General features: G+C 38.3%; 6 protein-coding genes across 14 annotated transcripts in view; 3 read left to right on the top strand and 3 right to left on the bottom strand.

Annotated features, from left to right (window-relative positions):
- The window catches only part of igsf9ba (immunoglobulin superfamily, member 9Ba), a 72774-nt gene extending 21119 nt beyond the window's left edge, over nt 1–51655 (bottom strand). For 2 of the 5 annotated variants that reach the window (XM_044202145.1, XM_044202146.1), the window contains exons 1-11: nt 50824–51319; nt 31534–31731; nt 23208–23354; nt 16148–16299; nt 10272–10389; nt 6552–6693; nt 4993–5138; nt 2852–2994; nt 1196–1336; nt 974–1093; nt 705–855 (exon numbers count right to left, since the gene is read on the bottom strand). In XM_044202145.1, coding sequence (XP_044058080.1) covers nt 705–855; nt 974–1093; nt 1196–1336; nt 2852–2994; nt 4993–5138; nt 6552–6693; nt 10272–10389; nt 16148–16299; nt 23208–23354; nt 31534–31731; nt 50824–50887 — 1522 coding nt within the window. In that variant the 5' untranslated portion in view covers nt 50888–51319. Of the gene's footprint in view, nt 1–704; nt 856–973; nt 1094–1195; nt 1337–2851; nt 2995–4992; nt 5139–6551; nt 6694–10271; nt 10390–16147; nt 16300–23207; nt 23355–31533; nt 31732–50823; nt 51320–51547 lie in introns of those variants that run through there. The other 3 variants (XM_044202143.1, XM_044202142.1, XM_044202144.1) reach the window with 3 other exon arrangements.
- Nucleotides 51656–66104: 14449 nt separating this feature from the next.
- Nucleotides 66105–77286, top strand: jam3a (junctional adhesion molecule 3a). The gene is made up of 9 exons (XM_044203288.1): nt 66105–66274; nt 71801–71872; nt 71977–72090; nt 72298–72450; nt 73726–73928; nt 74564–74663; nt 75782–75911; nt 76029–76080; nt 76162–77286. The coding sequence occupies exons 1-9, from the start codon at nt 66226–66228 to the stop codon at nt 76195–76197; spliced, it is 909 nt and encodes a 302-aa protein (XP_044059223.1). The 5' UTR covers nt 66105–66225; the 3' UTR covers nt 76198–77286.
- An 809-nt stretch (nt 77287–78095) lies between these two features.
- vps26b (VPS26, retromer complex component B) lies at nt 78096–85837 on the top strand. The gene is made up of 6 exons (XM_044201927.1): nt 78096–78825; nt 81179–81335; nt 81522–81686; nt 82780–82955; nt 83066–83208; nt 84732–85837. Exons 1-6 carry the CDS (start codon nt 78603–78605, stop codon nt 84867–84869), a joined length of 1002 nt encoding a protein of 333 aa, XP_044057862.1. The 5' UTR covers nt 78096–78602; the 3' UTR covers nt 84870–85837.
- On the bottom strand, nt 85415–90563 carry thyn1 (thymocyte nuclear protein 1). Of its 2 annotated transcripts, none has more exons than XM_044201930.1 (8): nt 90428–90563; nt 88645–88699; nt 88376–88560; nt 88213–88281; nt 87940–88032; nt 87756–87851; nt 87526–87676; nt 85415–87404 (listed from the first exon to the last, which is right to left on the bottom strand). In XM_044201930.1, the coding sequence occupies exons 2-8, from the start codon at nt 88691–88693 to the stop codon at nt 87358–87360; spliced, it is 690 nt and encodes a 229-aa protein (XP_044057865.1). In that variant the 5' UTR covers nt 88694–88699; nt 90428–90563; the 3' UTR covers nt 85415–87357. The 2 variants fall into 2 exon arrangements, with proteins under 2 accessions (XP_044057865.1, XP_044057863.1); XM_044201928.1 differs by lacking the exon at nt 90428–90563 and adding an exon at nt 90037–90399.
- A 145-nt stretch (nt 90564–90708) lies between these two features.
- acad8 (acyl-CoA dehydrogenase family, member 8) lies at nt 90709–97454 on the top strand. Of its 2 annotated transcripts, none has more exons than XR_006378524.1 (11): nt 90709–90841; nt 91523–91623; nt 92046–92215; nt 92704–92813; nt 93473–93549; nt 93636–93773; nt 93899–94034; nt 94715–94812; nt 94933–95105; nt 95197–95299; nt 95459–95475. XR_006378524.1 is itself a non-coding variant. In XM_044201926.1 (11 exons), exons 1-11 carry the CDS (start codon nt 90724–90726, stop codon nt 95512–95514), a joined length of 1260 nt encoding a protein of 419 aa, XP_044057861.1. In that variant the 5' UTR covers nt 90709–90723; the 3' UTR covers nt 95515–97454. The 2 variants fall into 2 exon arrangements, 1 of the variants encoding a protein (XP_044057861.1); XM_044201926.1 differs by having other exon boundaries at nt 94933–95085; nt 95459–97454.
- Nucleotides 97363–141748, bottom strand: esamb (endothelial cell adhesion molecule b). Of its 3 annotated transcripts, none has more exons than XM_044201925.1 (8): nt 141305–141748; nt 107664–107809; nt 106344–106545; nt 105753–105908; nt 104032–104076; nt 100267–100389; nt 100023–100152; nt 97363–98847 (listed from the first exon to the last, which is right to left on the bottom strand). In XM_044201925.1, the coding sequence occupies exons 1-8, from the start codon at nt 141357–141359 to the stop codon at nt 98376–98378; spliced, it is 1329 nt and encodes a 442-aa protein (XP_044057860.1). In that variant the 5' UTR covers nt 141360–141748; the 3' UTR covers nt 97363–98375. The 3 variants fall into 3 exon arrangements, with proteins under 3 accessions (XP_044057860.1, XP_044057858.1, XP_044057859.1); XM_044201923.1 differs by lacking the exon at nt 141305–141748 and adding an exon at nt 110061–110677; XM_044201924.1 differs by lacking the exons at nt 104032–104076; nt 141305–141748 and adding an exon at nt 110061–110672.
- Nucleotides 141749–144179: the final 2431 nt, after the last annotated feature.

The following is a 144179-nucleotide window of genomic DNA, read 5'->3' as shown; positions in this document are numbered from 1 at the left end:
GCTGTGTTACAACTTTGTGCAAGGCATTTATCTACTCAAAATGGCTGCTATTACTGCTGTAAAGACATCGTCACAACTTTAGGAAGCAAAGGGCATAATCACTGCTACAATCTCAAATTGGATCAGAGAACACTACAGTTATAAAGGGTACTTAAAGGCAAATGCACCATGATTAGTTAAAATCTGAACCTTACAATTTGCATTAGAGGTATTAAAGGAGATTTTCTACAATGTTCAGTTTGAGGGCTTGTTGTAACACAACTTTTATAGACACAGATAATTTAACCAACAATGCAATCTTTGTGCATCTAGACCTTCATAGCCCTGTTTAAACTTCATAACCGTGCCTGCCTTTGTCGACACTTCAGTCAATCAATTTAAGAGCAAAAAGATGTCCTTGGTCGACTGACTCAACAGACAAAGGCTGTAGTGACAGTGTTTTAGCAGAGAGGTGGATACCACACTGTAGTTACAGATTCAGGCTTTAAATTAAGCTATTATAGATAAGATCTAATGAAATTTTAATGATGCCCAGGGGGAAATTGGGTAGAGGCAAGGTGTTTGAGGGATGAGGTCATGCAAATCACTCAAACCACACAGAACAGTGGGATCACAATGAACTCAAAATAACCATGAAAGGTAAGTTGGTTGAGGAAATTGAGCAAGCTCTGGTGAGCTGAGAGCACTGTGCAGATTGTTTGTACCAATAACTAGGATACGTGTGCTGGCAGTGATGCTCGTGACCACATTGGTGGCTACACACTCCCATTCTCCATGGTCCTCCTTGCTGAGGGACAGAAACTGTAAGCTGCCACTGGGTAGGATGTTGTGCTTACTCTTGCTTGGCTTCCCCACCTTAATTGGACATGGAAATGACAGCGACATGGTTAAATAGTGGTGAGCAAACAAATATTTCAGCACATAACAAGTAAAAACAAGTGCATTAGATGATTTATGTGTTCATCTACTGCACCTTTCTCCAGGTGATGGTTGGTATATCAGGGTCTCCAGAAGCAGCACAAGGGATAACTAGCTCTCTCCCAGCCTCCTGACGGTACTCCCCCCCAGGCCTCACATTAAAGTAAGGGGGATCCTGGATAAACACACAAACACCAGACCACCATGTAGACTTCTGGTGCAGATCAGTCTGCAGAAACTGAATAGCAGACAGAACCAAACATGAGCAGTGATGTACCTTTAGCACCAAAGTGGCAGGGGGGGACATGCCCATGGTACCCAGGGCGTTGTAAGGCACACAGGTGTAGGTGCCCAGGGAGTCTTCTGTGGCCTCCGCCACCCGGATACTTCCATCTGGCATCAGGCTCCAACCGGGGTACTACAAGATAAAGGGGGCATCTGATATGCTTGATTTCAGGGTTTTATCTGAATTCTCAGGGTACCGTCTTAATGTTTTTGAACAGCAGTGCAAAAATATTGTGTGACCTCAGTGACAGTAGAATAGATAGTGGATAAATAGAGCAACAGATAGAGATGAGCAGGTAGATACTGTGTCTAGGTGGCACATCTGAAAAGTTTGAAAATGACTGAAGTCTTTACACAGATAGGATAATACTGAAATGGTGCTGGACAACTGATCAATATCTCTGAATAAGCATAGGACAGTTTCAACTATCAGTGTGCTGTAACTGGCTTTAACAAAACAAAAACTGTCACACTGACAGTGGTGGCAGCAGTACATAGATTCTTTACTTAAGTAAAAGTAATACTATAATGTAAAATACTATATAATGTAATACTATAATGTAAAATACTTAATTACAAGTAAAAGTCTTGCATTCAAAATCCTACTTAAGTAAAAGTACAGAAGTATTATCAGTAAAATGTACTTAAAGTATCAAAAGTAAAAGTACTTGTTCCAAAGAAAAAAGGCCTGTGAGTCATGTGTTATAATAGAAGACATTATTAGACATTATTGTTAATACTGGTGCATTAATGTGTAAGTAGCCCTTTACTGTTGTAGCTGGTCGAGGTGGAGCTAGCTCCAGCTCAGGGTTCCCAACCTGGGGGTCAGGCCCATCCAAAGGGTCACAAGATAAATCTGAGGGGTCTTAAGATGATTAATGGAAGATGAAAGAAGAAAGAAGAAAAAACAAAGTTCTGCTACACAAGTTTGTATTAGTTTTTAGGGCTTTTCTTGATTCTTTATTTTTTTTGTGAAATATTTGATAATTTTACCTCTTTGTGCCACAAACAGTTTTTTTAAAATTAAACCATCTGAGAAGTTTAGAGGGGAAATTCTCTAAACTGCTAACAATTCATAAACATCTGAAACATGACAAGTTCCTCAACTAGACATAGCTTTTTTGTAAAGATCCACAACCCAAAAATCTTGGGAACATCTGGTTTAATAATGCATAGTACTTTATAAGCTGATCATATGTTTTTTGTCAGATAAATGTAGTTGAGTACAAAGTACAATATTTCCCCCTGAAATGTAGTGGAGTAAAAGAATAAAGTTGCATATAATAGAATCACTGATGCTAGCACTGCGTAGAATCATCACAGTTGAAAATTAACAATTTAATATATGCGTTAAGAGATCAGACTCTTGTCTTTTCCGTCACTGTGGTCTCTGTGATTTAAATTTTCTGTTAAATCTGCTGTTTGTGTATCAAGAATATATAAGAAATCTTGATGTAGCAAATCAAACTGAACATGTTAACATAATAAAATATAATGTTCAAGTTTTATCATCATCATAAATCTGATCACATCACTGTGAGGTTGGGCTGAGCCTCCTATCTGCTGATGCACCATACAGTACAGTACCTATTGTGAAATTAGGACCCTTTTTAAAGGGAGGCTAAACGAAGCCCTGAGGCAGACTAACCTTCTCCACTCTGAGAGGATAGCCGTCTTTCTCCCACTTCACTGATGTCACAGGTGGGTTGGCGTCCACTGGGCAGCGGATGATGCCAGGCAGTTTCCGTGGGACATAGATGACCGGGGGCATGTTGATCACTCGGGCAGGGTCTGGACATAAAGGAAAGGTCAGTGTTAGGGATTCTGGATACATAATAAATTATGCCTGAGTCAAATGTATGATATAATCTAATGTGTAAGGACTAGAAGTAAAAGCATGTTATCAACTTTCCTAATTTAGGAAATCACTCCTATCTCAGCCAAAGTTTGAGAAGCGCTGCAGAGGTGTCCTAACCTGTGTTCAGATGGCGTTCAGGAAGCGATATTCTGTGAGAGGAGAAATGTTTTTGGGAATGCTTGATGACAATGAACTTACTTTTTATCTTATACCCACCTGGTAATTTATTTTCTGACCTGTTTTATAGTGTATTGTATTATATTTTTTGCTAGTACTTTCTCCTGTGTGCACTGACATAAAGGCGAGCTGCTGTAACAAAGAGTTTCCCTTCGGGGATCAATAAAGTATTTCTGATTCTGATTCTGATTATTAAAAGATTGTTTAGACAATAATTTTTGAGACTGACTTTGAGCAGGATGCAGCGGAGAACACATGATCTCCCCACATCACACTATTTTTGGAACGTGGAAAAAACAGCATGTGCAACAATGATGATTCTGTCACAACCGAAAATTTTGGTAGTCATAAATCAAATTTTGATTGCGTTTTTGTGCCACATGATGCACAAGACGAGGATCCTCAGTGAGAATGGACTGTGTCACCTGCATAATGGATATCTCAACTTAATTACAACAGGTAAAATTTAATAAAGGGTCTTTTATCTAGTTAATTATTATTTTTTCATTTTAAATAATAACGGGGCAATAGTATTTCAGAGATGTGGTCATATCGTTACGGACGGTGCATTTCCCAAGACTGGGGCTGGGGGAAGCAGGGATAGAACCACAAACTTTCTGAGTGGTGGATGACCCGCTCTACCACTAAGCCACAGTCGCCCGTAGCGGAAGAGAAGTTTAAGCCACAGCCAAGTATTATTATTTTAATTTACATATAGACTATATTTATTCTAAAAGCCATGTGAGTAGCTTGCCAATGTTTTCTTACAGTCTAAATGGCATATTTGTAAATATTAATGAATTTTAATTAATTTTGTCATCATATTTTTGCATTTGTGATCTTGATAAGATACTATATTTGCCTATACACATGAAACCTACACATAAAAAAGTGGTGCTATTTTCAGCATTTTTATTTTTGTTTAATATTTCAAACCGCAACTGTCAGAAAACTACATGTCATTATAATTTCTACTTTGCAGCTCTGAGTGTCATACAACAGCGAGGAGAAGTTCTCTTTGCTGAAAGAAAGTGTAGGACGCTTAACAAATTACTCTCAAGTCTCAAGTATTTTTAGTCCTAGGTTAACTTTCAGCACAATTCCTGGGAGTGATTCTGAGATACTTGATAAATACAGGCCCAGAGTATGTTTTGCATGAAGCATCCAGGACACTGGTTTAATTATGGTCTGCTGTATTTGAGGCCAGTGATGAAATCAGTGCCTGCAGTGCTGTGAATCCCCTGGCTCTCTCTCATACTGTAGCACAGTAATCAATGACCAGCAGCAACTTGGGAGCAAATTAGCTCAACACACGAGGGCTGACGATGTAACGTCAGATGGCCAGGAGTGGAGTTTCTCTCTCATCGGTCAGAGCTGATGGAACAGGAAGGTCACCATTTCATTTAGGGGGAGCCGGATTCAAAAGAGACCAGGAAAAATGGAGGACGAGGCCGTCTCCATCTTTGTGCAAAGGAATGAGGCTGGAGTCAAAATAGATAATGATTCTATTATTAAAATCCACTAAGAACATGAAAACGGTCAGAGAGGCTCAGTTAAAATGACGAGGGGCGAACTGTGCTACCGCGCTGTCATGACAGACCTTGAAATTCAAGAAGGTTACTTTGCATTATAGTGGTATAGCCTCTAACACAAGCAGCCTCCATACTGCTGCTGCTGTTCCCTTCTCCTCACACAGCTCGCTGTACCGTCTCCCCGCCCCTCCCCCTCCACTTTGTTGCTATGGTAACACTCACACTGAACAGTCAGGTAGGCTGATGCCGAGGGCGAGATACCGAGGCTGTTGCTCGGACTGCAGGTGTATTTCCCAGCATCCTCCGGCTTGACCCGGAAGATGATAAGGGTGCCATCAATGAGAATGCGCACTCGGAGCTTCAGATCACTGCAAGAAGACACAGACGTTTTGTCAGACCGTGTTACACCAACAGGACAGAGCACACATCTATTTTTTTTTTTTTGCTGAATTACATCAAGGTGCCATAAGAGAGCAGCAGAGAGTCAAACAGCAGCCGGCTCTGAGAAGGATCGAAAGAACAGACAGTACAGAGCAGGACATTCAAATAAATCTGCTAATTGCCATAATCGCCCAAATGGTACATCCTTCATGTTTACCCCCTTGACACCATTTAAACACATTAATGATGGCGCTGCTGTCCTTGTCCACACAGAGAAATAATTCAACATTTTGTCATGCAACAGAATTGAAGCTCAATATGTCTTTAAATAAAATGGTTTCTAATACAACCCCCTTTTATTAAGGGCTTATACATTGTAACTAATGGCTTTATTAATGGGGATTACAGATCAGTTATAGGCCATTAATATGAATAACCTAAGCATTTATTAATGGATAACCAACATGCATAATTGCATTATTACTGGAAAGCAACGTTTCACAACTTCGTAACCCAACTGTTGTACCTATTAAATGCTTATAAATGATCTGTAAAGTATTAGTTAATGATTTATTGACAATTGACAAGATAAAATAAGATAATGTCATATACTACCTCATGCTTTTAGTGTGTTTTAGGATCTAGGATATATATGTATATACTATACTATACTATATAAGTGAACTGTGCAAATATTTGTGGGAAAGAAATTATGTGTGAACTATATGTGCAGTATATGTAACATACACACATTAAGTATAGATATGTTACTACTTCTTAAACTACTCCTCCGATAGTAATTACTTGCAAACCTTTATAGTCTCTCAAGTAAATCTTCCCTATCCTAAAAAAAAATCAAGACTGATGCCATGAAAGCTGTTTAAAATTAGATTGGACACTTCAGTGCACTTCCTCTGTGAAAGAAAAACTCCCATTCACTTGTTCTTCTTTCCCACTTGTTCTGTCTGTCACTCGCTCGCTGTAAAAAAAAACCTCTCAGACTCTAAAGACCTGCTCTGGGGAGCCCGCAGAGGTCCTGGCTATGCTTCAGATCATCACTGCATGAGAGGCATATGATGACACAAGGCCTGAGTCATGTGATATTGTCATCAGAGCGCACTAACTCGCCTGGCACTGTCCAGACAGACCCCCACCAGGCCCTCTCTTACTGCCTCTAGGGCCTCAGTAGGACAGGGCACTGGCACACACACACACACACACATATAGACACGCTCTCAAAATACAGCACAGGAAAGGGCTCAGAGACACACAATGTCACTGTCAAAAAGCTTCAAGGTAAAAACCTTATAAAGCCTGCATGTTGATGATTTAACTAATATGTTTCCCTACAGAGAGTTCCTGCAGCTACAGTACAGAAGTGAACTTGATCATAACTTTACTTCTTGAAGTAGACGTTGTCCTCTTCCCAGTACCAGGTGTAGGTCAGGTTGCCAGGATACGCCTCCGCTTGGCAGGTGAAGAGTGCATTCTGGGATATGTTGACAGTGACGTTTTCTGGTGGAGAGACGATGTATGGAGGCCCTGGGAGAAACAGAAACAAGTGTTTTAGTTTGTTGTGCACCTGTGACAGAACAGTCTACTATTTGAACCCTGCAATAAATAAGCTTTGAACACAAAACTAACATATTATTACCCTCTTCATGTTGATACCACAAATGTGTTAGCAAACAGAAGCTTATTCACACATGCAACATTAGCAATCATTCAGAGTCATGTGTCCGGCCACCTGGTGAATATAAGTCCAACATTCACTCTCTTTTTAGCTCCGTCTTTGGACTCCACCAACTCCTGAGGGAAATATCTGGCTCTTCAGCTGCTAAATTCTCCACTATGTTCACCAGCTAGTTGTTAACTGTGTCTGTCTGCTGTTTGGTGCTGAGCAGGTAGTGTACAGAGGGTTTTAGAGAATTTTCCACGAAAACAGCCCTGCTGTGTCCGAGAGCGGTGAGACTGAACCAAAACTGAAACAAGGTCGTGGGCCGTAAAACCAAAACAATGAGCTGAAAGACACTAAAAAGCTCCACAGAGCTGAGGGGAACTTCAGAGTCAAGTGATAATTATCTGAGTGACTCCTTTCACATTACACATAGTCATTTGATCAATTGTTATTATAAAAATACATTTTCTAGCCGCTTTAATGGTCCTATCCTGCCTTTAGGCAGCAACTACAAAAACTTTTTTTTCAATTGACTACACAGTTTTTTTTTTAAATTAAGAACCAAATGGTTGAAATGTTCATTTACCAAATCTTTGCCCACATCTGTCTCCATTAAAGTGAAATAGAATACTTTTTATTCACACATACGTGTTTTAACATTTAAAAGATGAATACACAACATAAAAAAGAACTATTGGTCATATAAAAATAACAAAAAGGCATATAATATGCAGTCCATTCTTTGTAAAACTAGATCAAACCTGCTCATCTCTTACAGTTTTTATGGTTTTCAAAAATTATAAGTATCACCCTGGATTTACCTCATCCAGTGGTGTATCCCATGACTGTACTTATATTTACACATTAAAAAATGTCAGACAAATTAAACTAAAATTTCAACAAATACACGATAGAATGATATCAGATTTTATCCTATTGACGATTACTAATCAGAAAACATATTCAGCTTTTCTTTTAAAAATCGCAGTGCACCCTGGGGATTTTTTTTAGGCTGACATTCTTTAAGTGCCAGAGATGGCTGACTCAAGTTAAGTACAACACATTTTCAACAAGATATCACAATTTACACTAGTGTCTATCAAATGGTGGAGAAGACCATTAAAAAGTAGCATTAAATCATAAAAAAATCCGATTTAACCATATGCAGGCCTACTCTGCTTCCACTTTGGGATTGTCGACATTTTTTTCAGTAACAGGGTGAGAAAGAGCACACACTATGTATTATTTACAATATATCACCACACTCCGATGTAAAATACATTGAGCAGGCAGCTATTGTAACCTTAATAGTAGTCAGTGTTGAAGCTTATGCATGCTTCACATTGTAACCTTTTCATCCCCCGAGGTACTCTAGGTTTGTTCCTAACTCTGAATAAAACAGCAGAAGCCATGAAAGGTAAGCTGTCTTTTATGAGTGGGCCCAGATACAAGCTTCCTGGTTATTTTCCTCTCAGCGTGCACAGCTTTATGCATCAGGTGGGACTACTGACGGCACTGTGCGGGCGTCTCACATAACAATTAAAAACAGATCATGGAAGTGAGAATCATGACTCCTCAGATATCTGCTTGTTATTGCTCTGGGTATGAGTCCTAATCATATCCCGCATTTTATTTCACAATGCTTTTCATGCCAATGTTCAACCAAACTCAAATATTTGTACCAAATATTTTTGTGGTTTTGTTATTACCACCTAATTGTGGTTTTCTATAGTTTTACTTAAGTATTTCATACATTTAAATAAGGATTTATGAAGTGAAACGTGACACTGTTTGTGCGCATCATTATTCTGGTATTTATATGACAGAGGTTAACAAGGTTATTGCAGTGACTGAGATATAAGCCTCAGCTTCACATATGGCAGGTGAGAGCTCTGTGAATAGGGGTGGACAAAATAACAGAAACATCTTACAACATACGTGCAATCAAATCAAGTAACCCTACAATAATAACAACTTTTATGGGTTAAATTATTCAAAGTCTTATAACTGAAATTTTATCCGTCTGTTTCTCAATTTTGCGATAGATGCAAAACTAAAGAAAGAACCCTGTTACATTTATTTTGGGAGTGTCCAGTGCTAGATTTATTTTGGTCTAATATTTTCAGCATGTTTTCCAATGTACATAAACAAACTATCCTTCCCCACAGAGACTTGGTTATTTTTGCTCGGAGAACAGACCCTATCACTTTTTTCTGGTAATACTGTAATTTTACTCACATAATATCATGACTCTTTTTCTCTCATAATATTACAACTTTATGTTCGAAGTAATATGAATTTTTATTCATGTAAAATTCTGACTTTAATCTTGAAATTTGAGATATTTTTTCCAGTGGCCGTAGTACTCATACAATAAAGGTATCCTTCTCATTGATTTACAACACTGCCTATACTGGTCCAATACACAAAGAAATATTAAGTGATAGCTAATACAATATGACTGTAAGGCAACAGCAGTTTACAGATTGATCAGAATTCATCATTAGGTTTGGTCATATTTTAGTTTTAATTTCAGGGCTCTTGTATAGTCTGCTTTATATTGTCAGGTGTTCTTCTATGCAGAAGCTGAATGTACAGGTAGTGATGTCCTGTTTTGCCTTTCACATGGAAAGTAAGAAGTCCACAACTGAACCACCGCTGCTGCAGTGTGTTGTGGTTGAAAGAACAGGTATTGTAGTATTAACAGGTCCACTGGAGGCCTGCAGACTTAATGCAGTTGCATCACACGCGCCACTGGTTACACTATTCACTCGGTTACAACACAGTGATTTTTTAATGTGTGTTTGCAGTGAGTGTGCACATACATTTACTATACTGGGAACAAAGAGGAGAGTAATTCCTCTGCTTTGTTCGCGTTAAAATAGACCTTACGCTAACTCTACCATAAAAGCAAGATGCTTAGTTTCTTGTTAAATACACACTGTTAACTCTCCTCCCACCCTGCTGTATCAGGAGACCGAGAGAACTGGAGGATAGCATCGCAACCATCTATCTGATCTGTGTCTAGCAGAGAGCCTGGTTAATGGACCGGAGACAGACAGTGACGTCCTCACAGACAGATCCTGTTGTACACACATGGCTGTGCACAAGAGCACGCACACATGAACACACAGAGGCCCCAGACTGAGCTATTGACTTACTGGTACAGACTCAGAAGGTATGTTACATACATCAGCACACCAGAGAGTTGCATGGCTTTGCTTTTAAATGCTACTACAGTAAATGCCTTCAAGTATAAATAATGAAACTTAACTACTTTAGTGATGCAAATTCAATATTTGGCTGCAGGTACAAAAGGGTTGAAAACATGTTTAACTTTTTCAAAATCTAGTGCAAATATATTTTTTAACAACAATTATTAATAAACTCCTATGTAGGGCCCTTGCTACAGTACAGTGTGCTAAATTTATGGATCCAGTACCTTGAACCAGCAGACGGGTGGTGTGGAGCACTTCTCCCTGGTCACTGTAGGCTCGGCATGTGTACGCCCCTCTGTCATCTCTAGTGATGCCAAGGATGGTTAGACTGCCATCATGTACCTGTGGTTACACGCAGGAGAAACAGATAAACATCCGACCGCTGACGCAAAACATTAAAATAATGTGATAAATAATGTGATGAAAACAAAGGGGGACAGAGCTGTTGCCATCAGGGCCCGAAGCTCTGGACCAACTTGCCCGAAGAAATTAGGTTGTCTGAGTCTGCATTTTTATCGGAAAGCATATCCTGATCTTACCTGAGCTGTTTATTTTATTGGTTTTTATGTATTTTATCATTAAGTATGGTATTTTATTTCTTTCTCTCTGAAGCACTTTGTACTTTGTTTTGATAAGTTTATTAATATCTTTATTATTATTATAAACAGCAAGTGCTGCAAGTCATGTTTCAGGTTGACAGTGGTGGAGGAGATATTCAGATTAGTTGACTCAAAAATCAGCACCAATTTTGGTAATTGAATAATCATTGTTATTTTCTAAGCAAAAATGTCCAGACCTCACTGGTTCCAGCTTGTGAATGTGCATATTTGCTAGTTTTCTTAGTAAATTGAATATTTTTGAGTTTGGACTGTTGGTCAGACATAATACGCAATATGAAGACGTCACCTTGGACTCTGGGAAATTGCAATTGGCATTTTTCACTATTTTCTGACATTTTATAAGCTAGAAACACATAATCGATTAATCAAGAAAATAATTGGTAGATTAATTGATACTGAAAACTGTTAGTTGCAGCCATAACTCAGTAAAAGTTAAAGCAGCAATACCACACTACAAAAATTCTCCATTAAAAGTCCTAAATTGAAAACGTTACTTAGTAAAAGTACATTAGAATTATTAGCAAAATGTTCTTAACGTATCAAAAGTAAAAGTACTTAATGCAGAAAATGGCCACTTTGAGTGTTATACTATTATATTATACCATTAGATTATTCTTACTGATGTATTAATGTGTAAGCATTATTTTACTGTTGTAGTTGACTCAGGTAAAGCAGATTTTTAACTACTCATATTTTTTAGGTCTGCACCTAATGATTATTTTCATTATCGATCAATCAGCTGATCATTTTTTTCATGATTAATCAATTAATAGATTAGTCTGTCAGATGTCAGAAAATAGTGAAAAGTGCTCATCACAATGTCCCAGAGCCCAAAGTGACATCTTCCAATTGTTTTGTCCAACCAACAGCCCAAAATGATTTTAAAACAAGGACAAGCAGCAAATTCTCACATTTGAGAAGCTGGAACCATAGATAGTTTGTAGTTGTTGCTTGAAAAATGACCTTTTAACAATTGAACACTTATTAAAAAATTTCTGTCAATCGACTAAATGATGGGGGCACCCCGGTAGCTGACCTTGTCCACCTGAGTCCTCACCGCAGCGGCCTGGGTTCGAAACCGTTGCTGCATGTCATCCCCTCTCTCTCCCCTGCCTTTCCTGTCTCTCTCTACCGTGACTATCAAATAAAGCAGAAATGCCGAAAAATAATCAAATTTAATTATCGACAAATCAATTCAGCTCAAATTTTATATACTGATAAATAAACTGATAGTTTCTCTAACATCAGATTTTAAAAAAGCTTCATATGTTTTGCAAGTAAAATCTTAATTGCTGTCAAATGTAGTGCAGTAAAAAGTACAATATTTGACTCTGAAATGTAGTGGAGTAGAAGCTAAGTGGCATAAAATAGTACAAATACCTCAAATTTGTACTTAAATGGTAAATGTACTTAGTTATAGATACATAACACCCCCCCCCACTCTTGAAGTAAGTTCATGGTGAGAGTCTACTCTAAAGAAAATACATCAAACACTAAAAAGTCATGAATGTGTCATGCTTTAATTAACTCCAGGTCTGATTCCTGCATCTGGTAACCTTGGAAACATCTAACTCTGTGTTGCTGCGTGTCCCTGTGTGCAGCCACTGATGAGAACCAATAAGTGGTGAAGAAACACATTAACCAAACCTAATAGAAACACCCTCATAAATTATGCAACAGGTTGCGAGAGGCTCTGTCCATTCAAGTCACACACAGCTGTAGTCTGTCCATTCATGCAGCTGAGTGGGGAATCTGCTACGCCTGCAGAATTATTCCTATTCATCTGTCTTTCAAATGTTTTATAGCCAAGAGATGCTACTAGTAGATCAATCCAAGCAACATTTAACTTCTGTCAGTCTGCTGGCAAACTGAATCATCATCGCTCAGATTGTCTATCACAAGATAACACTGTGCATCACTGCTGTAACATATGACATGTGGCGTGCTGACAGCTAGAAGTGTCAACTAAACATTGATGTGTTGTGAAGCATCGATTTGAGATTTGGAAAGCCATTTGTATTGATAAAAAAGTTGAAAGCGATTAAAACTGATTAAAATTGCCTTTATATTAATTACATGCTTGCACCGACTACTGTTCTGTTCTTGTTCAGCATCCTTCACATACCAGTAACTTTTACTGAGCGGCTGTCACTTGAGGCTCATGTTATGCCTTAAAAATTAGAGCCTCTCACTGAGATATTGTGTGTTTGATTACTGTTGATTCTTTTATAGAATTCATAAATGTAGAGCTGTAAAGGTAAAATGTAAAAGTTGTGTTCAGACAGAAAGCAAAGCGGATTTTCGCCTCATGGTAACGAACAAATCAGCTAGCAAGTAGCTTGCTCAAACATAAATAAGTAAGCAGCCTGCTCTTTCTCCAACAGTTTACATGACATTGTGCCAAGTAGCACTTTGTTTTAGTTTGTATTTGTAATCCTGGAGGCCAGGGGTCCCAGAAAGTACAATTATGATCTTCCCCCTCACAGACATGTTTACACAGCAGGTGTAACTAAACTTCATGACCCACCACTGCATAGTTTTTTGTTGTTGTCAGGTTTGTTTTGGCAAAATACTGCATAAATGTGCATAAAATTACATTTTTTCAACTTTCAACCCCCCCATTTTTTCACATTGCTGGTCAGTCCTGCATTGCCTGGAAACCCACAATGCCTTGCAAAGCCATTTGTTCGTGTCCCATAAAAAATGAATGTGGGCGAACTTCACGTTGCACCGTGCTCAGTGGGTCTTCACCGTCACATCATTCATGCAAAATTTGACCGCTGGACCACACAGTTCGTGTTGATTGGCCCCAAACATCCAATGTACCAACTACACAGACGTTAGCTGTAAGATAGCTTGCAACGTAGGCACCAACGGTGTGTGTGGGAGTGTGTCTGTGTGTGTGTTTTAGTTTCTACTCAGCCTCTGACCTATCTCAGAGCTTAGAATTTCAGAAAAAAGTCTCTCCTTTTTCCTCTCATCTCTGTATGTTTAGGAAGAAGACTGAACCACGGGATCCGCGCAAATGTTTTGTTTCAACTTGTGCGGACGGCCTGGGCGAGTTTGTGTCAAATGGCATATTACCATTAACTCTGTGTGCAATCACGTCTCCTTTAAAATTCACCTTGCGTTCTGTCTGAACACTGTTCTTTTTTTAATCCTGGGATGCTACGTTGCACTGAATCTATCAAAATCAAATCACTGTTGGATCAAATCATTACACTCCTACAGCACAGGCAGCACATGCAGTAGTGATTGTAGCAGACTTCCAAGACGGTCAAGTTAACAGGATCTGATGATATGCAATGGGCATCAGTCCATTCCAATACTTTCTGTGCCATAGCTGTACTCAGTCCAAGGTGAGGGGGAGAAGATTAAAGAAAAGGAGGAGGAGGAAGTCGGCAGCAGAGGAGGGGGGAAAGAGGACAGAGGAAAGAAGAAGCAGTAGATAAGGTGACGCTGAGATGAAGGCAGAATCTCAATTTCTGTCACATGCACTTCACTGACACATCCAGAGAGACTGATATAAGTCTGCTGTTGTTTTCCTGCTTGCTTTTTCTTTGCTTGTGATTTGACTACTTTGGGAAAGACCCTGATTATCCCACCCTAGGTTTCTGTCCTCTCCTGCAAAAAAGTTTTGTTTAGTATCTTTGTTTTATGATGCTTTTTTTCTGTGCAAATAAATAAAGTAATGAAGTAAAGAGAGGAGGAGGAGGAGGAGGATTCCTCCACCTCTCTAACCCTGTCTGTCACATTCCTGCCTTTCTCCATGACGTCTCCATGGATCTGAGCATGTGGGTGAGCAAATATACCCTCACGCTTGCTCACACACACACACACACACACACACACACACACACACACACTTGGCTCCCTTCTCATCACAAGAAGATATTTTCCCAAGTCTGAGGTTTTTGCTTGAACATACACTTGAAACAGCCAAATGGATGAAGAAAGCTGATAAATGCACTGCTTTTTATATAACGGTGAAGCTAGTGAAGTATGGCATTTGGTTCTCACTAGCAATTTTCATTTTTAGTGTAACATTCATATTAGGACTAATGTAATATTGATGCAGAAGAAGGAGATTAATAATGCATCAGCATGTTGTCTAATCATTTACTGAGTTGACTGGGGGGAGAGATGGTGGGTAAAAAGGGTAAAATGAAAGAAAAAGGGGAAGAGGCCCTGTAACAGACACTCATGTCTGCTCCTGTCACTTCCTGTATCACACAGGCAGCTGTAAAGAGTTGATAGCGCCTGCAGCAGACTGCAATATCAGTGACCTATGAGAATGTGAAGGCATGCATAAAAGGAAGGAGGCATCCACCTTTGAAAAAGTTCCAAAAACAATTACAAGCAGTATAAAGAATGCCCTTCACTGCTCAACAACCTGTTATGTTCAAAGCATTCCAGCAGTTTGTTTTGTAAGGAGCTGCTGTGATTTATTTTTCTGTGTACCTTGACCTCCTTTGCCTACGTCTAATTCCCACTTTTGCAAAGTTTGGCTCCTGACAATCACTAGAGTACCAATGTGAACTTGTTGCATTCAAGTACTCTCTCCAGTTATACATGTAAGTGGTGCTTGTGATAGTATAGTGAGAGCAAGGGAGCAAAGGTTTCTCCACTTGAGAAAAAGTGACATTTGCACCTTTTACTCAAGACGCAACATCATGTGGCTGCAGTGCATCATCGTCTGTTGAAGCTTTTGTGGTTTCTGAGTCATCTATAATGGAAAGGTGTGTTAAATGTGTTTGATTCTGTGCGAGTAACAACAAAAACCTGATGTTTATTGTTGACGGTTTATGACGCTGAGACATTTCGCTGCTATCAAACCACACCGAGGCGGTGCCAGAAATATCTTGTCATGACATCAGACTTTCGACTTTTGGGAGTTTATCCACAGGAATAAATATCTCGCATCACCACACAACAAAGAGGGCTCAGAAATGTGAGGTATGCTGCCAATAGCTGTTCTTAACATTGTTAAAGTGATTCAAGGTGGAGTTCATTTTTACTGAGAAGCAGGAAGAGCCTGACTGACAGTCTTGCCGCTACGACCATTGACTGTCATCATAAATCAATCAAATGTCCGCAACTTTTACTTGTTGTCAACTAAAAACATTTATTCAATATGTTTTAAATGTAAGATATACTCAAATTTAGAATGTATTCTTACCTGTTAACTCAGTAGTGCATGTTTTATTGTTTTTTGGCCTGTGGCATATCATCAACTAATGCCTCAGCACCACAAATATCAAAGACTGAAGCCTGTGACAGAGGTTTTATCACAAAAAAATTGATCTTTTTGCAGCACAACAACAGAACAGACTGATATTAGCCTGAGTGAGATACAGCCCATAACATACTTCCAGTACAGATGGACTCAGTGGATGACACCATCTGTGCACAAACCCTGCTTCTATATTTGTACACAATCAGAAATCTGAATTATGCCCATTATTTATTTTTATTCTTACCGAATATTTTGCGTTGGTTGCGAGCTCCTCCCCCTCCCTCAGCCAGCTGATCATTGGTTTTGGATTTCCCTGGGCAGAGCAGCTAAGCAGAGTGCTTCCCCCTTCCTTCGCCTCCACATACTGTGGCGGTGTCGCTGTAAATGAAGGTGGGGCTGTGGAGAAAGAGAAAATTATGCTATAAAATTTTAATTATGGTGGTTCATGACCACAGACCTGCAAACCTAAGGACATTAGCAAATTTTAGCATGCTAGCACACTAAACTAAGATGGTGAACATGGTAAACATTAGAATGCATGGTACACATGTTAGAATGCTGGTGTTGAGCATTCTGCTCAAAGCAACTCAAGAGCCGTTAGCATGGCTGTTTACTCTTGATCTTGGATTCAATTTACCAACCCCTCTCTTTCTTCTGCTGTTAAAATGGGTAAAATGATGTAAGCAGAAATTACACATCACTTATATTTAATCACATACTTTGAAAAAAGACTTCTGGCCATGGCTGCATTATAAGAACTGGACTCCAAGATGGCGTCCATTTGAATAAAAATTGCTCGTGTGGTCCTGCTTGGACCACAGACTTTACATTGGGATGACATCATGCACATAAAAAAAAAGCCTGGGAACGTTTTACAAATATAAAACCTCTATGGTTTACAAATACAAATTTGACAGTCTGGTGTGCTATGGGAAAATGCTTTTGGGGCCACACGGGATTTTTTTTTGTTGTAGTACGATAGTTGTCCAGTGAGACAAATTGACAGCGAGGCTGACTGGCAGCATTCAAATCTCACATTCATGGTTTGGTCCATTCCCAGTACACGTGAAACAATTGTACATTTAAGGGGTGAGGGAGGATGGTCTCTTAGGAAAATTGGAAGAAGAATACTCTTGGACAGAAGTTGCTCAGACAGCAGGTGATGCCACAGTTTTCGGAAACAGCCAGAAAACCTAAAGAAACCACTTAGTGACATCACTGCGTTTCCACCTGATGTTTCTGAACTTCACTAACAGCCACAAGGGAGCTCTTCGCCACCTACTGCAGGCCAATAAACAGTAGTTTCCTCGGCCAGCTGCTTTCAGTGTTTCAACATAATATTTTAATTATAAATAGTGGTGCTGTGTTTAGTTAAAGAGAAAAAAGGCACCACCATACAAGTGGGTCACTGCTTGCCGCTGGGAGTGCTGCCATGCTTCAGACTGCACACAAGCACCTGGCGTGGAGTAAACAAATCGCCCAATTAGCACATTTAGACATCTGCCTGTCCATACTGCCCTCTCACTCTCTAACACTCATTACATTATATGATACAGTAGATTAATGGAGACTCTAATAAAATGCATGACTGTTTTATGTATCCCGTGTAGATGATGGGTCAGCAGCTACATTAATAGATCATGATGCATCATTTTAGTTATCAAGGGGAAACCTTGTGCAGTTGCTTCACTTTATAGATGCTCATTGGTAGATTTGACCAATCCAAATCATTCAACCACTCATCCTGTACTGCCCATACCTACATCCTCCTCTTACATGGAAGTTCTCAGTGATGGAATGTAAATCTAAGTATCTTTACTCAAGTAATGTACTTAAGTACAATTTCGAGATACCTGGTCCACTACATTTATTTGACAACTTTAGTTACAAGTTACTTTTACATGTTTTTACATAAAAACGTATGTTAAGCTTCTAAAATAAAATTCATTGTTAAAGACCAGTGGATGCCAACCTTTTTGGCTTGTGACTTCTTCTATAAAAGCTGTGTCTAGTTGGGGCCCATTGTCACATTTCAGATGTCTATGAGCTGTTAACAGTAAGAGACATTTCCCCATCAGTATTATTAATGTAATCAGACACATGGACTGATTTTCTGTAGAATGAGTACTTTTACTATTAATACTTTAAATACATTTAGCTGATAATAAGTAGAATTTTAAATGCAGGACTTATTTTTTTAGTATTAGTATTTCTACATTGTGGTGTTGGTACTTTTACTTAACTAAAGGATCTGAGTACTTCTTCCTCCACTGTAAGTGCTATTAATAATTCTAATCCTAATTCAGATTTTTATCAAGGGATCAAGCATCAGTTGACAGGAAATAGGTGGCACACATTGCGTTGACAACAGCAGGTACATTGGTCAACCTGGGAGTTGTTCCTCGCCATCAGGTACAGCTTGTCACAGACGAAGTGTCATGGCTGGGAAACCTGGGAATTGCTCTACAAAAAAAGTAAGTTGAGCATCACATTCTCACCCTACTTACTTCAGCTCTTCATCAATTATATACATTAAAAAATGCTTGAAGATTCTGCACTCCCACTGTTCTTTGTAGACCACACAGCAAATCAGCAGATGGCCTGGATGCTCAGATGCAGGGTTTGGTCAGTTCTTTGAAGGCTTACCTTCGCTGTTATTTGCTCACTAACTCAAGAGTGTGTCTGCATCATTTTATTTCCTCGCTTGGTTTTTCTTTTCTTGTCCATGCTCCTAAGAGAATACAGTTACACAGAGTACACATTTTTCATTGATTTCACATCATGAGCCTCAAACGTGTAATGTGTGTTTCAGTGTAAACTGTTGCAGAGAGAAGAAAGAGGTACTTTCCTCTTCTTATGTCAGCATACTCAAGGTACTCCACAGAATCTGGATTATAATATTGTGTAATTAAGAGAAGAAAAAGACTTCTCACTGACACACTCACATCCTACCTTTCTCTTATGGTGGGATCAGACTGCACTATTGTTGTGTTTTGAGATGGTCACTGTGTTACATTAAGCAATCATAGAGTACACACTATGCCAACCAATCATAGCTTTCCCACTAACTTCACTGTTCCAATGACAACGCCAACAACTTATGTTTAAGCACGTCCATCTTCACTCAGCGGTGAAGGTGGGCTCTGCCTGTTTTTAATTACATTGAACGAACCCGTTGCTGATGTGAGGCATCCATATTTGTTGTTTTCAGGCACTTTCATATTAGTAAGGGCCGAGTATATATATATCAAAATATATCTGAGCTTTCATAAAAGACTTTGTCAGTACAACTCGGAACGGTTGATGTGAACGCTGTTTACAAGTCGCAAACTCGTAATTATGACAACGCCGATGTGACATGAATGCAGCAATAGGCTGTGTCCGAAATGGCCCCCTATTTATTATAAAATGCACAAAATTTGCATTTTTTAATCTAAGTGTCTGAGTGAATACTGAGTGTAAAATATATTTTATAATATTTAATAGTTTATTGATTATGAGATATTGTTATACTTGACGAAGGTTGTCTGGCAACTCAGGGATGCAATCCTAGTGGTTGTTGAAGTGTAATGAAATGTACTCCAGGGTGTGTCAGTACACTGTGACATCACTGTTGGGTGTGGTTACAGGTGCAACAGATAACACTTCTGACCACACCTGTGTTTACAGCTGTGTGAGGAAGAGCGCTCTATGCTCCTCTGGGTCAATGTCATAGAACATGTCGTAGAATATTTCAAATCAAAAAAATCTTGTATGCTAGTGACTTTTGTCAAGATGTCATGAGGCACATCACGATTTTTATGTCCATGTCTGTCGGGTTGGACCATTACTGGGCTGATATTAATAATACAATGCAGATAAATGCCAAATGCATCTTTTTCTTTCTTTTTGGAAAAGAGTGCTTAAGAGTCTATTTGTCCAAGTAGGCCACACATTGGTTCCTATTGGGCTGACATTTGGGCTCATGTGAGTAATTGCGAAGGAAAAAAAAGTCCACTTATGATTGTTCACATGGGCTCCACTTATAGCCACAATGGGCCCATTAAGTGACTGACAAGGACAGACACACATTGGGAATATATAGAGCTGGTGGACAAATGAGCTAGCATTTGGGCCCCAGTTGGGTCAACCAAATGGGTCCTAAATGCCAGCCCATCAGTAACCCAGTGACACTGTAGCAGGGTCTGTGTTTTTTTGTTTCAGTGTAGATGGTTAACTTAAAATCATGTGAAAATGCTGGTGCGCTGGTGCATTTGATCTCTGAAAAGCTTGCTGATGCTTGAAAAGTACAGAGAAGGGAAGGACAGGGGAGACAAGACTAGAGAGGAGCAGGAGGAGGGAGGGCAGAGAGAGAGAGTGGCCTTAGTGTCTTTTTCGGGCACAAGGCCTTGCCATCTGACACCTGCCACTGAGTGGGCACGAATTCCCTGTCCGCTTGGCAGGAAGTTAAGGCCAGCAAACAGGAACCCAAAGGAGGAGTGTATGCAAATACCAACAGCCAAAGGAAATGGGTGCCCTTAGTGTCTGTGTGGAGGCCAGACGAAAATGGCACCTGCTTCCCTCACAGACACCCATTTAGAGGACAACAGTAGCATAAAGTCTTCATATGAATTCCCTTTTTGGATATCTAGACTCTGGAACAACTGCTGCTTTTGGTATTTCCATGAATGTCTGTCCTTAAATTCAAATGACAGCCCCAGAAAAACAAAATATTTGTACCAGTTAAACACATCTACCCCAAACACATGAATGTATGTAGTTCAGGCTTACTGCATCTCTATAGCTAGACACATTACATACATGAGATCATGTAAAATGCCATCACTTAATATGCCAAATACATATGACATTCAGGGATATTATTAGTTCTGCTACAGCCCAAAGAGCTCAGTTTCTGTTGAAAGGCCTGACAGGAGTAGAGAGCAGCAGAAGAGGGAGGGAGGGAGCAGTTGAAGTTAAGAGTGAATACTGATGAGGCAAGCTACAGAGATGCAGTATGCCTACACAACAAAACATTGATACACACACATACACCCACAGACGTTCACAAACTCCAAACATCACGAGAGTGTGCAGGTGACAGCAGTGTATGACCTATTCACTCTTCAACTACAACCAGCAGACAGAGACATTTAGCAACATACAAACACACACAATGAGATGCTCTCATGTCAATGTTGATGTAATGCACTATACACAGAACACAGTGCAGAAAGTAATTTGCAATGTTGTGGTGTACTAACACACCCCGACACACAAATACACACAAAAGAAAACATTATGTTCTGCATTGATAATAAGCATTTAAACAGATCAGCATTTTTCATTCCAAAGTGATTATGCCACGCAATGGACTTTATAAATGGTTCTTTACACAGTATTTCGCATATAGAGCATTGTAATCATTATTCAAATACTCTTGTAAAACATATGCATGATCAAATTGAATATGCATGAGTTTCACACAGCACTCATAAGCGCCAAAAATATACATGTGAATGAGCTTGACAGTACTTTGCTTGCAAAGTCTCGCTCTAACAACACAGAGGATTACAGCTTTCTAAAGTTAGAGACCTGTGAAGCTTTAATACAAGAAAATCACCACTTTCTGACCTGAACTTTTCTTTTCAAACACCTGTTTAGGAGATATTCACCCACTCATATTAACCAGTTACAGAAAAGCCAACTAAGAAATACAAGGAATGCAATAATACTACATGAATTCACTGCATTTACTTTACTGCATCTTTGCTGCATCGTGCACCTGCAAACAGCATTTATTCAGTAACATCTACTGCAAAACATATGAAGCAGCTTAATATAATTTCTGTCTAAAAAGCATTCCTCACATGAAACAGATACAGGGCTTAAAAAACCACAAAGGCATCATTGTCTCTGTAGTCTCTGGTGCTCTGCAACAATGTGAAGACACACTTCACATAGGATTCTCTAAGCCACTGGGGCATTCCTGGGAAATGCAAAGGTGCGGATTTTTATTCCGCCTGGTCATCAGTTTGATAGCTCTCAGACTATCACAGCCGGAACCGTCTTAAACAGACCACAATCAATTCTCTTCTAACCAGCCTCTCATCCCTTTTTACCCAGGGTCTTTTGAAGATGAGCTGCAGGAATAATCTAAAACTAACGGCCACTCATTGAAATGTGCCTGGTAAAAACCTAGGAAACCATAAACCATCACCAACAGACAACTGGACCAGGGAGTCAACCCACAGAGGAACGAGTGTGCTGTTTGTAGCGCTGCAACTTATGATTAGTTTCTTTATTTTTCTTAATTTTCTTTTACTAGAAAAAGATAAGTAAAAAAAAAGGACACTGTTCAACCAAAGAGAAAAGGAGCACATTAGGGGGCGTGTCACTATAGTTTGCTCACCAAAATGCCCATCAGAATGCCCTTTTTAATCAGTCCTTTCACTTTCTATGCTAAGCACAGGGGAGTATTATTTTAAATATTTGTTAATTTAAACATTTAAAGCAAAGGGAAGTAAAATAATTGACTAAATACATATTTTTCTATAAAAAAGGCAGGAAATAGCGATCATAATTTCCAACTTCAAATGTCTTGTTTTGTCCAACTGCCTGTCCGAAACCCACAGATATTCAATTTATAATGATTTACAAAATAAGAAAGCAGCAAAATCTCACATTTGAGAAGCTGGAACCACTAAATGTTTAACGTTTTTGCTTTAAAAAAAAAAGACAGAAACGATTAATCAATCATCAAAATAGTTGCCAATTACTTTTCTGTCAGCCGACTAATCAATTAATTGACTCATCATTTCAGCTGACAATGACACCCACTGACACTGACTCTCATACCCCCCCAACCCCCCCTTATAGTACAGTATACTCATACTGTAAACTTGCACATTCCCATGGAATTATTTTGCACATTGTAGATCCCTGCACAAACTAAGTCATATTGTACATATTCATTGTTATTTCTCATATATATCTTATTGTCAATTTTATATTTTATATTTATTATTCTTGACCTGCAGTACTTGCTTTACCTTTCTTTATATTTCTACTATGTTTATTGTTTTGCACCAAAATACCAAAACAAATTCCTTGTATGTGTGAATAAAGCTGATTCTGATCGTACTTTTGACCTTGACAGGATCGAGGCGTGGTGTTCAAATTGTCCTCTAGAAAATATTAGTTTATTACATATGGAGCTTAAGTGTATGACGCAGGTTTTCTATTTTATTTTCCATTTACACCCACAAACACATATGTTCCCATGTCAGAGAGCAGGCACCGTGGGCACTTGGCAGGTGACTCACCATTGACTGTGAGGTGCACCCAGCTGCCGTTGTGGAAGGTGTCGTACTGTCTCTCCAGCATCAGGACCCTGCACTCATACCAGCCCTGGTCCTCAGAGCGCACTGGGTCAATCTGTAGGGAGGCTTTCTCATGCAGAGAGGCTCTACCTGGAGACAGAGAGAACAAAAAAACACCAGAATTAACCACTTCAACACTGTGCATTTGTCTTTTTCTGCTTTTAAAAATACCTGCGTGCTCTTTTCCAATCAATGGTCGGCTTCTACACTTAAACTCACACCTAGTAGCTTTGCTGGTCACAACAGAGATCCATCAAAACAGCTGGGGGTTAAGTGCTTTCCTTCAACCTTTTTTTCTTGCAGCATAAAACAGATTTCCTTTTGCATCAAAAGCAGCCTCCAAGTCACGGTGTAATATCTATTAGCAGGAACTATATGCTAAAAATACTTTTGTTTGTGTTTTAAAGAGATTAAAAAGACAAATAAAATATATTCTTCCAGTGAGTACTGTACGTTATTAGGATTAAGTGCAACATTATATGAATCTCTGCTTCTCCTTTTCTCTGCAAGGGCTCCATAAATTCAGACTTTGAACTACAAGTTCTTAAAATAAGCACAAGTACAAGCCTATTTTGATGCACACATACAAAGTCCAAGTCGGGTGTGACAAACAAATTCATTCTTTAGTTCTTTTTTTTACCTGCTTCTTCCTGTTCAGGGAGTACAACAGTCTGGAGCCTTTCCAAGCCCTGGATGGAAGGCAGGAAAACACCCTGGACAGGTTGCCAGTCTCTCACAGAGTTAACAGAGACAGACATCGCTAACACTTACTGTACAGTCATACCCACGGGCAATTTAGAGCCTTCAATCAGGCGGACTTCCAAGTCTTTGGACAGTTGGAGGAAATACAAATGGATATAAAGAACAAGCAGACTCTAGATACCACCCAAACTCACAGGATTATTAGTAAAATAATTCTGTTTGTAGATTTAAAAGAATAGTTTTGACATTTTGGGAAATACGCTTGTTTGCTTTTTTACCAAGCGTTAGATGAGAAGATCGATACCACTCTCAAATCTGTAGAGTAAATATGAAGCTACAGCCAGGAGATGGTTAGCTTAGCATAAGGCTGGAAACAGGGGGGGACAGCTACCCTGGCTTTGTCTGAAGGATTTTGTTTGTTTATACAAAACCCGAAAACAGGAGTGCAGGACTATTTCTTGACCGTGCGGAGCGCCTTTCTGTAACGAGACACAACATGTTAATTAGTGAGCTTTAGAGGTGTTGGGAAGCAGATTTTGCTGTCTGTGGACAGAGCCAGTCTAGCTGTTTCCCTATGCTTCCAGTCTTTATGCTAAGCTTACATTAAGCTAAGCGTAACGTGTAACGTGTGATGTGAGAGTGATATCGATCTCATCTAACTTTCAGCAAGAAAACACATATTTATTCCTCAAAATGTTGAACTATTCCTTTAACAGATTAAACATCACAATATTTAAACATAAATGAACAACCATCTGGCTTGAAAACATACCAGCTACCCTCCAGTATTAGCATACCTTAAGCTGAATTAAAATAGAGTATTTGGTGTCACTAGTAAAAAAGACCAGCCTTCCACTGCAAAGAAATCATCTATTTCTTATAAAACTTCTCCTTCCCCAACTCTTTTTTTCTTCAAGGCTGAGGATAAATTGGAATTCTGAAAGTAGGAAATCACAAGGGATGAGAGAAGTTCAGAAAACCAGGCATGGTGAAATCTTCAGCTGCTAAGCTGTCTTTCTTCAAGCCTCCAGCCCGCTGCTCACATGGCTGCCTCTGACAGCCCAACAGACTAAAACATTCGCTTCTGCTCTGTCTGACGAGTGTTTTCAGATGGAGCATTTTTCCAAACTTTGATGTGTAGATGTACTGTAAGCACTGTTTCCTGTTACTTCAGACTGAGTGTAAGGCAAATATATTGACGTTGAGGGCGGGCTGAATTGCTCTACTAGCACAGTATATAAATGCAATAGATAGATACCCCAACTCTGGGATTGCTGCCATAGTTGGGGTAGAAAACTGACAGGGTTTTTTGTTAGCAGAAAATCAATACAGCAAAGAGGAAGAGAGAAGAGTGGGGACTGCAGTCTTGCAGTAAAAGGGTAGCTTGTCTTTAAAAAGTCATGTCTATTTTTGCCTGGGCATTGAAGTGCTGAGTGGGGCAGGTGGTGGCGTGAAGGGTAGGGATCAACCTCAGCTCCCATTTGTCAAAGAGTGAGAGGGTGCTGCTGTAAACAGAGTTAACAGCACTGTATCCACGTCAGGACTGGCCCCCTGGGCATACACCACTTATATAGTACAGGGTTATGTCTACTGTGAAAACAGACGAGCTAACACCTTGTTCAGATCGCAAGCTTTGTCAGATAGGAAAGCTTTGAAGAGGAAACACTAAAGATCCAAAGTGACAAAGTTGGCAGACACACTGAGGTACACTAAAAAAACATCATAAAGCCCCAAAGAGCTGCGATTACAAAAAGGAAAAAATATAGCTGGATGTATAACTTTTGATTAAATTAGCACGATCATAAATACAGTTAACTATAACCACTAAAGTTACCTGAAAGTAATAACATTTCAAAATTTAAGTCTTATTTTCATCAATTCTGACTAATATACCTCTTTCACAGCATAAATTTTGACTTGTTCTATCCACTTATTATATCAATTTAAATGTCCAAAACAACTCCCTGCTTCACTCATTTATAACTCCATACACAATACACACACTCAGTACTATACTCTATAGTGAGCAGTAAACTGAGATTTCGGACACTTATCCTTATCATTTTGCCTCATTACTGACAGGTGTAGCGTTCACAAATATGACACATTGCATTGTGGGATTGTTAGCAGAAATTAGTGTACATGCCATGAACATCACTTTTTTCCTGTTCCATTGTGTGAATTTTTGAGGGCACTTCAGACACCCAAATAAAATGGTGGACACTAAGTATAGTGCACTTTATGCAGCATTCACATCATTGTTCAGACCATAATTACAATCAACCAAGTCAGAATAAACGCTTAAGTCAGTCCTCCTAATTTTAATTGTCGGAGATATCGGAAACGTCTGACAGCTGTCTCCCACTTGGTGAAAAGAACTACAAAAGTGTCAACAAACCTGTGGAAAAATGGCTGCAAATTAAGCCACCATCGCTGGCAGATGTGCTCACAAAAAGAGTCCATTTGAACGCCCCTCTTGTGATATTCACAACCTCGGAAGTGGAAATTTTCTGAAATCTCTGAGTCCACAAGTTGTGACGTGTTTTCTGATGTTTTCAGAAATGGCGGAGGCTATGGAAGTAAATTTTTCGGTGGATGTTAAGTTAATATATTGTAAAGTAAGTCAACATTTCTTGGAAAGAAGCAAAAAATGACAAGAGAACAACAACAAGTCTTTTGGTGTCAATGTTGCCGTTGCCAAGCATATCGTGTACACGACTTCCCATGTCGTAACCACAAGCTCACAAGTTCCATCTGAAGGCAGCAATACACTGACATATAAGCCAATATTAACACTAACACAATCTATTTAGCTAATTTAAAAAGAGCTATACACTATATTGCTCTTTTTAAATTATATTTTATTTATTTGATTTTTATTATTTATTATTATTATTTATAGCATTATTTTAGTAGTATTTATATTGTATTATATTATATTATTTATTATTATTATGTATTTATTTTTTATTATTATTTATTATTATTATGTATTATTTATTTTATTTTTATTTTATTAACTATATTTTATTTAGATAGTGATGGAGTGATCGAGGTTTTGCAGATTGATTTGTTGACACTTTTCTTGTTCTTTTTGCCAACTGGGAGGTATTGCATTTTTAGAGTCATGCTAACCACTGATTACATGCTAACGTGCTACTTTGCAAGCAACTCAATTCTAGAGGAAAAGACAAATGACAAAGCCTCAAAAATACTTTATTCTATATGTTCACATACTCATTCACTCCCTCCCTTTTAATAGTAAGAAAACAAAGTAGTATTTTACATCAATATCCTGTAGCCTACTGTGTACATGTAGGGAAAGTAGAGCTCCTAAGAGGACAATACTGTCTTACATATTCTGTATCCATATTATTCTTGTCCAGGCTCCAGCTAAAGCTAGTGCTAAGAGAGACATGATTTAGTTCTCCAACAGCTTGTCCCAAAGCGGCACAATCTGACACTAAAATTTCACAAGCTGCACATCTGAATTATTGATTGTCATTGCTTGAGTGGGCACAAAAATAGATGTTTTTAAATCTTGTAATTTCCATATAGCTGCAGGACAAACTGGCAAAATGATCCAGGATCCAGATTTTAGTCTGCAAGGAGATAAGTACAATTTCTCATTTAGCAGTGAATTAGACAGGGAAAACAAACAGATGTAAAGAGGGAAAAAATCATACCTTCGCTTTGAGGAATCTTGAATTACATATTAAAATGAATATATTGTAGGTCTCTTAACAATTAGCAAGACTCGAAACTGAACAATTGTAAGGTTCACTGACCCAGATTAAATGATTGACCCATAGATGGATTTACTGTCACTAAAATCTGAACTCTGCACTACTCTGCAATATTTGGACTTGTCCATACTGTAAATACAGTATTCATGGATAATCTACTCTGTTTTGGTAGCAGCTGTGTGATGGAATAATATCACATTTGGTCTATTCACCAATTGTATTCATATTGAGTGATAATACATGGGAATGGTCCAAATGAGCTCTGAGACCGCATGGCCCCAAAGAGCATCTCGTAAACTACAGTCCAGGGTCATTATCACACTGTCACCATGCACATGCAATCCCCAGAACGAACTTTAATCTATGTAATGAGACTGGCCTTATTCATGTCGCATCTGTTCACTGGTAATTCCTCAACAGTGGACTTGATGCCACATGGCCCACTAGAGCCCAAGTGAGCACAGTGGAGTGTGATGCTGTTTGAAAAGCACCGTTCGTTCATACGCTGCTGCTGGTCAGGAGGTTACAGTAAACAATGAAACGCTCCAGCAGCTGCAGTAGCCACTACAAAACAAAAAGGAGGGTTCCCCAGAGAGTGAGTCACTGCCATTAAGTTTTCTTTGCAGTGATGACCCTGCTTGAAAAGCCCACATGGAGGAATTTCAATAAATTCAATATTATTTACATAATTTTCAATCTATTCATATAAATGAAAAAACTGACAAATCTGTTATGTCCACATTTAGGACACTCACACTAGGGAGATGAATCCTCCAGCTTTTCAACAAGCCGTGCTTTGCCTTTATTTCACAGCACATTACCAGGTCAGGCAGGGGTTTCGTACTTGGTAAAGAGGTGGGAACAGGAAGGGATAATGCTGACCCCGTTCTGACAGCTCGCTTGTCGCAGACACTGAAGCAACATCAGAAGAACCAATTTCCTGCTGCAAATAATCTGTGTGAAGGCAGTGGCAAACATTTACATATTGTCTAAGCCAGGAGAGGGAGATTTTAAGGTTGTGTGATGCTGTGATGAATGTGAAGCAAAACATATTTAGGGTTATCATATATATAATAAACATTTTTATATTTTTATATATTAACAATGGATCAAATGTGAAAGGGGTCGCTCATCGTGACGAATCTACAAAGAATTATCACCCAACTCTGCAGCTCGCTTCAACTCTGTGGCGCTTTATAGCATCTTTCAGTTCGTTGTTTTGGTTTTATGGCCCGCAACTTTACTGTTTTGGTTCAATTTCACTGCTCTCATAGCATCACTTTTGGCCACAACAGGCAGCTGTTTTCAGCGAAAAAGCTCTAAAAACCCACTTTACACTGCCCCGCATTAAACAGCAGAGAAACAAAGTTAGGGACTACCTGGTGAACAAAGTGGAGCATTTAGCAGCTAAAGAGTCAGATATTTCTCTCAGGAGTTGGTTGAGACCAAAAACAGAGCTAAAAGAGAGTGAATATTGGACTTAAATTCACCAGGTGGTGAGAAACATGACTCCAAATTAATGCTAATGTTGCTCCATATCTGCAGGTTGCTTAAATTAACAAATTTCACCATATCAACTTCAAAGGACATAATACACTCCATTGGCAGTTTATTAGGTACACGTAGCTAAAACCAATGCAGTCTAATACAACAGTCCAGCAATAAATCATATCTTCATGAAGGGTATAATGTTCTGTTTTTGTTGAAACTGTTTTAGAGAGGTGTTGATCCAACTTCATGGTCATTTTGGAGGCTGCAGTTTGTGCTGCTGAATTGTATTGCGTTATACTGAAAGATATTTCTATTATTTTTTCCACCCCATTTATATCACTGATGGTAGGCTAACTAACAGAAACACATCTCTGGAAACTGAGTGTATGTCAGTGCTGTGTTTACAGTATGTTTTCTGTGTTTTAACAATCAGTTAATGCAGGTTTAATGAATGCTTTAAGTCATTTTCCAATTGAATGCTGTTAATTTGTTGGTTGTAGCTTCATAAAAGCTAAGATTTTCATACTTTATTTTCATTAGATTACTTTTCTTTGGAAAAACCCCAGTCTATATGTACAGCATGTAGGGTTTTTTAATATACTGTATTGACTCTATAATATATATGTGCTCTGTGCTGCATTATCACTAGAGTGTGTAGGAAAGAATGTATGTATAATGCCGTCGTAAATTGCTGAGACACACTTATTTCCCTCTATGCACTCAGAGGCAGCAGATGCCCCTGCACGGCCTTGAACGGCATGTTAGAACAGAAAGAAGTGCAGTTCAAGAACAAGAATGGTTTGCAAATGTGGCCAAGTCTTTCTCTTAGTACTTAAAGGCCTCAGTGTACTGTACCATGCCTTAAACTTAAAGCCCAAACAACTGACATGCCATTCTGAGGGAAAACACACTGGATCACGCTAAAATTGCAGGTCAATCTTCTCAATGAGAACTGCAATGTATTTAACTGGTTGTCAGAAATGGCTCTGCTTTCAGCCAGAAGCTCATGATTGGGTCTGCAGCAGTGTTGGGAAATCTATATACTGTACAACAGAATATTTTACAGAATGATTATAGTTATGCAGGCCCCTTAAAGCTAAAATCTGTAATGTTTTTGAACTAATGTATCATTACTACATCCATCAGTTTGATGGACTCACAAAGGTAGATTCACCATAGGTTGAGACACGCGTCATACTCTGAAATAGGGGAAATATAGGTCAGGTAACTGACCATGCCTGGTTGATAATACCGATGCCATCTAACTTTAGTAAATAATATGTGTTTATGTATTAAGGTGAAACAGCTTCAACACAAAATGATATGCTCTGTTATCGTTTATGTAGTTTAAAGGAATAGTTTGACATTTTGGGAAACATATATAATTGTTTTTTTTATTTTTGTTTTTTTTTGCTGAGAACCACTCTCATGTCTGTATGGTATATATGAAGCTACAACCAGAAAACAGTTAGCTTAGCTTTGAATAAAGACAGGAAACATAGGGAAACAACTAGCGTGGCTCTGTTCAAATGTAACAAAATCCACCTACTAGCACCTCTAAAGGTCACAAATTAACACGTTATTTCTAGTTTGTTTAATTTGGACAATTTCTTGGCCAGGTGCAGTGTATTAAAGTCAACATGAAGTTTCCAGGCAACCAGCGGACACTCCAGGAAGTTACTAGACTCAGTGTATTTTTTACACTTGGTTTTTGTACAGATTAAACAAACAAGTAACGTGTTAATCAGCGAGCTTTAGACGTGCTGGTAGGCGGATTTTCAAGCCAGGCTTGCTGTTTCCCCGTTTCTAGTCTTAATGCTAAAATAAGCTAATCTGCTGCTGGCTATAGCTTCATATTTACCGTACAGACATGAAAGTGATATCAAACTTCTAATCTACCTCTTGGCAAGAAAGCGAAATAGCGTATTTCCAAAAAAATGTCAAACTACTCCTTTAAATATGTAAAGTATTACGTAGTGTAAGTGTAGCGTTGGAGTATGTGGATTATATGTGTTTTAGTCCCCCTTTGTGTGTGATGTCATGACGTCCTTCTATCTTTTATGGTCACTGTTTATCATTGTGTACTGAAACTGTTGTCAACTTTGTATCTGCTGCAGTTTTAACAAGACAAAGTCCTGTGGATTTACTGTGCTTGGCACCTAAAAAGATCTTGATCCTTATTCATCCCAAGATGCATCCACATGCTCATTAATTCAAAAGTTTTAAAAATGTAATCTGTTACAGATAAAACAGACTTTTCACAATGTCTCTGTATTCTTTCAGAGCAGGATTACTTTGCTCTGATTTAGCCATATCTACAGACATCTTACCAGTGTACTCTGGATCCACATGAGGAGGGTAGAAGCGGAAGTTGATGAAGAAGGGAATAGGCACTCCAAACTTGAACCACTCCACCACATAGGGAGACTGCTGGCCGTCCAGGGGAGGGGACACGGCACACCCCAGGATCACGCTCTCTCCAGCGCGCGCCGTCACAAACCGGGGCTCCTCTCTCACTCCGTGGGCACCTGAGAGGAAGAAGAAGAAGAAGAAGAAGAAGCAGCATTTACTCCAAACAAGGAATTTTAATATTTTTCTCATCTGGGCTGAAGTCTGACAGACAAGAGAACAAGGTGCAGGCATATTCTTCTGCACACAATTCCTGCAGACGAAGCAGAAAAGTCTAATGCATCCTAGTCATCTAAGACTAATTTACAAACAATAATTGGGAAACAATTAAAGACGATCATCTAAACTACTGCACAATGGATTAAAACTACACTTTGCTCATGGCCTACATTGAGATTCAGATTCTGAGTGGTCACCATGCACATGGGTAAACCCTCTCCCTTTCATTACCCTTCCACAGAATGGCCAATCATCATCTGTCACCTGCATCTGTTGGTGAGTGTTTTGTGGTTGTGCCATACTGTACTATAAATGAGCTGCCAAGGGGTTCCATTGATCATAGCTGGCTGCTGCTCAGATAAGCTTTACTATGAGCACCACCAGGCCTGGCGTTTAGCCATGAGTGTCCAGGCACGCTGCCGAGAGTTGACCTATCAGATGACTGAAAGGTCGGCATACCTGCCTCAGCAGAACACTCACTCTGGGAATGGATTTTCTCCAGCTGCCACCCCCGCTTTCATTGAACCAGCTGTATCTCCACCGTCAGAGCAAGCATGACTACCCGCCCTCGCCCAGGGGGAAAATTGCTTCAGGGATCAAGAGACATGCTGACGTATCACTCCAGAGAATCACCCGCTGAATAACTTAACACTTTCATTAGCAGCATCATTTGCATTAGCAGGGGCTAATTTTTTACAAGAAGAACAAATACACTGGGACTTGGAGGTATTATGGGCTCAAGCAGCACTGGTGTTTCTATCTGTAATTATGTTTCCCTGCTCCATGTTGAAATGAAAATGTTATATGACCTTCGAGCACTGTGCCTTTTCAGCTTTGCACACTGGAATTAAAACCCAAATATTTTCACCCAGTTCCTCTGTCTGAAAAATAAAGCTCCACCCCTAAAGGCCATATGCATCACTTAGTGATTGTGTTTACCGATTTAATCTGCATCATCCTGTGACAGAGTTAATCCACTTTTTGCGTTTCAGCCAGCACAGATTCTGGACTGAAACAGAGCAGATTTAATCAAATTACACTTTTTAAAGTGGAGATGTGGTCTGCCAGTTACGGGCCTCAGTCCTGGAATCTGCTTTGTGCCCCTTTGTTAAGAAGGGAAAAACAGCTATGCTATGCTACCCTGAGCTCTAATGAGTGACCAAATGAAATGCATGTGCATGACTCAATGAACCCCACATGACCATTAAACAGCCCTTGTAGGTCTCTGATAGACCAGCGCAAGAATACAAAAAGCTGCACGAGTCTGAATACTAATACTATAACAGGATTAATACCCAACAAACACAGCGTAAATGTTACAAGTAAGAAATCTCATAGGGCAGCAGTTTGACAACTACAAGCCACAGAAGCCTTGCATCAAAGAAAGAATGACACAACATGTACTAATTTGGACCATCTAAATCATGCCGGTAATAAAGCAGCATTTTTCATTAAAATGAAACTGAGGGGGAGTCAGTGTTTGAGCAAGCACAGTGTAGCATGTCAAAATGCATAAAGATTGCTGAGCCTGAACGAGATATTGCAGAGAGCTTCTGTGGGCATGACACTCTGCCCTGCAGTCTGTACAAAACTATGACCTTTTAATGCACTTCTGAGGAAACCTGTCCCATCCAGTTATAAGCAAAACAAAATCAGAAATCTGCTAAACTAATCCTTTCAGGCTTGCAAAAAGCCTGAAATTCACACCTGAGCGCGCTCCATTGCAGTCTCATTTATAACACCTTTAAAAAAGATTACAATAACCCCTTTCAACACCCCATGCAGGGCTTATGCTCTGAATCTTCTTGTTGCTCTAAAAATGCTCTTTAGAAAAGTCCACTCAATTTTATTTATAGATCAGTGAATCCCAACGTGGGTGACTTAAAGCCATGGTTGAACATTTTGGGAAATTTGCTTTCTTGCTGAGAGTTAGATGAGAAGATCGATACCAATCTTATGTCTGTCTGTGAAATATAAGGCTAAAGCAGCCAGTTAGCTTAGCATAAAGAGTAATTAACAAGTTATAACTAATTTGTTTAGTACATACAACAAATTAAGTGTTAAAATGACAAGCAGTTTTACTGTGACTTCTTGGTGTTTGTTCCCAGTCTTAATGTCAAACAAGCTATCAGGCTGCTGGCTGTACTGTGTTAATTAGTGAGCTTTAGAAGTGCTGGTAGGCGGATTTTGTTACCTTTGGACAGAGCCAGGCTAGCTGTTTCCCCCGTTTCCAGTCTTTATACTAAGCTAAGCTAACCGGCTGCTGGCTGTAGCTTCATATTTAGTGTACAGATATGAGAGTGGCATCGTTCTTCTCATCAGAGACCAAGGGCACTGCAAGATTTATTTCCCTTTTTTTTTACTGTATATTTACTGGACATGTTTTATAACATTTCACCTCATCAAAAACAAGGCAACATTTACATTAACTACATTTTTATTAGAGCTGGATCCATAAATCAGCCAGATTGATATATCAGCTGATATATCTGCTTATTGTGTATGTGTCGGACAATAAGTAACAAGAACTTGCAGTTCAGAAATGCCCAACCAGGTCTGAGATCATTTAGAAACAGTCAGCATCATTACATATTTTGTCTAGAGAGCACTGACAAGCTGATTTTACAACTGTAAAATGTCCCACTTACTACGTATCTTATTTACAATTGTCAAAAAGGGATCCGTATCAAGATTGTTCTTTCAAACGTATCAAAACATAAGAAATAAGCAACATTAACATCAAAATAGCCAAATCAAAAGCCCTGTTAAACTATAGCTAAGATGGTTGTCATAGTAATGCAACAGGTTTTATGGCATGAGAGTTTTCCAGGTGCAGAGCGGTCAGAAACAGTGACTGTCAGAGCTGAAAGATATTCTGATACAACTCAACCCTCAACAAAGTCTGAGACAACCGAGTCTGGGACCAACTGTAGCAGATTTTCAGGAAACACATATGTGTACCTGACTGGGGTGTTGGATAACAAAACATGGCAGAGACTTTGAGTGTCTTTTGTCTTTACTTATGGGTCCGGCACTTGTACTCTATGGCTTTCAGAAGAAAACAGAGAGCAGGCTCCCATCCATAATGAAACACACTGGACACATTGTTTGGTTTGAGTAAGTAGAGTCACTTGACATGAAGCACAGGCTCAAACCCTGTGGCACGACTGTGCACGCTGCTGAAATCCATTGTTTTCTCTGAAGACAGTTCAGGTTGCAGAAGTTTAGCAGCTCGGGTTTCTGGCTGGCATTATTTTTGGATCCTGGTGGTGTTGGGAGCTCGTCTTGGACAGAGAATAGACTTTAAAGACTTAGAGATAATATGTTGGAGGGCTAATAATTCTCCAATTCCTTTATGGGATCCTCATGAAGGGACAATCAGCACAGGCTTGGTCACTGCTTTTGCATTTTTAATTTCCTTAATGGAGACACGGTGACCCAGCAGGGTTTATGGGGGCTTATTCCGGGGAAAATATTTATGCTCTCAACAAGACAGAAATGTGATACAAGGGTCCATGCTTGAGATCTTTCAAATAGACAGTGCTGTAGATATAAAGGGATCAATACAGTTAAGAGATGATGGCAACTCATGATTGCTTTGGCACTGTAAATGTCAACTGAACTCAACTGAAGTTGAAACCCTTCAAATACACAGAGGCAGAAATCTGTTGAGTAAGATCTGCGTAAATCAGACAGCTAATAAATCCAGGAGACCAATATGCTTTATGTATCTATCCTCAGCACATAGTGGATTTACTGCCATGATCATGAATTCCTGAAGGGTAACAATTCAGGCCACCTGTCAGATAAATCATCTATACGGTAGGTAGTTCATGTACAAAGCAAAATAATTCTTCATTGTTTGGCAAAGGTTAAACAGAAAGGCCACAGTTACTGTAGTCAGAGTGAGAGCTAGGGCTGCAATTCACAATTATTTTCATTATTGATTAATTCGAATAATCGTTTGCTCTATAAAATGTCAGAAAATAGTGAAAAATGCCTCTCACAATTTCCTGAAGGCAAGGAAGTCCAAAACTCAAGATAATGAATTTACTATAAGACGTGTGTCTCCCAACCTTTTTAGCTTGTGACCCCTTCAAATAAAGCAGTGTTTACTTGTGACCCGGCATCACAGGTGTCAGAAATCTATAAGTTACAAGTTTTGACCTCCAAATTTCTCAGATTGTCTCATTTGAATACATTTTGAGGAGCAAATAGGTAAAACTATCAGGTATATCACAAAAAATGAAAAGACTGGAGATAAGAAATCAAATTAGTGTAGCAGAACTTTCTTTTCTTCATACCTATTCCATTAAGCATCTTGTGAAGCCCGTGTGGGACTACAAGACACCAGGACCAGAGTGCTACGTAAACAGTTCCAAACAACAGAGAATGTCCAAAAATAGAGAAGCAACTTAAGCATCTTTCACAGTCAAATCTTCAGGCCATCATTGAGTACAACAAAACAGAAATTAGAATAACTACTAATTAAATAATCCATCTTGCCTTCTTTTTCAGGCTTTTGAAACAAAGTTAACAAACTTAAACGCATCCAAATTAAACAGCCATTTCAAGGAAAATGAACTCATCATAATATGTACAGTACAAAAGAAAATGGGACTCACTTTCCACTTCACCCAAATCACACAATCAGTTTTCCTGATGAATATTTTTGAATCGACCGGAAGAACACAAGATCTTAGCTGTGCAACTAAAGATCTTTGGCTTTTAGATAAACAAGGTTGGCTTTGACAAGATATTTTCAAACCATTTTCCTTAAAACTTCAATAAAAGCTTATTTTTAATAAAGTATAAACATTATAACACAAATTATTTTGCCCATGGAGAGCTGTGTATTTAACTCCACATTATTAATTCTACACGCTGACGATTCCACAGTCGGATCATTTCCCATTTTCCCGTTGTACTGATCCTGGTAACAGCTCATGTCTCCCTGAACTGCCATAATTGGGAGCAAATCTGTGAACCCCCCCAAAAACATTGTATAGCTCTATTCTGTATGGTGTCTACAGTTTTAGATTCGTTTAAGCCCCACACCCCTGCAGCATAGTTCAGTATAGGATGCATGACGCATGCATTGTAAAGTTGGGTATAGCCAAGATCATTACATAATTTCAGTTAATGACTGATCCTCTCCCAGGAGAGTTAAGGAGGGCCCCGATTCCAACCTCATAACTCATAAATTTAAGTATTTATGTGCACTAACATATTGTAAAGGACTGAGCCAAAACTAATCCTTTGTGTACTTCTTACCTGACCTTTCTTTCTGAAATGCATTATTTGTGTTTTGCTCTGATTTATTGCTAATCTCTACAAACTAACCACATTTAACATACTCTGTAGGTCAGACTACAGAATTAAAATTATATCATCCATGTATAATAAAATACCCAATTTAATATCATCCAGGCAGCTTAGTTTAGCTTTGTTAATCTGTAGAGATAAGTCATTCACAAATATTGCAAAAAAGAGTTGGAGAGAGGATATTGCTTTGTTTTACTCTAAAAGGTGCATAGAACCAGTCAGCGAACATATCATTGATCTCAACATAAGAAATTCTCCAACTATACAAGGTCTGGATTGCTTTATAAAATCTACCATCCACACCTGCTTCCTTGAATTCATGCAAGCAAATCTCTATTAATTCAGTCAAAAGGCTTTTGAAAATTCACAAAACATGCAAAAGTGGATTTTGTCTTTGTCAATTCTAGTTCTAATAATAGTTGATATTGAATGTACATTGTCAATACAGGCTCGTTTCTTTCTAAATCCATTCTGCTAATCAACAAGATACTGTACCATCGCTAAATACAGTGTGAGCCTGTTGTTCAGTATATAATTAGATTTAACTTGTGACCCATTTAACACTGAGATAAGAACAAAGAAAAGCAGGAAATCCTCATATTAAAGGCTGGAACTATAAAGAATATTTGGTGTTTTTTCTTGAAAAAACAGTAGGTTCTTAACAAATTAATCGATTATCAAAGTCGTTAAAGACAATTATTTTTCTGTCGATCGACTAATCAATTAGTAGAGTGATCTTTGAAGCTCTAGTGAGAACTTTCCTTTCAATAATTATAATAATCTTTATTTATAGAAGACTTCAGTGCTTTATGAGATAAATAAAAAATATTAGAAAAGCACAAATGTGAACAAAAATATTCAGAACTGAGCGAAGCAGCCAAAGATTTTTTTTGCTGATAGACACAATGTGTTGTAACAAAGCCATAAACCAATAATAAACATCTGTTCAAGGTCAATCAACAGTTGTGATGAATCATCTCAGCGGAATAGCAGGGGCACGCAGGGTTAACACCACAAGAGATTTCAACTCGGAGAGTTTTTTCAAGTGGCTGGAAATGTCTCTCGCCAAAAAAGCACACTACACTGTACTTTTAGTAATGATCACAGATTTGTACAGTAAATAAACTCTCAAGGCAATTTTGGGGCAATAATCAGGCACAGCAGAGTCGGCGAAATGTTTTGACAGTAATGACGTCCAATAACACACTGAGCAAAATTGTGGAAAAATATGAAAACTGCGGGAGTTCAGTGAGAGACAATTTTAGTAGATGAGCAGTGCTTGGATTTTCTGGTGTTTTTGACACCTGCACAATATTTCACCCAGTAAAACTAAAAATCACATATTTACCTCATGCTTGGATTTGATTCAGCGTACGAGCGAGGATAACCGTTGTTCACTGCAGTTAGAGATTTTGTAAAGGATATATCATACTGTGTGTGTGCATCTCAGTGTTGAGGATATGAGCGCTGATTTGTGCTCGACAGAGCTCCCGATGTGGAGGATGTAATGGAATATAGACTGGACGTTGGCTAGAGAGAGAATCTCAAGGACGTGCAGCCACTGGGCTGGATGGGCCACTGACAGGGCGGTAATTGAATGCGCCTGCATGTGCTGAAGGTCACATCAGAGAACGGCCTGTGTGTGTGTGTGTGTGTGTGTGTGTGTGTGTGGTGGTGGTGGTGGTGTTGGGGATATGCCTGTGTGTATCTTTAAATATCTGTGTGTTAATCTGGGTCTGTAAAATTCAAATACACAGAACCTAAAGTACAACAGAATACAAAACTCTTCCTGTCTGGGAAATTAGAGAGAAATTTAACAGTGAGTATGTTTACATGTACACTAGCATCCTGGTTTTGAACATATTCAGGTTATGACATTTACCTGTTTATTCATGATTCTAATGTTATCTAATTGAATTGCCTCAGCAGTTTTAGGATGAACCTAGTTTGGTTTCTAGCTGCTTTTACCACCCTGCTAGATTTGGCTTCTCTATCTGATCACCAGTAATGAAAGGCAAGAGCGATAAAACAGTTTATCCTACACATTACACATTTTTGTTTTACTAACTCCAGTTAAAGACGCATATGTGTACATAGCAGACAGAAATTAGAAACCTGAATGAGAGATCATCGTGGTGGCTTAGTTATAAGGATAAGTACCATGTAAGTTTTTTTTTTTGTGTGTTCATCTGCATTCTTTTTTTTATTGGTGCAAAGGGAGAGTACATAAACACAGACAGATGTAGAGACATAAAATACATAGAAAGACAAAGGAAAAAGGTTTACAAGAAACATATACCATCATATGTACATTAAAGGTGGGGTATGCGATTCTAATCCAATACATGTATTTTTGTCAAATTCAGCAAATATCTCCTCACTGTCTGGAGCTGGTTTGCTGGCTCTGGGAAACCGTCACGTCCACTCTGGCTGTTAGCTTCACAGCAGCAACTGTAGCAACAGTTTGCTAACCCACAACCTAGCTAACGTTAGTTAAATTACTTGCTGTACTTGATTTTATATGTCATAGTATTGGATTTCTCCAGAATCGCATACCCCACCTTCAAACGGAGGAAACATGACAAAAACTAGACAAAACAAAACCAATAAATAAATAAAATAAAATTATAATAAGAGTGGATGTGTAGGGAGCGCATGTGTGTGTGTATTTATAACTGAAAGAGAAAAGACATAAGGGAGAAGGAAGACTGAGCAAATAAAGTAAAAATAGATAAAGAAGGAAAAAAACTAAATATGTGTTATAGCAACAGTGAAGTTGGCAGCTCTGGGCTCCATCCATGGCACCACAGGGGTACTAGAGCTCAGGCAGAGGTCAGCTGTGTTGGGCCTGCTAGTCACACAATTATAAAGTATATGGCTGATCTGCTGAAGGCCGCACCCAGACCCTTGGGAACATCCAGAATCCTAAAACACGTTTCTGCAGGTTTATAGGTTTTATTGCTACAGAAATGATCTGTGAGGGATAGCTGCACTCATATGATGAAGTTTTGGCGAAAGTTCAATAGGGAATATTTTTTCTCCCACGTTCTGTTTTTATTCTTCTACGGCCGAACATCTGCTATTTCCTCTTCTTCTCTGTCACAAAGTTTCCATCAACCACCTGCGGGCTTCTCTCCACCAGCGTCTAGACTCCGTGGGATCCTGTCCTATCTCCTACCTTAATATGGGACTAATGAAGATGCGTCATATCGATGGAGTTTAATCGCCAAACTATTTCTCAGTTGCTAACCTCAACAAATATACCCCTCTACACTTTCAACAGATCTCTTCTTACTGAACTCTACACAAAACACTTCAGAGCTTTCACTTAACAGCAGCAACTTGCTCACAATTGTTTTGATTGCTGACAAGCGTCAAGACTCCAGCAGGAGGATTTGTTTTTACTGGTTGTATTCAGACTGGCAACAGGTTCAGGTCCATGCCTTCACCACTCTTCTCCCCCAGTTTCCTCTCCTCCTCCTCCTCTCTCCTTTACATTTTACATTAAATTCTGTAGACCAAAGGGTATTTTCCAGTCCAACCTATAGAATACGGTCCACAAGGTTGTATTCAGCCAAGACAATGACCTCAGAGTCTCTACTTTTACTGTTGTCCGGGGACAATCCAAGATAGATTTGATCTCTTCATTATTTAGCTCCCTTTAATGGCAAAGTTCCCCCTCAGACAAGCAATGCTCAGTCAGGGATGCAATGGATGTGCTGACACCTTCTCGCACAGCAAGCCGAGAGAGAGAGAGAGAGAGAGAGAGAGAGAGAGGTGTGTGAAATGGGTTTGGCTTGCCAAAAGCACAAAGGGCGAACCAACATTGATGGGCACTGCACAGCCAGAGGTGCACATTATAGGGCATCTTTGGCAGGAGCTGTAAGTCACAGAAAATCCTCAGTCCAGCCACGATTCAGTCATTTTTTAGATGAGTTATAAATGCTTCAGCCAAGGTGTTTTAAATTAATTACACAACGAGGCATATTGCTGCTAACAGCACTTATTAGTGCTTTAGTGTGGCTTGTCTAATTACAGCTGGTTATGAGACTGTGTATTCAGCATCAATAAATCATATGTAACAGTGTAAGTGAAAAATTCAAAGCAACACAAAGCTCCTATATCGTATGTGAGCTGCTCAGATGTCCACAGAACGACATCAGCTCCACATATCTTTGAATCAACATATCCGCTTCCATATAATTCCCATTCGCTCACTTCCTCTTTCTATGGCTCTCTCATATATACAAACCCAAGCTGCAGTTCAGAGCGACATAAGTGTGCTCAGTGTGGATTCAACACTTATCTCCAGAAATAAGTACTGGGCAGATGCATGTATATGTTTCCCCAAAGTAGAGGACGGACACAACATATTCAAGACTGAAAAGTTCCTTTCAGATGCATGAAATGTGTTCTTGAGTGAAGATGGAGTATGGAGTAAGATAAAAAAAAATAGTATGCACGGCAATATGTCAGTATTATGATGTTTGTTTTTTTGTTGTTTTTCTGCTTCTTTTGTGGATTTCCTCTGTAGTTAAGGCATATCTGTATGTTACTACTCGTTATGTTGAATTTAATCTAAAAAAAGGGTTTAAAAAGTGTATTATATGGTTTATTTTCAAACTCATTAGCACTATTAGCATAATTTCCTTTTTGTCTTTTAAGCAATTGCTAGAAATTGAAGAACAAGAAATTGCACTTTGTGACCCTTTTAAAATAAACTAATTTCAGAAAATAATGATAGAAATCTAAAAAGTACTCAAACAAATGGTATTTTCCATTTGGTAATCAATAAAAGGAGAATTAGATGCTGCTAAATGGGTCTACACAGTCATTAATTCATTACCATATAAATGTGTTTTTTACAGTTCCTCCATGCATGAAACTGAGACGTCAGTTAAGTGTCAACAATGTTACAATGTATATAAATACTGAATGTACTGTAAAAAGTCCTAGAAACTACAAACAGTGATTTTTATGCTACTTGTATTTATCTGTTGTTTCAAATTCACATCTTTCTCAGGACTATCAGATCTTTTTGAAAGTAGCTTGGGAAATGATGTCTGGATCATAAGCAGGCATCAGCTTATATCTACAGTAAGCAGTTCTTTTCATCATCAATTCGTCTGCTGATTATTTTCTCAATTAATCATTGTGTCTATAAAATGTCAAAAAAATTGTGAAAAACGTTCCCAGAGCCCAACGTGAAATATGAGAGTTGTAAGGTCCGAAGCATCTGTATTCCAGATACTTTTCACAGACAGAAGTGGAAACAGAAAAAGATTAATTCAACATAGGAATGAAAAGTAGTCTAAGATCATCTGAAAAGGCAGATTCCCCGTTTTCAGCACCATTCTGGTTCGGTGAGACTGAAGGAAGCTCAGTGAACAAGAGTTGCCTAAACTGCTTCATCAGGTCACCACTGACAGGATGGGAAGTGTCTTCCAGGTCTCCAGGTCCTTTATCTCCGACTCCCAACCCTGGATAACCAGAAGGGTCAGTGACGTCTCTTTCTGATCAAAATCCACACTCTAGTTTTATCGACTCAGAAGATCCACTCCCCCCACAACATCCAACCGGACTGATTTATATATTTTGTTATATATTATACTATACTATACTCATACTATACTATATTTCATATTCTATCCTATATTGCTGTACTATTCTATATATCATGCTATACTATATTACTACATTTCACCATATATTTTATATCCCATACTATATTAAACTTACTATGTTAATATGTTATACAGTTTTATTACATTATATACTATTTTATATTTCTATATTATATTTCTATACTGATACAGACAAACACTACGTATCATTACTTAATCACATTATATATTATTCCTGTGTACGCTGTTTACATATACTATACCTTGCTGACTTTGCTGCTACTGATAACACCACTATGTCACTCTTGCCTTGTAATTTTGACTTTAAATGCTCTTGTATAGTTTCTATTTTTGTTTTTCATCATTTAACTGGACCTACTGTAAGTGTAACATCAACACAACATCATAGTTCACTTCTACTATTATAAGCAGCAGTGCATGCTTTCAGAGAGATGATGATCTTGTGGCTGGGAAACAGTCCATCCAACCAGAACCACATGATCTGAAAAACTGGCTTTCCCAGAATGCTGCAGGCTTTGTTTGCAAGGAGACTCCGCTGGGACTGGACTGGCTGAGAGAGGAGAGGGGAGGAGGGGGAAGAAGGAGGAGGGCATCACCAGAAAGTGTTGGCACATGCCCAGTACTGAGAGTCTGCCATCCACAGCTTGAGCACAGGCTCTTTCCTAAGCTCATTACTAAGCTTTACTCTTTTGATTGTGAGCGAGAAAGTACAGCAGTGAAAAATATGAATAAGAGAGATGAAGTTGTACTAAATGTCTGCTGGAAAATGATGAACTGGTTCGACCAAATACTTTCTGAACAGTTTGGCAGGCAAGTTAAAGCATCAGTCAAGCAAATATGTTAAATACACATACTGTTGGGACAGGTGAGAAGAGAAATGACCCAATGCTGCTAAAAATGAAGATTAATAATGACAACAACTGAGTGAGTACTATATATTGATGCTCTGAGAAAATAGAAGCTTAAACTGGGGTTTTATTAAAAGTGGTTAGCAATGTTTGCATGAGCTGCATGGGGGTACCATCATCTACCAGCAAGTCCTGGTCCTGGTTTTTGCAGCTCAATGGAGCTAAACACTCTAGAGTGACCTTGTGTTTCTATTTTTTTGATCTTTTGGGATGTTTCAGCTAGAAAGTGGTACATTTACTCAAGTACACTCTAGTACTGAGGTACTTGTACTTTACTCGAGTATGGTACTTTATACTGCCACTCCACTACATGTCAGAGTTGAATATTGTACTTTTTAGTCAACTACGTTTATGTGACAGCTATGGTTACTGGTACTTTTCATATAATAAATGTAATCTACAATATATCAGTTTATAAAACCTAACAGTTTCTAAAGGTGAAATTACAAAACAGTATATAAAGTAGTTTAAATTATCTCCACCTCAACCAGTGGTAAATGGTGTTCGCGTGTGAATGCATCAATAATACTAATCCAATAATGTAAAATATATATAATGTCACAGTGTCAGTGGGGCCATTTTGTATAATGAGTACTTTTACTTTTGTAGCATTATAATAATGCAGGATTTTTACTTGTAGTGGAGTATTTTTACATTGTGGTATTACTACTTATAACTGAGTAAAGAATCTGAATGCTTCCTTCACTAATGGCAATAGAAATCAGTGAATGAATGAGAGGGAAATATGATGAGGTGTTACTGATCGGTCTCTGCCTCAGACATGGGTCAGGGATGCTACCGTCCAATACAACCTTATACTAATCCATTCACTGTATTGGTCAGCACGGAAAATATATTGTGCATCATACAAAAGAACATGCACTGCAAAGAGCAACGTGTACTCAAGTTACCGGTCTTGTCACTGTAGCAACACATATAGTGATGTCAGCACAGAAACATAACTGTCCGAGGTACTCAGCAGGTGTACAAAAACTTCAGGGGTAATTTACGAGCTGCATATGTCTGCACCTGGTGCACTGCAAAACTGTTACTGTTTTATAAATGTGGCATCTAATCTAATGTCATCTGATCTCCTCATGTTTTCAGCTGTCTTGCCTTCATCAGGGGCCAATTCCAGCATGGTGTACTGGAGAAGAGTTGTGTGACACGTTTCAATTGTGATGGCACATAAAAATACATAAAAGAAAAAATTACATAAAAAAGTCAGTCAGGGAATTACGTTTTCATGACCAGGCCAGTGCAGAGAGTACAGTATTTATGACTACAATCTCTGAAAAACACGTCAAGCCAGAAATTAAATTAAAACCAACCTTATTCTTCAAGTATTCTTTTTTTTCCTGTATTCATTTGCAGCATTGATTGTTTTTAAACAGAACTGACCCAACCTCTGTAACCCTGTGGCACTGCATCATTTAGTGCCCATCACCAGAGTGTTAACACTGCAATACTGCCAGGGCCTGCAAAAGCTCTTAGAGGTCAAGAGGGGTTTGATTCTTATAATTTCCAAACAACTTGACACAAACTGACAAATGTGATTTATTGATATAAATCTTATTTAATAGGAAATTCCACCAAAATTGACTTTTGGTTGTTCTTCACAAAGAGTAGATCTTTTACAAAACATTTACTGTATATTGTATTGTTGCAGTTTTATGAGGTTTGTATTATGATTTTTAACACAGAAAAGCAGTCATAAAATTAAACATCACTAAATTGCACTGAAGCAGATGACTTAAGAAAGACAAACATGTCTCTTACCCATATCATTAAAATGTTTGAAAACAATACAGATGTTAAGACAAATTAAAACTCTGCTGTCAAAACATTTCCTCAGCCATCTAATGGAAAGCAGCCTCACTCAATGTCCCAGACAGTTCCAACATCCAGACAAAAACCGAAGACAGCCCAGTCTATCTGTACTACAATCTGAAGCTGGACTCCAGAGACAGTAGGAGGGCTTTCAGACACCGCCTCGGCACTACTGGGACGCCTCAGATATGTGAGTGGCAGTTTTGACACCTTCACAAATACTGTCTGCTTCTATATATCTCCGTCTTTGAGCGTGCCTTCAGAAGAAACCCAGCGATAAGAATAAGTGTGCCAAGCCACGGTTCACAAGGGAGCTCGAGACCCTGTGAAACATCAAGGAACAGGCTCACAAGAAGGGAATTACAGATGAATACCATCTGGCCAAAAGCCAGTTCAACAAACGCTTAAAAAAGCACCAGCAGGTCCCAGCACAGAACCTGAGAGGAGAGTCAGCCTGCCATCAGTGACTCTGACTGGCTGAAAATAGTCCTTCAAATATACCACTCCCTGACACTTGCCAATGACATTTAATTACTTATGTATTGCCATCAGCGTCCCTCTTGCATCACCTTGATTGGTTGCCAAGTCACCGTTGACTTTGTTGAACTAACCTCGAGTCTCCCCGACCATATGTTGCCTCCCCGATGGGCACTTGGCACAAGAAAACTTCTTTGACCATCCATTTACTGTGACTGATTGCTCATACCTGAGCTATTCTGTGTAAATCACTGACTTTAGGACTCTTTTTACAACCAGTTATAACTGGTTGTAAAAAGAGTCCTAAAGTAAGACAGTTTTTGTGATTAGGTTTATTTTCATTTTTATTTTATGTGCAACTGAATTTTATTATTAATTATCAATTATTATTTCAGAAAGTTGTGGACTGCATCTATTTTCTATAATTAATTTCAAAATTTTGTGAAACAGGATTAATTGAATCTTTAATTAATATTCACTTCAGAAAGTTGTAACTTATTTTCCTATTTTTTTTAAGTTTAATTAATTATTTAATTACACAGCTAATCCACAGGCTAATACAACAGCTCACTGCAAAACCCAACACTTCAAGCACTTGCCAAGAATAAGAAGACTGCCAAGTTCATGCAACTGTTGACAAGGCGCAGGCGAACTTATGTAGTGCAGGGATCAAAGCTCTTTATCACACATTTACACTGAAAATAGCCCTGTATTTACAAAATGCAATGAGCTCTATTAGTGATGATCTGTTGTTTCAGGTGAGATGATGAGCCAGCTGACATTGCATTGCATTATCGCAAAGGTAGATTAATTTTTTTTGTCCCAACTGTGCCAAAGCAGTGGATTCATTAAATGATTGACAGGGCTGCCTTTTATTACGCAGTGCTGTTGTCTGTCTGACCCATGGCCTGACAACCCTGTGCACGATGTAGCAACCACAGGCAAATGTGGTGTTTCTTTCAGTAGCAAATCCGCATTTTGCCGAGAATACACCAGCAGCAAAACAACAAAAAGCCCCAAAGGTGTGTCTGTGTTTCAGCTGCGTTTTTCAGTTGTCCATCTCACATGCGTAACCGTGACCCAAGGCGTATTTTTACACTTCAAGTCTATTTTCTTCAGTTTTCTGTGCATAATTACAGTGATACAGTGTGGGCTCTGAACGCTGCTAAAACACGGGTGACCTACACTCAATACTGTGCCTGAACGCATCCTGTGTAGACACGGCGCAGCTCCAATTCTTTAGCGATTTGTGCATCAAAAGTGGACAAGGTTATTCGAGCAACATCAGGTCAATCATCATGTCAACCTTTGAGTATATCCTACTTTTGATATGACATACCCACTGCTTGAACCCTGCTTCAGTTTCCTTTATCAGGCAAATTTGTCAGTGGGGGTTACAGTCAACACAGATGACAGTCTGTCTTGAAAATCTTTACACCCTCAGCTTTTATGTCTGGATTCTGTCCACTAACTTCACCTTCCACTTACAACACCATCCTGCCAGCCAGCAAATAATCCCAGCTAAACTTGACCCATTTAGGCTTTCATGCATCTGGGACTCTACTTGTCACACAGCTTCTCTATGAACACAACTCAGTATAGGGATGTAAGTATGCAACTATGATATTCACTAGCAATTATTTTTTTTAATTTACTCAGTGGATAGTTTCTATAGATAGTTATTAAATGCCAATCACAGCTTATAGTAATGTTATAATGTTTCACATGTTAATTTCCTAAATTACATAAATAATGATCTGATTATCAAAATGGTCATTTAATTTTATGTTGCTCCTCTGATGGATTTCAATCTATTCCATGTATATTGATAAATGTGCCTACACTCACATTTTCAAACTACCTACTGTATGTTTGCAGATGACGCCACCTTTATGGCCACTATATATTTGAATGGGAAGAACATGACCTGTGTCGCATCACATTGTGCCACCAACAAAACTCACATGTTGAAATGAGAACTGACTTCCAGTGGAGTCTGCGTGGTCATCTCTTCTAGTCTAACAACATCCTGCTGGTCTTGTATCCTGTGTGTGAGTATATAGTTTTACTGTTTAAGTAGGGCTGTGTGATATAAGAGAAATATCATATCACAATATTTTTCTTAATTTCCAAGATGTAACAGCTTCCAACTTTAAGAAAATACACACAGTGAGGTGCAGACCAATTTCAGTACAAGTCCATTGAAATTAAACATATTAACTCTTCTCCTATTAATAACCAACATAGAGTATTATCATGCTGTTTGGCCTTTTAAGTTAAAATAATGCAATGTCTTATTTAACTTATTTTGTAGTAAAACTGTTATTCTGCAGCCTTTATCCAAATATAGTCCTAATATCACCTTCATGTGGAATTTTATGTTTACTGAATAAAAACAAAATATTAGCAAGACAAATTATTATACATTGTTTCAAGAAATGTTAACATTTTCAAGAGAAAGGAGCCAAGTCTCAGCTCAACTAAGCTGCCCTAATACAACTTTTCTGGAGCAAGTTATCTTTTGCCCATCTGTTTTGATTTATGTTAATTTGTACCTTGAAATCTCACCAGTATCTCTCATGCATAAGACAATGAAAAATTTAATCATGTTACCTCCAAGTCTGACAATGGAAAACCCATCAAACTTTCTTTAATATAGTATTTTCTAATGGGTTGATTAGGGTCAGGTAATTGTATTAGTATAATATCCAATCCAACAGGATGGGATCACACTGGCTCTCAATGGAGAGGGCAAGTGCTAAAACAGCTGACATGCATATAATTAGCCTTTGGCTTTCAACAGGAACGCATGTGGTTAGCAGCTTACTATCACAGAGCAGGTGTGATGGCATCTAATTTCCACTATGAAGGTGGAGCCAATGGCTGGTTAGCTTAGCTTAGCACAAAAACTGGGAACAGGGGGAAACAGCTAGACTGGCTCTGTCCAAAGACTCCAGGAAGTCACTGCTCCCGACCAAGAAATAGTCCAGCAACCAAACCAAAAATTGTTGTTTTTCGCTCCTGTTTTTGTATGGATTAAACAAACGTGTTCATTTGTGAGCAATAGAGGTGCTGCTAGGTGGATTTTTGTACATTTGAAGAGAGCCATACTAGCTGTTTCCCCCTGTTTCCAGTCTTTATGCTAAGCTACGCTAACCGGCTGCTAGTTGAATATTGAACAGACAGATATGAGAGCAGTATTGATCTTCTCATCTAACTCTCAACAAGAAAACGAATAACTTTATTTCCCAAAATATTGAGCTACTCCTTTAAAAAAAAATCTCAATGATGCAATGCCACCTAAGTCAATATTTTATCTTAACGTCTTAACACACTGCGACTTCTTTTCTACTTATTTGGTACCTTACATATGTCTTTCCTCAGACAACAGCCTGTTATTGGATTATGCTGCATTTAATGTATATTACTAAGAATTTATGACATTACTGACAACTGTGCAATTATGTCAATATAGCCTTAAACTCTGATGACAGGTTGGTGTGTTGTCTTTATCATTAGCAAAAGGGGATGAAAAATTAGTCACAGTTGGTGTTAACATTTATTTCAGTGGTTCTGTGTGGCACCAGACTGGGTTCAGACACTATATTCTGGGACACTGTAATAGCAGAAGTAGACCAGCTCTCATTTGTAATTACTAGCAGACTACGTTGTGATTTGTGACTCTCTGGTGCAGCCTGTAAGCCTATTCAAAACTAAATCACCGTCAGCGCAGTGCCGATACCAGACAACACCTTTGAGTCGATATTATTAAGTCGCATCTATGCCATCATAAAATGGAGAATTTCTGCTTTAAACAATCACACCCATGAGAGGTTCTCTGCTCCTATATCAAATGTGTTTCACTGCATCATTAGAGGAAAGTTGTCACATTGTGCTTGGCTTGGACCTCATCACAGGAGGAGCCAGACCTGCGAGCAGACCAGTTTTGACTGGGTATGTGGGGTCATTGGGATCAGTTACCAGGCGACAGCTTGGCACATGTCTCCCTCATCTGGACACGAGTGGAAAAGCAAGGTTAAGTAAGTACATGGGTCAATACAGAAAAAATAAGAACAAAAGGGATATTGTGCCGTTTGTTGCTCCAGGAATTTATGAACCACTTAGATCAGCACTGGGCGAGCCTTGCAGCCTATATATGTGTTCGGTGCATCACACACAGCACTGTGACCGTATCCATGTGCAATGTGAAATTCAGCATATGAACCCCATGCATGCAGCAATGGGCTCTATCAATTCAAGAGTGCATATTATCTGACACGCAATGCATTATTTAGTTACTTTTCCATCTTGAGGGCTGAGACGGTCACACCCCTCTCTGGAGAACTCAAACGGGACTGCTTGCTATGATACAATGCACACATTTCCCCTCAGCAGCGGGGACCTTATTTCCAATTTGCTTGTTGTTTAATCACACAAATGAGCCTCGTAGACATCACAGCACAGGCCTAACAGACACAGCCATGTCAATCAAGCTATTTTTGACAGTCAGTCTGGACACTATAGCATTTGTATCACAGACATGTGGATTATCCTGTCTCACATATCACGCACATGAGGCCAGGCCATTTCAAGACAATTGTTGTTTCCCTGATATGATCCAACCAGGGCTGAACTTTCACGTGACATATGAAATATGCAGCCATTTGTTAGAATGAAATAGCCCCACGTAGTTTATATGACCTAACGTACAAAAAAAATGTCATGCGATTGCAAAAAGCACCACCACATGGAGACAGCAGACATCATATGCTATGTGCGGCACATGATATATTGCACTTCAACTCACCTTGAGCGGCCGTTCCTCTGGTGCTGAATACACTTGCTATCAGAGTGGCCACATACCAAATCATAGTACTATTGCCGACCAGCTATTACCACGCAAAGTGCCCCGTTCAACCAATCTCTCATATTCGACCTTGCACCTCAGGGTCTCTTAGCAAAAGCCCCTTTTCATATCCTATTTTCTTTCCTCGTGGCGTTTCCCTTCATCCCTTCCCTCCCCCGTCCTTCCATCCGCATCCTCTCCCGAAGAGACAGGGCACCTGCACCGCCGCGTTTGTAGTAGATGGAGCCGTTTTACGAGCGCATAGTGAAACCAAGTGTGAGAATGCATCCACTGGTCCGCCTCTTCTGTCATTGGATTGGCTGCTGATAGAGGCTTTGGGGCGTGTATTGGTTCTCCGTAAGGCCCCGCACCCGAATGACAGGAGAGCGGCCGTGCGCCGATTCAAGGTGAGTTGGAGCGTGCCATAGTAGTGGAACCGCAGTATCATGCGCATTGACAGAGAGACGTGTCCACATCTTTAAATACCTCTCCTAAACTGCCCCCACGTGCACCATCACCGCCCATCATCCATTCACACACACACACACACACACACACACACCCTTTTTGCGCTATTCGTCATATCAATATTGGCACCATCCAGTTATTTATGCCGCAGGTTTTCTGTATCTGCGATGAAAAAGAGGAGACGCTGGTGGATGTGTGTGACTCATCTGTCGCTCACCCATAGCCCTCGGCTGCTGTCATGTCGCTGTCACCGACATAAAACCCTCTTTTTTCCCGCTACCGCGCCGTGTCTGGCTTTATGTGATGGGTGTGGCGACAGATAGACTACAATACCGTTCGCCTGTTGTTGTTTTTTTTCCTCGACGGCCGCGAGCGCGAGGATGCAGCTCCTCCATATACGCAGCCCACTGCGCACACATGGTTACCACTGATAAGGCTGTCTCAGATTGACTCCCTACATGCATGACCACAGAGGGATCATAACGCCTGTGCGCCTCTGGCTGCTCGACATCAGCTCAGATCTCCGCTTTCACTGGCTGCTGTGTGTGTTGCTGGGACATAAACATATAGGTGATGTATCATGTGAGAGGAATTATGTGAAGACTATAGTCCCAGGGCCATATTTTGCAATTTTCAGCAGAATTTGTCACAGTTTTGTCTCGGCATGTGTGTCTGTCTGTCTCCCCCCTCCCTTCTTTTTTTTTTTTTGAGACTGTCATATTCTTGTCTGAAATCAAAGAAAATCTAAGGTGACTAAAAATCAAAGACATTCTCCATTTTTTTTTCTGCAGACATTTTTAGTCCTGCAGTAAAATCCTGCTGAGTAATATTTCCAACATTTTTAACACTATTTTGCAACCAGCTTGGGCTCAGTTTTCCTCTCTGAGAGGACTTGAATACAGTCTGATCTTACACTACAGCCCTAAACTATGCAGTATAATCTTTAAGACCAAAACAACTTGCAAAGTTGCTTTGCTTGTGTTCTCACATCAGGCCTGTGCATGTTAAATACAGATGGCGTGACAAATTAAACGTACAAAAAACCCCAGCATTAAGTGTCTTAAAAGGTTTTGGGCAACCATGAGTTGCCAGAACAGCTTCAGTGCTGCACAGCAAAGCAAGGTCACATTACCTACACAGCCTCCTCCAACCCTCACCTAAAGTTACAGAAGTGCTGACACAACACCAGAATATACTGTAGGCCTATACCTTCAGTAGCAATGAGCCTTGATAAGTATAAAGTCTGTTTCCACAGCAACACACACATCATGACATAATGGCATTTGCTACATAAGACCACAGGAGAGAAAGTCTCGCCCCCCCCGATAGAATTTGATTTCCTACAAGCCAGGGCAGAGAAAAGATAAGAACAGTTAAGATAATCTCTTATGCAACAAAACTATTAGTTTTACAGCTCTGTTAGGGCAGACTGTGTTACCAAAGGGCAGGGAGGGAACATGTAATGTTTCTAAATTTTGAATGCAGAGGGGACCAGTGGCGCTGCCCAAGAAAAACAACTTCAGGATTATTTTCTGCAGAAAACGCTCATATCCCTTGTTACATGCATGATTCATCAGATTCCTCTTTTATTGAGTTTCATTCCCCTCAATGATCAGAAAAAGGATATTCCCATTAATGGTCACTGTCTCCACTCCACTATTTTCAAAGCTGTTACAGGGATTCACTGTATCCACTTCATGGATGTGAAATTAAAGAAATAAGAGGTTAACTTTGCTGGTTTACCTTTTATTTTCTTGGCTTTACAGAACAATTAAAAGTTACTGTTTAGTCTTCTTTTAAGCAGCAATCAGTAAAGAAAACAAAACAGTATTTTTCTGGAGTGCTGGAACAAGGTAAGACCAGAATCTCTGTATCTGCTGTCTTTCAGGTGCCCTGCCAAACATAATGGTATGAAAATTTAATAGATATTTGTTCAAGTGCAGCACATGCGTTTATTTTTAGGGTCATTGTCCAGTGGGATCTTCTCAGTCTGTCACTACTGCGAGCAGGCAACCTTTTGATGTTAACATTGGTGTAGGCTTTATGTTATGTCCACTAAAGCAGAAGAAGAGATTAAAAACTGAAAAAAGAGTACAGTTATGGCATTCCTAATCCCTAATGTTCAACCAAGAGCAAAACCAATTCTTGCACTGTTCCTTTATTCCCGTGTAGTGTAAATCCGTACACTGGTGTGACTAAGCATAGACCCACATGCTTCCACAGACTCAGATGCTTTAGTGACAGAGACATATGGATGTGTACACTGAGGGCCCCATCCAGCATCAGTCAGTCAGCCTGCAGCTGACTAACCTGCCTGCACCAAGCACGATGTCATGCACACCAGCTGCTGAACAGATGTTCTGTCGCATGTCTGTTTATGGTGTTTTATACGATCTGTATGTCCTTATAGTCTCACACTCCTTCAAAGTATAATGCATGCTTTTGACCAGTAGTGGTCAGCAGTGTTTTACAGAAGAGACAAAACAAGGATGTGAAAAATGTTTTTGTTTTAAATTACCTTCAGTGTGTACACAAACATTTCACCAATACCGTATAATGAATGAAATTAGTCTTTAATTGTAATCAACTGAGAGTTTTGGGCTATACTGTCATACTGTATACTATAGTGTACTATTATACACTTTTGGATTAATCATTATCTTTGCAGATTAGCTGCTGTGGCTCTGGGTATTGTCGTTGACTGACAGGAAATTAATGATTATCAACTATTTTGATAATCAGTAAACTGTTTCAGTCATTTTTCAAGCAAAAATGCCAAACATTTGCTGGTTCCAGCTGCTCAAGTGAAAGGATTGGCTGCTTTTCTTTGTCTTATATGATAGTAAACTGAATATCCTTGGGTTTTGTACTGTTGGTTGGGTAAAACAAGGAATCTGAAGTGCTGTCGGGACATTTTTCACTATTTTCTGACATTGTATAGATTTTTAAATTAATTACATAAGATAAATCACAGTTTAATAGTAAATGCATGGATGTTTTTGATGTGGCATTTGTAAATTCTTCATATGTGAGGCAATACCGTCAGCAGAAATTGATAAATTGTAGATAACAGTTTCTAATTGGAGGAAGGACATACACAAAGGACTCATATTGGAAGTAGCCTAATGCAGTCTGTGCAATGAAGAATATATGCCTCTTATGAAAAGAATGCCTCTCTTGTAGTGTTTCATAATCATGTAATCATAGCCTCAATAGGACATCACAGCTGCTTTTGAAGTGAGGTGCAGGGATTCAGGAGACCTTGAGAGATTTCTCTGGTGAAATCTGATGCCACACTAAACTTTAACAAATGGATTTGTGGTCCGATTTATTTGTAAATGTGACTGTGCAAAACTATGATATCCACCAAATATATTATCTCATAGGTCCACTGTCTGTATATGTGTGCCTCTGATATGAAAAGAAAATGCATTTTTTTTTGGTCTCTTGTTGACGTCAACAGTCAGCACTGACGCCTTTCACCTTTACAAAGCAATCAACAGCATAATTTCATCAGAGCAAGATGTTGCCAGCTGTTACAACCTGAGTATATGTGATATCTAATGCATAATCAAGTCTCATTTGATTAAAAACGGCTTTAAAATTAAAGCAAAATAGGTGAAAAATATAGTTCTGTGTTGAGCTGCTGTATTTACTTACACCTTATTTACTGTTTTTGGCTGGGCAGTGTCATGTTGTTATAAAAAATGTGATTTGAGCTCTAATACCAGGACTGAAACAAGTCAACTTCACTGTTGTCTTTTTTCTCTCTCTTCGTCTATGAAGTAGCGGATTTGAATGACACATGCATCGCGTTGGCAGAAGGGCTCTGGGCCTCAAAGTCACTTTCATTCTCTGCACTTCTCCTCAGATGAGAATCACTTGTCATGTTTGGTGGTCATCAGCGGAGTCTGAACAACCCACCTAAAGGGTGGATATGTGGTGAAAATAAATATGGGAGTAGTGAAGCGCCACCCTTCATCTTTTTTAGTATACTGAACTGCAGCAGAATCTGCACGCTGTTTCACCTCAGAAATTAAATAACTGAATGTTAAAGGTAGAATGGGTAGGATCTGTCGGTTGTGGTTGCACTAGAAGTGCACGCCCAATGCTGTATATGACAACGTTGCTGTATCAGTTCTTCAACATTGGAAAAAAAACCACACTGCCAACAGTAATGTTAGCTATCGTCAGCTATATACCAGCTCATTACAGACACTAGCAGTTAGACACTAGAAAATGATTCAGACTCAGCACTGCAGACCTCAGGGGTTATTTTCTCAAAACGTAAAGTTATTTGCATTCACTGAAAGTATGACTTAGTGTGTACGTCCACTGCTTAGACGTACACTGCTAGCTACTATTTTTGGAACGTTACATTTGTTGTAGGCTAATGGAAAAGCCGATACTTCAGCAAGCTAACTAAGCTAACAGAAAACAGGCCCACTTCGCGTCGCACTTCATCCCCATCCTCTCCTTCAGTGCTCGCCAGCAGGTGAAAGCCAACCCCAGATTTACTCTCTTTTTGGAACAAGGTCTGTCAGCTTGGCGTTTCGCCTCGCTATATATGCATTTTTTCCACACTGTGTCTGCCATTTTCGTAGCTTCCTCACACCCTTCGCGCTGTTATTGGCTGGGGTCTACACACCCACTGCCCAAAGGTTGACGCCCAGAAACGTCACAGACACCACCACACACTCTTTGTGCGTCAAAAAATTGAGTTGGATTATTTTTGCACAAGTCTATACACAGTATTTTTTTTTTTTAGGAAAATCATACTTGTTTTGCCTTTAAGTGATCTAACTTCCATCCATTAAGTCTTACTATGGAGTGAATCTAATCCAGCTTTACTCTCTGACTATTTTCACACATTGCATTGCATTAAAAACACTGCACTAGTTTTCAGTATTAGGCCTACACACATTAAAACATAATGGCGAACCCAACTCAGCTGGAGGTAACATGTATGGTTGCCATGGTTTCACATATCTCTCTACAGGTGTAGTGTACCAGCCAGAAATAGTGCTTCTTATTGATTAGTATAATTAAAATATACACCCAGTTAGTAATATTCTAAGCAAAAGGACAGTTACGAATAAGCTTTAAAATAAGAAAGAAATCTTATTTTAAAGCTGCCTGCTCCCTTTATCACACTGAAATCATCAAGTCTCTTTTCTGCTGTGCATCATGCCGTCTTTCAGCTCACTTGTGAAATCTATTAATACAACAGTGTTAATTGAGCTGTAGATGCAGTGCCTGCTAATTTCTGACTCTTGATATATTTTGTATAGCATCACAGCACCGTTTAGCCTCTCTGAAACTGTCGACAGCATCTCTTTAGCAAGAAAGAACAAGGAGTTCAATTACTGTACTGTGGCTGAGGGGAGAATCTGTGTGTGAAAAAAAGACAGAGAGGGCATATTTAGTCAGTTGTTTTTCAACTTGTGACAACTTTCAGAGAGTTAATCCCATTGTGACCAATATAGAAACTTTCTGCAGTGCTTGGCAACGCAAACTGATTCAGCCTGCCAGCCAGCTGATCAGTACAGTCTATTCCCTAATGATTAATACTACTGTAGCTATTGAGGTTAGACTTCTTCTTCAAGAGGGTTATTATTACAGCAGAACTAACGGTCACTTATTACCTGCTAGCATTTGTACTCAGTGATTACATTTACTGACTTACTCAAAGTCCGATTAGCCAGTGTAATCACATTTATGACACTATGGCACTATGGACCAGTTTCCCTTCAAATTTGTTCGGAAAAAAATCTGGAAAGATTTTTAAATTCATGAAGAGAAAAGGTGAGGAGCTATATTATCTTAAGCTTAATATCTGCAGGGTTGATGACTTGCCAAAGGGAAAGGTAACAGCTCACCAACCTCCTGTCAAATCACACACTGCTGCTGCGGCTGATGATGCTGATGATGACGACAATACAATGTAGGTACAGCTTATATGGAGAACATGGGGAGGGGTAGTGAGCTATTGACCTACTACATGTAATTGGTCACTTTTAGGTGTATTTTAGAGTGAGCCTGTAAAGCTTATCTAAACACACTTGATGGATTGGTTGCTTATTTAACTGGCGGTAACCAAGGAAATGATTGCTGGTGTTCCTGTCACCTCTCTGTTTGATCATTGCAGCAAGCTTCTTAGTTTGGCAACAAACATGTCAAATAACCATTTATATTACATGAATGAATCATCTGATGGTACACAAGAGTTAATGCCAGGTCCAACCCCATGAGCTAAATCAAGCACAGCTCAAAATGCAAAGTTTTTCAAAATTTTGTGTATATGGTTTTTTTTTGTATGGAAGGTAGGTGTAAAGTAAAGAAATAATAAAATAAATTCTTTTTTATTTCAAGCACACACTGAGTGCTGGCAGTGGTGGAAAGTAACCAAGTACATTTACTCAAGTACCGTACTCACGTACAAATGTGAGGTACTTTTACTTTACTTGCAACTTTATACTTCTCTCTCTCAAAACCTAACACGGCAGCAGCGGATGGCCGCCCACCATTGAGTCTGGTTCTGTCCAAGGTTTCTGCCTCTTAAAGGAAGTTTTTCCTTGCCACTGTCACTGCCAAATGCTTGCTCATGGCGGGATTTGTTGGGTTTCTGTAATTAATATTATAAAGAGTACGGTCTAGACCTGCTCTATAGGAAAAGTGCAATGAGATAACTTCTGTTATGAATTGGCGCTATATAAATAAAATAGAATTGAATTGAATACTTCTACTCCACTACATTTCAGAGGAAAATACTGTACTTTTTACTATTTATTCTACAGCTATTAGTTACTAGTTACTTTTCAGATTAAAATGTTACATAAAAATCATATGGTCAGTTTATAAAACATAATTATTATTATATCATTATTATAGATTAAACTACCCAACAGTATTTAAAATTAGCTCCACGTTGACCAACTAAGTTAGAACATCACAGCAAGTACAGCTTACACTCATCAATATTGATCCAATAATATAATATAACACTGACAGGTTCTATTCTGCATAATGAGCACTTTTACTTTTATACTTGAAGTACAATTTGTTGCTAATACTTCTGTACTTTTACTTTTTGAATGCAGGACTTTTACTTGTAATGGAGTATTTGTATAGTGTGGTATTGCTACTTTTAAGTATAGGACCTGAATACTTCTTTCACCACTGCTATTTTTAAATGAGGTATTCTATAGAGATTATTACCTTTTGGTTGGTAAATGATTTCAGTACTTCCTCCACCACTGAGTGCTGGTCATGACATATTACATAATTCAACTCTCATGTTCTCTGAGATATTGACACTTAGAGGTAAATTTGGCCTCAGCAGCGCTGCTTCATACGGAGCATAAACCAATACAGAGTTAAGTTGAATACTGACCGCAAATTATTAATAAATATGGAGTGGAAAAGAGTGTTTCAGCAGAAAATTAATTATCATGGATAAGTGTCTGGAATCTTGGCTCTTGCTGAAGCTTGATCTATTTATTTAAAAGGATGTGACAGCATTTAAGATGAGGTTATTGCAGGGTTAATTTCTTCTTTGAAACATTACAATGGATGTGCCAACCAAGAAGCAATAATCTCTATAGAAAACCTCATTTAAAAATAGCAGTGGTGGAAGAAGTATTCAGCTCCTATACTTAAAAGTAACAATACCAAAATACTCCATTACAAGTATGGTCTAGACCTGCTCTATATGAAAAGTGCAATGAGATAACTTCTGTTATGATTTGGCGTTATATAAATAAAATTTAATTAAATAGAAAAAGTAAAAGTCCTAAATTCAATTTTTTTTACTTAAGTAAAAGTATGAAAGTATTATCAGCAAAATTTACCTAAAGTATCAAAAGTAAAAGTACTTATTATGGAGCAGAGTGGCCCCTGTCAGAGTTGTAATAATATATCGTAAATACCTTCTCCTACAATGTAAAACATTCAATTAAATAAGGAACATTTAATTTAAAGTTCAACTCTGCAATCTCAGATTTCAAAGAGCTCTCAAATGACCTCTCAAAATTAAAAATACTCCTAACTGCAAGTCTACATTTATTATTGTTATAATTATTATTATTATTATTGTTATTATTATTATCTTACTTAGGCCTATCTGTATATATTTAAAGAGCGCATTTATTCAGTTTATGTATATGTTTTTATTTTACACTTGCTTTGGGAATGTTAACGCCCCATTGAACTGAACTGAATTGAATATTATTGCATTATTATTACTGATGCATAAACCTGTAAGAAACATTTTAATGTTAGGTGCTAGGTGGTCTAATTTTAACTACTTTATACACTGTTGGGCAGTTTAATCTGTACCAATAAATCTTATTTTATGAAGTGATTATATGTTTTCTGCAGGTAGAATCTCAATCTGCAAAGCAGCTAGTAATTATATCTGTGAAATAAATGTAGTGGAGTAGTTTCAAATTTTCAAAGAATATGTTTCTACTGACACCCTATAGTATTTAGTAACTGCTGTTAATAGTTAGTCTTGATGAAAATATTAAATTAACAAGTAGCTTTGGAAAATTACATTACATTTTCTGACTAATGATTAAAGAAATAAACTACTATATGTACGATAAACTATACTTTAGAGTAACATTTAATTAGGTTGGACATACTGTATATTTACAGCCCAGTGCTGAGTATGCTGGATGACTGCTGGCCTAATAAGATGATAAATGCACTGAGATGCCTCTTTGCACACTGTACACAAACTGACACACTAACTGTGTATAATGTAGGTCCAAGCCAAGTGAAACGTCACATTCAAGTTAAATGGAATACCATGAATAAACTATATTAAATCGTTTTTAGTGGAATATATCTCAGTGTGATACTTGTCAAAAATACTTTAAAGTAAACTGAGTCATGCTGTGAATTCCAAGAAACTGTAAGCCCCTCTGAAGTCGCTCCTGCCTCCCTCACTCAGCCACCATGATGATGATGATGATGAAACTTCGTCCTCTCCTACTTTTTTCCATCTGTTCATCACGTCTAGGAATTTGAGCCGCCTCCCTTTCTGAACCTCAAGCTGCTTCTTAAAATCCCACTCTTGCTCTGAGGAGCCCCGCTGACACTTTTTTGGCTGCAGCGTTTTAATGAAATCTATAGTCGTCCATGTGTCAGCTGCAATTTTCACTATGTAAAATAAAACGCTTGAGAGCATAGACCAAAAATAGCGCACACATCCCGAGGAATCGCCACAGTTTTAAGTTGGGATGCAGACGACAGCTTAAAGGATGAATTGGATTACAGAGTTAGTGAGAAAAGAACAATAAGTAGCAGAAAGGAAATTCACTTTACATGCACACTAATAATAGCTGCAAGAAGGGGGCTGGGAGCTCTATGGGAATCTTCAAAGCAGGTTTTTGACACTCACAGAAGGTTACTTAGAGATAAGAATATCCATCAAAGAAACTGTGACAGTTATGACCAATATACAGCCATATATAGTATACATTAGCATTTCTTTGAATCACTTAGGACTTGGAGTACCATTATCAATCCCACCCATGTATCATTTATCTTGAAGCGCAGAGATTGTGTATTACAATAGCTCACATCAACATGCACCAATATGAGCCTGAATACTTTGCACTGGACGACATATAATAAATAATAATTTACTTGGTCCGCTGTCCCTGAATGGGTTTTTATTATGATGTATGTATCATTATAAGTCTGCAATGTCAGTCTGCCACACTGTATGTTCTTTAACATCTCCCCTAATGTTTGAATTGAGATAAACAAGACATAGTTATTGCGGGTGCATTGCAGAACTCTCTGCAATAATAAAAACAAATTTACCAAGTTACCTACTGTGGGCTGCTTACTCTGTATTCTGCTAGAACTCCCAAGAATCCACCAGTTAAGAGATGGTAGACTGCAGATGGAAAAAATGACTGAAGTGCGGGCTACTTGTTTATGAGGCATTTGTCCACATTTTGCACTAATAAAGCCCAACAACAGTTGTTTTATTGGCACTGTAATACAGTGGCAATCTCTGTATTGTGTTAGTATACTGTAAATGTCAACGCTTATTGGAAATAATATAAAACACTAACTTCTTTCATTTATTTAACCTGCAGCACCTAATCTTCTTTTATGTAAAAGTCATCTGCCGTTTCATTTCACTGTAGATTCTGCATAATAATGGCAGACTGATATGCTTTCATATCCTGCACTTATTTCAACAGTGCACACCTTAAATAGCTTGGTTGGTGTTAGACCTGTCTGTCAAGCTTACAGGAACAGGGCTCTCATGGGTTTGAGACCGGATAGATGAGTGGATATTAAATCCAAAACCAACAGCACCGCATTCTTCTTATCGTGAAAGATATACATTCGCAGTGCAAATGATGCTTGGAGGCACAAACCAACAGTCACTACTTCGTTCAACGATGACATACAACAGGAAATGAAGGTGTCCATCACCTGTAATATGACTCACTGTGTTACTGTGATTGTGTCATTAATTTGGCTCAGAATAAGATTCACCTCAATTGACTGCAGTAGATTTTTCCCCATGATCACATTCATTTCTGATGCAAATGTCTTTGCATTGAAGTTACAGTAACAACAAGCCCCTCGAGTCTGTTCCCTCAGAGGAAAAAAAAAAACATTACAAACCAGAATATTTATGTCTTCTGTCACTGCATCTGTGAAACAGTGGGAATGTTAAGTTTTCTATGAGATGCAACAAAGGGCAGCCAGAAGGGGCCTTGCAACAGAGGAATGATTGCCTAGCAACATGTACCAAAACTGCTGCAGTGGAGGGCCAACAGGATGGTCTGGTGGTGCAGGAGTATTCAAAGAGGGCCACAAGTTCTTTTGTTTTGTCCTTTTTTTGGTCTTTTTTATATTTTAGTGGGTGGATCAGAGGGTTGTATTCACACACACACACGCACACTTCATTCTGTGAGTTTAGTTTACTGTAACATAGTCTTTAAATTCAGCTCGTGTTTTATGTGCCCAAGAATGGAAAACGGTGTAAAAACCCTGTAACGATGAAGAATGCAAACAACATTGTGGGTGACCAGAGGCCCCCCCTTGTCTCCTCATTTGAATTGTTGCCAACTGGGCGACGATATTGCCCCCCTCTATTCACTAAAAATAAAATTTCCATTTGTTCCACAAGCCATTAAGTTTTTAAACAGCTAATGCTCTAGCACCTTATCCCCCATGCACTTTGTGTGTAGTATGTGTATGCGTATGTCTAGTGGTGATTTTTGTGATGTTGTCATGAAATGCCTTGAAATGCTGTGATTGTGCTGCAAACCAATTTCCCCAAGGGGACAAATAAAAGTATCTATCTAAAAAAAAAAGTATCTATCTACATACAATATGAATATCATTATTGTTCATACATTTACATAGGACAGTGTCATTTGGATGTGTCTGATGTATGACAGCTGCAATAATGTCTGGTTTTACACTGCCACCTGCTGTTTATTTGCAGGAATCCAAACAGCTGCTATATCTAAGCAATGAAAATAAATACAACTCGAAAATAAATGACGTTAATTGAATCTTAAGAAGGGTCCCTTTGATGTCAGCAGACCTACTTACAGAGGATACTGCTATTTTCGTGTAAAATTCAGATATTGCAAATTATTCTCTTCATCTTTTAATTTAATGTTGCATTTTGCACCAGTTTAGTGATTACTTGATGCCTTGGTAATATTTGTCTTGATGAAGGACTGGGAAAGAGGATTGGTCCAAAAGAGAAACAGTCTATGGGAGAAACTAGTGTTTTGAGATCAATGCCTGGCAATGTGATATACAGGCATTTCCTGTCTGTTAACGTCCATCTTCTGCCCTGATGCCCTTGTGGTGATTAAATGTGGTACATAAGCCCTCAATATTGTCTTACAGGCATCAACCTTTTACCACTGAGATAGATAGATAGATAGATAGATAGATAGATAGATAGATAGATAGATAGATAGATAGATAGATAGATAGATAGATAGATAGATAGATAGATAGATAGATAGATAGATGGCCCATTTGTAATCACCACCTGTCACAATGGTTTTAAGCGCCACAGTACTCACAACTCAAAAAACCGTTGTTAAAGGATCGTACTGTGTTTTTGCAAGTTTGAGATCATTAACTACAAATCATACATTTTTGCTGACTATACAGTTTCATATTTTTGTTACATTATCACTGTGTAATAATTATGTTTAAGTGCAGATACATTTTAAAAGCCTGCAGTGCATAACCTCAAAAAAATAACATAACCTTGAAAATATTTAATGTAGACTTGATGTTCACTTTGATTCACAAATCTTGCAAGTTAGAAGAGGCTGTGTGTGTGTGTGTGTGTGTGTGTGTGTGTGTGTGTGTGTGTGTGTGTGTGTGTGTGTTTTAGCATCTGATTAGTAAACAGACAAAAACATACAAAATCACTGGTCCTTTATACTCCTACTGAAACATATAACCACTAGAGGGTGCAGGGTGACACTTTCCCACGACAACATGTTCAGGGTTGTGTGCGTTTTGGACAGTGGCAGAAATTTGTACTTGTACTTGAAATTTGAGGTACTTGTACTTTATTTGAGTATTTTAAACTCATGCCACTTTATACTTCTACTATAATACAATCCAGAGGGAAATATTGTACTTCTTACTCCACTACATTTATTTGACTGCTTTAGTTGCTAGTTGCCTTACAAATTAAGATTTTTGCACAAAAAACATATGAAAATGTATGATTACAGCTGAAATGATTAGTCGATCAGAAAATTAATTGGCAACTATTTTGATAATCTTCTTCATGCAAAAATATTTCATGATTCCAGTTTTTTTTATATGCAATGATTTGCTGCTTTTCTTTTTAATTATTAAAATACTTTTAATAAATGTTTTAATGTTGAGGTTTGGATGATTGGTTGGACAAAACAAGCATTGTGAAGGCGTCACTTTGGGCTCTGGGTCATTGTGACGGCATATATCACTATTTTCTTGAATAACAATCAATCGATTAATGTAGAAAATAATCAGCAGATTAATCCATAGTAAAAATAATTAGCAATTATTAATCATATACAAAACAGTTAAAAATTATGACCAACTACAGCAGTAAAATCCTGCTTTTACATTAATGCATGAGTTATAATAATCTAATGATATAATATACGTATTATAGTACAACAGTCACAGTCTGCATTGAGTACTTTTACTTGTAATACTTTAAAGGGACAGTTCACCCTAAAATCAAAAATACATATTTTTCCTCTGACCTGTAGTGCTGTTTAGCCATCTAGATTGTTTTGGTGTAAGTTGCAGAGGTTTGCAGATATCGGCCGTAGAGATGTCTGCCTTTTTTTTTGTATATATAATGGGACTATAATGGGACTATATGGCACTCGGCTTGTGGTGCTCAAAGCGCCAAAAAAAATACAAAACTCAGCAGCAAGAAATCATGACCCGGTTTCTCAAGATAATCCACAGATTTGTTGTAATCAGTTTCATGTAGGGACTATCTTCTTTCTACCGATAGTTCTTACATGAAACTGCTCACAACAAATCTGTGGATTATCTTGAGTAAAAGTAACTTAAAGGTGGGGTATACGATTCTGGAGGAATCCAATACCGTGACAAATACTATGATATAGAGCGAACAATGACACAGCAAGTAATGTGACTAACGTTAGCTAGGCAGTGGGCAAACTGTCGCTACAGTTGCTGCTGTGAAGCTAACAGCCAGAGAGGACGAGTCGGTTTTTCAGAGCCAGCAAACCAGCTCCAGACAGCGATACTCACAATTCTCCTTCATTCACAACAGCAGCATGTCTTGGCAAACTAGAAAGTAAGGTGAATGTCCGTGGGCAAGTCATTTAATGTTACCTGACACACACATCATGGCTGGAATAGTGTTGTGTGGCTCGGTCCGAGCCGCTTTGTTTGTTTTCCATTTACAGAGCCAGGGCTGTGTACAAACACTGGAGTTTTTTTCTGCGCGCACACTGAACGGACAGCTAGCAGACCGCGAAGAGATATTTGCTGAATTTGACCAAAAGATGTGTATTGGATTAGAATCACGTACCCCACCTTAAGTAAAAGTAATAATATTACAGTGCACTTTCTTCATAATACTTTGTTACAAGTAAAAGTCCTGCATTCAAAATTTTACTAAAAGCAAAAGTACAAAAGTATTAACATCTAAATATACTTAAAGTACCAAAAGTAAAAGTACTCATTCTGCAAAATGGCCCTTTTCAGAATAATATATATTATATTATTGGATTATAATTACTGATGCATTAATGTGTTCATCACTTTAATGTTGCAGCTGGTAAAAGTGGAGCTAATTTAATGACTTTAAATATTTTATCTGCTGGGTAGCTTGTGCATTTCAGAAATACTTTATTGATCCCCTACGAGAACCTCTTTTGCTACATTTCCTGTAGGGATCAATAAAGTCTTAACTTAACCTATAATAATACATGATAATAGATTTGTTGATTATATTATGTATTATTAAACTGAATCTGCAAAGAAAGTAGTAACTAAAGTTCTTAAATAAATGTAGTGGAGTAGAAGTATAAAGTAGTAGACAATGGAAATACTCAAGAAAAAGTACAAGTACCTCAAAAGTACAGTATTTGAGTAAATGTACTTAGTTGCATTCCACCACTGGGTAGTAGTACTTTTACTTAAGTATAGGATCTTTGGAGGAGGAGTACATATTTGGCTCCACCTACCGCCTGTCAGACAGCGTTGAGGGTTTTACCGCGTCCGCTCTTGTAGCTATGGAAACTCGTCGATGGCAACATCCACCAGTCTTTTCTGCCCCCATCCTCATACCTCTCAGAGGTGCTGAGTGTGTACTACTGTAACCGATAAATTAGACGCTGCAAGATGGCGATTGTGCGACTCATAGCTTGTTTTGTTCTTTACACCAGCCTGGGTAAGTTATTTCTCCTTTTCCCACAATGCTATTATGAAAGCATATCTGCTGTTAACGAGGTGCGGCTGCCGTTAGTTAATTCTAAAGCTGTATCGGAGCTGTCAATGCTAACGTTAGAGCAGACGTTAGCTTGATATATACAGGTTCAGAATAATCAATAAAGCATTGTCGTTATGTATTGCAGTGGTTTATTGGGCGGTTTTATTGTCATTGAGATATGTTACGTTGCTGTTGTGCGAATCAAACTTGAAAAATGACGTAGTTTTAACGTTTGAATTTATGTTACCGTTTGCTAACCAGCGTCATAGTAAACGGCGTTAGCGTCAAGTGTCACTTTATTTCTTTATTGTACAAACATTTAAACAAGCCTCCACATTAGCTCATGTGTTTGTTTGTTTGTCACTGGCGAGTAATTATGGGGGAAATTTCCAGAATGAAAACAAAGCAGACGTTACTTGGGGCGACAGAAAATGCCACCACATGGTAAGGGGGGACCTGTCGTGTCAGTCCTGAGATGAAGGGTACCAGAAATCACAGGCCTGCAAGAGCATCTCAAATAACATGCACCTACTGTATGTATTGTGCATGCAGCATAACCACAGACCCTTGCATTTAAAATGTATGTTAGTTAATAGTTAAATCTAAAGTTCAAATGCCATTTCTCTCTAACCAGCTTGAATCCCATCCAAGCTGTGGATTTGATAAATAGTGTGTGTATTGACCTTTAGTTATCGCGTGGTGATTGATGATGGTGAGTTGGGTGTTAATAGTGTGGTAGGTCCAGGGCAAGAAGAAGAGTCAGTCATAATGAGTCACATGGTGGAGATGACATGCCTCATAGATAGATAGATAGATAGATAGATAGATAGATAGATAGATAGATAGATAGATAGATAGATACTTTATGCAACAGTGTTGGTGGTAATTGTTTTGGTACAGCATGGTAGCTTAGTTCAGTGCAAAAAGAAAGAGAGAAAAAAACAAAACAAGCAAACATTATTCCCTGTCCAACAAGAGCTGGAGCTTTTAGGGCTGATCAATGTAGCTGATGCTGGGTGGGTGATATGTTGTATTCACCCTGGTGTGCGCTTGGTGTGAGGTCACCCTGAAGCTGGCTGAAAACTGGCAGTGGAGTGGGTCATTTCCAAATGGCAGATTGCATCAGTAAAGTGTTGACCGTTTCACCCAGGTCCTCTGCAAGTGTGAATCAAATGACTAAGCGACCGACAGGCAAAGGACTGACATTATGGTGGATGCAGTGGGTAAATGTAGCTCACCAAAATAGTAGCAGGAGAAATGATCAAAAGTCATGTTTTTAGACTAATGCTAATAGTCTAAAATTCTGCCCTCAAGTTTTAGACTGCCTTTAGGTTTAAATAATGAATATTTATCAGGTTTAATTCATGCTTCATATAACTTGGACACATTAGTGCATAAATTTAAATTACTTTGTTTAAATTAAGACAAAATTAGTGTTTTTGCCTTCTTCATTTGGTTCTGATTATGGAGTAAAATGATGTTAATCCCTTAACATCCAATTTCCTCAAATTTTCCCTTGAAGTAGCTTTAAGGTTGGAAAAATCATGTTATTCCACACTGACAGTATCACATATATACACCACTCGGTCGGCTTGTTCCTGCTCTTAATTGAAGTTGTATGGTGTTTATTTTCTCGATTGATAGATCAATCGTTTTGTCTATAAAAATGATAAACCCAGAGTCCAAAACCCAGAGATGTTCAGATTACCATCATATATAACAAAGAAAAGCAGCAAATCTCCACATTTCCAGAAGCTGGAACCAGAGAATCATTTGGTATTTTTGTTTAAAAATGGCCAAAATGATTTATCAATTATCAAAATACTTGCTGAGTCGACTAACCGATTAATTGACTAATCGTTGCAGCTCTAGTTTACACTGAGCAAAATATTCAATCCTTAGACTTCATGTTCTTGATGGCTACACCCATTCCATCAAATCAAAATATTGTCGATGTTTTGTGCAGATTCCACATATTTGGTATCTTGGAAAATTTGGGATCTCCACTAGAGTTTATCATTAGTTTGTGCTGTCTGGACTGCAGAGGTTGAACCTACTGGATGTACATTATACCTCAGTGTTTATTCACTCACTGAGTGTAGGGACTTTTTCTTCACCACTGTTATTCATGTATTCACATGTTCTTACATTTCCCTCAAGTACTTATGACAACATGACTGTATCATACTAATCTACTGGAGTGATTAGTTGTTACACAGTCACTCCAGTATACTGTGAATCCCAGTGGTCCTTGGTCTGTCTATGTTGCTTGCAGCTAACTCTGCCTTCAGCATATTTGCAGTGACTGCACAGGAATGTCTGGGAAATAAGCTTTTTATAGATGCACTGGTTCAACATTTTTTGTTTGTTGCAGGGAGGGGATGGGTAGTTCTTTTCATATTTAGCGCAAAAGAGGATTGCAGAACGTGTCTATTAAAGAGCAGATTTCTCTCAGAACAGACTATAGACCTACTTTGTCTATGCATTACAATAACAGAGGGATTAAAAATGAGCCTGTCTTTGCTTTCCAGCAAGCGCTGAGATTATTTTCATAATTCAAAAATATTGTCTTCTCTTCAGCCTACATTGTGTCACCAGGGGACCAACCATTGTTGTATGAATGCTTTTATTCTAAGCTTGTATTAGTAATTAGGTACACATTGTTTTGTTAATTTCCTGTGGTTATTCTTTCCCACGGCCTACTTTTTTTTACTGCAACTTGTAACCACAGTATCAGTTGTTATTTACTGTGAATAAAAAGGACAGAAAGCTTATTATGTGGAACCTTTTCTAGTTTGTTTTTTGGAAATGTTTGGCCAAAGAGAGAAGCGAGGGGGAGGATGCAGCAAAGGTCACCCCCAAGGGCCTTTTATCAGTGTTACTGAGTGCTTTACAAAAACAAATGGACTTCAGCAAAACTTAATTAAATGAATACTTTAATTTAATTTCTTGTAAACTCAGAATAACACATTACACACTGTCATGTTGTAATTCCTGAAATGACGAGAGTTGTTTGTGTTTTTAATGCGTATTTGTAGTTTTTTTGTAACGTGATACTAGTGTAGCAGATTCTATCAAATGTCAAGTATTTGAAAGTTTATATTTTGTTTCTAAAAAAATAGTCCTGTTTTCTTCCTTTAAACTTGCAGTATGAGGAAAGCTTCTGCCTTTATCGTAGATTCAGCCCGCTTCTCTACACTCCACCGCGTACGAAGCAGCTCAAAGAGTAGTTTTAAGGCTGGAGACCCAGTACGTGCATATGCCCAGGGAGCATTTGTTGGACGAGCTCTCCTTGTGTCTCTCAGGATGTCCAGTCACAGCTGGGATAAAAATAGCTGTTGATGTACAGGGTGGGAAAGTCAGCAACAGAGACGGAAGCTGAGACCTGGGAGTCAGATCTCATCAGTGTCCACAGCTGTGCTTATATGACCGGCTGCTTTGGCAGGAGCCATGTTTTCATCAGTTTCAGGCTGAGCGTCAGCTATATGTTAGTGCCCTTTGGCTCCGAGTCTTAATGTACATCTCAGGGTCACTCGTGTGGCTGCTTTGAATAAATAGATAGTCAGAGTGCACAGTGCCTCTGGGATGTCTTGCAGTATTCAAGGCCTGCTCGGATAATTGTAATTGTTAATTGTTAATCTAATTTCAGCCTTCATTTGAAACCCTTCATACTGCCCCCACTGGGAGCAGGAATGCCTTCATTACTCAGCATGGGGGCTGTTAGTCACATGTGTACACCCAGCAATTATTGCATTTGGAAGTGGCACAGACACAACAGGTTGAGTATAGGGTACCAGAGGAAGGAGACATGCTTATTTATCCTCAGCATTTTAAATCAGACACATTGTGGAATAATGTGTACATTTGAAACTGTAATTTTCACATTTTCTTAATTTGTTGTTGTGCACCCCTAGCTCTACACTCACTTATTTTCCGCTTAAATTGGCATTCTGCTGGCCCAAATTTGACAAAACTTGTGAATTATGCCTCTTGCCATTAAAATCTGACATTTACAAAATAACACTGCTTGCTTAAAGGAGTGCACTCAAGCAAGAAACGTAAAAGAACTATATCCTGTGTTGTTTTTGCCGGGGGGAAACCAAGACAGATGATTAAATGTGCTTCGAATTTAAGCACATTCCCACTGTAAAGTTATTTTTGTGCTTCTGATTTGTTTTGTTTGGGGATCTTGATAAATTATTTATTCCGTAAACCTCAGTGTAAATTAGTGTCACAATATAGCGAAGAAGCTCTTTCACTAAACCTGAAAAAAATTAAAACTGATATCTTTTAGGGAGTATGAAATTGTTTGTTAAAGAAAAGAAATGGGAGCTCTCTGCTCTAATGAGTGACACATCATTGACCGATTCCAGCTATTCCTCAGAGGCACATTGTCACGCAAACATTACTGAGATCTAGTAGTGAACTAGTGATGCAGATGCTCATATTTTAATGTTTCTGACAGAAATCAGACAACCATCCACTTTGTGTCTGAAAGCATTGTCTCTATTTTTACTTATTTTTTTTAGTTTTCCTTAACCAGACAATTTCTACTTCTCTGTATAAGAATCGTTGGTTAAAGAAATTGATACCCTAATGTATGGGCAGCCTATCAAGTTATGCTGAACTAAAATAACAAACTCAAATGAAGTCATCATAATTATTCATCATTATTAGGAAATCCCTTGTTTATAAATGGTTGTATTGCAGTCCCATCTTGAGATTTGACTTGCTTCAGGAGCTTTTTGTCTTCGGTCTTGGTCTTCAGTAATTGAAACAAACACTCAGTTGGACTGAGGTGAGGTGATTGACTTTGGCCCTAAAAAACTTCTTGGTTTCCTTGTCTGTATGCTTATGATTATCCTGCAATGCATCCTGCATTGTACTAAAACTGGACGGACTATGTACAAAAGTCTTCTTACCACACTGGCTCTACAGGGTGTGTAAACACCCTCAAGCTGAAAAGCTGAAAGTCAGCACTTCAACCTCAGTCCGAGTTTCGCTTAAAATGCAGCACGCTGGAGTAAAGCCAAAACAATAATAAATGTCTCACTGCCCAAATATTTATGGATGGATGCCCCTCTATTAATATTTTTATTGCAGCTATTTAACATTAAGAACTTGCTCTCTCTTCCGATGCTTCTTCATCTGCTAAATTATTATCCAATTAACCACTATAAAGGACCCAAATCAAATATTGAAGTCAGAATATTTCTTCTGAGGAGTCACTTAATGCCAAAAGCCTATACTGTGCAGTACATGTTCATTAAAAAAGCATGTAAAAATGTACACACCCAGGTGTTAATCTTCTTCTAGCCTAAATCAAATCCCAAGGCTCTCTCACTCGCTGAGAAGTTCTGTATTTATCACTCTAATCCGCTGTTTATTAGGCAACATGCCCAGTTGATAATGTCTGCTAATGAAAATGCTTGTGTGTGCCATTACAGTTACTCAGCATTTAGTGTCTTCCTTCTTTTTTTTTTGCAGGCCACATTCCATCATCACTCGGGGTAATCCTTCGAACCACGGACAAGACTGTGTGGGCAAATGAGTTTGAGCGTAAGTTGCTGGAAAATCACTCTAACCTATTTAGCCAAAGTAGCTTTTCTTTTCCTGATTTGGGATGCTTTCTCCTGCTCTCATGCATTCTGTTTTCTTCACAGCCATCGAACTGACCTGTTTAATAGAGTCCATCTCAACAAACAACCCCAGGATTGAATGGAAAAAGATTAAGAACGGTGTCCCCAGTTATGTGTACTTTCAAAACAAGATAGCAGGTAAACCGCTTGGAAACTCTCTCTTTTTGAAAACCACATCAACCAGTTAGACCACTGCGTTTCAAAGTAATGTCTCAGGACTAAAAGCTTAGCTGAATGAATAGTACCTTAAAAGAACTTGGCATTGAATTCTGTTTTTCTGAACTGTGAAGTCATGCTGTGCATGTGAATGAGCAATTGTAAAGTGTTTTTTTTCTCCCTCAAAAGGGGACTTGGAGCACAGAGCTCAGCTCAGAGAGCCAGCCAACATCCTGATCTTAAACACCACTCGGTCAGACACTGCAGAGTACCGCTGCGAGGTGGCCGCCATCGATGATCAAAGGGACTTTGATGAAATACTTATTAGTCTTGCAGTAAGAGGTATGGTGAGCTAGGATACCACATCACTGACTGGCCCATGATTGGCTAAGGCTTAGGGCACATCTACATTTACATTCTTGTGGGTTAACAGATGAACAGAAAATTATAGCGCACTTCAGAAATCTAAGATTTGGTTGCTGTTCTTTCTTTTTATATTATTATAGAATAAATATTTTAGGATTTGGATGTTGTTAGATAAGTTTTAAAGGAATAGTTTGACATTTTGGAAAATGCACTTATTCACTTTCTTGCGAAGAAAATCAATACCAGTCTTATACCTGTCCCTTAAATATGGAACTACAGCCAGCAGCCGATTAGCTTAGCTTAGCATAAAGACTGGAAGCAGGTGAAAACAGCTAGCCTGGCTCTGTCCAAATGTAACAAAATCCACCTTCCAGCACCTCTAAAGCTCACAAATTAACACGTTATATCTCGTTTGTTAAATCTGTGCAAAAACTGAAGTGTGAAAATAAAAATTTGCTGTTTTACAAGGAGTTATGTGCCGGATTATTTCTTGGCCAGATGCAGTGACTTCCTCAAGTCTTGTTGTCACTGTGAGGTTGGTGGCAACCTCACCCTGTTTTCAGTAGAGTTTAGAATTCAATATAAAATCTTAGTTATTACCTATCAGGCTCTACATGATGGGTACCCCTGGGTACATTTCTGAGTACATTTCTGAATTGTTGTCCATACATCTACTTAAAACGAAGGGAGACCGAGCTTTTGCTGTCTTTGCCCCTAAATTTTGGAATAGTTTACCTCTCACTATTAGATTATCCAATATAAGTGAACTAAAAAAACAAGAATTTTCCAAAGACTCATTTATATTCCCTCAGTTTTATTAATTTTATTTAATTTTAATTTTGTTGCTCTTGTCTTTGTTCCTGCTTGTTTGATGTTTAATGTTTTTATTGTGAAGCACTTTGTACATTTGGTTATAAGTAAATCTTTACTTACTTACTTCCAGTGTTTCCAGTCTTTATGCTAAGCTAAGCTAAGCTAACTGTCTTCTGGCTGTAGCTTCATATGTAAGGGACAGATATCAGAGTGATATCAATCTTTTCATCTACCTCTGGGCAAGAAAACAAATAAGAATATTTCCTAATATGTCGGACTTTATGCATCAAGTGACTAATCAAATAAATGAGAAATAATAATAGATTAATCAATAACAAAAACAGTCAGTAGTTGCAGTAGATTGATGTGTGTGTGTGTGTGTGTGTGTGTGTGTGTGTGTGTGTGTGTGTGTGTGTGCGCGTGTGCGCGCGCGCGCAGTGAAACCTGTTGTGCCACGGTGCAGCGTGCCAGAGGCAGTCACAGTTGGAACATCAACCGAGCTACGATGTCTGGAGAACGAGGGCTTCCCTGCTCCTCAGTACCGCTGGTTCCACAACAACGAGGAGCTTCCTCAGGACCACAAAAACAGCCCAAAGTTGGTCAACTTATCCTACAGCATCAACCCTGACACTGGAGGCCTGGTAAGAAACACAGGGGCATAGCTTTGCCTGCTGTTGGTACATTTATTACATTTCAGTTTTCATCATCTGTACAAACTATCACTAAAAGCATGGCAACAAGCAATATTTACTATTACTACTATATTATTATTAGAAATCAACTTCCTCTCCCTGTATTAGAATCTGCCTCAGTCAAATGTGGAGGAAGTAGTAGGCTGACTGTTCTGTTTGTGGATGGGACTCTTTAGCATCAAGGATACTCAATTACAGCTTCTCTAATGTAAATGTGAACAGCTTAAGCTGAATAAAACCTTAACCATCGTATGACTAATAGCAGGATTAAACCATGCGTGTAAAGATAGCCAGTGAGGAAGCTAAATCAAAAACTGGTATTTGATAAAGAGGATAATGTTGCATTTAAAGTCAAGGGGATGTGTTTATGGTTTACTTCAAATACATACTAACTTAGGTTAAAGGTCTTACACATGGCAGAAGTTCAACCATGTTACTGAACACATTTCAAGTCCATATCATAAAACGCTACAACACAGTTAAAGACAGTCATAAGAATTTATCTGCAGCCAAACATCCATTAGCATTTTGTTGACAATGCAATGTGTCATTGCACTGAAACATTTCTAAAAATATCTCCTCAGAAATTTCGAAGAGTGAAGAAGGAGGACGCAGGGGAGTACTACTGCCAGGCAAAGAATGATGCAGGACACGCACAGTGCACCCCACAAATGATGGAAGTCTGTGAGTGTCTAAACAACTGAGTCAGTCTTTCTTTCAGAGACTTTCTTAGATAAAAACATCTTCATGTTGGTCTCTGTAATGTGTGTGTCGACAGTGCTACCAAAACCAGATTCAAAAAGGTGGAACTTGCATGAAAAAAGCAGACTATACTTCAAAGTCTGGCAGGTACATCTGGCAAACAAGTCTAGAAGGGCAGGCAGGTAGTCGAAGGCAAAATGATGGTAAAACATATTAACACAACAGGCACGAACAGAGGCTCAAAAACAAAGATAATTAGATAATGTACTTTATCCTGTAGTGTACAGTGTACAGTAGAGCATTTCATGACTAATGGGAAACAGCGGAGAAGGTGGGTAATGAGCTCAGGCGAGCTGCTAGAAGTTGGAAAATTGACAGGACAGCAGAGCATTGATATACAGCTGACAGTTAGTAGAAGGGGTTAATGTAGGCAGGAGAGGAGGAAGAGAAGAATGGAGCAGCCGTCTTTTTAGTTTCAAGTTATTTATCGCACTATACTTGAAATTTATTGATTCAAAAAGTTGTTTTCTGCTGCCAACATAATGTTGAATGAAATTGTAATCAGTATTTGTAGTAAACTGTATATGCTGCAGAAAGTCTTATCAGAAATTCCTGCATATATTATGTTAATTTTGGTTTTGACATATTATTTTATAAAACTAGGACTGCAGCTTTACATTGTTTTCACTACTTATTATTGATTTTACTTTGAATAAAAATATAGTACATAGAATGTCAAAATTAGTAACTATTTTCTATCCATCAGAAGATATCAGAGCCCATAGTTTTATCTAAAGCTGGCTTACTCAAGACAATAAGTAAGTTTCATAGTGATATAAAGTTTTCAAGGTGTCAGCAGCAAATGTTTGATATCTTTACTTGATAGTTGGCTAAAATTACTGATCCATTATCAGATTATTCTGCTGATCAGTTAAACCGTTAATCAAGTGATGATTTCAGCACCATGTAAAATAAATATAAACAAAATTTACAAGAACACAAATCATAATACTCTATTGATGTGAAGTCAATATTATAGGCATTGATACCTCTCAGGCCACCTGACTCTGTTAAGAAATCATCTCTGTGTCCTGTTGCAGATGACGTTGACATCCTTGGGATTTTCCTCAAGTCGTTTGGTGCAGTGACTGTGTTCTTCTGTTTGGCTGCTTCCATTTGTCATTCCTTTAAACGAGGATGCTTCTACAAAAAAGGCCACAATGAAAATAAGTGAGTATAAACTACAGCTCTGAAGAAGAAGAGAGACAATACGTTATTCTGTCTTTAATTCTACACTATGTCAAGGATTTTGTATTTTACAATGGATTGTTTTGTTGTTTATTTTAGCTACAACTGGCCAGCACAGACTGAAGGTGTTGACTATGGCGATACAGATGAGGTAATAAAAACCTTTGCAAAACATACACAGCATTAATTACATGTCTTACTATGTTAATTTTCTAATTCCTACTTTTCACAGGGCCATTTTCGCCACAAGTCTTCATTCGTCATTTGACAGCTGAGACAGACGATAAGATGCAACCAAGACAAAAACAAGAACTGTTGAGGTTAACTTGCTACAATGATGCTCCAGATGGTAAAGTCTGAGGTGTAACATGGCACATTATTCTCTGATTCACATTAGAATCCAATCAACCAACTTGCCAAAGTAATTTTAATATTATTTTGTTGCACTGTTTCATGTTTTTTTATAACGTAATAGCATTTTTTCTCTGTTAGTATTAATTTCCATTTAAAACATAGTTTTTTTAACTTCTTATTCAGTTTATTTTCCACCATGTTTTTATTATACAATAAAAACATTTAAAAGCTGTGGAATGTGATGTTTGGGCCATGGTGTCATCGCAAAAGATGCTGGAAGCTACATTCCTTCACGGTTTTTTGGCCAAATCCTCTTTTATAACTCTTAAACTTTTTACTGAGTACACTGAAATTGTTTTACAAAACTCCTTTACATTATCTTTGTTCATAAGATAAACATGTTCTGATTTTGTTTTACAAGGGAAAGAGTTGAAACCTTTTTGTATATACTGTAGTTATACAGGCAATAAGCAGCAGACTGTAGAAGGCTGATGAGCTCAGATTCATAAGGCACAATTTATCAGCCTTTCTTATATTTACAGATGATAAGTATCTACGAGTGCAGAATAACCGTGACTTTGAATACCATATATCCCACTATGCTGCAAAGTCAATATGTACTATAAAGGTGGTAAAGTATGATTTTTAGAGTGCTGTTTCTGTGTCTAAGTGACCTTCTGTGCTTTACTGATTATTTTTTATGAGTATTGGACATATTGTCCAGTTTTGACTCCGTATTTAATGTACATAAATACATACATTTTTTGATCTTTTAATTTTCATACATTGCACTCCATACTTTATTGTAAATATGCAATAAAACTGTTTGTTGGAAATAAATTTACAGTATTTACTGTTCAGTGTGTTCTGCAGTGTTTCAAACATTAGTGTCAATGATTTGTGTAATAACTCAGGAACTGTTGTAAAATGTCCACTGTTCATTTGATATTATTGCTATATGTTCATGTTATTTTGTTACTATTAAATACATTTGAACTGTTAATGTTGTGGAGACTCAAATGTGTTTTATCGTTTATGTTTATTGTCAGATTTTCTCTGTGTAATATGAGTTTGAGAAAGAATACGAAAATAATCATACAGTGGCGATTTTTTTCATAGGCTACTGTAAAAATAGTATAATAGAGTAAGTATTTTCAGCAAACATACTTCAAATATTAAAAGTAAAAGCATTTATTATGCAGAAGAGTGTTAATAAAGACTTTATATTGTTGGATTTTATTGATGCATTAACATGTAACCCATTTTAATGTTGCAGCTGGTTGAGGTGGAACAAATTTTAACTTATAAGCTTATAAAATATGCATTACTATAAATTAAACTACCAAACGTCTATAAAGAAGCTAAAATCAGCCCCACCTCAGTCAGCTACAACAGTAAGGCTGTTAATACATAATAATAATCCAATATTATAACATATAATGACAGTGACCATCCTGAATAATGAGTAATTTTGATAGTTTAAGTACATTTTAATGTCAATACTTTTTTTACTTGAGTAAAAGTTTGAATGCAGTACGTTTACTTGTTATGGAGTTTTTTTTTTTTTACATTGTGGTGCTGCTACTTTTACTTAAGTAAAGGACCTGAATATATTACACTTACAAGTACAGCAGCCTATTTGAGTAACTGTATTTACTTAGTTTTCACCACTGGTCTTACTTACTTAGAAATTAAGGTGGAAAACTCAAAGCACAAAGTAATATACAATATTGATGTATTTATTTGAATATAAAAGAATATACAAAGCCCACACTTCCGCCTTTGAGCGCCGGCCCAAATGCCTTATTTTGAAAAACCTCACCCGGAAGTAGTTGACCCAATGCAGGTGGCGTACATCCTGAACATTTGACAACATTCACCGTCTTTTCTTACAGAAAACAAACATGTAATAGATCCACACAGCGAGGTTTGTGTACATCAACGAAGGAGACTAGTTTGTGGCCAGTGTAGACTATGTATTGGAGACAATAAGAGAAGAAAAAAGAAACGGCTAATTTTCTGATGGACATAATATTGTGCGTTTTCGTTGTGCCGTCGTATCGCTATTTCACTTCGTCGGTGGAAATGAGTATGGACATGTAGCAAATGTGGAGTTTTCTGTAAAATATCATCGACTTTTTCCATGTTTAATAGTGTGTTGTGTGCTCCGAGAGGGAACCGAGGTCGCACACCCTGCAGGCCTTTACTGTGTGTTTGTTTTCTACTTTAAAACATTAGCAGTGGTTTTTGGATTAGTTTTGCTAACAAGTCAGTGTAACGTTACGATAAGAGTTTACACAGCACAAACGTAACGTTACAATGAGTTTCTTTAGTTTTGGACAAAGTGCAGAAATCGATGTAGTCCTGAATGACGCTGAAACGAGGAAGAAGGCTGAGCACAAGACTGAAGATGGAAAGAAAGACAAATACTTTCTTTTCTATGATGGCGAAACTGTCAGTGGAAAGGTGAATGTCACACTGAAGAACCCCGGCAAGAGGCTGGAGCACCAAGGGATCAAAATTGAATTTGTTGGCCAGATAGGTAGGTAAAAATAATAATAACATTTACTCATGTTCACCAATGACGCCATGCAGCACATAAATACAGTACAGCCTAGCTTCTGTTGCTACCTCTTTTTTTTCAGTGAACAATATCTACAAGTATAGGCAAACTTCAAAAAGCCATTATATTAGGGACTGTACACAAATTATTAGGGTGGGGCGTGGGGATGAACATTATATTATATATGATTTCTTTGTGCACCTTTAGTTGTTAATGGCAGAATGGATTGTACCAGTACAATTGTGTATTATTACTTTTAGATATTGTGGAGAGGGTGTTGCAGTTTTTCTCTTTGTTAATCCAAAGAAAATATTAATAACACTGTAGAGGGTCTTTTCTTAACATTACATTCCAGTCAGCGGCAAGCACCAATTTTCCCTAAAAAGATGCACACGGTGATGTTTAAAAAAACCGAGAAAGTCTTTTAACAATTACCACTTTTCTGAAGGTATTTCAAGAATCCTTAAAGACTAAAACATTCAATATGTTACATGATAAAAAAAAGACTAATCAGTTTCTGAAGAGCTGGAAGTGACATCTCCTTGCTCTTTTAGTAAAACACAAGCTAAATATTAACATGTTATTTTGTATGATGATATAACATATTGGAAAGTAACATCTATATACCAGTACAGGTGATGATAAATATTTTAATGTTGGTCCAAGTTATACAAACTAAGCAAGGAGATATGTCATATCCTGCTACCAACTCTGGAAACAGGTTAAAAATATTTTTTATCATGCAGCAAATTGATTATTTTTCCATCCAGATAGTTAAAAGAGTGTGTTAAACAACCTTCTGGGTTTTACAAATATTGCTGGGTATATAAATTAAGGAAAATCGCATGCTTAGCACTGAGACTCAAATGTAAAGGTAATACATGAGAGGCACAAACTGGGGCTTGGCCTTCTCCAGAGTTACCAATATTTTCTTTGGACCCTTGCCATGACGAGACAAGGGAAAAACAGCAACACCCTCCCCAAAATATCTCAGTAATAGAACACTATTGATTGGTGCAATACATTTTTCTACTAATAACTAAAAGTGCACCAAAATTTAAGGTGGTACTCCAGTTTAAACCTTAATATGTTAACAGAATAATAATTTTCACGTAAGCACCAATTGTGCAAATAGAAGTGGAATTAGCAATTGCCAAAATTATGGGAAACATAACAAATGATACGTCCTGTTTACCGAATATTAGAGCTGTCACTGTCACTTTATATCATGCATTTAGATTTTTTGACATTTTTTACTTTACTCTAGTTCTACTTCCTGTTAAGATGCACAATAAAGTGAAAGTGAGAGCTGCTGTAGGATAGTGGCGAATAACTCTGAATAGATAATGTTCACTCACTAAAGACCCTCCCCTACTCTCCCAAAACATTTTTTGACTACCCTCCTTTCAGCCAAAAGAAAAAACACATAACCCTATCACTTTTCTTGATCCCCCTCCACCTAATAATATTCGTACAGTCCCTCAAGGAACTGTGTATGTGAGATTTACCCATGAAGAGATTTACAATAAAACTTAAAGCGGCTATAATCGATATTATAATAACAATGTATTTAATGACAATGTGAAACAATGTGAAAGGGCCCGCTCGTAGTGATGAACCTGCAGAGAATTACCACCCAAATCTGTCGTTCCCCTCGGCTTTACGGAGCTTTATAGTGAGTTTCAACTCATTGTTTAGCTGTTCAGCCCACAACTTTACTGTTTTGGTTCACTCTCACCGCTCTCATCAGTGACGTTTTCAGCCACAGCAAGCAGATGTTTTCAGTGAAAAAGCTCTAAAAACCTGTTGTACACCACCTGCTCAGCACCAAACAACAGACAGAAAAGGTTAGCGACTAGCTGGTGGACATATTGGAGCATTTAGAAGCTGATATTTCCCTCAGGAGTTGGTAGAGACCAAAAACAGAGCTAAAAGGAGAGTGAATATTGGAATTATATTCATCAGGTGACCAGAGACACAACTCCAAATTAATGCTAATGTTGCTCCGTAACTGGATGTGTAAATAAACAACAAAAGTGAACAACAAAATCAGTTATTGCAGACTTAATTTAGAGTTAATGATATATTCAAAGGTATTTATAATGTCTATCCCCACAAAATGCCCAGTTTTAATTAGAATATATCCCTGTATATCTGTTCAATTCATGAGTGCAATCATAAAATAAATGCATGGCTCTGTATTACAAAATTACCATTTATCATTAACATCAGTCAAATTTGAAATGTTCTTATTAAAGGGGTAAATATTATACAAAATCTTAAAGTGGATGTCTCATATTTTATTTTTGTTAATAACATCTTTGTTTTCTAGAGCTGTATTACGACAGAGGAAACCATCATGAGTTTGTTTCCCTGGTGAAAGATCTTGCAAGACCAGGTGAAATAACTCAGTCGCAGACCTTCGACTTTGAGTTCACTCATGTTGAAAAACCTTACGAGTCCTACACAGGCCAGAATGTCAAGCTAAGGTAGGCACTCTACTTTTATAGGCACTGAAATGAGTGACTGTAAGTGTCGTTCTTTAATCTGCCTGTCAAGTGGTTACATTTAAGCATTTTAACGCCTGATGTTGCCTACATATACCTTGCAGTATATTTTTTATGTGATAATGTGGAAACCGTAGTGTTTTCAGTCTCTGTTTGTTCCATTTGCAGATATTTTCTTCGTGCCACGGTGATCAGAAGACTAAATGACATCAGTAAAGAGATGGACATTGTGGTCCACACATTGAGCACTTACCCCGAACTCAACTCCTCCATTAAAATGGAAGTTGGAATTGAGGATTGTCTCCACATTGAGTTTGAGTACAATAAATCCAAGTAAGACTTTGTTATTTTCAGTATCGATTAATCTGTAGACAATTTTTTAAATTTTTTGATTTACCCAATTTGTTAAAGTGGCAAGTGACAAACACACAAGTCATAAACATAATTTTTATGGCACTTTTCAAAACTGAAATTCAAAGTGCCTTTTAAAGAAAGAAAATCAATAAATCAAAGGATTAAAATGGTAACAAATTCAGTTACAGTAGTAAGTATCAATCCAAGAAAGAAATCTAATGAAAATAAATACAGCGGCCCTAAATGCCTTTCGGAAACACTAGTGTTAGTGTAGTCAATCCCCATAGAGCCCCATGTTAAAATGCCCAACTTTACAGCAGAAATAAATGTGTTTACAGCCTGGTACAAAAAACGGTTTTGGTCTTTATATCTAATTTTCCCATTCATAACTACTGTACGGGGGTGATTTTTTAAATTTTATTTATAACTCACTCGTTTGAATTATATTAAGGCTTAAAGTTACGCATAATTAAGGACGTGACCGCTTTGAGTGACAGGTGGGTGCCCTATCAGGTGGCTTGCCGCTAGGTGGTTTCATCAAACAGGCTTCATTCGGCCTGCCTCAGCTCTACCTCTTTGCCCATTTTTGGATTAGCCGGAGTCAGGGACTGCAAAGACGGCGAAGGCCAGAGTCACCTGAGCCGCCCACTTTGAGCTTCACAACAGCTCTTCAGAGACCTACGTCCATGTTTCATACAGTCTATGGTTTTGTCTGACTAACAGTCCAAACCCCAAAGATATTCAGTGTACTATCACAGAAGAAGAAAATCAGCAAATATTCACATTAAAGAAGCTGAAACCAGTTTTTTTTTTTTTTGGTTGCTATGTTTGCTTAAATAACAGTGAATTGATTATTAAAATAGTTAGTGATTAATTTTCTGTCGACTAATTGATTAATCAACTAATCATTTCAGGTGTAATGGAGTTATTTCAGGCTTTCCAATGGCAGTGTAAAGCGTCCAGACACCGGAGAAATGATCAAATACTATTCTGTTTGTGCTCAGTTACGAAACTACTTATTTACAGGCCTCATTCTCATTTTATGCTTGCGTCTTCATTCGTCCTCTGACAGGTACCATCTGAAAGATGTAATTGTGGGAAAAATCTATTTCCTGCTGGTGAGGATTAAGATTAGGCACATGGAGATAGACATCATCAAGCGCGAGACAACAGGCACCGGCCCAAGTGTATACCATGAAAATGACACTATCGCCAAGTACGAGATCATGGATGGAGCTCCGGTCAGGGGTAAACAACACTTATTCATAATTTCAGCCAGTTATTTTAATCTTGAAGCATCTCCTAATTCAGTCAAGATGGATATTATCCAACCTGTCACAATGTATTTCATATTTCAGGAGAGTCCATTCCCATCCGGTTATTTCTGGCTGGTTATGATCTGACCCCCACCATGCGAGACATCAACAAGAAGTTCTCAGTGCGCTACTACCTGAACCTGGTGCTGATCGATGAGGAGGAGAGACGCTACTTCAAACAGCAGGTAGGCAACTGATAAAAGATGGTACTCAAAGCAAAAAGTCAGACTCTCTCAGTGTCAGTGTGTTTACATGTAATATGGTAAAATTAATATTCTCTACTTCTAGCAGTATGTTTAGAAACATCCATGTAAATGTAATACCTGGTCCTAACACTGTAAATACATTTCTGCTGCAGAGACCTGATTACTTGGCCATGTTTAAAACCTCTGGCTGGGTTTTGTAAAGTGTTTCCTGAGTGTTTGCATGTAATAGACCCAAGATAGGAAGAGAAACAGTAAAATTGTTGGACAAATACTAGCTGTGTCCCAATATACATAGTAATTGTTAAAAGTTTGAGCATGTGGTTTGAGTAATGGCCCATAAAGCATTTAAATACAAGACTACAACACTAATACAAGCACTCTCACCCTGGACTCATACACCTTTCTTTTATTTCAGTTCAATTGTATTTATATAGCACTAATTCATAACAGAAGTTATCTCATTGCACTTTTCCTGTAGAACAGGTCTAGACCGTACTCTTTATATTATTTACAGAGACCCAACAAATCCCACCAAGAGCAAGCACTTGGTGACAGTGGCAAGGAAACTTCCTTTTAATTATCTGATCCATCCAACTGCACTACAACTTTACAGTTTACTTGCATTTAATTTTTAACTATTTGCACCATGTCCACCTCAGTAGGTTTTACTTGGCTACCACTGCACAGCATTACACATGTAGATATGTGTAATGACAATTCTCCCACTTTTCTTAAGCTATTGTTGATAAGTATTGTATATTTTTGCACATTATCTCATCTTTTTTATCATCTGACATTTTATAGACTAAACAATTAACTAATTTGCCAAAATGTATGTAGTTAGCATGTAATATGAAACTGGGACAAAGCCAATGTTTCCTATAGACGTTTTTTGGTGGCACATTTTTTGACATGTCATTGCAGGAAAAGCACGGGTGTAATTGATATATTGAGTGTATTCTGTTTAGGTGAGCTAGTTCCAGGGTCCTGGTGTTGTCCATGCTGGCGACAGTGTTCCTGGATTCACTGGACAAAAGATTACAGTAATACTACTCTAGCTGACGGGAGTGTATCTATGTTCCCAGGGTCCTATGTTCCCCAGCTCAATATATATATATATAATATAAAAGGACATATTAAGGAGACCTTCCAAAGGGTTTTATGTTCTCAGCAGTGTTTTTTTTCCCTAGGTCAAATGTTCAGTGTGTGTTTCCCTGGGTCAGTATGTTGAAATCACCCACCTACAGCTTATAGCCTACTGATGTTATACTATACTATATCCGCAAAGGAGATGTTTTGCAGATGATAAAAAGCTGATATACAAATGTTACTAAGATGATATTTTAAAGCGAGATCCCTGACAAGAGCAACACCAGGATTACTAACATGGTCTTTAGCTTTCATGGATAAGGAGTCAATATACAGTGACATTAATATCATCAATACACATAAACATAAAGCGCCATAAAGTCTAAACACCTCCGAACCCTCCCCCTGTGCAGGAAATCACACTGTGGAGGAAAGGGGACGTGGTGAGGAAGAGCATGTCTCATCAGGCTGCCATCGCCTCTCAGAGGTTCGAGGGCTCGGCTGCATCAGAGAGCGCACTGGAGCAGGCTGCAAAGGAGGAGAGCGGGTAGAGCCGCAGCCCTCCAGTCTGGTTGGAGTGGTGGAGGTACAACATCTGGTGAAACAGCTGTTTTATTTGTAGCCGCTGCTGGTAAAAGGGAGGACGAAGGGAGACCGACATACAGTAATACAGTATGTGAACAATGAAACAGTTTGCATGAGGCATTCAAAGTGGCTTCAGGCTGCTGGTCTTTCCCTTCCTCATTAGTGTATTTTTTTTCCTTTCTTTCTGGGAATCAAACTAACCACCTGTCGCGATGTCCACTGTGTAAAATCTTTCATGTGAAATTCTTGAATTTTTAAGCCTTCTGTTGGTTACAGTACATTCTAATGCTTTTTTGAGATAAATTGATTTCTAATCTCGTAATTAACGCAACTGAACTGTCATGAATTTTCAACAAAATGTATCTCCAACATTCCACCTTTAAATGGATGCATTCCTAACACTGTTATAAGGTCAAGAAATCTGAGATAACTTTGCACTGCTATATCTTGCTGAACACATTTTTCTGTTTTGTGTTTGTGTGTTTGCACAAAAAAAGTGGAAACTGGAATCTTTTTCCTTTTTGAGCGAGGGCTTAAGTATTATCCCACACATTTTTTTTTTTAATCTGTATATTATGACCAGCTAAAACCTTTAATCCTGTTCCCTGTCTCAGCTTGTGTACATTGATTATACAATACACAGTGCCACAAAATGACCTTTCATGTTCATATGCTTTACCTCAGCATTCCAGTGGTGTTAGGAAAGGGTGTTGTTTTAAGGTCTGAAAGTATGAAGTCTTCTGTATCCTCTTTATTAGACTTGAAAGTTGTGCCTAAGTGTATCAAGCAAATGAAATCCTCCTGCCTCTAACATAATTTTAGTCTTTTAACCAGAGAAAACTTACAGTAGAATTATCTATCTTTTGCAAAATGCTAATCAATTATTCCTTGTCCCCAAAACTGAAATAAATTGATGCCAAATGAAAAAAAAAAATCAGACTTGGTTGTATTGCAGAAATGAGTGAAAGTGTTTGTGACAGACATGTATAAACCTGAACAGACTGGGTGGACAAAATAATGAAAACACCACATGGTAAAGAACTTGAATATCAACATCGTACTATCACACTAACACTGCTACATACAGTACATGGGTGAGTTGTATTGTAATTGAGAGCCATTTAACACTATGTGACAGCTTTGAACAGGTAATAAAGTCAGTATTTTTTCAGTTTTCTAATACATATGGATCCTCAGAGTGTCACAGGGGCCAAATGGTTCCTGAATCAATTACAAAACTGCAAACTTGTTCTGAAGCAATTAATCGATTAGGCAGTCGACAGAAAATCTGCAGCTAGTTTTCTCGTTTAAGTAATTTTCTTAAAGCAAAATGCTTGAATGAAAATTGTGAATGTGGTTTTCTTAGTTCTCTTGATTGTAAATTGATCTTCTTTTGGTTTTGGATTGTTTGAAGATGACAACTTGGTCTTTGGGAATTTATGCTGGATATTTTTTTATTTATTATTTTTTTTAAATTTGACATTTTTTATAGACCAAACAATTATACGATTAATCAATAATAAAAATAATCGTTAGTTGTAGCCCTGCATCAGTGTGTGTAATGTTAGAAGAATACAGAAAAACAAGCCGCCTGTGCATCCCAAACTGCATTTGCATAAAAGAGACACCACGAAACACCACGTTGAGGCTTTGAAAACTGACTCAATCCATTACCTTGAGCTTGGCACAGTCTATACGGCACTTTTCCTCATCACTTCTTGTCACGTAACAAACAACAATATCCTGAATTGTAATTAAAGTTGCGCAAGGTAACCAGTCCGTCATCAGCACCTTTCACGATCAGCAGCACATGAAATCTGTGCAAGGACACTACCTGCGTGTTGCTGAGAGGTCTATCTGTATTATTCTAAAAATTTAATAATTAACAATGAATACGAGCAAATAAATCTGGTCGGCCAGTCCGCAATAAAGTATTTCTGATTCTGATGATGTCAAAACACCTTTTATCTTCCCACTCACTTCATCATCGCTGGACAGCAGTGGACCTCATTATGGAAATGTATGGAGTGCAGAATGTGAAGTCATTTTTATCATTAAATAGGTGTCAGGCATTATAAAGAATGGTCTCTTATGCTGCTATACACAAATTACAAGTTGAGTAATGGCAATAAAACAAGCCCTGAAGCTGTTCTGAGGGCAAAGGACAGCCCCAATCAACATTACATACTCATATGTATTATACTTAATAATCTGCTGCTGTTTTGTATCCACACACTGCAATTTCAAGATTTTGTACGCAGTGGCTGAAGTTGTCCACCAAAAGCAAGCTCGCTCTGTATCGTTCAGAGGTAAAGGTTAAAAACTGGATGTGTCATAACTTGACAAAAACCCATTTTATAATCTTTATGAACAAGACAAGACATGACGGTACTGTAAAGTAGGTTGCTGCTTCATGACTTCACTGTGTCAAAAAGCATCATCTGTTCCAAATCCTCACAAAGGCTCTTCATCTTCCAAACTCAGGACAAAGTCAAACTCCTCTGCAGAGAAAAAGCAGAACAACTAAGACACCACTATACACTGAAAGAAGACACTAAAGTAACATAGTTCCTCTGGCTAAACAACACTTTGGACTCCTGCAGTGTGAACGTCTTTACTTACCAGTGGTTAGGGGTTGCACAGAGAGCCTGGCCCTTGTAAAAAGAGCCATGTCCTTTAGAGGCCCTCCGTTGGCGCGATGCTGCAGGTGGTACTTTTTCAGCTCGGACAGAGGAAGAAAGCGCTTCGTCATTCTTTGATACTGGACATCTACCTGAGAGAGAAGAAAACCTTCAGACTTGATTGAACATATTCATGTGTTTTCATTAACTGTTATTCCTGAATTAGTTTACCATGCTCCACTTGGGGTTGTCTCGTTTACTTGTGGCGTCAAAATGGACATCTTTCTTATCAAACTGAGTGTGGTCCACATAAGCCTCCTTCACAATCTAGAAGAGGGAATACAGCTGAATATCCCTGTCTGCGGCTTTGTTTAAATCATTAAAATATTATCAGCAGGGAAAGAAAGTGACTTACTTTCATGACTCCTGCTATCCCCGGTTCCTTGCAGTTGCTGTGGTAAAAGAAAGCCACCTGCCCTTCTTTCATCTGCCTCATGAAGTTGCGCGCCTGCAGATGATAATTTAGAGGAACATTCCCACAGAGAAAATAGAAAAATGAGAAAAGAAAAGAATTTGCACAAGGCTGGTGAGAATAAAATGACAAAAAGCCTTTTCGGAGTGGTATCGTGCTGGTGCCGTATTTCAGGTAAAAATCTTTTCATTACAGGAGTCACTTTTGTGGCTCTACCTGATAATTGCGGACGCCGTCCCAGCAGCTGGTCTGATTAGGCAAAGCCTTCAGATCCTCGATCCCGAACTGCAGAAGGAACCACATGCATCAAACAAGTGTAAACCACTCACATTTCCCAAGAACAACAGACTGTGCTGATGAGGCCATCACTGCTCTGTACCTTCACGTCGATCCCGTTCTCAAAGCGGCTCTCGGGCTCAGACTTCATCAGCCAGTGGCAGTACTGTGGAGAGCCAGGTGATTCTGAGCTCTCCTTAGTTTTGCCAGACTCAACAGAAGCTGCAGCTTTTTTTTTACCGCCAGCTTTTTCTTTTGCAAAATAATCTGTTTCACCATCACCTTTGCCTGTGTAGTTGAGTCAATAATCGTCACTCATAAAAAAAATAACATAACCAGACAAGAACTTTTACTCTGATTTCATTTGCTTACCTGAATTTGCTGCTCCTTTACTCACTCTGGCCCTTTTCTTTGGTGGCATCTCTGTCTATAAAGTGACATGTATAAAACATTAAGTGTCATCCATAGAAGGCTTGGGTGACGATATATACCTTGAGATGATATCAAATTGTCTACCATCATATTATTAATGCCGTGTCCCTTTAACATATCTTGGTGTATTAAGGAGCAGTGTTGCGAATCAATGAGAAATACTGAATTTTCATATGATTTTTGCATCAATGTAATGATGTACTTTGATTCAAAAAGACATTCCTTTTGCTAATTTTATCCATTAACAATCAATTTTCAAAAAGTTATATATCACAATTTGTAGTGATACTGTAATATGAAATGACATACACTGTGATAGAGAATTTGATCCATATATTGATCCCATAATCCATAAAATTACAAACATCTTTTTCAACACTTGCTACTAAGGCTGCAACTAACAGTTGTTTTTGTGATCTGCTTTTATAATCTGCTGATTATTTTCTATATTATTTGTTTTGTCTATAAAATGTCTTCGAATGTCTTGTTTTGTCCGACCAACAGTCCAAAGATGTTCAGTTTACAATCATAGAAGACAAAGAACCAGCTAATATTCACATAAGATTGTTGGCTTTTTATTCTTAAAAATTACAAAACAGTTACTCGATTATCAAGAGAGTTTCAATCGTTGCAGGTTTACACGACACTCAACAGAAATGATCAGTATGTAAGTATTGTATACTTTCCTAGGAACAGAAAGGAGTTACATCTAGCTAAAACTAATGCAGTCCTGCAATAAATCCTACCTTCATGAGGTTATAATGTTCAGGATTTGTTGAAACTCTGTTACAGAGGTGTTTATTCAACTCAGTGGTTATTTTGGAGGCTGTAGTTTGTGGTGCTGTTTAATGTGATTGCATCAAACATTTTAACCTTCATGAGGGGAGGGTTTGTTGCAGGGCTGTGGCATTAGACTGCATTAGTTTTAGCTATAGGTGTACTACATGGATAAACTGGCAACTGATTGGGTAATACAATTATGAAGAGTAACTACATGTTCACTATGGCTTCCTACGTGAATAACTCCGTTGGAAATAGAAATATATGCCCCATTTTACTTTTACCCTAGTAGTGGTTTTTTTTTTGGTTGGTTTGTAAATTTGTATTCACCATTTACAATGATAACTTGAATTGGGGGAACATGCTTCCTCTTCTTCATCATCATCATCATCAGACATGGATGGCAGAGATTAGCTACCTGTAGCTTTAACGACTGTACACAAACCTGAGCAACACATGTAAACTAAACGTGCCTCATAGTTTGAAAGTAATAAAGATCATAATGCAGCTGGTCAGTAGATAACCTCTATAAACACTGGTGATAAATCGTACCTTTAGCTGAGCAGTGCTCCAGGTCAGCGATCAAAACCCGCCGAAAAACCCACAACACGTGACGTCAACAAATTTACCGGTGCACTTGATTTATTGCCCAGCTACTCCCATTTGTGTTGTAACAGCTATTTCTCAATTTCCACCAGGCAACGGCACATGGGTGAACAGTAGCACCGTTTGTGACCGGCATGCACTGCGTGAGAGACAGTCCCGAAGCGTCCCATAGAAAAGCTCAGGAACACGGCTGCACGCAGCTCTTTAACGGAGGTGGGGCGGTTAACCAGACGTACATTTGTCAAAATAACCAGTTAGTCTTCAGCCTTAAAGTCTTTTCTCTTGTAAAAGCAAAACATACGGTTTGAAAACACTTCCGATAAAGCATAAATCTCACTTTTGTGTCGGTTGTCCAAGTAAGTTTTCTAGTGCGACGTCTTCTTCGCTTGATTTGGAGCGCCAAACTGTAATAGGCTCATTACTGCCTCCTGAGGCCGGAAGGCAGAAAACACCCACTGGTACATGACGGTAGATGAGACCCGCAGTTGTGGTGGGCCCCCTAATGGCCACAAGGGGCAACATGAGTCCATTCCACACTCGAAAACAGACTTCAAAAAGCGACACTACACTAAGTACATTTCCCAGCAGCCGCAGCGGCTGTGTGTGACATAACTCAGCACTGTGGAGGTAAACATGGCGGCTGTCGGACCTCTAGGAAGAGTCGCTAGACTCGGCTCCAGCATCTGCAGGAACCATCGTTTAATATTTAACAGAAGCCCACAGAGACGAGGAATAGCTTCATGTATCGACCGTAAGTCCCAGAAAACGAGAACTGTTAGTTTATATGACAGTTGTGTGTTATGAAAGACATCTGAATGGCACTGGTGACTATAACCGACGGATGCAACTTTGTTAGCTAACAGACTAGTGTTGGTGTTTACTTTTACAGCTCTCCAGCACCCAAACCATCAGTCTTTTGACCGTTAATAAAACATGATAAAGTAAACACACACAGCCCATTCAGCGCTTTAATAGTACATTTTCCTATCTTAGCTGTCATTGGTTAGTTTTGTTCCTCCTGGTCCTCCAGTCATGAGGCAGAGGGAGCTACACACCCCTCCTTAACACCGCCCCTCTTCTTAGGCAGGTTGTATGATGTGTCAGGGGATTTAAGCAAACCTGAGTTGGATAATTTAATACTTAAATTATGTATTATCTGGAGTCTAGAGGCTTTCCTACTCTACTTTAAGGAGTTACACCCCTTGAAGCTGCTTGAAGCCACAGGTTCAAGAACACAATTCAGGACTCGTTGAAGAAGAATAGTGTGTCTTCTTCACCCAAAGCACTCAACATGTCTAATCATTTTGGAAACTTACTGCCAGCTAACAATATTTAAAAGCAATCGTGCATATGCTACACCGGTATCTGTGCGTGATCGCATTTTATTTCATCCATATGTACTGCATGTATGTTCTCTGCTCTTTGTTGACAGCTGCTCATGGACTCACAGATGAACAGAAGGAGTTTCAAAAAGTGGCCTTTGACTTTGCAGCCAATGAAATGGCTCCACACATGGCGGAGTGGGACCAGAAGGTATGTTGTAGATAGGCATATATTGTTAGTAAGAAGATGTCAAGGCAGTGGACTTTGGCTTCATAATCTTTGGTCAGAGGATGCCCCCTGTAAATGCAAGCATCATTTCTAGTGAAGTGTCCCTGAGTGAGCAGCTGCAGAGGAGCATCCGTAGAAGATTCAGTTCCCCTCTGGACATAAAATCACATATCCTAACACTGAACTATTATTACTGTTATTTTGAAATTATTGGCTCGATAGGAGGCACTTCTGCACCTACATCATCTCTAACTGTGAAGTACCTGCATGTCGGTCATACTTACTGTTGGGTCTGATACTGATATATGTATTTGTCACATTTCACATTAGATTGTCCTTTGTTTAATGTGCTTACTTGTAGTTTAACATTATTTATTGGTGTCTATATGTTCATTTTTTCCCAGGAAATGTTTCCAGTAGAGACGATGCGAAAGGCAGCCCAGTTGGGGTTTGGTGGGATCTACGTTCAGCCGGATGTCGGAGGGTCGGGTCTTTCTCGGCTGGACACGTCGGTCATCTTTGAGGCCTTGTCCACAGGATGTGTCAGCACCACAGCTTACATCAGTATCCACAAGTACGAACCCCTCATATGGCAATAATGGCATGTACCTGCACTTAAAACTTAATGATGAAAAGATTAATTATTTGGTTTTTTGTAAGTCAAGAGGATTTCTTCGATTAAGAAGTGATTTGAGGCTGATTATGTAGTTTAGATTAAAAAATAATGAAACGGCCCAAATAACCAAATTTTCCACAATTTTGTGAGGTTGTTAGAATACATATATTACACATTCAATAAGTTCAAACAACATGTAATAGAATACAGTGATGTGTTTGGCAGTTCGTCCTTACTGAAACGTGATTTTCGTCAAATAATCTCAGACCAAAAGTCATATTTTCCCCACTATGTGAGATGTATTTGGCACTTTGCTTTTTTGATCTTGTGAAAATAGGTACATGAATTACATTGTGACCACTCACTACTATAATGGGCACTATAATGATAGCTACAACATACATTTTCTTTGCCTGCACATTTGCAGTATGCTCCTTTCTTTGCAGCATGTGTGCCTGGATGATCGACACCTTTGGCAACACTGAGCAGAGGGAGAAGTTCTGTCCCAATCTCTGTTCGATGGAAAAGTTTGCTTCCTATTGTCTCACTGAACCAGGTCAGTCTTTATATAGTCTTATAAATATATATGTGTGTATGTGTTGTGGAAAAACTTGTAAAACTTGTACTTCTGGTCAGTCTTTGCTCTGATTAATAGAACAATAAACTCGAAGAAATTCAGATGTCCTTACTTGAATATATGAGATTATTACAACACAAGTCTGATATCAGAGAAGATCTTGGTACAGCTTGCATATATGGACATAGTAGTCCCACCATAAGGGAGGGGTAGACTCAGTGTCTGTGAATGACGACCAAGACTGGATCTCATCTATGCTTATTATGAAGGTGAAGCATCTCCAAGGTCTTCAGCTTATCTTTTACCTCCGATCATCCAAAGCCTCCCAGCATAAAGCATGCCAAGCCTGAAGGACTCAGGGATGCTTCTCAGGTTAACTATCATGTCATCGCATAAGTTAAACAGTCCTTCATACCCATCAATTTCTCCCACAATATACATCTATTTTATATATATATGTGGAAAAAAAACAAAACACTGAGGTGTATTGCAAATTAAAGAATATCTTTTCATTTTTTGTGTAATATATTCATTATTGGTTATGCAAGTGATTTATCTTACATCTATGCTGTTGCTCTAGACGTGTATACTTTAGTTAATGGTCAACAACACAATTAACCTGTGATCTTTGATTTTAGGCAGCGGCAGTGATGCTGCTTCACTTCTGACCACTGCACAGCTGAAAGGTGACCATTACATCTTGAATGGTTCGAAGGTAATTTCAAACATGTCTATGCTCACTATATAACTGTAAATAGTTTCTTATAAAAAGAAAAATTAAATCTCGTCATGACTCTCCAGGCCTTCATCAGTGGAGGAGGAGACACAGACGTCTATGTTGTGATGTGCAGAACAGGAGGCAGAGGACCAAAAGGCATCTCTTGCTTGGTGGTGGAGAAAGGAACCCCAGGCCTCAGTTTTGGCAAAAAAGAAAAGAAGGTAGAGTTCACTGGTGTTGGATTGCTGGATTTAATTATATTGCTCTGTAGCTAGTATTTGCAGTTAACCACTAGATGGCAGAATTAAGTCATAGTCACTGGACTGTTTTTCAATCTGTTCTCCAGGTGGGTTGGAACTCCCAGCCAACCAGGGCGGTGATATTTGAGGATTGTGCCGTTCCAGTGACCAACCGTCTTGGTGAGGAAGGACAAGGATTCAGCATCGCCATGAAAGGCCTAAATGGAGGCAGGATTAATATTGGTGAGGAGGAAAACTATCCAAGTAGTTACCCCTCTATTGTAGTTAATGATACCCAAATATCTAATTTATTCCCATAGCTAGAGATGATTGGAATCACCCTCATAATGGAAATTATTAAATCAAAATATCGATTTTCTGTAGATGTAAGTAAGTGAACTAATGGCAGCGAGTCAGGCACCTAAGCAGGTGGGAATGAGCCTGTTGTGCATATTGTTTATAAAAGTGGAGTCTTAAGGTGGTTAAACATCAAGAATGTTTTTTGGAAGCTGACATTAAAGTGAAACAATGTAACCGTTTCAAGAGGAAATAACACATTCTTCCTATGAATGAAAAGTTAAATTCATAAGTAATACAATGCATCCTTGCTCAGTTCAATACACTCAGGGGTTTTAGCTGCTACAGCCTTACGTGGTCTGGTACGACCGGTAGCTTATGGCAGCTGGTGTTAGTTAAAGCTAGTAAACTGTAGATAAATTACTGTGTAACTGACAGTCAGTTTGCTGTATGACTCCACTCTACTTGTGTTACTGTTCTACTACTGACCTACTGTTTTAACATTGGCTGTTGTTTAGAAAAAAAGTTACATACTCTTGCTTTAAGAGGAAAAAAAAAAACATATCCAGGTGACGAATGCAGCAGCTTCTTAATCAGGAGTTTTTATATGAACACTCTGCCAACAGCATCCTGCTCTCTTGGGGCGGCTCATGCCTGCGTACAGCTAGCGAGGGATCATCTGCTGGTACGCAAGCAGTTTGGAGAGACACTCTCCAACAACCAGGTAAGTAGCTCACATTTTTACAGTCTAGATCCAAAGTATTTAGCCACTGGTCCTGCCAGTGATGATGAAAAGTTATCTTGAATTCGTACTTCCTTCTCTCCCTGTCTGTGTTATGTGTAGTTTCTTCAGTTCAAACTGGCAGAAATGGCCACCAAGTTGGTCGCGTCTCGCCTTCTGGTGCGTGAAGCTGCAACAGCACTGCAGGAGAACCGGCCTGATGCCGTTTCTATCTGCTCCATGGCCAAGCTCTTTGCCACAGATGAGTGCTTTGATGTGAGTAATACTGAATAAAGGTAGGAGTATTCATTTTCGCAAAAAAAAAAACTGTTCAACTTTTGCACTTGTTTCACTTTTTCTATATGGTTACCTGTTCTTTCTCAACAGATCTGCAACCAGGCTCTTCAGATGCATGGTGGGTATGGTTACCTCAAAGACTACGCAGTGCAGCAGTTTGTCCGGGACATTAGAGTGCATCAGATCCTAGAGGGTGAGCTTTTATAACGGTGACCTTACTCTGTATGTCTTGTTTATCAGATTTTAATATGATTAATTTCCTTACATTTAAGAGGGCCTTCATGCTGTGGTTTTGTAACAGTTACAGTTTGTGTGACTCTTTTCTTTCTTTCCTCTTTTATTTCCCCTAAAGGCACAAATGAGGTGATGAGGATGATCATTTCCCGAAATCTGCTGACGGAGTCATGATAAATCTTTTTCCCTGGATCTTCAAGTCACTTCAGTAGTGACCATATTGTTATGGTCGTCATTTCTGGTTTGTTACTGTGTGACTGGTTTCCTGAAATGTCCTCTGTATCGTAGGTTTTCTAAAGGTGACAAAGGTCATTGTAGGATCTGGGCTAAACCAGTCAGTAAAATGTAGGTTTTTCTAGTACAATATTGGGTCTTTTGTTTCATTTTTCGCTACACTGGCAGCAAGGCTCTAGGGATGGCAATGTTGATTCATCAGTCTGTTGTGTAACACTGGTCCAGAGTGAAATATCTCAGTAACAATTACAAGAAAATTCATGGTTTTAAGAGGATGAATCCAAATGACATTGGCAATTCCCTGACTTTTAATGTAGTGCCACCTGCAGGTCAAAATTTCAACATATCCAACACTTTTTCTAACCTGGTAGAGCGTGCGCACCATGTACAAGGCAGAGTCCTTACTGCAGCGGCTTGGGTTCGAATCCACGCTGATGAACGCTGACAATCCCAGTCAATCCCAGTCTGACAATGTTCAGCTGAGTCATATCCTCGCCACTGTACAGAGGAACAAGACTAAGAGTTTACAGCCATTCTTAGGCACAGCAGTGCTTTGAGTGAAATGCTAACGTTGGCATGCTAACATGCTCACAATGACAATACGGTGTAGTCCCTCATTTGTCCAGGAGTGTTCCATCGTAGAAAAGGTTTCAGTCGTAGTCATCTGGACACTGTTTTCAGAATCAAGACTCAGAAATTTAAGCTACTCTGTGTTTTCTCTGTGTAATTTCTGAGTTCTCAGACCATTTTCACAATTGAGAATGACTTCCGGATGGGAGCCGAAACGTCTTGATTCTGAAAACAGTGTCCAAATGACTACGACTGAAACCTTTTCTACGATCACGATCGTGTCTAGCCTATTAGCATGCTAACATTTGCTAATTAGCACAAAACACAGCTGAGGCTGATGGGAATGTCATTAGTATTCCAGATATTTGGTCATAAAACAAAGTGAAAATTTGAACTGATGGTGGTACTAGAGGAAAAGTTACGGGATCACCAAAGTTATTTCAGTTCATCCTGAGAGGGGCATGAACGTGTGTAACAAATTTCATGGAAATCCAATAGTTGTGAAAATAATTTCACTGAAAGCCATAAAGATCAACCTCATGGTGGCGCTAGAGGAAAAATCAGAGGATCACCAAAGTCAGTGGGATTTAGCCTCTGGGGACCATGCACATCTGTACAAAGTTTCATGGCAATCCCTCCAATAGTTATTGAGATAGATCAGTCTTGACCGACCAACCTATCGACATTGCCATCCCTAGAGCCGTGCTGCTAAAAACCCCTCTTGATTTTCATAATTACATAGCATATTCTCTTGCACTGCCTCCAGCAGTGGTAATAATCTAGAAATTGTTTTGAAATTGAAAAAGTTTGATTTTGATTTTTCATCCAAAAGTTTTGTTTCCTGTGAAGCTGCTAGTGTGTTTTCTATAAAAAGCTGCTCTTTACAACAGTTTCACTCAATTTGTGAAAAGAGTTTTGGATTATTTTTTCTCATTGCTTGAAGGGATTAAACACCAACTATAGTGTTAATAAAAGGGTGAGGTTTTTCTACTGTATATCACATGCTGTCTCAGCACATCTGTCCCTAAAGTGGCCTTTCAGATGTTATTTATCTTCATGGTTACTGTATTATTACCTTATTGTGTGTTCTGTATTATGTAAAATGGCTACAGAAAAACATGCTGTGTTATTATTATTATTCACATTTCTGTCATTTTATGATCTGTTTCCACGAGTAATCATGTGTTTATAGGTGAAGTGATTATAACTCAGTCATGCTAAAATCAAACACTCCAGAACACTTTATTGAAAAAATTGTCAACAATCAAAACTGCAATAAAAGTGCTACATGTAGCCTTTCAGCATCAAAACATCACTGCCACATCATTTGCAGAGTTTAGTATACTTACAAGAAAACAAATGAGACCATCAGCACCATCAGCGACCAATTGCCTCAACTAATAGCCTTGTATGTTTACAGTAATTATATAGTTATACCAAGCACCTTTGAACAAAATAGTCAGAAACCATCAACAATGCTGTACTCACTATTTTGGTTACATTCCATCTACCATAACAGGCAATATACTCATTAAGTATGTTCTCTCAGTAGACATCAGTGTCATGAAACCATACTGACATCGTTACAGTAGGTTCAACAAACAACCCTTACACGTGAACACAAGTAAATGTGGGTCAAAGAAAGCAAGACATTAAGTTTGAAATACCTGAATTGTGATTTTGATCTGAACTAGTGCAGTTAGCCTGAGAGAAGTGACTGAAAAGTGAACCTTACACAGCCAGGTATAGGGGAAATAGAAATGAAATTATAAAAATGTGTTTATATTTACTTTATTCATATATCATACAAATGTAGCCAAAACATATTTAGCAAGAACTGCAAAACTCTAAGCAAACTGTTCATTGTGGTTTACAGTATCCAGACACACTGCATTCATTTAACACAACCCTCTTGGAATAATTGGCATTTTATGTACACAGCCTAAAACTCTTAACACTATTGGATGCCATTTTGAAGATCTCATAATAAGCGTGTAAATAAAAATATATTTCTCTTTAGTGAGCCAGAACTCAGGATACAAAAAGAAACTGAAATGACTGAACTGAAGGGAGAGTTTGTGAAAATGAAGCACAAACCACCTGTGAGACATTTTCTTCTCTCACAACCTCTCAGGTTTTCGTGGAGAAAATGCTTTTCCATTTCATGGCATACTTTCTCTCCACCCATAACCGCTGTCCTTTTATTTTCTCATCAGAGATGCTTCTGCTGGCTACACCAGCGAGCCGGCTTGGCTCTGAGCAGGCACCATGACAGCGACAGCTCCCATGCGTGTCAGAGTGGAGGAGCTGATTTTTGGGGACACAGTGAGTGGAGGTGGCACCTGAGGCTGAGCCCCCTCAGTTCTGTTGGGGATGGCGACTGCAGGGCTCCTCAGAAGCTGCGGAGGGGCCCCGTTTGTACTGGGGGGTCGCTTGTGTTTACGCGATGGGGTGCCTCCCATGTTGTAACCAGGAAGTCCCTGTAGCGTGTTGGCTTCTCCAGGTTGCAGCTGGTAGGCATTGATCACCGAGCCCGTGTCTGAAGCTGACATGGGGGAGTATGGGTAGTGGAAGTTTGGCTGGTGGGGGTCTCGGGGTCGGGGACTGGTGGCTATGGAGGACAGCGTGCCGTTCTTGGATATGATGTCTGAACCGGTATTACTCTTTGCCCATGACACTCGCTTTGGTGCCTGAGCATCCTCCCTATGGCAGAAGGGAAGCAGAGAGAACAAAAACTCATAATTACTGAAAATGACTAAAATCAAAAATGACTAAAAGGAAATAGGTGAAATATTTACTTGCTTACGTAAAGAGATAATACACATTCACCCTTGAATTGGGCACCACCTTTGACAGAACACATTCAGCTTCAGTGTTTTGCACTCACATTGAGTTCTAACAAACAACCACTTGTACATTGCAGATTTTTAAATGACCCGTACCATCTTATACAGTATTTATTACAAATATACAATGGTGAGTGAAATATTCAGATACTTTAAACAAGTAAAAATAGTGATAGCGCAATGTAAAAATACTTAACAAATAAAAGTCCTGCATGTAATTGTATTGTCAGCAAAATGTACTATCAAAAGTAAAATAAATGATGGCCCCTTTCAGAGTGTAATAATATTATAGATCAGTATATTGTTGACATATTATTACTGAATCGTAACCATGTAAGCCCCGTTTTAATGTTTTAGCTGGTTGCTTCATTTAATCTATAACAATTATGCATTATATTTTATTACATGATCATATGTTTTGTTATGTAAAGTTTGTAGTAACTATACCTGTCAGATAAGCATAGTTTTGTAAAAATTACAATATTTCCTTCTAAAATGTAGTGGAATATAAGTATTAAGTACCACTGAATTCAGAAAAAAGTATAGCATTTCATTGCATTTTTCTTACCAAATCAGTATCATAATTACTAAATGCAGTGGCATAGCCGAAACGTCATTGTAAGTAGACTGTTGCTTTTGATTTAATAGAGCATGATCGCCGTACTTATTTGTAAATTTAATGGATCAAAGCTTCTGGCTGATAGTGCCCTAAAGATAATAAGAGATTTAATACAATTGCAATGAGTAGAGCCAGTTCCTTCCTCCTTTTTTTGCCTACAAGTATAAGGAAAAATAAAAAAATTTGAAACACCTCTCATTGTAATGCAGTTCAGTACAACACCACCTTTAACTATGTCCTCAGTAATAAACATATAATTGAATTTACAAATGTCTGACAATGCCACCAAAAACTGAACATTATAAACTTCGTAAAGGTAGGATTTATGGCAGCTGGGCTGTTGTATTGAATTGCATTAGATTGTACAGGTGTACCTAATAAAGTGGCTGCTGAGCATACAGTGAAATTCTCACTTGATCTCGTTGGCTATCTCCTCCTCAGTGTCCCCTCTCCTTCTCAGTATGAATATGAGGAAGAGTGCCATGGCCACCAGTCCCACTATCGAACCCAGTGTAGCTGCTGCAATCATGCCTGCATTGGACGCTGGGAAACAGATCTCAGATCAGTATTTACACTTAAGGAGCATCACAGTTGTGTTATTTAAAAACACAGTGTTGAATACACTGGCGTGTGGTGGAGTTTTTACTGTGTACGCACAGGTGATAACCTCCAGGTTAATGGAGCAGCTGTCGGAGCCGGCAGTGTTGCTGGCTCGGCAGATGTACTTCCCTGACATGCTTTTAGTGAGGTTGCTCAGCCTGAGGGTGCCGTGTCGCTCGTCTGCAAAACAACACAGTTACACACATGTCACAATCATATATTTATGTCATCCGGGCATGTGGTCATGGTAGAACTAGCCAAGAAAACTATACAGGTCGACGTTACATCATTTGACTTTAGAAGTTCCTACTATTTTAAGTGTTTAAGTGTTTCCCTAGACATTTTTGCTTTCTGAGACTTCAGTCAGTTTTTGGCTGTTTTACTGTTTTGGATTTGCATATTTCTGCATGTTGGTGTGTTTGTAAAAAAAAAGCTGAAACTATGCACTTTGTAAAATGTTATGACAGAAAGCATTTCATAATGCAGTAAATAAATACACTGATTCCTGATTTCCTTATTGACAAATTATTTTCAGATTTTAGGGGTATATTTTTTTCTTCAATTAGATACAATAATGTATTGTGTATTACAGAGTCATCTGTATCACGGTACCATTGTTTTGTGCAACATATCATGGTACTGTTGAATCATTAGTTACTGATTCCCAGCCTTAATCCAGAATCTAATCCACTATTGGCCCTTATCCAGTATCTACAGTATTATAGTTTGGCATCGGTTGAATCCCCCAGTAGACAGCTCTGCAGATGATTCTGCAGTCTTGCTACATAATAATGTTTGTCAGCAATTTTTGTCTTAATATTTTCTCACACCACGGTCATAACACAGCAGTAAATGTGTGTGCGTCTGTCTCAGTGCTTTCACGACTGGGTATTTCCATTCAACACAATCTGTTCCTCTTGGCACATCTGGCTTTAAAATGCTATGTTGTTGCAAACATAGGCTGTAGAAAAATAAACAAGCTTTATGAGGGACTTATCACAACAAATCCTCTGAAATCCAATTTTAGACGTCACGTGTCTTCATCTGATGTGTTTTTGCTTTCGTGGGGATCGTAAGGAAATGAGAGTGGGTGTGCGTCTGTTTTGTGGAATCAACCTCCTAAAGTGTTGTTCGGATTGGTGGGGTGTCTTATAAGTGTTTGTGCACGCCTGTCGCACTCTGCACTGAGTCAATCCCGACAAAGAGAAAATTATTGCAACCCAGGGGCTCATCCGAATCATCTCAGATGAAAAGTCAAGGTTCACATTGTGCCAGCAAGCAGTATATTAATGCAAGAGAGAAAATCCTTAACAATCATTGTGTCCAAACAGCTACCTTCATCCCAAAGTTTGGGTGAGTTTTGTCTGCACCACCAGGAGGGATGTTAATGTAGGTAGGTGCCCACAAACGACTGCCAACAGTCGAACTACAGTAAATCTGTTGTTAACTTTAGATTTTGGTGAACTAAAACAAGTGTAACTAGATGAAAAGGCCAGAAATTGTCTGTGTAATCAAGCACTGTCTGTGTTGGTCTGCACATTTTTCAGTCAATGTGAGTACATGTGACCACACAATTAAATGCATATACACTTAAATTATTAAAATTCAAAGTAAGAATAGCTGGTATTCATTAACAGAGCATAGCATTATTGTTAACCTTTCAACCAGAATATTAAAATCATGCCTCAGAAATAAAAAAAAGTAGGTGTCAAATAGAACAGTGGCAGATGAGGCAGAGGTGATATGCACCTGTCCCTCTCTGATTATTTAATCCCCGGGTTTGAAAACCAGCTGTGGAGAACCAAACCCAATTGTGACAGATTAGCAGAACATCAGCTGAGCTTGGAGCGAGTTCAAGCCCGAACAGTGATCAGATCCCAGCAGCAGCAGAGCTGGAGGGGAGCTGACATTACAGTAGGTGCTGCCTCATGTCAAGACAGGAGCATTACTCATATTACCCTGCCATCACTGCAAGGTCAATGAGCAGCATTTGTCAAAGCCTTCACACATGACATGTGATTAATGTAAATCAGCAGCATTTTTATATGAAGTTCATGATATAGTTTGCCTCCTCACATGACAAGCTACAGTGGATTACTTTTCATAATGAATGTAAAAAACCACACACATTCACATGTCAAGAAGAAACATTTTAAAACAAACGAATCAGGAACCTAATGCTAATGCATTCATTTAATTTTGCAGGACTAATGGGTGAAGATTAAATAACTACATTTCTACTAAAATCTGCATTCTAGTGGACACAACTAAACAACTACAACAGGGCTGTACAGGACACATCTGTCTATTGATTCACTATCCTATTAATGTATTTATGCATTGCCTCCATTTACATGCCACTGTTATTGTAAACTGTTGCTAAGGGCTGCAACTAATGATTACACTAAAAAAGATGTCTTCAAATTACTTGTTTTGTCAGACAAATGGTCCAAAACACAAATAGCCTATTCAGTTTAAAATTATATAAAACAGATAAAAGCAGCAAATCCTCAAATTTTTGAGGCTGGAACAAAATAATGTTTGGCATTTCTTATTGGAAAAACAGGCTTATTCACTTTCTTGCCGAGAGTTAGTTGGATGAAAAGATAACTCTCATATCTGCACAGTAAATGAAGCTAGCAGCCAGTTAGCTTAGCTTGGAATGACTAGAAACCACAGATCTAGCTAGCTAGCTTGGCTCTGTACATCGGTTACCTCTAAAGCTCAATAATTCACGTTATGTCTTGTTTGCTTGATCCGTACAAAAACCAAAGTGTAAAATGACATGTTTTCCACGTTTTAATTACTGACTTTTAGCGAGTTGAAACAGCTAGCCTGACTCTGTCCAAAGGTAACAAAATTTGCCTACCAGAACATGTAAAGCTTAATATTACTAGCTAGCTAATTAAAACCTGTTAAATGGCTTTTGTATGAATTGGACAAAGAAGATTAACGTGTTAATTAGTTAACTAGTCGTAGTTAGTCTATGGCTCCTATAGCTGTATATTTATGTTACATACATGAGAGTGGCACTGATATAGGCCTATTCTTATCTAACCTGGTTAACTCTCAGCAGCAAGAAATTAGCCTATTTTCCAAAATGTCAAACTACTCCTTTGAATGATTATTTTCTGCCAATGGACTAATTATTTGAGCCCTACTATGAACTCTAATTAGTGATTATATCCTTTGGTTCAAAAAGATGGTAAAAATTTTTAATTTTTTTTTAACCAGCTTTGAAGGGCAAGAACATCCTTCCTGTGTGTCTTATTATAGCACAAAATGAAAAGATGAGTGAATGCAATAACATGGCAAAATCTAACGCAACACATGTATACTACAAAGATTTAAAGAACAAATTCAACCCTTCTTTTACAAAATGGAAATATATGCAAAATCCTTATTATGGATATTTTCAGGAAAACATTACAATGTAAAACAGCTGTTCATTGTTGCATATGATTGCAGTGAAGATAAACTACCACCTGCTATTCCTAGAGAGTTTAACATCCACATTTTCTGATGATTTAATCAAGAATGTAGAAGGCGAATGTGAAGTTTTCAGGTTGAATTCAATTATTACCTGGCTTGACACTTATGCTAAGATTTTTGTTTTCCTTTTTTGATGGTAATCATTTCTGAAAAATAATCCTATAAGCATTCTTACAAATTGGGTTGATTTTTTTCCTTTAAAGCTTTTCTACAGCTTATGGCTGTGATTCAAAGAGAAACCATGACTCCTCGGGATGTCACGGTTTGCAGGTGAGGGGTAGGATGGAATTATGGGGAAATAATGGAAAATTTATGAATGAAAACCCTTACCCATGAACCCAAGGACAAGCATAGGCTGGGGGCAAGATCTCCATTCTGGGTTTTTTTGCAGAAGGAAAGATGGCAGAGAGCGTGTGAGCATGAATGAAGGAAGGAGTGGTACAACTGAATGGGAGGGGGTGGAAGAGTGAGACGCACTGCACTCTCAGTCCCAAATCCAACTTATGCCTCTTAGAGGGGTTGATCAAGTAATGACATGGGGCTTGTTAGATTAGGCACCAAGGTCAACAGGAAATGAGGAGTGCTGAGAGAGGATCAGCAGAGAGAGAGAACAGAGAGAGAGCGATTGCTGAAAGAGATAAGCAGTGATAGCAGAGTTAAGTTCATAGAGAGAGAGAACATATCAGCGCAGATAAAAAGATGAGTTGAACTTGAGTGTTGATGGCATGTAAGAGGGACCAGATACACATGTGATGTAGGCATGAGTGTGCATACTGCACTACAAAACCCTGGGTCAATGCACAATCAGAGGGAGTAGTTTTCATTTTATGAATCTGAGGACTTTTCTGCTATAAAGAGATGAGGGCCAAAGATCAAAGCAGTTAAGTTAATACTCAATCAATCAGCCTAAGGCCTGTTGTTCAGAAACAGATGGTGTTTTCTCTGCGGCGTCATCTGAAAACAAACTAAATAATGCAACAATAAAAGCATAGAGACATATAGCATTTCTCTCTTGCATGGGCAGTGCTGTGAGAGGAGTATGATGAAGTTTGAGTTGTCTTAATCTGTTAAAGGGAATTCACGCTGCATGTTAAGGCATGATCGAGGATCTTCCTATGTGGTGCGCGTGGAACGTCTATCAGCAAAATAAAGCCCACAATCTGCGTCTGAGACTTCATGTGCGTGACCTGACGAAATGGACTCAGCTTCATCTGCATGTGAGGTGTTAGGGTCAGGAGGAAGGTGCATGACATTTAGACCTGCAAACAGGCTTACAGATAATTCCTCTACCATTTTATGTTTCTGTTTGATACATATCTACGTTAACAGGGAAATGAGGCTGGCTGACAATAACCTGACTAAAGATGAATGTTGCTCTCACCTCTTTTTCCCTCCAAAACTACCCAATATAAAGGGTAAAAATGTGATACTAATTTAATAAGGATGCCTGAATGTGACATGATGAGCCTGTGTAAAACTGGGCTCAGTTGTGTGACACAGTGAATGTTCTTCAACCCAAAATAAATAAATAGAAAATTGCAGTTCTGCAAAATCTGCATTTATATACATTTATATGAATCTAGAAAATAAATTATGAAATTGGTTATAGTGCTTTCCATACAAATAGCAGAATAACAACAACAAAAAAAGGCTGTGGCCTCTCAGGCTGCATACAACCCCAAATAAGATAAGTGAACCTGTCTGTAGCCTGATAGTCGAAACCCAGGGGAAAAAATCTGGAAAGCACTAGCTATATGACTGGCTGCTGCTGTAAAGCTTAATTGCTGTAAGACTGTGGTAATGAGGTGACTTAGATGAGGCTATATATTTCTACGATAGAAAAGAATAAGAACAGATTTTAAATGACATTTTTTTCAGTGCAAGCATCACAAACCTCGATTATATCTGAACGACCGTAGAAATATCAAAACCAAGGGCAAATAAAACCCAAACTTTCTATGCGGATAGATACAACTTGAGGTGACAGTAAGTGAAAACAATTTTCTGTAATTTGGATGAACTGACCGTTACATCCTCGTTAAAATACTCACTCTGCATTGGGGAGAAGAAGACCTCAGACAGGGGTGCAGCCTTGGTCCATTTGTACTGAGGGACGGGTTTTCCATGACTGGACTTACAGCTCAGAGTCACGTTGCCTTTCACCACTGCGTTCCCTGTCATGGTGCATACTGGTGGAGAAGGCGGGACTGCAGAGATAGACAGACCAAGTGTTACTGAGTTAACACATGTGAGATAAGAATATAGGATCACCTGACCTGATATTGAACTTGTACGTTCGGCTTTAATCCACTGCAAATAAAGTGGAGATTTCTTGGGGCAGTAGCCATATTGCATTCAAATAAGAAAATGTTTTAACACCCCGGCATGTTTCCATCTGCTACTGGAGGATGACATAATGACCTCAGAGCCCAGTGAATCTCTGAACAGCAGATAAGATTTATTTGTGCTTAGTGCTTGCTCACATAAATATATGATTTTTAACAGACTGGTCTGATCCAAAATCCTTCAAAATATGTTCAGCATTGCCTGAATTTCCAAATCCAAGAAAACGTGTGAGCTGTGTCGCAGACTGTCTGATTAAATCTAACCTTTGAAATTCCTCTGATGCTATGGTCCATTACCTTTGACATTAAGGCGCATCTCTCCGGTAATGCCAGGACGTCCAGGGATGATGACATTGCAGATGTAGCGTCCGGAGTCAGACTCCTGCGTGTTGTTGATGTAGATGGAGAGGTTGGCTGAGGGCATGGCCGCACTGAAGCCCACTCTTTTGGTGAACTCGTTCTGGCCGTGCCCAACCTCACCTGAGCTGAAGTTTATCACCTGAACAGAGAAAACACGTCCATGGAAACACTAACACAGCAGCATAGTATCATCACACTGTTAATTATTAATACATTTAATAGTAATTAGATCAATATTTCTGAGTCCTTTTTATGAAATACAACACATTTGAAAACTAAGGTACAAAATAGACTATTCTCTCTGGTCATTCGAGTGAAATATTTTGATTTATTTATTATTTTATTTGCTGCAGCCATATTAAGATGTGCAGATTAACCATATAACAGAAATCACAGTCCTTCATAATGATAATCCTGACATGTACAGATGGTGGATGTTGAATTTCAGGCTGATTTTCTGTTTGAGATAAGCTCGCAGGCATCGGACACTCAAACTGTTTAGATTATATTAATCATGCAAAGACCCTACACACTCTGACACACACACACGCTGTATGTGCAGATACATACAGTTTCACCAGCAGTTCGTGCTACATACAGGAGGTCCAGTAAATAGTATAGATGAAATGTCCCGTTCCTTCCTTCCACTATGAATTAGACATCAGCAGCGGTGTTGGAAATAATAATCCCTAGATGGGTTTCTCAGGATATAACAGTGTCATGCAATGCAAAAAATGCTCACCTAATCTAGCATACATTTAGAGGTCAGGTAGGCCTTGTATGTAACTTCAGTAGGTTTTCTATATTTTGTTTTGTCTCGATTTATTCCATCTATAAAATGACAGAAAAATGCTGTTCACAGTTTCCTGAAGCCCAAGGTGACATCTTCAAGTTTCTTGTTTTATCTGGCCAAGAGTTTAAACTCAAAGATATTTCACATCAAAATATTATAAAACAGAGAAAAGCAGCAAATCCTCACATTACAAAAGCTGGAACCAGAGAATATTTGGCTTTTTTGCTAGAAAAACTACTTAAACTATTAATTGATTGTCAAAATAGTTACCCATTCAGTGTTTCAGCTCTAATATTTTGGTTTGTAGGTATAACACTTCCACTACAGTAGCAGGAGGATCAGGAAACACACTCTACCTCATTTTAATCCCTTTAAAGAGGCTCTCCTTTCTCTACTCCACTAGAGGTCAGAGCAGGGTCAGCTATAAAGCAGATTGTTGCAGATTTGTGTTTTGACCTTCTCACCTGCTTGGATTCATTTCCCATGAAGTTCCAAACGACAGAGTTTTTGGAAATGTCTGAGTTGGGGCTGTACCAGGCGTGTAACACCACCATTTGGCCCTTGACCACCTCCATCTCTCCTCTGGGGAACTCCACCTTGTGGGTGTCACCTGGAACAACAATGGTATGGAAACGGTTAATCACAACTGTAATGCAGCAGAGGCACGGCAGTTTGTGTTATCATGATCTGGGGCAGGCCGGAGATAATAATAGATTATAATAACTTTAAATATTTTTATCCTGTGTCATGCTTCAATTTTATGCATACAAATACTGGTTTGTGTTAAATGAGATATATATATATATTTATAGTATTTCATTTTAGATCTTTTGTCTTTGCACGCCCAGGTCCCATGTTGGATTGAATCTATGATTTTTGCAGGGCTGCAACTAATGATTATTTTAACTATTAATTAATCTGCTGATTATTTTCTCAATTAATAGTTTGATGTATAAAATGTCTTCACATGTCTTATTTTGTCCAACAAACAGTTCAAAACCCAAAGATATTCAGTTTACAATCATATAAAACAGAGAAAAGCAGCAAATTCTCACATTTATGGAGCTAAAAACAAGAAAATATTTGGTCATTTTGCTTGAAAAATAACTTAAATGATCATTTGATTATCGAAATAGTTGGCAATTCATTTCAGGACAATCGACTAATATATTAAAGGTGGGGCATGCGATTCTGGATAAATCCAATACCGTGACAAATACCATGATATAGAGCGAACAACGACACAGCAAGTAATGTGACTAACGTTAGCTAGGTTGTGGGTTAGCAAACTGTCGCTACAGTTGCTGCTGCAAAGCTAACAGCTAGAGAGGACGAGATGTTTCCCAGAACCAGCAAACCAGCTCCAGACAGCGACTCACAACTCTCCTGCTACTATAGCTAACATTCACAACAGCAGCATATCTTGGAAAACTAGAAAGTAAGCTGAATGTCCGCGGGCAAGTCATTTACCATTACGTGACACACAAATCATGGCTGGAATAGTGTTGTGTGGCTCGGTCCGAGCCACTTTGTTTGTTTCCCGTTTACAGAGCCAGGGCTGTGTACAAACACTGGAGTTTTTTTCAGCGCACACACTGAACAGACAGCTAGCAGACCGTGAGGAGATATTCGATGAATTTGAAGCAATGACGAGTATTGGATTAGAATCACATACCCCACCTTTAATCGACTAATTGCTTCAGCTCTTGTTTTTTTTTGTTTTTCTTTTCTTGTGCTTTTTTGTTTTGTGTAATGAGTATGTTTTGTGACAGAAAAAAATCAAATCAAATATTGCTACACCTGATCAAACTGACTCACATGGAAGATGGCTGTGGCTCTACATGTCTTTGTCAATGTACAAAAAACTGATAGACAGAAGAAACACAAAAAACTTAAAAACAGTAAAAATGCTGAAAATTGTGAATTGGAGAAAAGGAATGTTGTCATTTTGTTGAATTTCATGTCTGTGATATCAGCTGATCTGATTTACTCCTTGATAATCACTCAACAACCTCAGGACCAGTCGATCCCAAACATGTTTTGCCTTCCCCTTCCTGATGTGTGTGTTATCACTTTGGCTTCTAGTCAAACATGCAGACTAAAGACATGTGCTTCAGTTACTGTAAAGTTTAATAAAGTTTACAACAAAAAAGAAAACTGCTGCATTTGAATTAGATGATCATATTATAAAGTAAATAGCTGACACTCTACTCCTCCAATTTCCCACGTTGCCACTCGCCTGTGAAAACCATGTATTTCCAAAATGTCAATTTTCATGAGCTAAGAAAAACAGCCCTATTTTCAGCTTTGTATCCATGCATTTTACAGATAATCCAATGGGGTTTTGAATGGTTTATTTAGCTGCAGTAGTAAGAAAACATTCTTAAACCATAGAGGAAAACATAATCCTTGTATTTATCTGAAAAATCACCAAATTGGGAAATACATATTTTTCAACGGACGGTAATGTAGTGCAGGTCTCAATAACTTCCACATGTAGTACTGTACCTGATAATTCTCTTATGGTACCTTTATACTAAGATTTAACATGACGTTTTACAGGATTACTTTTCCAGAACACTTTACTGGTCTGCATGTAACATTCAGTTTGAAAACAACTTCATTCTCAATCATTTTCCAGACACACGAGTAAAGCTCAACACACAAAGCAATCATGTGGGGTTTCAGGACTTTGTTGCTCTTGTAGTACATAAAGATAAGCCATGCTCACAAATGTCAAGAAAGTGTAAAGCAACTATCAAGAAAAAGCTTAATATTATTTTCCCATAGGAAATATAAGCAAAAAAGGAAGGATTAAATGGAAAAAGACAAGATAGTAAAGGAACGATGTCCCAACTCACAGGGTGCCCAGTCACCCGAACCGGACAGCTGAACCTGGATCAACTGATCCCAGCAGTCGGTGTCCACTTGTGTCTCCAGTTTGAAGATTGGTAAAAAAAAAAAAATTAAAAAAAAAAAGTCACAGCAAGAAAAATGTATTCTTGCCACTAAATCCTTTGGATGCAGAAAACTGTGAATAGTGTCCCTCATACAGTATACTCAAATGGATAGACAGGGTAGACAGTTAGACAGAGAAGAATACAGAGAGAGAGAGAGGGAGTGTTATGATCCATAGACAGCCAGCTGCAATCTCCACATCTGTTCAGCCAGGCACGCCTTCCTTCTTTACCAGACTGAATTCGTGTAGAGGCAGGAGAATTAGGCAATTGGTGGTGGTGGTGGTGGTGGGGCCGGGCTGGAAGCGGTGTAGACGTAGAGGAGGAAAGTGTGTATGTGTGTGAGACAGAGAATTAAGGCAGAAAGAACAAGAGAAAGAGAAACAGAACTTTGTTTTTGACTTATAGTTTTGCTGCAGGGAGTCAGTGCTTTCTTATTCATCCCGGGACAATGTGACCCCGCCGCTGTGGCGCTCCTGTCCCTTAATTTCTGAATCTCTGAATCTAGTAAGTCCTGCTGGCTAATCCCTAACAATCCCAGGCTCAATCCTCTCACCTCACGTGAGCAGAAGAGCTCAGCTGGACATAGATATGATGTGACACATGGTCACTTCATGAAATAAACAGCTTGCACTGTGCAGGGATCCAATGTTCACTTGTTTATTGCACCAAGGTGACGTTTTAAGCCCAACTGAGACTCAGACTAAATGATGTTGTGGATAGTCACATTTGTCTGATGAAGAGCAGTTGTGCTTGAAACGTCACCTTGATGCAATAAATAAGTGGACATTGGATCCCCGCAAGGTGCGAACTGTTTCGTGATTTGGTCACTTTTGGCTCATCACCTGCCCTCTTTTGGTTTGGATGTGCGTGCATACTCCTATTTGTATATACATGTTCACGTCACCCAGCAATGCTGCTGTCACCGCCATCATCCTCCTCATCATCATCATCACAACAGCAATTACATTCTCCAAATTACGATAATTACAATGGGTAATAAATACATTTTTTGCAGAGTGAGCACAAACTGCAAACTATTTTTTTGTAGTCTTGTCGTGTAATATTGTATAAAACAAGGTGATGGCACATAGTTAGAATAATAACTTCTCCCTGTCCAAACAAAGTACATCAGTGTTATTGTGGCAAAGTTGAACTCTGACCTGCAAAGAGATTGCACTGAACCAAGAAACACATTCTTGAATTGGTCAGTTGTTGGTCTTCAATTGAAGTGGCCGAGTGAATATTCGAATTAAAGTCTACAGCCATGCTAGCAGCTCTGTGAGGATGTACTCAGGCACAGCGACTCTTTGAGCTATGAACTTTGAGCTATTTTACAATGAAAATGTTAACATGGTGATTTTTGTAATGTTTACTATGTTAACTATCTGAGTTTAGTTTTATGCTAACATTTCCTAATTAGCACACAACAACAGAACACAAATTGAGGCTGAAGCTGACAGGAATGTATTTGCATTTTGCAGGTATTTGGATTAAATTAAAATTCTGACCTGATGATGGCGCTAAATGAAAAGTCAGTAGATCAACAAAGTTATTACAATTTGACAATTTGAGGTTGACATTTCACTCTGAAATGTCAACCTCATGGTGGCACTAGAGGAAAAGTCAAGGGATCACTAAAATCATTAGGATACGTAGTCTGGGATCCTTGAAAGTCTGCACAAAATGTCATAGCAATCCATCTGACAGGTGTTGACATATTTCAGTCTGGATCAAAGTGGTGGACCGACCGCCGACCATTGCCATTCATAGAACCACTAGCATGGCCAAAAATCTAGAGGTGGGACATCCACCCCCAGCAGAATCCATGACTGCTTTCATCATCAACATATGAAAATATGTCAATCCCTGTGATGTGTACTGTGACATAAATGCAAAAATCTTCCCCCATCTAAACATAAAGCAGTCTTCATATCCAGGCTTTGCAGTAAAGCCATCTATTGGACATGTATGCATGAGATATCATTATTCCCGCAGCTGACACCATATCAGCCTGGTTTTGATTCATAATGCACAGCAGCCCCAGAGTAAAGAAGAATTGTCTTTTTTTCAGATTTTTTCCCTCACAAATCCTGTTAGTGCTCCGATTTCATTTCCACAAGCTATTCTCTCCACCCAATGAACCGGCGTGTATGTGCTGTAACGATTATGCAACAACACTCAGAAAAAGGTCTTGTTTGTTACAAGGCTGCGATTGTGTCTACATGTGCGATGCCTGAAATCTCTCTCCTTGGATAATGCTATAAAGTGCTGTGCAGGCGTTGCGTTGATTAATATACATTGTGTACCAGAGACACAATCAGAAGGGATCAGGTGTTCTGTAGGTTGATGAGACTACATTGCTGCTTCATGTGAATGCAGCGATGGATGCCGACAGTAATTCTGAATGATACACAGATATTCCATGATGAAGTAGGATAATGCCCTGTAGTTTCCTCACTCCAGACTAGTCTTGTGCTTCTTTGAGCAGGTTTATCCTCAGAACTGTGTCATTCAATTGTTTATTAAATGACAGAAAATCTTCACTAATCCATGGCTGTCTCCATCTGGGGTGTGTGTGTGTGTGTGTGTGTGTGTGTGTGTGTGTGTGTCATTGGCTGCAGACACAGACAGATAAAAACAGTTCAAGATGTGGACATGGGTATGAAGTCAGCCTAAATCCTTCACAACAGGAAAAAAAATCTGGAAAAGCTGCCAATAAAGGGGATGCAGATATGATACCATGCAGCCTCAGTAAACTTTGTCCTAATTACATTTTGCCAAAGGCTATCGTTCAGCCCAGCCAGGCTTTACATCTGCTAATTGGATTCTTCTCTTTAAAATAAACAAAGGTTTTTTTTTTTTCCTGCAGGGCATCCTGGCTATGAGATATTGGCGGAGTCTCAGCTGCAACAGCAATTAAGACGACAGGGACTCTGGACTTGCAAACCTGTACAGAACAGTCAAAGAAAAGTCAACCCTGTCATGCATGTCTGGAGCTGGGGCACAATTAATAAGAGATCAAATGTGAGTTTGTTGTAATACCATGAGACATACACAGGGGGCAGCACAATCATATGATAAAACAGATCATCTGATCATAGATAAAACTACAGTCGAAATCATCATATCACCAACATCTGATTAAAAGACTCAATGAATGACTAAATTAATTGTAAACTGAAGCAATGCAGGTCAAATGTAGTTTAAAACTACTATTTTTATCCAAAAAGAAACAATTATTGTGTCTAATTTATTACTGAAATACATGCAATTTTCTTGTCTAACAAGGCATCTCAACCTGATTTTGCTGTGTGTAGTTGTGATCAAGTGAAGGATAAAAAGTCAGTCCCTCTCTCACAGCCCTCAGGGAGCCATGTAGGCCTGTGTGAAGATAAACTGATCCTCTTTAACCAGCCCCACTCTATCTCCCCGAGTAATCTCTGCCTCCACCCATGTCTTTCTCTCATGTGAGTCCCTCTCTGGAGCTAAAGCTTTAGCTGAGGCTCAGATTTACTCTCCATTTACACCTATTTCCCCTCCCCCATTCCTCTATCGATATAACAGGGGTGGGTCTGCCGCCTTAAAAATGAACTGATAATCTGAAACAAGTGAAAGCAGCAACAACAGGGTCTAAAGGTTAAAGGTCTTGACAGCGGGCTGGAACTGAGGGGAGGATGTCCTTTTTAGTTTCCAAGTGATGCTGTAAAAGTCACACACTGTGCTGAAGTTACAGAAAATGGTTAATGTTCATAATACCTCTTTATATTTATTTGAGACTTATTTTCGGTCACCTGTCATCACTTGAAATATATATATGTGACTTCACTAATGGGTTTATCTTCAAATTCACATAGTACGTTTGAGAAGAGGCAACTTGTAAACAAATTAGGGCTTATGGCATGTAGATTAATTTGTTGATTATTTTTCAAATTAATTGATAAATTGTTTATTCTATTAAAAATTTAAATACAACAGAATTTCCAGAAATGTGTTTATATTTGCAACAATATAAATCAGAGAAAAGCAGCAAATTCTCACATTTGAGAAACTGGAACCAACAGATTTGGCATTATTGCTTTAATGAACATTTGATTTATCAGCATTTTTGCCAATCAATCTGTCCACTGAATAAACAACAAATTCACTAATAAGAAATAAGGATCATTTTATCAGCACTAAACCAAATGATACTTTGAATGTTGAGGATATCTCAAGCACTAACTTCAGTTCAGTCAGCCTGCTCATGTCGGAATAGATTATTATGCGAATGTAGAAAATATACAATCAGTACAATCAGCAGACTTGCCTTGACTGCCTGAACTAGCTTGAAGGTTTCGCTTAATTTTTACAACCGGATAATCACTTTTGTTGTTGATGGAAAGAATAAAGAGAATAACATCACTGAAAAAACAGCTATAGAGACTGGTAAATGTGGCAATACCTAATCTTATACGAGGTGCCACATTAGGGGTGGGTGATGTGGTTAAAATCTCCTTTCACAGTGTATGTAATTCTGTACTGTGGTATTGATACATATCACAGTACAATGCACTGCTCTGATAAATTACTGCGAAGTGAACATCGATGTGATCGATGAATCAATCACCTGCTTGAGCTGAATCAGACAGATCCTGATGCATCTCATGCTGTTATCAATGTAGCAACTAGATGACAGGTTTTTGCTGTGTGATGTAGCGCTGCTGCTCATTTTCCCTGAAGCTTAATAACCCCTAACATTATAAATTATAAGAATAGAATAAAATAATTTCTTCTGACAGAAGCAGAGGCACTCTTTATTTCAGGCGTGGCGCCTCCTCCATAAAAAAAGCTGCAGGAAACCCTGTGTCTATATATGTTTGACATTTGACATTTTCTGAAAACTTAATTTAGAAGCCATTTATAGATAAAACAAACAGAAAGAAATACTAGCAAATAATACATTTTGGCTAATCCATTATAAATGCTATTGGCATGAAGCAGTCTTGCTCACTGACTTTGCACCAATTCCTGCAACAACCAGTTTCAGCCAGAGATATTAAAGGCACTTTGATATAAATAGTATAGAACAATCTGTAATGGGAGAAAAATGTCTATTATATTCATGCACTATATCGTCCAATCCTATGCTACATCATTAATTGAAGAGTTTTCTGCTTAGTAACACAGCTGATGTGCATGAAACGGTGTTCGTCTGATCTCTACAGTATTTGGTCTGTGCTGAGCAGTGATAACAAAGTCTTAAAATGACCCCATAAACGCCTAGCCATGCAAGAACAGACAACACAATAATAAATTATTTAAGCATCAGATTTCGTTTCCTCATTATGATCGTTCATTAGTCTAGCTGGTTAAGAAATGTGTATGACTTTGAGTTTTACTTTTTTTTTATGGGATTTAACAAGTGAAGAAATGAATGCAAATTGTTCCAGATTTGTTGATGTCAAATGAGGACAAGCATGAACAAAGATTATGACTGAGCCAAAAAATAAATGGGTTATTCTCTGACTTTTTGACAGACAGGACAGGGAGGAATGTAGGACAACAAAATAGCCTTGTTGGTGTAAAACTGTATATTGGACTGACCCTAAAGGCTTCAAACAGATGGTGCTTCAATAATAAATATTTGGGGAAGGCTCCTTTAAATTGGATTACATTAGTGTAATCTCTGCAGCTATTTTAAACCATTTTGAGTGTGCTATCTCATCACAGTAGCTTTAATCCCTCTTAACTTTTGATTGTGTTTAAATTGATTCTCCTCACACACATGGCTGCAAAACTCCCACAACCTTCCCCTGGTTCACACTGCAAACTCACTCTCACATGCACAAATCATATGCACATGTGAAGTTCTGGCACACAAACAAATACACACACTTAAATATTATTATTATTATTTTTTTTTTTACAGTATCACCTTGAAGTCACAGCAGATGTACCGACCCACTCATGACAGGAAAGTGGCAGTTTAAATCAGAAGTGGAACTAGTTTGCTGTACTACTTAGTGGGAGGATTTCTGTGCTCACTGACTTAGGTGCAAGATTCAATTTGAGAGTGCAAGAATATTTTGATGAAAGTAAAAAAGAAGGAAGAGCTAAAACATTAGCATCTAGGTCGGTAAGGAGTATTGAACATTTCTTACTTTGAAGGGCTTATATAAGCTCTTGAAGCTGTTCACAATTTTCTAAAATGACACAAAAGCATTCATAAAAGCCAAATTATCTGCAGTAAAATTATGCTAGCCTACCTCAGCAGCGACCAGGTTCACAATTTCTGCATACTGTATATACATTGAAACAGATTTTGCTTGATTATTCCTCCTGTTCATACTGGCCATTAAGAGATCCCCTCCTAATGAGCTTCTAATGTAAGTGATGGGGCACAAAATCCACAGTTCCGATATTGTGCAAAAGTTTAGGTGAAGGCTAATTTGAAGCTTCAGCAGTCTGAGTTTGATCTTCAAAAGTTAGTTTTAGTACAAAAAAATTATTTCTTAATGGCCAGTATGAACAGGAGGAATGATTAAGCTAAATCTGTTTCATTGTACATACAGTATAAGCACCTGACTATTGTTTTAGGACTACACAAATATCCTTTAAAAAGGTGCATGAATTAATTTTTGGCCACTTGTGGGCAGTGCAACAAAGCTGTAGACATAAAATTGACAAATTATCACAATTTGATATGGAGAACTTGTTAGCACACAGTTGCTTATTTACACATCCAGCAGTTATGGAGGAACATTATCATTCATTTGGAGTCGTGTTTGTGGCCACCTGATGAATGTAAGTCCTATATTCACGAAATATTTGGTGAGAGCGGGCCATAAAACCCAAACAATTAGCTGAAATTCGAAAGTCTGGTGATAATTCTTTGTAGGTTCATCTCTATGAGCAACCACCTCTCATATAAAAGTGGTCATGTGATCCACTGTTAATAAAAAAAAACGTTAAAGGACAACCTGGGACTTGTTACACATGTCCTGCATGAGGGCAAGACTGATGCAGACTAATGCATAAGAGCAAATACAAATCAACAAATCCACCTTAAAAACACAAAGCAAGGACACAATATAAATACTCCACTGACTATTAATTTTCTCACTGCCTCGGACACTGTAGCTACAGTGGTAGCCACGCCACTGTCTCTGCCTACACAAAAGTAGAAGAATGAGGCTCCGATGAAAGATAAAGGACTCAAGTGAGCGTTGCATGATATATTGTGAGGCTCAATCAATGTTGAAAAAAAGCTCCCTTGTTAGTTCTCAAGGCTGAAACTATTTATAACCTTAATTTCCTGATCATTAAATCATCACTCCCATCACAACCTCGGATAGTCATCTTTTCAGACCACACATTAATTCATTGCATAATTGTGTGTATGTGTTTTGTGTGAGCCCACTACAGTTCAAGGACCTTGTGAACCTTTTCACATGCTTGCTGTTTGTCCTCCCACTCTCCTTAACACTGTTTACTTACATGCATGATTATTCAGTTAAAACAACAGAGGCATGTATGCTTGCGTTCATGCTGAATGCCTTACATGTCTTCTCACAGCTCTGACATCTAACACGTTTAACCACAATGCCCTCGGCGCTAAACGAAACACAAGACAGACAAAATGGGAAACGGAGAAGCAGGTTTCTATAGTCAGTGAGGAAAGGAGGGAGCGGTGGGCTGAGGCTTTGATCACATGCAAATACCACACACACAGGGAATATAAGTGTTTATGTGGGAAAACAAAGGCTCTTACTGTAGACCAACTTTTGTGAATTATATAAGTTGGGGGACAGGTTTACATCTGTATGTGTGTGGGTATTAATTTTAATTTAACACTATAGAAACACTTGTTCAGTCTGACAGTGAACAGCAAGTAGTTGATGTCTTCTTGTGGTTGTGTTGTGTTGGTCAGTCTGACTCGGACTAGTGGATGCCAGTGGCCTTTTCATCCCAGCTGTCCATCACAAGTCCCACAGTGCCCTTTCAGCCAACTCTTGGGTCCTAGTGGCAGGGAATGAAAGGCAAACTGAAAGCTAATATGGGTCTGCAACCACAACAGAGCCCATAACAACCCTGCCACCCCTCACACCGTCTCGGGTCTTTGAAGAAGATATTTATAAACCATTAGTGTGGCAGCGGGGCGAGGGTTGGCTGTTTTATCTCCCAGATCTGTCATGTGTTACCAATGCATGAGGCGAGCTGTGCTGACAGAGTGACAGAGTGAGGGCTGATAGGGCCGCTGCAGCACAAGTCCAGGGTCGAACACGGTGGCTGAGGCCCCCTGATTGCCTCGCCTCTTCACTGCCTGTGGGACACAGGGAAGGCTCAATGCAGTGAGACTGTAATTAAGAAGTTGAGTGATCTGATTTCAGATTTCCACCGAGCTCTCATCAGAGAGGAATTACAGGATGAGGTTTATAATCTGTACACAACATCAGATACTCAAACGCTTCCCAAGTTCATCATGGGAGAGGTGAAGGGTACGAGTAGTTGGGATGCATGTTTCAAAATCTGGAGAGCAAAACAGTTTACTTATTATAAGTTTCTGCTTTCTGACGTTTTTGGAAACACGCTTATTCTCATTCTTGGTAAGAGTTAGCTGAGAAGATTGATACCACTCTCATATCTGTCTGTTAAATATAAGGATACAGCTAAGCATGAAGACTAGAAACTGCCTCTGTCCAAATCATTGACCGATATTGGACTTTGGCCGATACCAATAACGACATTTGGAAGTTTAAAAAGTCTGACACTGATATATTGGCCAATAGTAATTTTTTAATGGATGACGATTGATACCAAGATTGTGACCAAGATACATACTCAGCGGTACATTTTGCTGTAAAAAAGTCAACTTGTCAGTGCACTTTGGTGGACAAACTATATAATGGAGACACTGTTTCTAAATAATCTCAAAAATAATTGCCATTTCTGTACGGCAATTTCTTGATACATATCAGTTGAGATAGACTGTTCACCAATATATCAGTATATCAGCCTGGCCAATTTCTCAGTCTAGCTCTAGTCCAAGTTGTCGCTTTTACACTTTGGTTCTTGTACAGTTTAAACAAACAATATATTGAGTTTTAGAGGTGCTGGTAGGCAGATTTTGTTATCTTTGGATAGAGCCAGGCTAGCTGTTTCCCCGTCTCCAGTCTTTATGCTAAGCTAACCATCACCTGGCTGTAGCTTCATATTTACTGTAGAGTGTAGAAAGCGATTAAGTGTATTTCCAAAAATTCTAACTTTTACTTTCATTTTATGCCATTAACAGGAATATAACAGGAAAAGAGAAGGTCTGAATTCAACTTTCACCAGCCAGTGTGAGATCAAAGGACTGAGAGTCGTCAGTGCCACTTCCCACAGCCAGAGCTTCTCCCAAAGCCCAGGTATAGATTTTATAATCTGAAATCCAATCTATATAACTGACTTTGAGGTTACTAATCAATATGATTCAGTGGGGTACTTTTCATGGATTGAGTAATTTGTTTTGTGGAAAAAACACATTAAACCAAACATACAAGTGCTATTGCTTATCGCTTTCAGAAAACGTACCTAGAACTTTTTATACTTAAACCTGATTTGACATTTTATCACCTTATTTTGTTAATAAAGCAAACTTGTTAGCAAATAGTTGCCTATTTACACATCCAGCAGATATGGAGCAACATTAGCATTCATTTGAAGTTGTTTTTCTGGTCACCACAAATGTTAGTCCAATATTCTCTCTCCCTTTAGCTTTGTTTTGGTTTCCACCAACTCCTGAGGGAAATACCTGGCTCTTTAGCTGCTAAATGCTCCACTATGTTTTGAGAGCATTTTCACTCAACAGCTGAAAACAAAGTTGAAATGAGTGATGAGACTGAACCAAAACAGTAACGTTGGACTCTGTAAGATCAAAACAATGAGCTGAAAGACTCTAAAAAGGGAGTTTATTCTCTGTGGGATCATCACTACAAGTGACAGCTTTCGCATTACACACAGTCATTAGTGCAACCTTAACTTTCTTATAAATCTGATATCCTGAGAGCCAAAATGAAATTGAGGTGATTTAAAGACCTGTTTAATGAGATATTCCATATTACAGTACTTTTGATTCTGAATTTGTGAACTTAAAAGACCTTTGCTTGTGTATATTTTACCATCACTGAACTTGTTCTATTCTGAATAATTTCCAAATTCCAAACAGTTTTAGAAAATAAGTTAACCTGAAAACGAATCACTAGATACATCAAATTGAGTGGCTGCAGAAAAGCTTTCTGATTTGGTCAAATTTAAAAATATCTATTCAAAAATCATATGAAACATAATCCAAGTCTGTTATACAAAAGTTAAAGAATCAGTTTTTAATTTAAACTCAGAAAATACACAGCATGGCAAAGATTTTTTTAAATAATCAAAGTCCTTTTGGAATCCACTACAATACATCAGGCCTTGGTCAAATCTAAACTACAGTGAGGTACATGTTCACCGCAGCCTACATCTCAACCTCCATCTTTACCTTAAGCATAGAAATGAGGTGATTAATAATTAACATCACCTGGTGCAGAAGCCCTTACATAGACTAAATCAATATTTAAATCCTAATTATAGCATGCCATTTTAACATGTATTTAGGATATGGTAGACAGACAGTTGTGAGCCTGTGAGACAATGAAATACGATCCAGGAAGTCCAGTTTGAGAGATGGATCCATGAGATTGAAAGCTTATCGGACCCCCAAACACTGCACAATGGTTTATAATACTATGATACAGAATTTATCGCTCTGCAACAATTACGAGATCAACAGTAGAAGTACATTATTCACATTATGAAGGAATGTGTGTTTGTACGTATTTGATTGGCCAATGCAGGGACTTGCCAGATGACGTTGTATTGTGCTGTGTTTTTTGCCGTCTGTCTGGATGTGGCCTTAATGATATGTGGCCATGCAGATAGTTTGGGTTTAACTTGCTGACGTTTTGAAATATCTGCTGTGTATTATGTCCATAATATATGTAATATTATGTCTGAACAACAAAATGGTATTTTACTATTATTTTTTCCCTGTTGACAGTGTGGTCTGTGGATTATCCAGAGTAAGTTTCATATAATTTTGAATTTTTTGGAGATAATTTGGGTGAACTGACCCTTTAACAGTTACTTTACCTTTGTCCCCATTTCACCCAAATGATTGCACATGGAGCAGCTCACCTACTTCAGCACAACAAACTGCATACACACTGGAGCTTAAACTGCAGCTGTGTGGTTACACAATAAAAGAAGTGACATGAAAATATATTTTCCTAGCAGGAAGATATTTACAGATATCTGTTTCTTTCTGAACTGTTTAGACTTTAGATTGGTTTAGCAGCCAAGGACATCATAAGACCATAAGGGCAACCGTTTATGCAGTTATGGTGAACCTCAAAAAACTGAGTGAATGTGGGTATTAAAAATATATTTATCCTTAACAGTGCTTACCTGTTAATATCCTGTTATTTAAAACCACAAGACCTGCTGCTGTCAAGTCTGTGGCTTTATAAAACAGAAAATATGTTATACATGCACTCGTATAAAACCTGTTGTTTGGTCCATCAGTCCTGGAGATTCATGCAGCAGTTATAGTTGTACAGTGCAGCAGTTTCCACTGTAGCAGCAAGCAATGTTCATGTGTGACATTTTACCGCTGAGCAAAGTGGGATGTAGTCGTCTATTTGGCACTTTCGCAAATCACAGGCATGATTAATGTAGCTCTTGCTTTACTTCCCTGCTGTGCATTACTGTGCTAATGTGACACTTTATTGATCCCCGTAGGAAAATTTTCTTTTCACAGCAAGGTCTAAGTGCAGGGTCAGTTAACAGGAGAGTAGCCCTGCAGCTGGTAAAGATTCAGTGTCGTGTTGAAGGATGCTTGCCATCATGGGGGGCTTAAACTCATGGCCTGTGGGTGAAGGAGGGTCACCAAACGCAATATGCTGCCAAAAGCAAGAGCACATTGATGTTCTGACTGCTAGATTTATGTAAAACTAAACATACATGGTGCATAGTTCAGATTTTTATGTTTAAAGTAAAATTCAAATTTTTCACACCCTGGGCCTTATTTTCATACTTTTGGCCATCATTCCTCTCAGTTATGATTACATTTTATTCATCGACTTCATTTCTGATATCTGGGGACGGAGCAGCATCAGTAAAACATCATTAAAAGTACAGTAAAAAGTTAAAGTTAGTAGTAGTAGTTAAAGTTAGAGTGCATTGGTAAAATTTCAAACAGGGCAACAGGACTACAAGCAGTTAAATAATGTGACAAATTGTTAAAAAAACAGGAAACCAGACAATTCTGCCATACTTAAATAAAGGCACATTAAATAACTATTTACTGTCTGTTTTAGAGAGGTATTTACTGTTTAACAGTTTTGCTATGTAATGAGTAATTATACAGTGCATTTCATGTGCGCTCACTTTGGGCTTCACTTCCAAATAAGTGGGTGACAATACACCTCGCACACTGATGACCTTCTTAACTTTAGTGATGCGGAAAGATGCAGCACGGACAGATTAGATTGCACCAGGTTTCAAGGCAATTACCACACAAATATAAAATCATATAATTCAGGGTTTTTTGTTAAATCTAGAGCTGAAATGATTAGTTGATTAATTAATTAGTGGATCTACAGAGAATTAGGGTAAAATATTTTGAGTTAATTGAGTTAATTGTTCTAAATTGTGATGATCTGCTGCTGTTTTTTCTGTCTTATGTGATAGTAAACTGAACATCTTTGGGTTGTGGACTGTTGGTCAATTTGAAGATCTTAACTTGGGCTTTAAGAAATTGTGATGAGGCATTTTTCACAATTTTATGACATTTTGCTGACCAACGATTAATTAGGAAAAATGAAAAAAAAAGTTTGTTGAAGCCCTAGTTGCCTGGTAGCAAATGCTGGGAACCACATGGGCTTTAGATAACACAGCTATACCAGTAGTTGCTTACAACCTGTGTGATCATCTCACAGCTCATGCTCCCTGTTGGACTCTGTTGTAGTGATGTCACCATGTTCACAGGTCTCCAAAATTAAGTTTGCAGGTAAAATGTTATCAAAACCGATGGGAATTATGTCAGAAAGTGGAAAAATAGGACCAAAGATGTAAAGAATTGAACATGTCCTTTAGACTGAGAAGCAGATTGAGAAGCAGATTGCTCTCACAGCATGATTAGTGGTGATTAAGTTAAAACAGCTGCAAAAGGCTGGGTTTTTTCTTAAACCACTGACAGATTCCCAATAAATAACAAATAGACTCATAAACACATAACAGAGAGAAACTGTCGCAATGTGATGGACCATATAATTTAGCTATTGAATCTTAAATCAAAATTCAATAAATGATTCAATAAACAATGTGCACGCAGTGAGAGAGAAAAAGAGATGGTGCACAACATAGACCACTTGCATTCTCCACAATTAAGAGCATCAGTAATTTAAGAGAGGTGAGAGAACTGTAATCAACATGGATTATATCAAAGTGTAAAAAGGATTCGATGGCTCCCCACACCCTGACATGATAGATTAAGCGAGAGAGGCTTTTAAGGCCTCTCGAGGGTCTGCTTGTAAATGCATTATAAACTGTGCTCCAGTCAGTGTTGGGATTAGATGGAGAACAGTTGTTCCCCTGAGACTGACCGTGTGGTGTCTCTGTGTAATGAGTCAAAGACACATGAAAGAGATTTATTTTGTGTAATCCTCTTGAGCTACTTTACTTTTCTCTACAATACGTTTATTGATAAAAAGCTGGTGTCTTAATGACAACAGAGTTTCCAAGTGGCATTGCCTCCATGGTGGAGGCCCCGAAAGAAATGGGTGAAATATATGAAATTAGTGTATTCTCCAGTCTGGTTAGCATTAATCTGAAGTATATCTGATTTTTAATACACATCTGAAATAGCATTTGCCATAGAGCTGGGTATCAAACCTCAATACATTTTTGGTACTGTCTGAAATGTGTGGAAAACTGTCAAGTACTGATCTAGAGCTGCAACTAATGATTATTTTCATTATCAATGAATCTGCTGATTATTTTCTCGATTAATCATTTGGTCTACAAAATGTGTGATGATTCAAATTGGTGTTTTTGATGGACCAACAGTCAAAAACCCAAATATATACAGTTTACAAAGGAAAATGCTGTAACTAGGAAATGTTTGGTGTTTTTGTTTGAAAAATTATGTAAATAATTAAACAACTATTAACCCTCTGGAGTCTGTCTATTCATCAGTGGATACCTGAGCATGTTTCATTTATAGTGACATAACTTTATTTATATCTCGTGCAGAGACAAGCTGAGAAAACCAGTTGAAAGTGCAGATGCGGGCTTTCACACAGTATCTCATTCATGTCTGTAAACCATCAGAACATTTGATTTATTTATAAATTATTAATATTGTCAGTGATTTACATACAAACACAGGCATACATAGACTTTCAATGAAAAAGTTTGAGTGAATGAGTTTCACTTTACATGTGAATAGACTGTATTATAGTTTAATTTCTTACATTTTACTGCTGTATTTGTGTGAATAAACAGTGAAACAATATATTTTAGAACCCTGAACTGTTCTATAATAATATTTAGCATGATTACCACCTTTTGGGTTCTTGGTAGCTTTATACTTGGACAATTGACAAAAGATAAATCAGACTTATAGCTCGCCTCGGTGCTCAGATTTGTTATCTTCTTAGCCTTTCAACTGAGAGTTTCTGATTAACTGAGCTGATTATCTGGTTATAAATCTTGATACAATACATAAAAACACTTTCATTTAACAACGTGATAGGTGAGGTTTGTTTTGTTACAATTAGCAGAAACGTCGACGTCGTCGCTCATTACAATAACTCTGCAGCTGTAACCACATAAATACATGTAATCAAAATTGTATCAGACAAGCTTTTTAAAATCAAAACAAAACCTATTTCAATGATCACAGTATTTTTATAATGTGTGTGTGTGTGTCTGTGTGTGTGGCTTTTACTCGACATTACGTATTAGAGTGCCTCCTCTAAATCTCTGGTTCTGTTAAGATCTGTGTGGACAGTTGGTAGCAAAGGGGTTAAGCCTTTAATTCTGCCACAGTTCAACAGAGCATTGATTAGTTTGGATGGACGAGGCCACTGATGGAGGCGAAAGTTGTGTTTGTTGTAGAGGAGGTGATTATGGATCATTATGGAGTATTTATATGCACATAAAATAAAACATTTAATTTTGTTTGTGTGCATAGCTTGATGTTATGTGTGTGTGTGCGCTGTGAGGTATTTCTGAGGATAAATGTCAGTACTCTTGTGTTTTCAGCAATGGCAATTAAAGCCAGGCACACGGTGGCTTTATAGACACATTTGTGCAGTGACTGAATAGCGCCTCAGCAGCCTCACACACTGTGATCGGAGACCCCTTTCCACACTCACGTCTATCTGCAGCAGCCTTACAGATCACTGTTTCTTAGGCCAGGTCGCTAAGCTGCCTCTCTACGCTCTAATCTTATTATCAGCCCAAGCTGGCTTTAGCAGGGAGGGAGATGAGATAGACAAAAGTCAAACACAAGACGACATCATAATGTGACCACTGTCCTTTGACTTGGGAGACAATCGCATTATAGTAGAGAGGCAAACCTGGTAGTGAGCATGGCCAGTCTGTGTCTGGTTGTGAGGGTAGTTAAAGATTTTCAATCAGACTTTGCTGTAGATGGATAATCTCTTTCTTCAAAATAAGAAGAAATAAAATCTATACTGTATAAAATCACAGTATTTTCTGGCATAATACTGTATCTTTGCTTTGACAACACCAATCAACACATTCATGTGTGATCAATTATGTTCTTTAACATGACAGTTTAACTTCTACTTCAGTCTATAAAAAGTAGTAGTTGTGGCTTTGTATTCATTGGAATACCCCTGTTTCATATTCACTTTTTATAATACCCATGTGTAATTTCTACGGTTATCAAATTACAAAAATCTAATAAAACAAGTAGTTATTGAAAAAATTAAATATGAAAAATCATGAAACTGGTTTACAACTTCAGATTTTTTATTAGTTATGTCTCTTCATTTTTACAGAAAAGCATGAAGAACACGTTATCACAACTCATCCCTCTACATCTCCCAGCAAGAACACACAAAGTAGTTCAAATTTCAAGTGTTGCACACCATGCAAAAATGTGCCAACAACCCATTCATTCTGGACTCAATTATGTTTTTCTGACCACAAACACTATGGTGTTCATTTCGATGTGAGGCGTAAAGCAGCCGTCAGTCTTCGTGAAAACACTAATCTGGTGAAAATTGCCTATCTAACCTTCGTTTTAAAGCCATTTCAAAGAAAACAAACTTCTAGGAAGAGAAATGTGCTCCTGATGGCACAAACCATTGTCCTGGCCTTCAGATAAACCAATTAGGTGTAGGTGTTGGTAAACTGCTGCTGTCCCCTCACCCCACCCAACTCTCTCAAAAGAAGTATAAATACACCTGTAACTGGATACAGGTATTCACTTTTACCCTCAAAAAGACAAATAATATATATTTTGCACCTTCGCTTACTTTAAATGGACCATCTCTTGACATTCCTTTAAGGCAAGTTTATACTTTAACTGCATCAGGTGTTTCTCACTTAAAATGACCATTACTTGGGAACCTGATTGGCTGTGATTATCTTGTCCCCTACAGTATATTGATCTCTGTAAGTGGAGAGGTATATCCAGGGAACTGGCAACAAACAATGCCAGCCAAAGTTTAAACAACTGGGTTTAAAGAGTTACAGTCAAAGAAGTAAATGACTTCTTGAGCTCTTTATGACATTCACTGGCCACTTCAGCCTTCTGATATCTATTTATTATACTTTTTGTCTTTTGTAATATGAACAAAGATTGTGGCACTTTAGAAGAAGATGTCCACTTATTCAACTATAAAATCAGCTAGTTCAATAAGTGCAGAAAAATACTTGTTGTTCATGTCGGTGTGACATGAAAAGCTGGACTGGATGGTCTGATGCTGTGTTTAAAAGTAACGTGCAGCAGTAGAGAAAGCTGTATGTCCTTTAATATTGCAGCTCTATAATTTCTGTCACAGCGGCAGTTTCAAATCAGTGGGGACATACGAGTGCACTGATTTGAAGATCTAAATGCACGACAGTCATCGCCACTACATGATTTTACTGAAAACAGGAATGCAGGATCTCTGTCCACATTTTGTTCTTCTTTTGGGTAATTAGTCAGTTTCGGTGTGGACGAGAACGGATGAATAAAGAAATGCTTCAAAACCAGGAGATGTTTTAGCCTGAATCATTGATAGGAAAATTGAGCACTGCTAATTTCAAGGGCATAAAGAGGTATTTTTTACTTAATTCTGAATAATAATACATCTCTGTGATAAAGTTACTTGAAGCAACTGACAATTAAGTTTTAATCTTTCAAGCTTTTCAAAGCAGCTGTTAATCTCTGCTTTGTTGTCAGTCAACATTGTGACTCTAAAACTCCTTTTGAAAAAGAAGCCGTAAAAAATGATTCCCTTTTTTCTTCTCTGGTCTGCAGGCATATTTTTAATTATTACAGTATTTACAAAACAACAATATTTAGGATTATATCTATCATTGACAAAGTGTACAAAGTGTATTTCATGCTGTATCAGAAAGCATTATATACAGAATACAATCAAACGCAATTAACAGCAAGCACAACGGTCTAAAAAACGAAATACAAAGACAGAGTGAACTAATTGAGGGAATGAGTGAATACAGAATTTGATAACTGTTTGCTAATACATTCGATATATATAAACTTCATAATTATAGCTGATTTGGCAATTTACCAATTAATGCTGCTTTAATGCTGCAAAATTGCTGATGATTTATTTCATGTTCATGTTGGTTAATGGATTCATCAATTACCAATTGACAGCATTGTTGATTTATTGTTTATCACAGATTCCAAATAGTATTTTGGGAAGTTTCGAGGGGCTTCTGATCTTGTAAAGTTACATCTCATACACACTTTTGATGCATTATGTTTGCAGATACCTTTGCGATCATCATGGTCCCTTCCAACTAGAATCTCACTTTATTTGGTGGAGATTTTATCCTGGATGTCTGACGGCCCTCAGCAAACATCTAGTACATGTTTGGAATTTAACTTAGCAAACTTAATCAGTGCACCTTCTGGCCCATTTCACCGGGAATGGTTCCTGTTGGTTTGAAAATGTCAGTAGCTCTGCCACTAAGGGAAGTCAGTGTTAGAGACCTTCTCAACAAGCAACTGAATTTTACAAAATGCTAACAGATTTTCTCTGTGAATGTAAATCAGCACAGTTCTTAACCGACAATACCCTCACATGCTCTCTGTAATGTACATTTAGACAACCGGTCTGGATAATAGCCTGCTGGAGTAAAGTTTTAGAGGAATTTATCAAGTTTTATTTTCTCTGTTTCTTTGACTCCAGTGGGTGTTTGAAAAATGTTGAGCTTCACAGAAACTGATTGGTCACCTTCATGAATGCTTTCGTTTCCTCCCAGTACTTTGAAACTAGACATATGTTGTGGGGACTGACATGTTGCATGCTTCAAATATCTTGACTGTACAGCAAAGACAGGCTGAAACAGTCTGTAGCACTGTAGCCATTGTACACAGCAAGGTGCAGTTTTCAGGGCTGAATCATTTCTCCTATGTCTCACCAGTTTAAGAATAAATTCTATATTTTAGTGGCAGACTTGATACCAGAGAAAGTTTATGGCTTCACCTTCCCATCTGAAATGAAGCATATTTGATGTCTGAGCTTTGCCGGTAAAGGTGCCATGGTTACTGTGCTTATCAGGTCTGAGCAGGTTTCTTAGAAGCAGCTGTGTTCGCCAGATCAATTTAGAGGACCAACCAACCTCTGGGCTGGAAATAGAAACGAGCAAATTCCACACCTGAAAAAAAAACTATATAAAAAAAGATAAGACTCGTTGTATCCTAATATATGTAACTTAATGCATGACTGCCTGCTGCCAGTTTGCTGACAGAGATACAGGGGAGCACCTAACAAAGCAGTTCATATTTTTTGGATACATGTCAGGCTAATTTCATTTCAGGATTGCTAAATATATTATTTTAAAAAAGCTGTTTTTCAGCACACGACTATGTCAGAGTGGCTATAAAACTGATGATTCAAAACAGCTTTGCCACCCATTTACTGTGTAAGCAAACTGTTAGTACAGTTCCAAATGATTTAGTCAGACTTTTATGCATACATGGTGCTAGAGAAAGTACAGTGCAGTTAAAATGTTAAAAACATCATGTACAATCCATGTCTTTTGTACACTAATGGTTACTAAACCAGTTATTAGTGTTATTAGGAAAATGATATTATAAAATAACAGCAGACTTTTGAATAAGTTTTAAATAAAAATGTTGATTATGCAATAAAATGAAGTCCTGTAAATGATGAAATTTGAGTGTTAATAATTTAATTATTTCACAAATTATTGTTTCATATATATATACTGTATGTCCATAATTTATTCACATTATTATTAATTTCATAATTATTTATTTATTTAATATTGAAAACTTTGGAGCACCATAGTACTGTAGCGAAGTCTAATTTGTTGCCACTTGTGCAAACAAGGAAAATGAGCTGAGTAAGTAAACACATTAATTTGATAAACATGTCATATATTGTAATAGTGAATTTATTATTATGTGAGGCTAATGGCTCTAAATCAGTCATGATGATAATAATTTATTTACACATGGATTCAGTTAAGGACAGTATTGGAAGTGAACTATTTGTGCTGGCTGTATATTTAATGTGCTGTGTTTGAATAAATCTGAGTAATCTGTGATAAAATAAAAAAAATCCACAGTCAAACTTAGACAAAAACAGCTCTCTCAAACAATTCTTGCTGCAGGAAGTAGGACAACTGTTGGACAACTTTTGCTGCGCAAATCTTTGTAAATGCACTGAAACACAAACCACCAACAACTGAAAAATAGCAGATAACTGAGGCAGAAATTAATACCATGATCAAGAGGGAGAGGGAAATGGCTGCTCTGGATGAGATTGAAATTTTAAAAAATATGATAATTACATAAAATATGTTCTTCCTCCCCTGCAGATACTAATCCTATCCAAATGGCTTGAATCTTGACCTATGCATTTTGGGAAAATCAGACACTGAGCATAAATGGAAGGAAAGCCCACGCAAAGGAATATTTCAGTGTCAGTGACAACATGAGAAACAGTTGCAGGATAAATAACTGACTATATTTCACTGAACTTCCACATAATCTGTAAACTGTAGAAACCCCATGTAGAAAAACACAGTTTGATGCAAAATGTAAATCCATTTTTTATTTGATCTAAATGCTTCTCGTTTGAAGTCTTGCACAGCAGCCTCTATGTGATTTGTGTGTTTTGATCATATTTTGTGTGTGAAAATGTTGGTGATAGAAATGATGTGTAATATAGTTCTGTTCGTCACTAACAGGGAAATTAAGATACAATACATTTCTGCTGAATCTGTTGGTGTGCCAATTAAAAAAATACTAAATGGTGTCCTGTAATATGAATCTCACCTGGACTACAGTCCGTGCAGAAAGGCTAACATGCCGAGGAGAAATTTCTCTTATCAAACCTCCCTGGTCATACTAATGACATCTGGAGAGGCTTACAGACAGGAGTGTCACTTCAAGTGATGGTAAGGTCATTACTCTGCCCGGCTTCAATTCTCATCCCAAAGAGCCAATTATTCTAGGGTTTGACAGATCACTGAGATTATAAAATACTGTTTGGTCTTGTGTTCTGCTTGGTAGGTTGTTTCTATTTTGAGCGTCAAAACCCCAAGGTATTAATTCTAATGGCAATGGCCTCACCACCAGAGGGACCAAACAGAGTGAAAATTTGATCCACAAACTAAATTGATGTTACAGCTGCAATAAACACTTGAGGGCTGGAAAACGAAGCGAGGGGATTTATGGAAACGACAAAGGCCATTGCTGGAGGATTTGGTGTAACATACATGGTGAGCAGAGGTAAAGCACAGAAAATCGTGGCCTTAAAATTCTAATCTGACTCTTTATGTTGTTAGAAGGTTGTTAGAAATGACGGGTTATAAAAATTTTATGTAGGTGTGTTTTGACTTTTATACATTAATAATTATGGCCCTAAAATTTGAAATAAGAAAAAGGTTCCATTCCCAAAGTCATTCTCTAACTTGGTTCTGTAAGGTTCTTCCTTTAAAGAACCAATTAGTGCTTAGAGTGAACTCAGGAGGACAAATCAAGATCCACCTCTTTACGGTGTCACCTCACTGCTCTGTGACTGGGATTAAATTAAAAATTGAAATTTTCCTTAATCTTTAGTTTTGAAACCTCAAAATGTATTTTATCGAAAACATTATGAATGACAGTCATTTTTTATCTTGTCTAAACCATTAGCTACCATGCTAGACAGCTAGCTTTTTAATGTTAATTAAACAGCTCATGCTACTGTTAGCCAGAATTAATTTTATTATTAGTAAAATGTTAACCTCGTGGTGGTGCTAGAGAAAAAGTCAGGGGATCACCAAAGTCAGTAGGATTCCCCCAAATTTCATGGCAATTCATCTCATAACTGTTCAGTCGTTTGTTCAGACCCCATGGAGGATCACCAAAGTCATTACGATTCATCCTCTGGGCCCTATGGATGTCTTTACAAAATTTCATAGCAATCCATCCAATAGTTGTTGAGATATTTCAGTCTAAACCAACGTAGCGGACCAGCCAACACTGCCATCCATAGAGCCATGCCACTCACATGGATAAAAATGTGATAGGATTTTGATATTATATATTTAGAGTGCCTTTAGGATGCCTGTTATTGTGACCAATAAAAGAGAACTATTTTTTATAGCGGTTTTGTTATATAAGATGTGTGAACCTCAATACCTCAAAACCACCCATAGATATAAACTTATAGAACCTTATAATTCCAAGATCATGAAATATTAAGGAAAGCTTTCAGTAAAGCAAAATAAAAAAGCAAGCTTTACTTGAAGCGTGCATTACATGAGAGGGAGTAACATTACAGAGGCACAGTGTCATACAGTTTTAATCTGTAAGGAGAAATAACTGCAGTCTGTGCGGTTGAGTTGCCTCGGCACCGCGGGATTGACTCCAGGGACCTTCTTTAGCCTCACACAACCACGCCTGAAGCCTGTAAGGCCAGGTTACACCTCAAACCAGATGACAGCATTAATCTGGCCACAACATCCCTCCTCTCCATCTGGCGAGACAGTCGAGCAACAGGAGAAAGTAGCAGGGATGCCTCTCACTCCTCAATGAATACTAATCTCTCATCTCTGCTCGGATAAAACCATACTGCTTCAAAAACACGTCAATTGTGTCCTTTTGCACATAAAAAAATTGCCAGTTTCACAGGGCTATCACCTACCATTTTAAAACTAACCTATCACCAATCCAACATGGTAGAAAACCCATCCAACCCAATGACACCTCTTTACTCTTTGCAGCCAAACAGGACTGTAATCTTCTAGCATCTTAGTGCAAAACTCATCTGTGGCCACCAGACAGCCCAGTTCCTACCAGCACTACAAAGTCAAAAGAATAAAAGGTATTTTTGCTTTACACATCAGCAGTTTTCACGCATTTTACCCTTGAAAATCAATTTTCCTCAAACCTTCCTCTAAAAGCAAACAAAATGCTGATTAAACAGGTTTTTTAGTCGTATTGTCTCTGTCTTAGTGTAACAACCTCCTGCAATTACAATTTAGACACTGCTTTTCAGTTAGAAGATCTAAGTAATTGTGATGAATTGCAGAAACTGTCTGAAAATTAATTTCAGCATGTTAACACTGCTTTCCCGAGTCATGAACACCAGCATTAATAAGATGTCTTTGTCTCAAACCTCAAGATAAATGTCTCTTGGCAAATCAAATGTCGCTGGAGACGATAGTTAGCGGCCTTGTGCTGTGTGTGTGTTTGTGCCTGGTCTCTGAAGTTCACACACTGGGTTTCTACCCAGAACAAAGGTCTCATTTAAAGAGGGAATGTACCTCATTAGTGTGTGCCATTTTCCCAGGGTGCACCTGGTCTAAATCATCACGACTCTCGCCTACGTCTGGGGTCCAAATGACACACTCCTTCGAGATGCATCATTTACGGGCTACGATCAGCAGGGAAACTGGCGGCTAGTACAAACGCAACACACCTCATTTGGATGCTTTTTCCTTTGCAGAACTTCTATGATTCAGAAGCTGTGAAGGTACTGTAGCTGAGGTAAGACTAAAGAGCAAAATGACGATCTAATTGGCACAGTGGGAACATTGAAAAGTGTCCTGATAGTTCTCATCTCCCTGGTCGACAAACAGGACCGGTCACCAGTGGCCACATCATTAGTCACATGAAGATGGAAAGTGGATGGAGAGGTGACAACAGGTGAAACACACCTGTCAGGCTGCAGCACCAGCAGCTTTACCACTCGCTCAATCAGCCTGTGCATTGTTATGACTCACTGCACTGATATTTAAGTTTAATTATACTACAACCTGTATTTGATTAAGTAACAACCTGTAGGTAGGTTTAAAGATGGATTTAATCAACTAAATGAACAGAATATACAGTGACTGCTTTTTTAGTGAGTAGTGGGAGTTAATGAGGTGAAATGCTTACTGTGGCTGCAGCTAACCTAGCTTTACGTTTACTAATTATTCATGCTGAGATGATCCATCTCTAGTGATTCTGTGACTATATACTGTATATCAGGGCTCTTCAATTACAAATTCAATTGGGCCAGATTTTAAAACCAGGAAATGTAGATGGGCAAGATATTTTCAGCAGCCTATTTAAAACCTTTTTTTTTTAGTTTTTGGTAATGGCAAATTTTAAACAAATGCAAATGAATGTAATAAAAAATATCAGGTGTTTGGAGATGGTGGTAAAATAAAGAAATACTTGCCAGTCCAGGCAGGGTTAAACTGATGGTTTTCATTGTCAAATTTATGTTTCAGGGTTGACAGAGACATATTTTCAGTAAAGCACTTCCCTACTTGTGACCGTCAATAGCCAGATGTTTTGAAAAGCTTCTAAGCGTGGTCGCAACTCACATGAGAAAACATTGATTTGTGAAAGATATGATTGATTAAACATTGAAGGAGTATCATTTCTAAATGCACCTACGTTAATCTTACAACTGATTTTGCAAAACAGGAACCATTTCGTTCTGAAACGAAACCTCTGAGGGTTAATGTACATTTCATTTCCTGTGCTGTGTCTTTCTTTCATTTCTGCTTCCAGCCTGCTCCATTCAAAGGGAAACAGTTCAAGAAGAAGAGCTGAATGCTCACCAGCTGAACACCTCAATTGAGAGAAACCAACCATATGATGCTGTATAATGGTGTACATGAAACAGTAATTCACCATAAAATCAACAGATAATGCATAATTTCAATACTCAGCAGGCACTATATGGGTTTCCCTTCATGATACTACTACTACTACTAATACTATGGAAAATATGCGTAGCTTTTGCACATAAATTCGAGGTATGCATCCTCTACTAATGTAAGCCTTACTCTGAGTGATTGCCTTGCACTGCAAATCACTTTGGGTCAACTGCTTTTTCCAATACACCCTTACTGAAACAATTGTTTTCCAGACAATTAAACTCAACTAATTAGACTAGTATTGATAAACATATCACCCTTGACTGGGCAGGGTTTTTCCTGCATAAAGGAATTTTTGGCACCCCCCAAAGAGGTTTTAGCCAGAGCCAAAGGAAAATTACCAACGCCAAATGATAAGAATTAAGAATAAAAACAGCAATTCGAATCCTCTCTGAATGTGTTTAATAGCAATTTATCAAACAAATGTTGAACAAGCAAAAAATAATCTCATAAAACTCTTAAAATATGACGAGAGACATTCAAAGCTTCATTTGAAAACCTCAACAGAAGCTTCGAATGTTTAAAAATGCATAGCTTTCTGTCAAATAAGGTAACACAGACTCATTGCCTTTATTGTATGCGCACCGATCATGCTTACTGTCTTGTGTAGCCAGCCTCCAAAGGCCAATTCTGAGGTGGGTTATTGACATAATTGATGACTCTCCTGCCCTGTTAAAGAACTCCATTTCCTTTCAGTTTAAACAAAGAACATGAATAAACCAAAGAGATTTTACAGTCATGGTCAGAGGCGTGAGCTGGTGATGTTTACACATGATGCCTCTTCTTCTGGATATACACATGTGCTTTAAAGGTTCTGAATTATTCCTTACTGAATAAGCATTAATGTGAGTGTTATTGGACTGTGAAGTGTGCTGTGGATAGCAAATCAGAACAGTACCAAACATCAAAGTTAGCCATTCAGCAAGAAAAATGCTGATTAGTTTTTGTGAACATAATGGGTAACATTGTGTGCCATATTTTTCTATCAGATGTGGGGGAGACATTCATTTAATGTACATCAGCTAAAATGTGCATGGCTAAAATATAATTATATTACCTTTATAGCAGCAAAGAAAACACAAGCTGCCAACTGTAACAAAACCATTTGAAAATTTTTGAGTGCAATGATAGCATGCATAATATAAACATATATTCCTTCTTGCTGTAATAGTGATGGGAATTCAGGAGGATGAGAAATTAATTCACTGTGAAATAGTTTGAAAGAGTTTATATAATTGAGTGTAAAAATATGTACTGTGTCAGTGTTAACATCCATCAAAGTTCACTCATCACATTCAGATTGTTTTGATCACCTGCCTCAGGGTCACATTAGCTCAATGAGCCGGCACGCAAAGCTCCAATCAACATCAGTCAACCTCCACGGTTGTAACTGTCACTGGATGTAGTATGAAGTTGAACATGGAGCAGCTGTTGTGTGTAGGAAGATAAAAATCTGAGCACCGCTGTCCTCTTTATTGTGTGGCGTGCACAAGCCAATTAATTTGACCTAGTTTTAGAATCCTTTAGGTAGTGCCATCTCTTTCTGCCTCCAATCAGTGTGCATACCCTCTACAGGGGTCTTCTGTGTGTCTGTGGCACACAGAGCAGACTGTGGTCAATTAGGCTCTCTTGTCAAAACACCCACACTAAGGTATGTGTCAGCCTAACAAATGTAACCATTCAGGAAACGGGTGGCAATTCACCCAGTTTGAGTCAGAGAAGATAAATTCAGCTCAATAAAGTGACTCAGAGGATGCACAGCATCAGGATGTTTTCTCAGCAGCAGATTGTGCAGGTGACATAGAAGAATGATGTCTAATGTGTTCGCTTTGAATGTTTCTGCCGCACTTTATCTGAGAAGAGATTCTGGTAAACTTGACTAACTTTACGACTGTGTGATTCTCCACCCCAAAAGCAGAATACATTTTGTTCTGTACTGTAATGGACTGGAACAAATTATTATGACTTATAGGGTGTCATTCAGTGTTAATTTTGTCATGACAAAAAATATTTGTTGATGACCTCTTTTTCATGAAGAAGTGGAGACTAAAAAAAATAAAAATAAGTAAAGGCTTCTCCTCTCAAGCTAAACCCAGACAATGAACAGTATTTCAGTGAACAAGCGAGCAAATCCAGCTTCTGAATGATTTGCTGCTCTGCAGAGGAGAGCACAGGTAGCTGTGGTAATGCTAATGCTAGGTAAGCAGGAACTACTAAGAGGGAGAGCGGTTCTGTTCAAATGGCCAGAGTTTGGAAAAGGCAACTGGATTTACTGCTGTATTACTGCAGAGAAGAGTCACATGGACACTGTGTGCTTTGTCCACTGACTAATTGACGAGAACAACACCTGTAACCATGGTAACTGTACACAGCAAAGATGCTGACAGCTGTAGCCTCAAAATGCTTAGAAGACATAGAAATTAAAACATGCATAACAAAAATGAGACTAAGGTTTCACTGATGAAAACTAGACTAAAATGTCTAGTTTCTCTTGACTAAAACTAACAAAAATCTAATACTAAAATGTGACTAAAACTAATATAGATTTTGACCAAATGACTAAAACTACATCAAAAGCACCTGTGCCAAAATGAACACTGGTGTCATTGTGCCCCCCCATCATTTCCGCCACCACCCCTTTACTGTCTACCTTTGAATAACGGCACAAAACATAATATATATGACCATATTAGATTAAAATAAATTACAAAGGCCCGTGCTAGGCCTGTCACTTTTCATTCAAAATCTAAACTACTGTTTGAAAATGAGAAAAAAACAGTAATATTCAATCTGTAATAATCTATCCGCATTCAAAATTTACAGTGTATAAACCCAACAGGCCATTCTTTGTACTCTATTGGGAGTGTTTATAAATGTCACTATCACCCTGATCTATTGCCCCGTTACCTGTATCAGAAACTAGGCAGTTGTTCTTTTCACTAATGCAGGTAATACACGCATTAAGCCTGATTTTAACTCTGAATCTGACCAAGACTAATTTTAGAATTGTAGGTTAGGATTGGTTTTAATTTAATTTTCAGTTTGAGGGGGGTCACAATGTCTCATCAATTGCTTAAAATGGCTGCTGTCTAAAGCTCTATTATAATGTGCTTGTTTTAATAATACTGGAGTAGTATTTTACACGCTGCAGCTAACTGTAGTCTTGACTGAGATTGTGCTGTGATAGAAACAAAACTGAACTTTGCTGCAGAACAGACCGTTATGTCTGCACTCCCAGCCAACTGTGGCTCCATATTTTTATTTTTTTCTTCTTGCTTTCCATTTAAAGTAGAAATGCGCATCTCTCTTTTGTCAACAATTGTGAAGATGTAGCCATCGTGTTCAAATAAAACTTTAATGGAATTGTGGATGGACAATGTTTATGTCTAGTGTGAGCACCCAAGCCGTTACCAGTCGATTGATCCATACAGTGTGAGTATACTGTAAAAGTCATACGTTTTGGCCGTGCAGAAAGGCTAATTAAAAAGTGTGGAAGTTAACATGTCATACAAAATTTATAAAAGTGTTGTGTCGGCGCGTCCTTATGCAAAATGGAGGAAACTAGTGAGTCGTGCTGAACAGATAATCGTGACACAAAATCATCTCAGAAGTAAAATGTCTGGAGGCATTTTGGATTCAACACCACAGATGGAAAAATGTGGATAAAGATAAGACTGTTAGCTGCCTTTTAAAAGTGACACTGCCTTACAGTGACAAATGTGAAATCACAGCATGGACACATTATATGAACTGGATACTGGACTCCAAGATGACACACTGTTTTCACGCCTACTCGGTCCTGCTCAGCTTATTCACTTATTCACAAAATGCAATGGACCTTGTGATAATAATATTTTGTCAAGCCGTAAAATTACAGGTTCTTTTCTAATTTACCAAAGTTCCTTCCAAAACTACCAAATTTACCCCGCTGTTACACACAAACTTTGGTATCTAGAAGTACTGACTCAGAGGCAGCTTGATTCCCTGTTTAAGTCTTTGACTTTGACTTGTGCTCCTGCAGATATCTTCCAGATCTCTAGATGACTGAGACTCTTTATTGCCACACTCTGGTAGCTGCTGAGGCCAGCCAAAGGGAAGCTTTGCAATGACAGTTAATTCTCATGCAGCACCCTGCCGGGAAAACACTGTTTGTTTCAATGCTGGACCCTGACCGACTAATTTCTTGTTTAGTTAATCATGCGACACATAATCAGAATTACCCTAATCTCTGTGAGTTATTCTGTGAAAAGGGATATAGCTGGCTCGCACACATCAGCTTACAGCAGAGCCAAGATGGTTCCCGTCTCATTCTAAACCAGCCGTCACTGAACACAATCAGCTGAGGACATGACAATATTTTAATAGCCAGGGGGCAAAGAGAAAGGCATTTTGTCCTCAGGCCAATTTGAGCTATCTGATGGGCAGCGGCAATGTGTTACAGCATGGACACACTGTATGCTACAACTAGAATGTGATTTATTGCTGGAAAAAATGTTCAGCATCTGTCTCAGATCATCAAAAATGAGAGGATCCTGCAGAAAGCTAAGTATTAACAGATTTATTTTAGCATTTAGTAGCCAATTAGCTATGGATCTTCTTATGTAAAGCCAATGAGCTGCTCTGTTTCATCAATACCAGCTGGGTCTACTTTTCTCATTTGAAATCTGACAGACGGGCAGTACAGTTTTGTGCTGCAGCTTCTTGATTCACTAATTATGACGTTTTTGACAGGCAGGATTGTTTGTTGTTAAACAGGCTTAGCTGCTGTCAGCAATGTGAAAAGAAATCCATCATGCAAATAAAGAAATCCATTCGAGCATCAGAACACGAAGCGGCTGAAGTTGTTCGTCGGTGAGCCGCAAACTGAATTTGTTTCATTCCATTTAGCAGTTACGCCACATCAAAGGATGGTAGCTATAACGTAGAGCAGAGTAAGCTTTATTGTCCCAGAGGGGAAATTTGTCTTGGGAACAGTACTACAGTCCGTTGCTTCACATAAAAAACATGACAAAAACATGAGAAGCGTTTGACACGATGCTAGACAGTTGCTTCACATGATAACATCTTAAAACATAAAAGAGACATTTGACTATACATTTCATTTTGACAACGTGGTGGCCTTAAAAAACGTCACGCCAAAGTGGCCAGGTGTCATCTTGTATTGTTAAAGGACAACATACACACTTTAAGGAATTTCAGCACTCAAAAGTAAGTTGAAGTAAGATGGATATAATGTCCCCTTTTTGTCTTTCCCAACACTGCTCCTCAGTGAAAGCTGAGTTTGAACCAAACAAATCCTGACATAAAAGACACAAGCTGCAACAATCTCTGATTTCCACACCAGAGGAAAGCCAACATCTGGTAAGAAATGTCAGAAGAGCCTAAAGGGCTTCTTTGAATGAAGAAGCCCCGAAGAAGCCCTGAGCCTGAATGATGCAGAATGTGTTGACAAGAAACAGGAAAATTAATACGATTTAACACATCTTGTCAATATTTTTGTATTTGTTTTGATTATGTAAAGTAATAGCATCCAGCTGGGAAACGGCTCTCAGTTTTGGCTCCAAATGTTTACAGTCCAAACTGATGATTAACAGATAAATATGACAAAACTCTCTTTTTTATCCATTTTTTAATACTGTGAACTAAAAGCTGCGCAAAATATTTGTTTCTTTTTGTCAAACATTTAGTTTAAATTTGTGTCATCATTTATGAGTTTTTATGCCAAATTTTTTGAAAGTTAACCTGACATGACATACATACAAGCCATACCAGTAAAAAGCCAATACTAGGTGCAGGGCTTTGAACCTGTATGATCATTATGTTCATCAAGTGACCCATATCCAAAATGTGACAGCTGGGATGTCTTGTCTAGAATTTTTAAAATGACATCCTGCTCTTTCAGGTAGAGTCATGCTTTTATCTTATTTTTAACCTCACAAGGGACAATAACCATCAAAAGAAAGCAAAAGCAAGCAACAACATTTGACTTCTTTGAAATTCATTTCAGAGCATTCAACCATGCAACAACATTATGCCCTCTTAAGATGAAGAGTACTCTGCTCTGTGCTTAAAAGGGCACCTCTGGTAAAACCACATGCAGCAGCAGCAGCCACAGCAATAAAAATTACATATTTCATGAATTGTCAGCGTGCTTGTTCCTGCATTTCACTGGAGGAAGAGGGGGGGCAGACTGACACATCTTTGGCATTTGAGCAGGCTAATAGCTGCTCCTAACTGCCAATAATATGAATCTGAGTAATGAAATACATTAATACATTTACACTCACTCATCTGTACAGCTACAGTACATACAGTACTTTCTTTATTGTATTTCACTTTAATGACTTAATTCATCACATGCAACTGTGACAACTCGCACCAGCGTGTCCTGTATGCAGTTAATATGTTAAAAGAGAACTTAGGTTGCATTTTATTATTTTTTACTTTCTAATTGGTTCAAATGTGGAATTTGACAGGAAAAGCTTTTAAGAGGAAGGTAGGCTACAGCCTTGAGTTTCAGGATAAACCACATATTTTCTCATAAATGTCGTCTGGATATATATATATATATATATATATATATATATATATATATATATATATTACACTTTCTATAATGCTATTGCCACTGGTTTCACTCATAGGCTGCCACTTGCAGCAGCACGCGGCTTAATGCCCGTCGACTGAATTAATTAGCTTACCTTGAAAGATCCATATTAACATCAATATGGCTCGAAGTCTTGCCTTTATCTCCATGGCGCAACATCCACCGGCTGCTCCAGCGGACAGGAGCCTCTTTAAAGTTGACACAAACACTCACTTCGCTCCTCAACTGCTGCTTAATTGTCTTCAGGTAAGTTAGCAATTAACAGAAACCAGGGAGGCAACGTCTGCGAGCAAAGCTCCGTCTCCTCTTCCCATCCCGCCTACAAACAGCGGCTCACATCGCAGAGCACACCGGCGGCTCCGCTCGCATTTACTTTAAAAACCCACAGAAAAGGCATTCAGGTTTTTCCTGTTCTTTCGTTTCTATGTTGAACCCAACCTGCCTCACTTCTGCTGCTTGAGAGTGTGTCGCTCCTTCTTGTCCAGCTCACACAGTAAAGTACAGTAAAACTGTAGGAGCTTATTCACCTGCCTGAGCTGCTCGGTGACGCCCCCTGGCAACAAAAGCTCTACTGCAGCTCGTCAATGAACAATTATCTGTCCTTTATTACTCAGATAAACAGTTAACATAACGACTTTTTGCCTCTTTTAATAGACAGACTTCTACAATGATAGCATGTAGGTGTTTATAAGCAGGCAGTGGGAGTGGGTGTGCCAAAAAACCTTCTGTAATTTGCGTTTGATGCAATCTATGATAATTACATTGACAGACATATTCATTTAATTTAAAAGTATGATGCATTGTTTGTTTTTGTCTTGGATACAGGGGCCCAAAGTCAAGCCCCCATCTCACCCCAGTGAATGATGTGAGTACAAAACTCAGTAGGTGTGTGTGTATATATATTAACACACAAACAAATACCTGAACAAAATATTGTTGAATGAAAACAATGCTGGCAAAAAAACAGCACTGCGTTTTTGATGACATGATGACACTCATTCAAATCTAGTTGGTTATTTCTGATCGCTCTACTGAGCCTGTTACAGCTGAAGTTCACCACTGCTGAGGTGGTGGTCTATGTTTGTATTGTGTTAGATGTTGTCCTGTTTGCTTTTGTCTTGCGTAAAGTAGCTGTGTGCTAAACACGCACTCTTGTGTGTAAGTGCTGTAAACTTATAGGTTATATTTGAATTATAATCACCTATCCTATCATGTATGTCCCCCTTGTCTAATTTGTTCTGGTGCTTTGATATAACAGAACGTAAACACAATGTTGGAAAACGAATGTGTTGTATTGAAAAGAAACAACAAACCATGCAGCATAAAAGAATAAGAAATAAGCTACACTGTAATGTTTCCTCTCAACAATTTGTTTACAGATTTAAAGTTAGGTGTACAATGTGGAAAAACCACAATTAATGTAAAATAACTTTAGCAAATCGCAAATCCTTCCCAGAATTTCTCCCAGGATAGGATTACAAAGTCCAAATCGCTCATAGGTGTGTGTGAGTTGTTGTCTTGTCTGTGTTCGCCCTGTGATAGACTGGTTCAGTTCACTGGAGTACACTTCTACATCACTCTACAAACGTTGAACCACTGGTCAGCAGAAACGAGACTTTCAGGGGGTGTTAAGTTACTCTTTAATTTACTTAAATCAGCATTCATTGATTTTTTGTCCACTTGGGGGCAGCTGTGAAACAACACTGACTCATCATCACTTTTAAGTTGATATGGCAAAGTTGTTAGCAAACAGTCAGCTTTGATAGAAAAAGGATAAATTCCTTCAATTTCTGTAAGAAAATTAGTAGCGTGTTTACTGTGTTACTCTGAGGTGAACAATTCAGTCTTTGTTGACTGTGGCTTTAATTAGAGTATTTTACAGGCAAACATTACATCCTATTTTATCTGGAAACATTAAAATATTGGAAAATTCCCTCAGAATAACTCTCATAATCACTTAGTTCCATATAAATGTAATGTCAACTCAATCATCATGCATTACCTGATATATTACAAAGTCTAATTCAGAGCAGAAACAAGTGTCACAGGTAAAAGAGAACAGGAGCTGCTGTGGGATTTTACATTGTAATGTAAGTCTGAGCTCACAATAAATGGGTTGTCAGGTGAAATATTAATGTAGGTGGGTCGATGTGTTGTATTTTTAATGGAATATAATAGATTTATTACATGATATTAAGTTTCACATGTTTTCTGAGAGCGTTGCCTGCACCTCTGCATGCTGAGGTTCACAATTAAAACACACATGAAGTCACCAATCCTCATTCAGACAGCTATGAAGGTCCTGTGTTGTTGTTTGTTTTATCTGCTTCAATAGAGTTACTGTCTAAATACGGCAGGTATACTCCTGACTTATTTATGTTGCTCTCATATTGTGGGACCTGCTGTCCCCTGTCTTCTTCTATTGTTGTCAGATTTTAAGGTTAAATCTGATTAAGTTTTAACTGGAAAGAAATATTACTCAGTATCTCTCAGTCTAATGAGTCATGAAGCCTTTTATGTATTATACTGCACTTGAAATGTGCCAAAATACTGGTAACGCTTTACATTACAGCCCACAAATTACAGTGTAATTATTTAGCATATAAGGATATAAATCAAATACTTACCGGGTGCCAACACTGTGACGAATATGTGAGTATAAGGGAAGAAGGCAAGAACTTAGGAAGTAAAGGGTAACAACTTTGTGTTTAAATGGAAATTACACTGTGCTGTAAGTATTTTTTTAAATTATTGAATATATATTTAATAATTATGAAGTACAGTAGTATTTTTACTGGGTAACAAGGCAGGGGAAATGGGGTAAAAGTATTGATATTGCAATTACATTTTTATAGAATTATTTGATTTTAGATTAGGATGTACTTACAAAAACAATCACTTGGCATTATTTACTCAGTTGTCAGTTTATAAGGTACACCTAGCTAAAACTAATGCACTAATACAACAGT

Source organism: Siniperca chuatsi, linkage group LG7, assembly GCF_020085105.1.
Source record: "Siniperca chuatsi isolate FFG_IHB_CAS linkage group LG7, ASM2008510v1, whole genome shotgun sequence".
Lineage (NCBI taxonomy): Eukaryota > Metazoa > Chordata > Actinopteri > Centrarchiformes > Sinipercidae > Siniperca > Siniperca chuatsi.
This window is presented reverse-complemented; position numbering and strand designations above follow the sequence as displayed.

Bases quoted from the DNA above. Each gene is read 5' to 3' on its own strand.
- esamb (XM_044201923.1), bottom strand. From the start codon at position 110,250: ATGAGGGACACTATTCACAGTTTTCTGCATCCAAAGGATTTAGTGGCA. The intron at 107,810-110,060 runs GTGAGTTGGGAC...TTGTTGTTCCAG, and splicing joins TTCGGGTGACTGGGCACCCT to GTGACACCCACAAGGTGGAG. The intron at 98,848-100,022 runs GTGAGAATTTCA...CTTCTGCCATAG, and splicing joins GAGATAGCCAACGAGATCAA to GGAGGATGCTCAGGCACCAA.
- vps26b (XM_044201927.1), top strand. From the start codon at position 78,603: ATGAGTTTCTTTAGTTTTGGACAAAGTGCAGAAATCGATGTAGTCCTG. The intron at 81,687-82,779 runs GTAAGACTTTGT...GTCCTCTGACAG, and splicing joins TTTGAGTACAATAAATCCAA to GTACCATCTGAAAGATGTAA. The intron at 82,956-83,065 runs GTAAACAACACT...TTCATATTTCAG, and splicing joins GGATGGAGCTCCGGTCAGGG to GAGAGTCCATTCCCATCCGG.
- acad8 (XM_044201926.1), top strand. From the start codon at position 90,724: ATGGCGGCTGTCGGACCTCTAGGAAGAGTCGCTAGACTCGGCTCCAGC. The intron at 93,550-93,635 runs GTAATTTCAAAC...ATGACTCTCCAG, and splicing joins ACATCTTGAATGGTTCGAAG to GCCTTCATCAGTGGAGGAGG. The intron at 95,086-95,196 runs GTGAGTAATACT...CTTTCTCAACAG, and splicing joins CCACAGATGAGTGCTTTGAT to ATCTGCAACCAGGCTCTTCA.
- thyn1 (XM_044201930.1), bottom strand. From the start codon at position 88,693: ATGCCACCAAAGAAAAGGGCCAGAGTGAGTAAAGGAGCAGCAAATTCA. The intron at 87,852-87,939 runs GTAAGTCACTTT...TCCCTCTTCTAG, and splicing joins GGATAGCAGGAGTCATGAAA to ATTGTGAAGGAGGCTTATGT. The intron at 87,405-87,525 runs GTAAGTAAAGAC...TTTTCTCTGCAG, and splicing joins TGTGCAACCCCTAACCACTG to AGGAGTTTGACTTTGTCCTG.
- jam3a (XM_044203288.1), top strand. From the start codon at position 66,226: ATGGCGATTGTGCGACTCATAGCTTGTTTTGTTCTTTACACCAGCCTG. The intron at 66,275-71,800 runs GTAAGTTATTTC...TTTTTTTTGCAG, and splicing joins TGTTCTTTACACCAGCCTGG to GCCACATTCCATCATCACTC. The intron at 72,091-72,297 runs GTAAACCGCTTG...CTCCCTCAAAAG, and splicing joins CTTTCAAAACAAGATAGCAG to GGGACTTGGAGCACAGAGCT.